We start from the raw sequence: 144,179 nt of genomic DNA, 5'->3' as shown, positions 1-144,179 counted from the left end.
AATCATTTAGGAATACTGGATCCTACACAAAGATGGTCCACACTGTTGTGCACTACAAATGTTTCATTACAAATTGCAATGGTAAATTTCCTGCATGCGGTAAAATCAACCTATCAAGTCATTTCTTATATTATGTTGTTTCCTCAAACTTTTATCTTGTTTTTTAATGTTCTTGATTGTTTATCTACTGTATTATTCTTCTTCTTGGTTTTCTTTCAACCTTGATTGTTTTAATTGTAAAGTTTTGTATATTAAAAAGTTGATTTAATTCAACTATATCAATAAAAAACAATTTTTTTTAAAAAAATAACGTCAATTTTACCTTAACCTGTTGTGCTACCAATTCATGCTCTGAACACTGCCTAGCTATGAGTTGAAACATTAATCACATACGGGAACATAGACAGTATTGCATGGCATAAATAAACCACATTTACCCCTGGTGGTAATTTCTGTGTACCCCATGCATACATACCCATACCATTATGGCTTATCAGTAGGTGACATTTTAAAATGAAGTGATATTTTAAATACCACATATTTTTACCATTACTGCCATACTCACAATGAGGCTAATAAAAGTTATAGGAAGACACCTCCATTTTACATAGGACTATTTACTTATAACCTGAACTTAAATATAGATTATAGTTAAGGCTTCCGGTTTTTATTAATATTTGTTTTCTGCCATTTCCATCTGTATTCATCCATATTTATTTTTGGGCCTTTTTTCTGTGTTTATCCCCATTTCTTTTTTTGACATAAGAAAGATAATTTGCAACCAGTCTTTTTCTGCATTCATTCTAATAAACAATGCATTTATTAAAGCACACATGCAGCCATATAGGAAAGACATGCTAGCTCTATTTCTTCTATAACGACAAAGCGACTACTGCTGCCTTCAGATATATGCTGTCAGCAATTGAAAGAATCATGCGATCGGCCTGCGCTGTACGAGTGACATCATAAAGAACCAGACAGAAAGACCAGTTTTACAATTTTATAAATAAATACAGACAGAAAGGAGATGGATTTCGGTCTGTATTTATGTGTTAAAATGTGTAAAAATGGAAAACTGGAAGCCTTAATAATATTGCAGCAGCACTGAGGTATCACCTACAGTGCTGATAAACATTTACTTGCCAACAAGCATGAAACAGTACAATAGCAAGAGTATCACAGTAAAAACAAAGACCCTTTTACTTACTTTACTACGAATGAGGTAAATGAATGCAGGCACCTTAAAATGTTGATTTATTTAAAGGATTTCACAAATCATGATTCAGGTGGACAGCTTATAATATTGATTTATTTAAAAGCATTCACAAATGACTCCGGATCATTAACGAAGTTGGCCTTTGTTAGGTTTAGAAGTGGTTTCTATGTTCTTATAAGGTTATGTTTTCTTTGATGATGTATTATGTTCTTTTATTGTGATGTTATTGTATTCTTCATTGCATGTGTTGTTCATGCCTGACTGTGGTTCCAGAACTCTCATGGGTTCTGAGATCAGTTGGTCAGCTGGCTTTTCCTTTCAAGCAGTGACTGCTGCCTGTGTTAGCTATAATTAATAAAATAACCTTTACTTCATATGCTGCCTCCGCTTCAATTTAACATTGGCGAAGAGGATCCTCACTCAGGTGTGCTGTGTGCCAGAGACCTGAGTGCTCTCCTACATCCATTGCGGCGGCCATCGGAAAGGAAGAGAGAGCGAACAGCGGATAGAAGGAGGAGTGGAGAGAAGGAAGACTCCAGGCAGCAGGCACTTCGACCCCGTCCGACGCGTGTCCCAGGTCAGGAGGTGTGCGTGGGAGGAAAGCGGGTGGGGTGCGCCAGAGCCATTTGGGTAGAGGGGCTCGTGCATCCCTGCCTGCAACAGCGCAAGGCCCCGTCCACACAATGGACATCACTTCTCATCCCGGGCCATGCCTCTGAGGGTGAAGGGGGCGTAGCCTAGCTATGTTGCTCATTGGAGGACGATGAAGACGCTGGGCATTGTGACGTGGGTTGCCAAGCAACCTGCATACACGGAAGGAAAGGCCCCTGTCTCAACTACGGAATGAAGCAACTTTATGATCTCACAATTGCAGCGCTTTATTAAAAAGGCTACAGAACGCATTGGAGGCTTGTGCCCACTGCTATGCCATTGCTTACTGCCAGGAAGCATTAGTATTCTACAATCTCAGCACTTTATTAAAATGGGCTGCAAGACACTTTGGGGCCTGACTTCCATTAGGTTTCCTCTGTTTATGAAAACAAAGCATCCATAATCAACACACCCTGTCAACTAGTGAGACAGAGGTGATGGCTGCGGCTATCCCACCGCCTGCGCCTTTCCTAGCAGATCCAAGCCATCCTCCCATCAGATGGGACAGATGGAAGGGCATATGCGAAAATTATGTTGTGGCCATTGGTGGAGACAGGTTCAGTGCAGCAAGAAAGAAAGCTCTGTTACTGCACAAACTTGGGCCAGAAGTGTGCAGCGTATTTGACGGCCTTGCAAGGAGGCATGGGGAGATGGCAGAGGAAGCAGATGAGTATTCAGTGGCTGTCAAGCAAATCGAAGAACATTTCGAGCCAAAAAAACATCACATTCGAACGCCACAAGTTCTTTCAACATGTTCAGGAGGGGTCAGAGTCAGTCGAATCATATATTGCGTCTCTTAGAACTTTAAGCTACATGTGTGACTTTGAGACTTTAACGGATTCTTTGATAAGAGACCAGTTGGTACGGTGTACCAACAGTGTGAGGGTACAAGAGAAGTTGTTGGTCAAAGATGTTACATTGAGACGAGCGATCGGACACGCCCGCAGCATTGAACAGACCACACAGTACATAAAAGAAATGAAGGTCGACAAGCAGATGTTACAGGGTGCATGTGCAGTTGGACCAAGGAAGAAGTCAAGTACATTAACAGCTAGAAGAGAAGGGCGGAACCAGAAATGCACCAAGTGTGGCAGTCCTAGGCATCTGTCCATCTTCCCCACATGCCCTGCCAGTTTTGCAGATTGCTTTAAATGCAAACGCAAAGGTCACTTTGCCAACGTGTGTAGGGAATTCTCAATCAATATGTTGGAGCACAGGGAACAGGGTGGTGAGGTGCAGAGCCGGTCAAGCACAAGTACACTGAATGCAGCATCACCTTTCCAGGAAGCAGCGCCGAGACATGTCTTTCAGATTTCAGCTGTGTCAGGAGAAAAGAGTGGACCAGTCGATGAGTTCACAGTTGATGAGTGTTATTTGAAGATGAAGGTTGACTCTGCATCGTTTGGACTATTATATCTGAAGACACTTTGAAGAACAGTTTGGGCAAAGATGTGGGTCTGCTCATTCCAGCCAAAGCACAGCCGTGTGGTTATGGTGAATCTGCCATTAAATTGGTGGGACAATTCCAAGGTCTGGTATCTTATAAAGGCAGGAGGTGCAGAGCTGATATTCTCGTAGCAAGAAAGGGTTCCTCACTGCTTGGCTGGGATGAGGAGAGGAAATTGGGAGTGTGGATTCAAACAAGTGCTTTAGATCTGGTAACCATAGCAGAAATGGATGACAGATGGACAAGAGAGTTTGCTGATGTCTTCAAAGAAAAACTGGGAATGTTGAAGGACTTTGAACATGACATTAAGTTAAAAACTAATGCCCAACCTGTTGTACATAAAGTGAGGCCTGTTCCTCTAAACATGAGGCAGCAGCTTTGTGAAGAATTGAGTGATCTGGTCCAGAAGGGTGTAATTGAACGCATTGGTGGTACAGAATGGCTTTCTCCTGTTGTTCTTGTGACCAAGAGTAATGGAAAACTGAGACTTTGTTTGGATCTCAGGGGATTGAACAAGAACATTCTTATTGAAAGACACCCCGTTCCCATCATAGCTGAGACATTGGCCACTCTGGGAGAGCCCAAATGGTTCTCTGTAATTGACTTGTTCGCTGCTTACCACCAAGTACCTCTGTCAAAGAAGTGTCAACCTCTGAAGTATCACACCTGAAGGGACCTTTAAGTTTCTTTGCATGCCTTTTGGTTTGGCTTCGGCCGCTTCAATTTTTCAAAAAGTGATGGAGGAAGTTCTGAGGGGCATAGAGTATTTTTATCCACGCCAATGGGTAAAGAAAACTGCCAAGAATGGAGGCAATAACCCCTGTGTGCGCCAAATCTGCAAACCTGAGCAGGGTTTATAAATCACAAAAGAGCTGTACACCCTGCCACACAAAGTCAAAGTTGATGTAAAAACAGGAATCACTGCTGTCACCTGTCACATGAAGCAAGGCCTCAACAGTGGGCTACAATCCCAAAATACCCTTAAATACAGCTTCCTAATCAGTTGCAACCTTCAAATTGCTGTTTTGGCACTAAATTCTGTCATCTTTCCAGTGAATTATTGAAGGGAAAGGTGTGCTGAAATCAGAGATTCTCCAGGCAGTCAGAGGAATCCAGGCCTCCCTGCCTGACAGCTGCTTAAAGATAAACCCAGTTTAAAAGTGTTCTTTTTCTGGAAGAAATTGCAAAATGCACCTATTTAAAGCATGTTTGTGAAGGGCTTAATCCTTTTAAATGTCCAAATCCCTTATAAACTATGCTTATTTTTATATGTGTTAAAGAAAATGGTGAATCTTGCAGTAACCCAGTGGAAGTAAATGCTTAATTCTGATTGGGGGGCTGGGCCTGGCCTGGGAAAGTTGACATCTCAGCTTGACACTCCCTTGAAAACAGGAAGCCTAATGGTTCCCACATAATGACAGCAAGGAGCACAATGAAACCCCAGTAGACTTTCGTCTGGGGCCGAGCCAAGAACAAAGGACAGGCTGAGCATTGACCTCTAATGGGAGGGGCAGGATACTTCCCTCTCCAGGAAGGGGACACATCTCCTTGATCAAAGGACTGGACAGCTGTTGCCTTGAAGGGGAGGTACAAAGAAATAAAAAAAACTGCTGTGACTTTTGAAATCCTTATTGGTGATTAAAGTTGAAACTATTTAACTGAGCAACCTAAAGAGGGATACATCGGAAAATTGGTAGACATTAACCTAATTTCAGGCTTTTGATTTTAAGACATTGATGAAACCTGTACCATTTAAGGAACCAACGTTATGAAAAAATGCTCATTGTAGCAGAACGATTAATGTTGCAAATCTAAAATTGTATGTACATGATCCACTGATGAGCGCCCAGAGATGTACCAAATTAGAAATGAATAATCCAAACTGTTATTGTTAAAATTGATAAAATTCTATTGAATGAGAAAGACAGCTCTCACAAAGACGGGGAGTGAATGTGAATATAGACAATCAAATATTATATGTATGTGTCCGATTTGATTAGGGTACATAAGTTTAGAAATGTAAATTTGTGCAAAAGTTAAGGTTTTGGTCAAAATCAATGTGGGAGTTCCTAAATCCCATAGTAAAGATGACAGCTTTGTCCTGACTGCAACCAAAACAAAGCATGTGCCTGCAGCCACTCACAGCCAGGGGGTGTGTTTTTGAAATTCTGCCCACACCATAAACTGGGTGATGGCACTTGACAGTATAAATATAGGAACTTCACAACACATACGACACACTGCTTCCAGAACCCATCCAGATTCCCGCGCAGCACCTTGTTCCAGAACTCTTCATCTTGTAGCTGACTCCAGACTTCTTTGAAGATCCAGATTTCTTTGCTGAACTCTTGCTAGCTAGACCCAATTTCAAACATCCAAAGCTTAAAAGAATAATTCTGATTCAGCTTGGCTTGCTACCATTAAGGCTTGCCCGCTGAAACTTGCATCCTCTAATCTGCCGTGTCCATTGACCAGAAGGGCCCATCCAAATCCAGTCTGAGGTGCAGTCCAAAATTGATCATAATCGCGCCGCTGATCCAATCCCTCCAGAGGTGCCCTGCTGCTGGTAGACCTGACCTGATCCAATTACCAGAACCGGATTGTCCAATTTGATTACAGGACTGTAAGTATAAATAGGAAGAACAGTGACCCATAGTATATCTGCATTGTATTATTCCTATCTCAACCCATCCCATCTTTAAATTCAGAACCATAGTATTGTTAAAATCCTTCTTGTGCTGATTTTTCTCATCTGTGTTACAAACCATAACTCTTTAGTGATTTTTCAGTAACTAAAGTAAATCCCAGAAAGAAATTAAGTATCCATCACGTGAATGGTTGCACTGGCCACGTAACTGTGAAGATTCATGTGTGGGCGTCTCTTTTTCATAGTCATCAATATAGTATAATAAAACCTACCTGTCATTTTTAAAACCGGATTCCTGTTCCATTTCCGCGCCTATTTTGCAAAAACGCCTCTTACTAAAACCTCTATAACTTCTTCAATTCTGAAGATAAAAATGAAATTTCAACTCTCACTGATATTTAAGACCCTTAGCTACATTCACAACTGCAGTGTATTTGACCCGTTTTTATCGAATATCACATAGTAAAAGTTTCCCGTGAATTAACATTTTAGTAAAAAGTTTCCCACTTGTCTTTTCCCATCCAAAGGTTTCTTCAATCCCATCCTGATCTAAAGTGTGTATTGTTGTTTATATTATAGCTCATGTGTGTTAGGACCTGTTTAGTGTTGCTTTCTTCAGAATGTCTATCAATTTAAGCATTTTTGCACTCTTTTGCATTGTTTCACCAAGCCATTTCACTTGTCAGTTTTAAAGTGCCATTTTCCAAAAATGTTTTTCTCTCTTGTTTGGGGAGGGAAGATTGCATTTAAACTCGAGACATTGGGCCTCATTACGAGCCTGCCGGTCCGGAAAGAACGGTGGTGGTAAATCCGCCACCACCGTTCTTTCCGGACCGGTTGATTAAGAGTCCTGCAGGTGGGAGGTGTCACTCCCGTCAGGTCTGACACGGCGGGTTTAACACCACCCGCCTGCTGGCAGACATGGAAACACCAGCTCTGTCATAGATTTACCGATTTCCGCCTCTGGAATTACCAGGTCACCGGGGTTGTTATGCCCCGGTGATTCTGGCAATCACGGAGGCAGAATGGTAATACGAGTCTGACGGTAACCTGCCGGAATTTCTGGCACGGTTACCGCTGGACTCGTGATGAAGCCCATTGTCTTCTATTCCTGAATACCTGCTGATTACTCACATTTGTGTAGGATTTCTCATTTGTACTTCAGTACTTTGCAGTGGGAACTCTTAACCTAAACACTATCTCTTCACAATCAAAAGCTGTTCTTTTTCCTGTGTTTTCTATTCTGCATCATTATAAGTGAATTCAATTGCTTGACTTATCTTCTGAATTGTATTCACGCTGCTTGGTGATTTCTGTCCCATATATAAATATATATATTAAATGTATGTGTGATTTGAATATTAAATAAATAATTTAATACATATTGACCGTTGCAAACTAGCCTGATTCCTGGTTCAGTGTGACCTGGGGGTATTTTGCAATGGGTATGATATGAGTGGTATATCATTCAGAATATTGAACTTATAGACACAAATAAAATAAGGGTTTCATTGTGCACTACATGCTAGGCGAGACTTGGGTTTCTGCCTGATTGAAATCCCTAACAGCTTGGGGGCTTGTGCCGTGATTCTGAATTTGAAATACCACCCGGGACAGTCTACGCAGCATACTAGCCTGCAGGGAACAGACACCTTGCTGGGTTGGGGTACTGTGCTACACTGTACACACACCTCTCAAAAGAAATACTCCAAAAATTGGGGCTGTTTGCAAAATTAAATTAAACCTGAAATAAGTCAGAAGGAAATTGATATTTTTGAAATGGCGATCCCAGTAGAGATTAATATTGCTAGGGAACACCTCCTGCACAAACTGTTTGTCAGGGGTGAGTGGTCTGAACAGGATGAACATGTATGGCTACAGGAAATAAAAGCACAAGTCACTGGCATAGACCTAGATACATGGCAGGACAAGGGTCCATTACATCAAGCGCTTAGAGAACTGTATATGGCCCCAAAAATAAAAGCGCAGCAGTGTAAAATTGCCAAAATAGCAGCCTACCTGTACCTCCACATAGGAATAATGCAGGAAAAGCATGCATACAACATAGATCTGGCAAAGAAGCAAGGGGAAACACTGCCGAAAATCCAAATTAATCTGGACTCTGCAGAACTGAGGCTCCAGAAGAGCCAAGAATCAGAAACAGAAGCTAGGCAGTATATCGCCAAACTAAAAGAAGATCCGGCTCTCTTGCAGCAAAGGAATGCAGAGCAAGATACCAAATTACAGACACTGCAAGATGAGTATCAGGAAAGGGTTGACTCTTTAAAAGAGAATCAACAAAAGCTGGCGAAACAATGAACTTTAAATAGAGTCTGTGCAGAACAGATGGCCGTCTTACAAGACCAGATAGACCAATTAAAAAAGGAAAATAATAAATTAATTATTAAAGACATCCACTCTCAAGAGGAATTTGATGAGGAGTGCCAGAAATCTAGTGCATTTAAAAAAACAGAGGGACAACCTGGCTGAACAGAGTGGCACTCTAAGTCAGGAGAGGGACGCCTTAGGCCAGGAAGTCAGCCAATTAAAACCTAATTTAGGGGAAAGAAAGTTGGCCCTTCAGGAGTTTAGTGAAGTTAAAACCAAATATGAGAAGCTCCTAGAGCTCACCAGGCGGGTGGAGGATGCTATGGAAAGAAACACTCAGACCAATAATGACAAAACTTATTGTCTCGGGAGGATAGCTCAGCGGCAGCGTGCGCGTCTTGGAAGCAAGACGACACGGAGCAACAACAGGTTCGATCCCCGGGTCCGCGCTTAGAAACCTCTGAGTGTTTAAGCGCATTATAAATACGTAAATAAGACAAAAAAAAAACAAAAAAAAAACCACAATTACGCAACTAAGAAAAATAAACAATTCCTGTAACAGCGCCTCGATGCCTGCGGGCTGTGTGAGCGCTTTATAAATGTAAAATTAAAAAAATTAAAAAAAAAAACTCAGGAGGTGATTCGCCTGCAGCAAAAACTGACCCAGTATTTCCAATCCAGGCAGGAAGCACAGAGTGACAATGAGGATCTCTGTGAAAAGAATGATAAGCCCCACAAACAAATAGCAATGCAAGAGCAAATCATTGAGACCACTAAGACCTTAATAGAGGAGCAACAGAGTCAGATTTTAGCATGTCACCAGGGAATAGGGGCTGAAAGAGATGAGGTAGGAATAGACAGAAAAACCCCTGAGCATAACATCAGGACCTCTGTCATCAGGGACTTTAACCCCTTCAGTACCATGGACTCTGCCGCCCTCATATCCACTGGCTCATATGAACCAAGAGCCACGGGGATGGTAGACTTCAGCAGAATGGGAAACATGGGACTGACAGATCATCGCCTCCCAGAAATGGATGAGCGGGCATCTCTGTACAGGTTCCCAAATGTTAGGGCTAGCCTCTCTGATCAGGAAGACTCCAGTGCGGGGAGAATCAGGGAATTGGATCCTCAAAAATACTGCTTATCAAAGGATCAGTCTGTAAAATTTGGTGGGGAACTCCATGAAACTAGGCCCACAAAGAGTATCTTAAAGACCTCTTCCAAGTTAGGGCAGTGTACTCAGCCAATCATGGGAACAAGTGAGAGTCAGAGACTATTCTGAGCACTACAGGTCTCAAGAAACTAGGCCCCACATTCTGCAAGCAATTCTGCAAGCAATTCCAAAGCTCGCAGAATCAGGGAGAGCATAGAGGATCAGATAGCCACCTCCTGTAGCAGTGCCTCTGAGTCAGAGGATGAATGGACACGGGTGACTAAGGCTAACAAGGCCAACAAAATTAAGAGGGCTCTACTAAAAGATGCCCTGAAACAGATCCGGGCCATTAGGACCGTCATAACTCCCTATCACAAAAATGCCAAGTATTCAGTTTTGGGAGCACCTTGAGTTATACGAGCAAATGATGGATACTTTCCACCTGAAAGATTGCCAGAATTGTATCCAATATGTCAAATGGACATTTTCAGCTGAATACTACAGCTTCTTTGCAGGGCTGGAGTATCAGAACCACTCAAAATGGTCCACCTATAGGGCGGGCATCTTAAAACATTTTTCTGTACATAGGAATCCCCAAGAGGCCTGCAAGGCGGCCTACAAACTGCAATGTGGGGAAGACCAGGCCCCACAAGAATTTGTGCAAGAATTAAAGTGTGCCTTTGCGCAGACCACCAGGAGGGTGCGCACAGACAGTAGGGAGTTCACTAATACTTTCTTTCATGCACTCCCTAAATACATCATGACCCAGCTGGTGAGGGACTTTCACGAGAAGAGATCACTAGACTGGGTCATTGAACAGGCAACTCGTATTTATGAAATGCAGAAACCGGTAGAGAATAAAAATACAAATAAAAACCCCAAACCATCTAACACCCCTGCTGCTGCTAAGAGTAAAGGTTGCCCCCATTTTAGATCTGAGGATGAGGGGGCCTAAATATATTCCTGTGCAAAATCCTTCTAACCAAAGACCCAGAAGGCCCTCGGGCCAATCCCAAACAGATAGTCAGGGAGGTAATCCCACAAATGGGACCCCTAACTCCCATGATTATATCAGCCCCCGTTACAAGGGCAGCAGACCCATCCTGGGCTATGTGTGGACTCTCTCAGCCCAAAGGGGGGAGGGATACAACCAGGTAGCTGCCAACCCATCAAACTTCCCTCCTAACTTTCCCCAGGAGGACAATAATCCCCCAAATGCTCAGTTGAGTTCTTTCCCCCGTACCTGCCAAACGTGAACCCCCAAAACAACCCATCTTTCTTTCCCCACTTTCCTGAGCCCAGACAGCCCAATCCAGGAGAGGGGAGGCCAAGAGTGGAGGGTTACCAGAACTATCCCAACCAAGGACATTATGAGAGAAGGGACAGTGACCAGAGACCCCGTACAAGCCAGAGCAGGTGTCCCAACTAGAGAGCTAGGTCCAGAATTTGTCACAGGATCTGGGTCACATGTTGAGGGCTCAGCAGAACCCTCAGATGAGCATTCCAGATCAGAACTTCACAAATCAAGGGTCTGGTACTCCAGAGCTATGACGGGGTGAGAACCCCAACAATCCAACGGTTCCAAGAGATGAGGCACAGGGGGAAAGAGGGTTTAAAGCCTTAGAGGAAGCTTCCTTCCCACTTGTGAAAAGCCCCTGGAAACCCAGGAACCAAGATCAGAATCTCCTGCCCCCGGAAGTCTGTAACCTAAGGAACAGAAGGCGGGTAGGACAAATAAAGGGCCTAAAAAGACCCATTTTGCGGAGGACGTTAGAGTCTTCCAATTTGAAGGAGAGGGGTCCTCAGAGGACTCTGGGAAAAGGATCTTCTCCTTCAAGGATGGGGGAACTCCTCCCAAAGAAAAATGGGTCCAGAGAGATCCTAATCAAGACTGGGTAAATGTGGGGACTGAGTTAAAACCGCCCATCATTGAACCCCAGAATGATTGCTTGCAAAATAACCTTGCCCAAACCAATTCTGGTGACTGCCTCCAAAAAGGGGGGCAGCCCAGAATCAGAACCAGGGGAGCCCAAAACCTCCCCAATATCCAACTGTCACCTGTTTCTAACAGATTCCCAAGCTCTCAAACAGAATCAAGAGGAAAGTAGTTAACCCACCAATTGGCCCAAAATACACATTATCTTTTCCCACTTGAGGAGAAGGAGGGAAGATTTTATGCCCCGGTCCAAATACAGGAGCAATGTACATTTTTGCACTGGTGGAAACTGGATCTCAGGCCACCTTTCTGTCAAAAAGGGCCTTTGATGAGCTGAATTCAGGAAGGGGGAAGAGATACCAGGACCCTCTCACCCCTCTTCCTGGATAACTTCAGAACTTCGATGGGAATGAAATTCCTGTCGAGGGGGCTGCGGATTTAGACATTAAAATTGGGCGACACAAGGTGAAACACCCGGTCATAGTTGTGACTCCAGAGGGCACACCATGTTTACTGGAGAATGACATCCTGCGTAGATTGTCTTCCCTAATAGATTGTGTAAACAAGGTCCTCTGGACCCAGACTAACTGAACAATAAAATTAAAACATAGGGCCTCAGTATGACCCTGGCGTTATGGGGTTAACGGCGCCGGTAGAGCTGCCAGCGCCGTTAACCCCATACCGCCTCATTGCGAGATCCGCTCGCGGGACCCGCTCAGGACGCCTGGTTTTACCAGGCGTCCTGAGCGTGTCCCGCGAGTGGCCCAGCATGGTAACGGGCTCGTCAGTAACGGTCCATTGTCAGCATGCTCCCCATTCCCATTGAGCCCTTATGGGGGCTCAAATTCAAATGGGGATGTACCGGGTCTGGGTTCCCTGAATGGGGAAATACCAGGCCCTCCTAGGTCAAATGGCCACGGTATTTTCCCAATTGAGGGAACCCGGAACCGAATTTGGGTGTAGCCATGCTCTTATTAAGAGCATGGCTACCTCCTAACTCGTAATGAGGCCCATAGCGTCAACCATGTTACTCTAAATGTCACATGCCACATGGTTGAACAAAAACCTGACCAAATTTAATTCCACTTTCAAAACAACAACAACCCCGACGTGACAGTAATTGCAGTAGTACAACAAACTGGTGATGGGAAGTCCTCTTTATTTCTGAAAATCAACCTTCCTTCTAGTCTAAAGTGGCATTCCACACTGGAAGGAAATACCAATTCACAATCAGAAAATCCCACTCTATAGTCCAAAATGATGAGAAACCAGCTCAAAGCTTGGCTGACATTCAGAAAAGTAGAGAACAGTTGTTCATCCCTATTCAGTTAAATGGGGGGAAGGACTCAGTTCTCACCCGAGTGTGTGTGAACAATGGTAAGAGCTTCATCAGCAAAGCCATGTTCCGAAAACTCCCAAAAGATCCAGCCATTCCCACCATTAAATTGATAGACAAATGGGAAATGGACCTGGAAACACCCAATTCCAAATATCTCCTGCCTAGCAGGTGTATGCTCAAAATTTCCATAGGCAACAAGAGAATAGTGCATAATTGTTGGGTCATGCAAGATGCCCCTGCTGTATTTTATTTAGGCAGTGACATTCTCAATCTCTTTGCCATTAGTTTGGACCCAATAAACTTCAAAGCCTGGTCCTGATTAGCGGGTAATCCCACGGTCTTTGATGATCCAGAGAAAGCATTTCGGTCAGCTCAAGTGCTGCCACATCCAGTTGAAGTTCAGATTGGAGAGGAAGTCACCATCCCAGAATGGACCCGACAATTCCCACTTGAAGTAAAAATTAAAAGAGGATAGAAACTGCAAAATCCTGACACATATGTTCACCTCAATGCCCATTTCCAAAAGCAAGGGTTGGAGTTAAACCCAACACCATTAGTCGATAAAAAAACATGACACCATTCCAATAGTGGTGGATAACAGCGACCTTAGGAGTATCACACTGGGCACAGGCACCATTATTGGAATGGCAGTTGATGACCGACATTTTTCCATAGATTTAGGTAATGAACTGATAGGACCAATCCTGACTGTTTCGACAGCGATAGCGACAATGATACAACACCAGACAGGATCTTCACCCGGCATGGGGGGAATCTCTTGGTGTACTCTTCCTGCCCTTATGGTAAGGAAGAGGTGACCTGTGACTTCCGGAGGGATGAGGTGATCTTTCAAGTCCATCAGGACTGCCTTCCCCACCTGAAGCCAAACCAGAAGTCTTTCCGGGCTTCAGGCAAATGGCTGAAGAGAGAGTCAATTTAGCTGATGCCTGTCAGACTCTGGAGCAAAGGCAGAAATTAAAACAAGTTTTCTTAGATTTTCAGGATCTCTTTGCAGTGGACTCATATGATTGTGGTCCCCCCGAAATCCATACAACAACAATTCCCATGGACCCTGGCATGACTCCAGTGTTTGTGAAGCAATACCGCTTGCCGCTCTCATCCATGGAGTCCATCACAGAAATAATTAAAAACCTTGAATCCCATGGGATAATTGGTCCAGTCCACAGCACTTTCAATAATCTGGTGCTGGGGATTTTGAAACCAACCTGCCAGTGGAGACTCTGTGCTGACTTGAGGGATCTAAACACACGGATCCACACTTCCTGATGGCCTCTTCCCTACATTGACCAAGGGCTGACCCAGATCCAGGGGTCAAAGTTATACACTGCCATTGACCTGACCAATGGGTACTGGAATGTACCTGTCAGTAGGGAGGACCAATACAAGCTGGCCTTTACCTTCGGGGGGCAGCAGTACACTTGGAACCGGACTCCCTTCGGATACATCAACTCCGGCAATTAATTTAATATCTTCTTGCATAAGGCCATGCCCGACTTGGGTGAAAGGGGTAACCTGGCCTATGTAGATGATGTTCTGAGCAAAAGCTCAACTGTGGAGGAACACATAGCCGAGATCCGTTATGTTCTGACACAGTTGAGGGCTGCCGGAGCAAAACTATCTTTCCAAAAGGCACAGTAGTGTAGGAATTGTGTCAATTTCTTTTAGCATGAAATAACTCCTAAGGGTCTCTGTCACCCCACGAAAAGAAAGTAGAAGCACTCCGGAAACTGAAAGACCCCACAACTCTGTGGGAACTAAGGAGCCTCTTTGGACTGACTAATTACAGTAGAAATTTCATTGAGGATTACGCAGAGATCACAAGACCCCTGATCCATCTGTTGAAGGGGGGGTCAAGTGGGAGTGGGGTCCAGAACAAGCCGAGGCAGTAAGACAACTCAAAAGAAGACTCTCACAAGCACTTTGCCTAGCTTACCCTGTCAAAAACAAGGAGTTCTTCTTGGAGACAGGGTTCTCAAATACATGTTTGACTGTAGTATCATACCAAAAGCATGACAAGGTCAATAAAGTCATCCCCTATGTGAGTAAGACTTTATCCTCTGTGGAGGACAAATACAACAATTGTGAGAAGGCACTCCTGGCAACGGTGTGGGCATTGAAGAATTACTGCCCATTTATCCAGGGGGAACACATCATAGTGGAGACTCCACACCAGCCTCTGCAATATCTTCAAAGTGACAGAATCCAGGCCGGAAATGTGAGTAATTCCCGAATTACTTCCAGGATCCTGTCAATGCAAGGCTTTCCTGTGGAGGTCAGATATGGCCAAAACAAGAAGAGTCCCCTCGTGCAAGGTCTGGCTGACTTGCATGATTGTGCCAGAGAAAACTGTCTCGAGGACGAAAGTCTTAAAATCAAGGACAACATGGAGGCGTACCTTAATTCCCCACACAAAGTCTATGAAGAAGACAAGTGTGAGGGAATGCCCACTGTCTATGTGGATGGGTGCTCCTACCATGTTGACAACAACCGGGAGAATTAACTTGTGGCCGGCATGGGGAATGCATGGGTGAATGATGCCCCAGAACCCTTCGCTGGGTACAAAATTGGTCCCCGTAGTATTCAAGTGGCAGAGCTGATCGCTGTGCATCAAGCCAGCCTCACTGCTGTCCAACACCAACTCCACAAACCGGTCATACTCACTGATTCAGATTATGTCCCGAATGGGTTCGTGGAGCACCTGGTTAATTGGAAAACCAGAGGCTTGCTATGTGCTAACAAGAAACCACTAAAACATGGAAAACAAATACAGAATATTGGTGATATGGTCACCTCTAGCGAGATGACCATCTACTGGAAAAAGATCAAGGGTCATTCTAAAGTAGAGGGACCAGACAAAACTGGAAATTACCTAGCTGATCAGCTGGTCAAAACCGGAGCCATCCAAGGGGATCTACTTAATATCGAGGTCCTGTTGGGGGAAATCCAGGTCACTGCTATCACTAGGTCCCAGACAAATGCTCACAATGAACTCTCAACTGCCCAATGAAGTAAGGAGACCCCAGATGCTGATTTGATTATGGCTCAAAAAGGGGATCGAATAATTGTTAAGTTTTATCAACACCTTTAGGACCCTGAGAACTTTCCCCTGATGGATACCAATTGAATTGGGAAAATGGACCTCAGAGTGTTGATGAAATATCCAAAAATGTTCCGTATCCATGATGGTTTGTTGGTGAGGAGATCCATTTCTGGCTGTGACCATGGGTGGTCCCTACCTCATTCCGAAGCCTGATGCTAAGTCATGCCCATGATGAGGCCACAGATGGTCATCGGGGTTTCATACGACATTAGAAATCTTGTGAGAGGTTGCATACTGGCCACACATGGGGCAGGACCTCGACCAATACTTGAAGGGGTGTCTTGTGTGTGCACAATTTCAGCCACCTCACTCACACACTGTGCTCACCTCCAAAAGAGGAGGTTGACACTGCTTTGGTCAGATATGCAATTCGATTTTATTGGGCCAGTGATTCTCTCCTCTAGGAGGAACAAGTACATGTTGACCGTAATACGCTTGTTTACTAAATGGGTGGAATGCCTCCCGGCCCCAAATTGTAAGCCAGAAACAGCAGCTACCCTGATGATCAATCACATCTTCTCGCATTTTGGACTACTCCAAAGGATTGAGTCAGACCGAGGTAATCACTTCACCAGTGAAGTGATGACAAAGATGTGGGAGATACATGGGCTAAAAAGGAAACTAGACATTGCATACCAAGGAGTGGTGTCCTCTAGTGCTGGAGTTGAGGTACAATAAAAACTATTGTGAGAATATTAAAAAAAACTTTGTGGCAGATTCTGGGCCAAGTTGGGATATTCGCTTGTCCCTTGTCCTGATGGCCATCAGATCTACCCCTTCCTCTGCAACACAAATGTCTCCATTTGAGCTGATGACCGGACGAAGGATGGTGCTACCCCAGCATCTGCTCTACAGAATCCAAGATCAGACCTTGATAAATGGCTCCACAACTCATGAATATGTTGAGAATCTGAGAAAACACCGTCGACATGGTTTTGCGTATGCTCAGCGGAATCTAGAAAGATCTGCAGACAGTATGAAGACCCACTATGACCTTAAGACAACTAAAAAGGAATATCAAGTAGGGGACAGGGTCTACTTGTACAATTTGCAAAGGAACCAAAGGAACAAAGGTATGAAGACCCACTATGACCTTAAGACAACTAAAAAGGAATATCAAGTAGGGGACAGGGTCTACTTGTACAATTTGCAAAGGAACCAAGCAAAAGAGCGCAAATTTCTCCCAAATTGTGGACAGACTCTCACCAGTCGCCTACAGAATCCACATCTGTCAAGGCGAAGTCCGTCCCAACGCGGAAGTAGCAAGAACTCCTACCTCCCCTTGACGGTCTTGGCGCCTGGATTAGCTGAAACGCAGGTCACCGCGACCCCCACGGGGAAAGAGGGTTAGGGTCCACGGATTGGATGGGTTTCGGGATGGTAGGGTAACCGGATTGAGGGTTAGGAAGAGGTTATGGATAGGGAGAGGGTTTTGGGGATGAGTTGTTCCCAGACTCTGACCTTCTGAGTCTGGACTACCTTCACCTTGGTAGTTGCCTTTTTAACTCCTTGGGCATTCATTCAGTCATGCATTCTAACCACATGCATTCATTACCCTCAGACTGGAACCCAGCACTTGTTCACCTCATTCACAAGTTTGCTCCGGTCTTGGATTTCTATAAACACAATATTCTATCTGATTTCATATGCAGATAACGTTTCCCCCTTTTACATACCACCACAGGGTAAACATAAATTCAAATATAATGCTTTGGTCACATAATGCACTTAGCTCTAGTGTTCCAAGTGTTCCAGTGCGCTTCTTCCGCCCGCCGGCTCCGCGGACTGTGCGTTGCGAAACAATCAGGTCGTTGTAGGTAGCGATTCACTCCTGACAAAAAGGAAGAGAATTAGCTTCGCCCTTTCACGCCTTTTGGCTTTTCACAAGTGCTCGCAACTGCGAATACGGCGTAGAATGGCCCGCAACAGGCGAGCATACTGTACGCTTGCACCCGCAACTGGCGAATGCATGTCACATGCAAATTTAGTGGGTTAATAGTTAGTTCGCGAACTTCCGCGTATCTCCCCCGAAGTTATTAAGGTTTCTCAACAGTCACTGGCAAGCGGAGTCTCTTTCCAGTGTTAAACTTCCCTCTGGTAACTTTAAAAAGGAGACAGGGTACTTATCTTTGACATCGCGGGGCCTGAAGGTGTGTCCAGTGGCGAGGGCGGCCCCGCGAGAAGCTTTGCTGGAGCTCCGTCAGATGCGTCCTCTCGGCAGCAGAGTCGAGCACGGACAAGCTTTCCGGGATCGCGCATGCGCGGTAGCTTCTTTGCGCATGCGCGTTGCGACGGGCGTTTCCTGGGCTGCTGGAGCTGTAGCTTCAGGCCCGGGGCTGCTGGGAAGCGTAGTCTTCCTTGGGTTCTGTGTCCTGCACACCTTTTACCCCTACAACAAGCACATCTGCAATGGGGACAAAGGTGGCAGTGACTCAGAAACGTTCCTCCCACAGTCCCTGCAACCATCCTGCCTCTGTTCTTACCTTGAGGGCGTAATGCGGGCCGTGGGTTTCTGACAGTACATCCCCTCCCCGCAGAAGGGCCAGGTTTTGTGGGATGATTGTGATGAAATAAGCGCACTAACCTAGGGGCATGCACATTGGTGGCAGGTTCCCAGGACCTATCCTCAGGGCCGAACCCCACCCAATCAACCAAGTAATGCAATTTACCCCCTCTCACTCGTGAATTCAGTATGGCCTTAACTTCGTACTCTGGGTACCCTTCTATGAAGACAGGTGGTGGTCTTTCCATGCGCATATGGGGCTTTGCTGGTTTTAGGAGCGCTACGTGAAATACAGAGTGAACCCTCATGTGGTCTGGAAGACGAAGTCGCATTGCTACTGGGTTAACCACTTGTGTAATGCGAAATGGGCCTATGAAGTGGGGCTTCAATTTTCGAGAACCTGGGAGATGCAAATGTCGCGTTGAGAGCCAAACTTTATCACCCACTTGATATTTCGGGTTAGCACGGCGCTTTCTGTCAGCGTACTTCTTGGTTGTGTTCTTGGCTGTGATCAGGTTTTGTCGGGCCTTTTTCCAGATCTGCCTTAACTGAGCCACTTTGGTTTGTACTGATGGCAATGCATCCAGAGTTCGTTCTCCACTTGGCTGCACGAATGGGTTGTATCCGTAAGTCATGAAAAACGGAGAATATCCTGTGGAGGCATGCTGAGAGTTGTTATAGGCTAGTTCTGCTAACCACAAGAGTTCAACCCAACCCCCTTCAGCTCCATGTGTAAAACAGCGAAGGTACTGTTCTAGCGTCTGATTCAGTCGCTCAGTCTGTCCGTCGGTCTCGGGATGGTAACTACTAGACATCTGCAACTGTATTCCTATTTTCTTACAGAAATGCCTCCAAAACTTTGACGTAAACTGCGATCCTCGGTCCGAGACTATGTGTTGTGGTATTCCGTGCAGACGAACGACATGTTGTAGAAAAAGATTTGCAAATTCCTCCGCCGTCGGCTGGCCGCAACTGGGTATGAAGTGGGCCAGTTTAGTAAACAAATCTATTACTACCAATATCGTGGTTTGACCCTGATCCGGGGGCAGTTCAACAATGAAGTCCAATGATACTGTATGCCACGGCTGTGAGGGAGTGGGTAAAGGTCTCAACAGTCCTGCTGGTTTCTTGTGATCCGTTTTATTACTAGCACATATTTCGCAATTTGCCACATATTCTCGCACATCTTTGTGTAAGTTGGGCCACCAATAGTGCCGTTGAAGTAGTTCTTGTGTTTTGTTCACCCCCGGGTGACCAGCCAATGGGGAGTCATGGCACCATTTGAGGGCTTGAGCCTGTAGACTTTTAGTCGGTAAATATATGTCTTTGCCTTGGAACGGTATGCCTTCCTGTAAAGAACGCTTTAGCTGTGGATCTTCCCATTGAAGTAACTCTTTCGCTGTCATGGCATTCCCCACCTGTTCCAGTAAGGTATTGGTTACACTCCCTACGATCTTGGTTAAAGGCACAACGGGTTTTGCCGCTTCCTCAGGTCTAGGAGAAACTGGTAATTCCGGATATCTGGAAAGTATGTCTGCCTTCTTGTTCTCCTGTCCGGGTCGGTATGTTACCACGAAATCGAAGTCTGCGAAATACATTGCCCATCGTAATTGCCGTGGAGTGAGAGCTCGTGCCGACTTTAGGAACTGGAGATTGCGGTGATCCGTCAGCACCGTTATGGTGTGCCTTGCTCCCAGTAGGTATTGCCTCCATTCTGTAAAAGCCGCCTTTATAGCTAGTAGCTCGCGGTCTGCAATAGTGTAATTTTGCTCTGCAGGGTTAAGTTTTCTTGAGTAATAAGTGACTGGGTGTAAACGCCCTGATTGGTCTTGTTGTGATAATATCGCTCCCAGCGCACAACTAGACGCGTCCGTTTCCACCAGAAATGGTAACGTTGGCTCCAGGTGTAACAGAACGGGGGCTGTAGTGAACGCCTCCTTCAATAACTTGAAACTGTGTTCTGCCTCGGAATCCCACACAAACTTTTTACCTTTCTTGAGCAGGCGGGTAATGGCTAAGCTTTTCTCCGCAAACCCCTGGATGAACCTTCGGTAGAAGTTTGCAAATCCTAGTACTGACTGTAGTTCTTTGACATTCTGCGGGCTGGCCAATCCAGAATTGCTTGTACCTTATGCGTATCCATTTTTACGCCTTCGGGAGAGAGTATGAAGCCCAGGAATTCCACTGTGGTACAATGAAATGTACATTTTTCCAAATTAGCGAACAGATGGTGTTCTCGCAAACGTTGCAGAACGGATCTGACATGTTGCACATGTTCGTCCTTATTCCGGGAGTAGATCAGTATGTCGTCGATATAAACAACGACGAAAATGTCTAGGAAACCACGTAGAACTTCATCCAAGAAGTGTTGAAAGGCAGCGGGTGCGTTACAGAGACCGAATGGCATGACCTGGTACTCATACAGTCCAAATTTCGTTCTGAAGGCGGTCTTCCATTCGTCCCCTTCACGCACCCGCACCAGGTGGTAAGCACCTCGTAAGTCCAACTTGGTGTAGATTGTGGCTCCTCGTACTTGATCCAGCAGAACCGGTATCAACGGTAGGGGGTACCGATTTTTGATTGTAATGCGGTTTATTGCACGATAGTCGATACATGTCCTGAGATCTCCAGTTTTCTTCGGAATGAAGAATAACGGTGAAGAAACGGGGGAAGTGGAGTGACGAATAAACCCATTCTGGAGGTTGGTGTCTATGTACTCTTTGAGATGTTGGTTCTCAGATTCCATCAAAGCGTAAATCCGGCTGCACGGCAGGGTGGCTCCTGGTTCCAGATCTATCCTACAGTCAAACGACCTGTGCGGTGGCAACGTTTCTGCTGCCTTTTTGCTAAAAACATCCTGAAACTCTTGGTATTCTTGCGGTAATCCCACTAGCGGCTCTCCTTTGCTTTCTTGTGTGGCCCCTAGAACCTGCACCATATGTCCCAATTCTTTAGTGCACTGAGTCCGGCAGAGACTAGAAGAGAAACACACTGTTCCACGTGCCCAGTCAATTGCCGGGTTATGTAGCGCCAGCCAAGGCAGCCCCAGGATGAAGCCAAACTGGGGGCGGCGATGACATCGAATTGAATGCGCTCTTTATGCCCTTGGATGTTCAAAATCATCTCCCCCGTTTGCTGTGTCACTGGTCCGGATGTCAACAGAGATCCATCGACTGATCGAACCTCCTCATGTGTGTTCTTAGTGGCAACTGGTAAACCCAATTTAACAGCATAATCAGAATCCACAAAGTTACTGGTTGCTCCTGAATCCACCATTAACGTGATGGCTTGATCCCTTTGGCGTGTCTGAAGAATTCCAGTAACGGTAACATGGGCTTTGTGTACCTGTGTCACATTACCCAATAAATGCTTGGGGGCGCTGTGAGGATTTTGGCTCGGCAGATCCCCCCTCCTTACTGGCGAGCCTTGGCGTTTCCCGACGAGGTGGTGTTCTTTGGCTTAGCTCCACATTCACAACGTGTCCTGACTTGCCACAGTACATACACAGCTTTTCTCTTCTGCGTTTCTCCCTTTCTTCTTTGGTGAGCGGTCCTCGAATTGTTCCGATTTGCATGGGTTCAATTTCCGACTTCTCTGTTGCTTTGCCCGAACCAGGTGCAGCTCTTGGGTAATCCAATTTTGTCGAATACTGTTTGGCCTCCCATTTACGTCTGTCTTGCCTCCTTTCTCCTTGCCTGTGATCTAAACGTAGAGCTAACTCTATCATTCCCGTGCAGGTGGTTGGTTGCAGGTCCACTTGCACTATAAGGTCTTTCAACTCCTCCCTAAGGCCTTGATAAAATAGGGCTAGTCTTTTTTCATGGGGCCACTCTGCTTCAACCACTAATCTATTGAACGTTGTAACATACCAGATGAGTTCTCTACTTCCCTGCCGCAAGGTAAGTAACTCCCGATCCCGGATCAAGGAGGCTGCCTTCCTATCAAACATTTTACCAAACTCCTCCTGAAATACACCCCAATCATACAGTAAAGCATCGTCCTTCTGTACTAGGGGGGTAGCCCATGCCGCAGCATCCCCCGTGAGATAGGAAATCACGAAGGCTGTGCGGGACTGGGCCGAACGAAAGATTGATGATTTGGTCAGGAAATGCAACTGGCATTGGGTCATAAATATGGAGAACTTTTGTGGGTCCCCCCCCGTACCTTTCTGGGGTGGCTAAGGGCATGGGCGGCTCCGTGGTCACTTGAACCTGCACTGGGGTAGGAGGAGGCCCATCTGGCAGGGGTCTACCTTGTGCTGTGAGTTCCTGCACACGGTGAGCTAGTGTTGCATAATCCTGCCTTGTTGCCTCTAAAGCATCTTTTAGTTCATGTAGGACGCGAGCTATGTCTTCCATGGTTCCGGAGTTCGTGCTACTTGGGCGTGTAGAAATACGTGGGTCCGTGCTTCTGTCAAGGCGAAGTCCGTCCCAACGCGGAAGTAGCAAGAACTCCTACCTCCCCTTGACGGTCTTGGCGCCTGGATTAGCTGAAACGCAGGTCACCGCGACCCCCACGGGGAAAGAGGGTTAGGGTCCACGGATTGGATGGGTTTCGGGATGGTAGGGTAACCGGATTGAGGGTTAGGGAGAGGGTTTTGGGGATGAGTTGTTCCCAGACTCTGACCTTCTGAGTCTGGACTACCTTCACCTTGGTAGTTGCCTTTTTAACTCCTTGGGCATTCATTCAGTCATGCATTCTAACCACATGCATGCATTACCCTCAGACTGGAACCCAGCACTTGTTCACCTCATTCACAAGTTTGCTCCGGTCTTGGATTTCTATAAACACAATATTCTATCTGACTTCATATGCAGATAACGTTTCCCCCTTTTACATACCACCACAGGGTAAACATAAATTCAAATATAATGCTTTGGTCACATAATGCACTTAGCTCTAGTGTTCCAAGTGTTCCAGTGCGCTTCTTCCGCCCGGCGGCTCCGCAGACTGTGCGTTGCGAAACAATCAGGTCGTTGTAGGTAGCGATTCACTCCTGACAAAAAGGAAGAGAATTAGCTTCGCCCTTTCACGCCTTTTGGCTTTTCACAAGTGCTCGCAACTGCGAATACGGCGTAGAATGGCTCGCAACAGGCGAGCATACTGTACGCTTGCACCCGCAACTGGCGAATGCATGTCACATGCAAGTTTAGTGGGTTAATAGTTAGTTCGCGAACTTCCGCATATCTCCCCCGAAGTTATTAAGGTTTCTCAACAGTCACTGGCAAGCGGAGTCTCTTTCCAGTGTTAAACTTCCCTCTGGTAACTTTAAAAAGGAGACAGGGTACTTATCTTTGACATCGCGGGGCCTGAAGGTGTGTCCAGTGGCGAGGGCGGCCCCGTGAGAAGCTTTGCTGGAGCTCCGTCAGATGCGTCCTCTCGGCAGCAGAGTCGAGCACGGAGAAGCTTTCCGGGATCGCGCATGCGCGGTAGCTTCTTTGCGCATGCGCGTTGCGACGGGCGTTGTCCAGGGCGTTTCCTGGGCTGCTGGAGCTGTAGCTTCAGGCCCGGGGCTACTGGGAAGCGTAGTCTTCCTTGGGTTCTGTGTCCTGCACACCTTTTACCCCTACACCAAGCACATCTGCAATGGGGACAAAGGTGGCAGTGACTCAGAAACGTTCCTCCCACAGTCCCTGCAACCATCCTGCCTCTGTTCTTACCTTGAGGGCGTAATGCGGGCCGTGGGTTTCTGACAACATCCCCCAGGGAAATTTGACAGAAGGGGAAGACAAGTGGGTCCAGATAAACCAGCTAAAGAGTTGCCATCCCAGGCATACTTTGCGGCAAATAGAAGAGCCTACCGGAAACCCAGAGGGGGAAAATCGGGAGACCTAAAAAGGATTATTAAATGTTCATTGAGTACGTAAGAGGGGAGAGTGTGAAGACCATTATTAAATATAGGCAGGTCATATTGTAAATTGTATTCAATGCATGCATCCGCCCCACTACACCCCTCGGGGAACAGTAGTGGGGAAATTTCCATAACCGTGGTATGTTCTGTTTTCTAGTACTGGAACTAAAACCACCTAATCACCAAGGAGGACTCCTCGGGGACCGGAAAGGAAAAAAACCAAAAGCCCGGAGTGTCGCTCCACACTTCCAACCAGAACCAGCAAGGAGAGCATGCTGCATCCATCGCTGATGGGAAAAGCAACCAGATTTCTTCACATGGACCGAAGGAAAAATAATCCCATGTGCTCGACTTCCCCACGACTGGACGTCACGCTGAATTCGGGGGGATGTGTGGAATATTTTTACCCGTGCCAATGCACCACACTGCACCCCTTTGCCAATGGGGAAAGAAAACTGCCAGGAATGGAGGCAATAAACCCTGTGCGTGCCAAATCTGCAAAACTGCACAGGGTTCATAAATCACAAAAGAGCTGCATACCCTGCCACCCAAAGTCAAAGTTGGTGTAAAAACAGGCATCACTGCTGTCACCTCTTACCTGTCACATGAAGCAAGGCCGCAAAAGTGGGCTAAAATCCGAAAATGCCCTTTAATACAACTTACTAATCAATTGAAACCTTCAAAGTGCTGTTTTGGTGCTAAATTCTGTCATCTTTCCAGTTAATTATTGAAAGGAAAAGTGTGCTGAAATCAGAGATTCTCCAGGCAGTCAGAGGAATCCAGGCCTCCCTGCCTGACAGCTGCTTAAGGAATTTAGCTGTCAACCCAAGTTTAATGGTGTTCTTTTTCTGGAAGAAATGACAAAATGCGCCTCTTTAAAGCATGTTTATGAAGAGATTAATCCTTTTAAATGTCCAAATCCCTTATAAACTATGCTTGTTTTTATATGTGTTAAAGAAAATTGTGAATCTTACAGTAACCCAGTAGAAGTAACTGCTTAATTCTGATTGGGAAGGGCCTGGCCTTGGAAAGTTGACATCTCAGCTTGACACTCCCTTGAAAACAGGAAGCCTAATGGTTCCCGCAAAATGACAACAAGGAGAACAATGAGACCTCAGTAGATTTTCCTCTGGGCCTGAGCCTAGAACAAAGGACAGGCTGAGCATTGACCTCTAATGGGAGGGGCAGGATACTTCCCTCTCCAGGAAGGGGACACATCTCCTTGATCAATGGACTGGCCAGCTGTTGCCTTGAAGGGGAGGTACAAAGAAATAAAAAAACTGCTGACTTTTGAAATCCTTATTGGTGATTAAAGTTGAAACTATTTAACTGAGCAACCTAAAGAAGGATACATCTGAAAGTTGGTAGACATTAACCTAATTGCAGGCTTTTGATTTTAAGACATTGATGAAACCTGTAACATTTAAGGAACCAACATTATGAAAAAATGCTCATTGTAGCAGACCGATTAATGTTGCAAATCTAAGATTGTATGTACATGATCCACTGATAAGCGCCCAGAGATGTACCAAATTAGAAATGATTAATCCAAACTGTTATGGTTAAAATTAATCAAATTCTATAGAATGAGAAAGACAGCTCTCACAAAGACGGGGAGTGAATCTGAATATAGACAATCAAATATTATATGTATGTGCCCGATTTTATTAGGGTACATAAGTTTAGAAATGTAAATTTGTGCAAAAGTTAAGGTTTTGGTCAAAATCAATGTGGGAGTTCCTAAATCCCATCGTAAAGATGACAGCTCTGTTCTGACTTCCAACCAAAACAAAGCATGTGCCTGCAGCCACTCACAGCCAGGGGGTGTGTTTTTGAAATTCTGCCCATACCATAAACTGGGTGATGACATTTGACAGTATACATATAGGAACTTCACAACACATAGGACACACTGCTTCCAGAACCCATCCAGATTCCCGCGCAGCACCTTGTTCTAGAACTCTTCATCTTGTAGCTGACTCCAGACTTCTTTGAAGATCCAGATTTCTTTGCAGAATCCAGACTTTAGCATTGCTGAACTCTTGGTAGCTAGACCCAATTTCAAACATCCAAAGCTTAAAAGAATAATTTTGAATCAGATTGGCATGCTACCATTAAAGGCTTGCCCGCTGAAACTTGCATCATGTAATCTGCCCTGTCCAGTGACCAGAAGGTCCCATCCAAATCCAGTCTGAGGTGCAGTCCAAAATTGACCATAACCGCGCCGCTGATCCAATCCCTCCAGAGGTGCCCTGCTGCCGGTAGACCTGAACCGATCCAATGACCAGAACCGGACGGTCCAATTTAATTACAGGACTGTAAGTATAAGTAGGATGAACAGTGACCCATAGTATATCTGCATTGTATTATCCCTATCTCAATCCATCCCATCTTTAAATTCAGAACCCTAGTATTGTTAGAGTCCTTCTTTCACTGATTTTTCTCATCTGTGTTACAAACCATAACTCCTTAGTGATTTTTGAGTAACTAAAGTAAATCCCAGAAAGAAATTGAGTATCCACCATGTGAATAGTTGCGCTGGCCAAGTAATTGTGAAGATTCATGTGTGGGCGTCTCTTTTTCATAGTCATTAATATAGTATAATAAAACCTACCATTCATTCTTAAACCGGATTCCTGTTCCATTTTCCGTGCCTATTTTGCAATAAACGCCTCTAACTAAAACCTCTATAACTTCTTCAATTTTGAAGACAGAAACAAATATTAACTTTCACTGATACCTAAGACCCTTAGCTACATCCACAACTAGTATTGCAGAACAGTGTATTTGACCTGTTTTTTTCGAATATTGCATAGTAAAAGTTTGCCGCGAATTGACATTTTAGCAAAAAGATTCTCACGTGTCTTGTCCCATCCAAAGGTTTCTTCAATCCCATCCTGATCTAAAGTGTGTATTGTTGTATATTATAGCTCATGTGTGTTAGGACCTGTTTAGTGTTGCTTTCTTCAGAATTTCTATCCATTTAAGCATTTTTGCACCCTTTTGTATCGTTTCACCAAGCCATTTCACCTGTCAGTTTAAAGCGTAATTTTCCAAAAACGGTTTTCTCTCCTGTTTGGGGAGGGAAGATCGCATTTAAATTCGAGACATTGTCTTTCATTCCTGAATACCTGCTGATTACTCACATTTGTGTAGGATTGATCATTTGTAGTTCAGTACTTTGGAGGGGGGACTGTTAAGCTAAACACTATCTGTTCACAAACCAAAACTGTTCTTTTACCTGGGTTTTCTATTCTGCATCATTATAAGTGAATTCAATGGCTTGACTTATCTTCTGAATTGTATTGGCACCGCTTGGTGATTGCTGCCCCATATATAACTAATGTGTGATTTGAAAATTAAATAAATAAACAAATACATATTTACCTTTGCAAACTAGCCTGATTCCTGGGATCAGTGTGACCTGGGGGGGGGGGGGTATTTTGAGACGGGTATGATATGAGTGGTATATCATTCAGTATATTGAACTTAGACACAAATAAAATAACGGTTTCATTGCGCGCTACATGCTAGGCGAGACTTCCGTGTGTGCCAGATTGAAATCCCTAACAATGGAAAGTGTGGCAGTGTTTCAGGATGACATTTTGGTATATGCTGCCAGTGAGAAAGAAGATTACAGGGTGCTGTGGTGTGTTTTGGTGAGGTTGAGAGAGGCAGGGTTCACAGTATAAAGGAGTAAATGCAAGATTGGGGTCAGGGAAGTTGAATATCTTGGACATAAAATATCCAGTCAAGGTGTATCACCTAAGAGTACTTTGGTGGAGAGCATTTGTAAAGCCCCAGCACCGATTGACAAAGATCAATTAAGATCCTTTATGGGATTAGAAGAATTCTATCACAAATTTGTTGACAAGACTCCAATGAGGAATCTGCTTAAGAAAGGCATCAATTTTAAATGGTCTGAGGATTGTCAAATAGCTTTTACAGCCATTAAGGAATGCATTTCTAGGGCTCCATCGTTTGGTGGTTTTGTATCTGGGAGGAGGACCATACTGTCAGTAGATGCAAGTCTTTTAGGTTTAGGTGCCCCACTGGCTCAACTTGTTTCAGGAAAAATGGAGCATGTAATAATGTTTGCTTCAAGACGATTACGGGGGTGGGGCAGAAAAAAAAATATTCTGTTATAGAGAGAGAAGCTCTAGCAGTGTTTTGGGAAATACTTCATTTTAAATTCTTTCTTTGGGTCAGGAATTTCAAGTGAAAACTGACCATAAACTTCTGGTCCAATTTATGAGTAGTTCTGACTGGGCTAGAGGTTCGCCTAGAATTGCTAGGTAGATGGTAGGTCTACTGGGTTACAATTTTAGAATAAGTTATGTACCCGGTAGGGAAACCATGGTCGCTGACTGTCAGGCTAGACTTCCGCTGGAGGATGGGCACATGACTGATCTGACCAGAGAGCAAGATATGGTAATTGCTGAGGTTGCATGTGATACCGTTAATAAGAGTGACTGGATGGAGGCAGACAGAGAGGATATCATTGTGACCAAAGTGAAGGAATCGAAAACTGAGGGGTGGCCCAGCAAAGAAAACATGGATAGGTGTTATGACAGATACTATGAGGTGAAACTAGAATTAAGTCTATCCGAGGATGTGTCACAGGTTTCCTTTTTCTCACCTGTTTTTGCTGCCTTGCGGGATCCTTCGTTGGGGTTTTCTTCCGTGCTGTTCGGGTCTTGTATAAGCCTGCTCGGCCGTCGTCGGATTCCAGGATTCGTTCAGCTTCTTCGTCCGGGATCAAGGAAACTCCAGGAAGACCCGGAAGGAAGGCCGCACACGGGAGCGGCCTGCGCGGAACGCGGATGGATACAGGTACAAGGGGAAGGGAAGGAGAAGGAGAAGGAATAGGTCCGGGAATTCGAGCAGTAACTCAGTTTCAGGAGCACGAACTGCGACACACGTCTAGCCTCAGCTAACGATAGCGTTGAGACGCGCGGAGCCGCAGGGGCGTGGTTAATTTATGGAACGTGCTGCATGGACGTAAAGGTCGATAGACCGCGTTCTGTGAATTCGGCCATGTTAGGTGTACTATATCGAGTAACCCCCAACGTGCCAGGGACCAGGAGGACCAAAAGGGGCGTGATCGATGGATCATGACGGGATGGGTGTAGACTAAGGAGAGGATCAAAGGTTGTACCTCCTTTTGGCATCAGGGCCCGGTTAGTCAATCTAGTCCACCAAGGTCATTTGGGCATGGGAGGTACCAAGAGACTGTTCAGACAGTCATTCTGGTGGCCTGGCATGGCTAGCGAAGTTGAAAGAAGGGTCCAGTCATGTAAGGAGTGCAAAAAAAGTGATAAGGGGAAAATAGTGAGAGAGGTACCTCTTTCTCCAGTGCAGGTGCCCAGTGAATCATGGAAAAAAGTGGCTGTTGATTTGATGGGTCCCATACAAGGACTTGGGGATGGATATACATTTGTTGTGGTTATGGTGAATTATCATACTAAATGGTTGGAGTGGAGAGCGTTAAGGGAGGCCACCACTACTGAAATGATATCATTTTTTGAGGACATATTCTTTAAGGAGGGATTCCCAATGGAAATAATCACAGACAACAGAGTCCAATTTTGCTCTGACAGAATGAAAGAGTTTTTAGGGAGGTTTGGCATCACACCTTCACACTGCATTGTATCTTCCCGGGGCCAATGGGTTGGTTGAGAGAGCCAGCAGATTCATCAAAGGGGGGATACAGCTAGCTTTCAGTGCAGGGTTGGAGTGGATGAGAGTTCTCAAGGAAATGGTGTGGAGCTACTGCACAACTCCTCACTCTATCACAAAAATGTCTCCCTTTGTGTCCTTAATGGATCGCCAACCTACCACTAGACTCTGTCCGGGCTGGTTGGAAATGGCAGGTTATGTTGAGGTGGATCGACACTAGGTTATGAGGTTGATATTGGAGGCTCAAAATGAGTACAAGCAAAGATTTGCTGTTGTCTCCAAGGTCAGGAATGTGGAGTATGAGGTGGGAGACATAGATTTGATAAAAACAAAATACCTGTGTTGGATCTAAATGTGTGGAGAGTAAATATTTAGGGCTCAAAAGAATTGTGGCATTGTGTGACAGTGTTGTGATATTGGAAGGTGTGAGTGTTGGTCCATGGAAAGGTTGGTTAAAAGCTCTGCTGTTGTCAGTGATGGAGAAGTATCTGATAGTGGTGAAGGTAGCAAAGGGGATGAGGCTATGAGTGAAAGTGTGAATGGGAATGAAAATGAAACACTTGTAAGTGAAGGTGGTGAGGGTGGTCATTCCACAGTCACAGTAACACCTAGGAGTAGGGTAAGAAAAATGCCAAGCCGCTTTAGAGATTTCTGTTGCGAATGATATACTAAATCATTTGTCAATGTGTAAGGAGGGAGATGTGTTAGGTTTGGGAGTGGTTTCTATGTTCTTATAAGGTTATGTTTTTTTGATGATGTATTATGTTCTTCTATTGTGATGTTATTGCATTCTTCATTGCATGTGTTGTTTATGCTTGACTGTTGTTCCAGAACTCTCATGGGTTCTGAGATCAGCTGGCCAGCTGGATTTTCCTTTCAAGCAATGCCTGCTGCCTGTGTTAGCTATACTTAATAAAAAGAGCCTTTAATTCATATGCTGCCTTCGCTTCAATTTAACAGCCTTCATCTATAACATTTTCATAGGATTGTATTAAGCCTGCGACCTGGGTCTTGCCAGATGTGCTGGACAACTGCCATTATCCCTCACCATTGACTTTGTTGGCTAGGACTGATGGGATTTGTAGTTCAATTCCAGATTGTTTTATTAACCTATTAACACAGAGGGAATCATTGTCACCAAAGTGGATATTGCATGGAGGAGACAAGGCTACCTTTGCACTTTTGCCCTCTGTGCAATAGTCATCATTTCCACCACACAGAGTAAGAAAAGGGGTAAATGCAGGTAGTATTCACAATGGATTCCAATAGAATCTGCCTACTTTTACCAGGGGTGGGGGGGGGGCGAATTAGTATGTGATATCCCTAAAATCATATTATTAACTAAAGATCAACTCAGTTTGCTGATTATTGAACACAGTTCATGATAACCTGGACTTCACATTGTTGAATCCCAGTTGGAATAGTGAATTACCCTAAATGTCTCGTGGAGATATTCTACAGACATGTATGCCTTTTATCTTTCGGCACTACCAAAATATAAGAATCCGTTTTAATGAAGTGTACATTTTACAGAGGGGACTGTGAAATTGTGGACTTGTGCGCACAACAGTCCCCTTGGTGCCAGTGTCCCTGCTTGCACTACAATGTGCAAGTAATGACTGCAACCTCTGTTTATGTGCAAAATACGCACGTTGCAATGCAAACTCGTGTAAATGTCTGACGCATGTATACATGAATGGCAGTCTTTAACATGGGTCCCTATAGAGATAGCCAGTTTCTAGCATTTAGAAGAAGCTGACAGATTCCATAGGAACCCAAGCATGTGGGCCAGGGTCAAAGTCAGATGCTGGCATCAATGTATTCCAGTTTGGCAAGTGAAGAAGACTGAAGAGGACGGAAACTTACATTTCATTCGATGTCCCTGCTCCACCTACTAATAATTACAAAAACCCCTGGAATGGTAAACAAGGTGTTAAACCAGGTGTGTTGCTAGGTCTGGAAAAGATCCGGGGCTGCGCTAATGTCGGGACTGCCAGGACTCGGGGCTAGCCAGCCTTTTGCTTCTAGCCCCTGAGCGTCTATCCGGGGCTACAACCAAATGACCCGGAGCTATAGCCCCCTCAGCCCCCCTAGCAACGCCTCTGTGTTAATGCGTAAAGCTTTTTCACATTTGTTCATGACCTGTTTTACTGCTACAGGGGATAGGAACATTGCATCTCATCTGTCTCCGTTATCCACCTCTAGTCTTAATCACTTACATCTGTCCACTCCGAAACTATAGCAAGATTCATACTATGTTGGCAAAGTGCACTGATGAAGTAATATTGAGGCTATATGGATAATTTGGTCTTCTATGCCTTTTATGTTCCTATAGTTAATGTTGGTTTGGTAGTGTAATAATTGTTTGATTTGTGAAATATATGTTTTTGTACATTGAATTATAGCTAGAATAATGAAAGCTGTGCCTGTCCACTAGTTTCACCACGCAGCATTCATAGTTTCAGCAAACATTGCACTGCATCTAGGTATTTAAGGGATGCCCAGCTCATAGATGGTAGCACTAAAGAGAAACTAATAACCTGCTACTATGGTGTTGCTCCAAGATGAAAATATCCTAATATTGGAGGACTGGCAGAGCAAGACCATAATAGCGAAATTTTGAGACTTCCCTCGTTGAGCCCGATTCATGGAATATTTGTGTCGTTCAAAGTGACTTTGCACTGGTCAAGAGTGACTTTGCACTGCCGACACAAACCCTGATTGGCAAAGCCCGTTCAAAGTCATTTTTGCAGTACAAAATGACTTTGCACTGACTTTGCCCTGCAAAAATACCCTTTGCATAGTTACATGAATCAGGGTGGAGCAGTGCAAAATTTATTTTTGCAGTGCAAAGTGACTTTGCATGGTAAAAAGACACTTTGCACTGTTCCATGAATCAAGGGGTATTTTTGGCATGGTAAAAAGACACTTTGCACTGTTCCATGAATCAAAGGGTATTGTTGGCAGTGCAAAGTCACATTGCACCAGTGAAAAGTCACTGCGCACTGTGCAAAAAATTCCATGAATCATGCCCATTGTGAACATGACACATATGTAATGTATCATTCCGTGGAGTGCATTTAGGTCCAGCGCATAAATTGCGCAGAGGAAATTAGGTGCAAATAGGTCATATGCGGGCAACTTTCATCATTTGCATTGTGAAGTGCAACAAGGAGGCGTAAAATGCTAGCAAAACCGCCTGTCCGCTTTTGCACTTCACAGTGCGCGTTGAGTAAACACCACCTTCCATGTATGCATGGCAGGCAGCGTCTTCAATGGATTCCACTGGAGTCCACCTGCATTTTGCTGGTGTAAAAAGCTGGCAGTTTCCACCTTGGTTTTGACTAAGCATCACATCTATTTATGTGCACAAAAGTACAGAAGCAAAACCTATATATATTGAAATAATGCCATATTATTTCACATTTTGTTTACTGCAGCAATGTTCCATTCTATCACGTGTCAATGCGCAATTGTAAATCCCAGTTACGAACAATCTTTGTCATAGGCTTGGGAGGATACCTCAGGGGCAATGTGCTTATCTTGGGAGCAACACAGGTTCGATCCCTGGGTCCGCGCTTTGAGCCCCCGTTATAAATAACCAATTATAATTACAATCGCTAAACTACCTTTTTGAAACATTATGGTTATGATTATTCCACTAATCCACGGGGCACATGTATTAAACCTTAAAAACATGTGAAAAGTGCAATCAACTAATCGATTTAATTGCCGATGCACAGGTGCACTTGACTCCGGTAGATACCGGGTCACATCGCCCTAGGAACTGGAAGGATGAAGCGGATTCGTCTGACCGGACTGCATAGTGAAAGGAGAAAGAACATTAAAAACATGACCAGCTGATCCGCCTGCACTGTGTCGGTGATGCAGTGCTTTCTTTGTTCCTTATCCGCCAAGCTATATGCATAAACTTTGCCACTGCAAGGACAATTAATTTAAGCCAGCATGAACATACAATGCTGGCATAAAACCAAGTGTTCTTTGGAGAACGTGGGGAAAAGGAGGTGGAAACATAACTCCTGTTCCTTGCCCCTCCACCTTCAAAAACCACAAAAAACTATGGGCCTCATTACGACCCTGGCGCTAAGGGATTACCGGTACCGGTAAGGGTATCGGTACCGGTAATCCCTTAGCGCCTGATTATGAGGTCCCTTTGCAGGTTCCCACCTTAACGGTTGGTTTTACCAGCCGTTAAGGAATGGACCCGCAAAGGCACCTTGGTGCTAATTACGGTACCGCAATTTGTGGTACCGTAATTAACGCCTTCCCCATTCCCATTGAGCCCTATGGGGCAAAAATCGGAATGGGGAAGGGCCAATGGTGCATGGAGAATTACCGCCCGCCGACCTTGGAATGGGGTGGTAATTCCCCATTGCACCATGGCGGACTCGTTACAATACCGGCAGCAACCATGGTGCTAATAGCGCCATTGGTTACCGCCGGTGTTGTAATGAGGGCCTATGATGCGTAAATAAAGGCGGTAAAATAGGCATAACACCTACACAAATGCTGCAGGGACTTGTCAAACGAGTGTCACACTAAAGGGGCTTTGTTTGACTCTCTTTACCAGCACTGGAAAAAGTATTGTGAGGCTGAATGATTACTAGATATGGCGTATGCAGCCACCCAGGTTGTGTTGTAATATAGTGCAGTTTTTGTGTCGAGAAATGCACAAAAGTACAGGTCAGCCAACAAACCAGGGAAATCTACCACCACCAGGTAATACCCAGCTACTAGCTGTAGAAATGTTGTGGGTCATAACCTCTTAGGAGAAAACTTTCTGTAGATAACAGCTACATTGGAGAATTGGTGTGGCAGTGCACTGATGAGGTCCAGCATGGCTGAAACGTGTTTTGGGTTTCTTTTGCTGTTAATTGTGCTGAAAGGACTTGGCCTCAGGGACATCATTTGAGGGTCACCAGGGGGCGCAACTGTGACCCCTGAGGTCTCCCTTGCTACCTCTGTGGCCTCCCTTGCTACCCCTAACCCCCTACCCCCTTTTTTATTTTTTATTGAAGCTCTTGTGCTGTCTTTGTTTCTTGAGTGGCTGGTTTCTTGTCCAGGCCTCTTTAAAAAAAAAAGAAAAATTAAAAGCAGGGGGCTCGACAAGGTGACAAGGTTAACACTGAGCAGTGACCCTAAATAAGAAAGAATAGGAATAACAAATAATTTGTCTTTCTGGAATTCTATACAATAATTGCGAGACTCATTGAAGATTTATTTCAGGCACACTTCAGGGGTGAGTCCCTGATTTAGTCTGTTCTTAAACACCTAAAATTCACAATGCAGACAAACACGTCCAAAAAGCATTTATAGTAGAATAAGCATTCATTTCAGACTATGCATTTTGCTTTTCGCAAGTTGCAATTTTAGCATTTTTTTTTGCTGTCGACTCTGTTACCATCATCACAAGACATTCCATCTCGGTGTCCTCGCTTACTTGACAACATCCTTGTCACTAAAAGCTTGTGTAAAGTGTAGAAATGTTTGACCATAGCACATAAAGAGGCCCTTGATTTCATTGTGCCACAATGAATGCTTTGTTGTAATGGGGATGATTCATGGAATTTGTGTGCCGAAAAACGGGGATTTGTGCGCCATTCTGCCCGCAAATCCCTGTTTAACAAATGGGAATTTGCAGGCAGAATGGCGCACAAATCCCCGTTTTTCGGCGCACAAATTTCATGAATCAGCCCCAATGTGTCTATCTTTTCTGCCTTGCTGTTCAGGATGTTTGTTCACATGTATGTAACGATTGCCCAGAGTACGGGATGCCGTGTGAGTGTGCTGCTTTCCCTGCTCTACTCTTAATTCTTTAATACACAGTTATGAATCCTGCCAATGGTATGTATTTTGCCAACCTCTGAAGCCTGTAAAGTAGATCCATGCAGATAAACTGACCTGCTGTTAAATCTCAGTTACCAGTTTAATGGTATCCACTACAGAGGGTAATTTGCTTTCTGAGTTTGAGAACATTCAGACATGTAATTGCTAATTTTACTATAGCCAGTAACATAGCTATAGCTTATAAGATAGCTCAGTGGGTTGAGTGCTTGCTGCTCCGATGTGTGTGTGATCTGCAAGTTCGAATCCCAGTGAGATCAAGTCAGCCTTTCCTCCTCCTAAGGTTGATAAATGAGTACCAACACAGGTTGGGTGATTTTGCATGCATATTTGTGCTAATTAATGACACATCGTTATCATTTGGCCTTGGATGCCTGATTGCATTCACAATAATTTGGTAATATGGGCCTATACACACTGATATTAACATACATCTGGTGATCCATTCTTGAATGCAATGTATATCACATTACAGTGATATCATAACCATAGCATTCGTAGTGTACTGAGGAACAATGCTATGTGATGCCAGTTCCAGTTGTGTCAAGGGTGAAAGGTTGTGTTCCATCGCTTTCCATGATGGCTCTTCGGGGTGGGGTCCAATGACATGTGTCATGTCATCAGAGGTCAAGGGTCGTGTGATGTCACTTCCGCTACCCCTGGCATTTTGGTGAAATGACGTCTCTGCTTGCCCTAGCCATTTAGACAGGCCTTTTTTCATTAGTGGTATTTGCAAATAACTATTGCTTTCTGTAATTATGTAAATGTTCTACAAACCAAAGCTATGAAAGGTTGCCCACACCAATTCCTCTATCCTGTAACTAAGCTTAATTTAAAGCCTACTGTAGAGAATAGTAATCTATACATGTGATGAGCCGCGCGCAGCATCACGCGAAACCCTGTCTCATAGTTACCAAGGGAGACGAGTGTTCGCGAGGCGAGAGGTAGAAGGAGTAGTTGTGCCTGCGGGCTCTGTTACAATAAACAAGCAAAACCTTACCATCATTTGTGTTCGCCTCATCACTACAATTGACGACGAGGGAGAAGACCTCACGCAGAGCCCGCGACGGAGCACGAACCGCTTCAGGGCCACACGTTGTGAGTTTCGGCGCCTTCCGTGCCTCTGACTGGAAGGGAGCACGGTGCGAGGTACCGGCAGAGCCTGTGACGGCTCACTCACTAGGGCGGCAACTTCGGGAACCCTGCCCCACTCCCCGGCCTCCGTAGGTCTGACAGGTGAAGAGGGGTACCGAGGGAGCAGGGAGGTGAGCGATCCGCACGACAGGAGAGTGATAGCGGCGGCGCTGTCCATACTAAGCCTCCTAAGTCTTGCTTCTTGGGATACGCCCACTACCAGAGACAAAACATGCTCTATTGCCACACAGAAAAGAAAAAGTAAACACACGGAGGCTGTTTGCTTATTGGAGCCAAGAGAAAGAGAGAAGGAGTTAAAATATATATCTCTGTATTGCCGCCAATGCTACATAGTTAACATTACATATTGAGTGGGATCTAAGACACCAGAGATTCTCAACATGGCAGCAGCTAGCATGGCCCCACCTCCACCCTTCTTGATGGAACCTGGTGTCCCTCCAATAAGATGGGACAGATGGAAGAAATTATTTGACACTTATTTAGTGGCAATTGGAGAGGATACATTTGCTGTGTCCAGAAAAGAAGCAATACTTTTACATAATTTGGGCACAGAGGGTCGCAGTGTATACAATGGTCTCCCTCAGTCTCCACTAGAAGGGCAAGGTGAAGTGGATCAGTACACCTTGGCAGAAAGAAAACTAGAAATTCACTTTGAAGCAAAGAAAAACATAACGTTCGAGAGACACAAGTTTTTCCAGAGAACACAGGATCCCAGTGGAGAATTTTATTGCAGCATTGAGGTCTCTCAGTCACACATGTGAATTTGGACAATTAACTGACTCGTTGATATGAGATCAATTAGTGACATGCACTAGCAACCTGAAAATACAGGAGAGATTGTTGACAAAAGATGCATCTCTGGAGGTGGCGGTTGAAACTGCCAGAGGGATGGAACAAACAAATAAATACATGGCGACCATGAACAGAGAAAAACAAGAAGGCGAAGTAGCAGCTGTGAAAGGAATCCGGAAAACCAGTATGAACAAAGAAACCAAAAGCTACAAGTGTGGCAGCAATCGACGCATCTCTATGAGCGCATTTTGCCCTGCAAGAAATGCTTTGTGTTTAAAGTGCAATAAGAAGGGGCCTTTTGCTACAGTATGCAGAGGAGCTAACCAAGTGAACTATATTGAACCAGGGATGAGAGTGCCGTAACAGGAAGAAAGTGAAAGTCTACTTCAAAACCAACAAATCAAACATGTGTTGGAGATAGCGGACTTATCAAACAAAGGGAAATCTCCCACCGATGTATTCTTGATAAATGGAAGAGTGGTCACGTTAAAGGTAGATAGTTGCTCACCTTGGACTTTAGTATCCAAAAAGACTTATGAGAACTGTCTGCATGGCTCAATCAATGATCTTAGAGAGCACAGCATAGAACCATATGCATACGGCAATGTTAGAATCGAGATATAAGGAAAATTCCAGGCCACTATTGAATACAAAGGAAGGAGTTGTGACTCAGACATATATGTGACACAAGAACGATCATCCCTGTTAGGGTGGAATGAGCAACATAAACTGGGTATACGTATACAGGCAAATGCAGAGGAGCCAGTAACAGTTGCGGAAGTTAATGACAAGTGGGAAAATAACTTTCCTGAGGTGTTCCGACCAGAGTTGGGAATGCTTAGAGAGTTTGAGCACGAAATACGAATGAAGGCTGGTGCAATACCACGAGTACATAAAGTAAAGCCTGTACCCCATGGCTTAAGAGGAAAATTGAAGGTGGAAATTGAAACTCTGTTACAGAAGGGTATCATAGAACAAAGTGAGAGTTCAGAGTGGTTGTCTCCTATTGTGGTGGCTATGAAGCCCAGTGGACAATTGAGATATCAATAGGAACATTTTAATCAACAGACACCCTTTACCGATAATTGGAGATGCCTTATCCACACTCAAGGGATCTAAAGTTTTTCGGTGATCGACCTATCTCAGGCATATCATCAGATTCCTTTGAAAGAAGACTGCCAGCATCTCACAGCATTCAATACACCCTTTGGATCATTCAAATATTGCAGAATGCCATTTGGGCTAGCTTCCGCAGCCTCTGTGTTTCAAAGAGTGATGGATATCATATTGGAAGGGATAGAGAATATTGTGAAATTCCAGGATGACATACTTATATATGCAAATTCTGAAACTGAACATGATGAGATGCTGTTGAGAGTGTTGAGCAGAATGTCTGAAGTGGGTTTGACTGTAAAGAGAGAGAAATGTAAAATAGGAGTTGACAGAGTGGAGTATCTGCGACACGAAATTGATAAATGTGGTGTGAAACCTAAAAAGAGTTTGGTTGAAGCGGTAAAGAATGCACCGGAACCTTCCAACAAGGATCAAGTGAGGTCCTTTTTGGGCCTTGCGGAATATTATCATAAATTTGTTAAAGATTTCGCGATAGCCTCTAGCCCATTAAGAATGTTGTTGAAGAAAGGTGCCAGATTTGAATGGTCATCGGAGTGTTGTGCCGCATTTCAAAGCATTAAGGATGCTATTAGCGCAGCCCCCTCGATTGGAAAATTCGACCCTTTAGATAAGACCGTATTGGTAGTAGATGCCAGTGTGTTGGGACTAGGAGCGACATTAATTCAATATGGTGTAGGAAATGATGAGAGGGTAATTGCTTTTGCATCCAGAGCGTTGAAGGCACCAGAGAGTAAATACTCTGTCATTGAAAGAGAGACGTTAGCTATGTTCTGGGCCATCACGCACTTTAAATTCTTTTTGTGGGGCAGACATTTTACAGTCAGATCTGACCACAAACCTTTAGTGCAGTTGTTTGAGAGTGGAAGGTGGGCCTTAGGCTCTCCTAGAATAAGCAAGTGGGGATTACAGGCATATGATTTTGAGATGAGTTTTCTGCCAGGGAAGAAAAATGTTGTGGCAGACTGCCTTTCCAGACTGCCCATTGAGAATAATACCGTTAATGTCGATGAGAGCGAAGTTCAGGAATCTGTTGTGGCTGAAGTGTTGGATGCTATTAGCGAGGAGATGTGGTCAAAAGGAGAGGAATCTGATTTGGAGTTAAAGTTAGTCAAGGAATGGACTGTGAAGGGATGGCCTCAAAAGAAGGATTTGGAGAGGAAGTTTGATGTTTAGTGGGAACTAAAAGAGGAATTGAACATGTATGAGAATAAACTTAGGAGAGGGAGGTGGTCAGTCCCTCCAGAGTCAGTCAGACGTAGTCTATTGGAACTGGCTCATGAGGGTCACCCTGGTGAAGGCGCCATGAAAAGGAAATTGCGAAAGGATTATTGGTGGCCTAAAATTGACAAAATGACTGAGGGGTGGGTGAAGGATTGTGTGTTATGCCAAATGAGTGACAAGACCAAGGTAGTACGAGAGACCCCATTAGTTCCCAATTCTGTTCCCAGTCAACCCTGCTCAAAGGTTGCAGTGGATATCATGGGACCTATAAGAGGGTTAGGAGGAGGTCTAAGATTTTTATTTGTGCTTGTGGATTACCATTCAAAATGGGTTGAGTGGGAAGCGGTCAGAGAAGTCACTGCAAGAGAGTTAATAGCATTTCTGGAAAGGATATTTCTTAGAGAAGGAGTTCCAACCGAACTGGTATCGGACAATGGTGTTCAATTTGTGTCAGAAGCTATGAAAACATTTCTTAGTAGTTACAGTATAAAACACATCAAAACAGCATTGTATTATCCCAGAGCGAATGGGCTGGTTGAGAGGGTGAACCGTTGGCTGAAGGATGGTTTACAATTGGCTATGAGAGGAAATCCACCATGGAGAGAGGTTTTGAATGTAATGACATGGAGTTATGTAACAACGCCACATTCCGTGACAGGAGTGTCACCGTTTGTATCCCTCAAAGGGAGGGAACCAGGAACGAGATTGTGTCCGGGTTGGTTAGGGGTGGCCAAGGTGGTTCATGTAGATAGAGCACACATAATGAGACTCATAAAGGTCAACCAAGAAAGGAATATAGCAAGTTTCAATGATCGGGAGAAAGTGAAAGAATGTGAGTGGAAAGTAGGAGAGAGAGTATATGTGAAGAACCCCAGGGTGGTGAACAAATGCATAGAGAGTAAATATTTGGGGCCCAAGAAAATTTCTGCAGTAAAGAAGTCTGTTGTAATTTTGGAAGGGGGAGATGTATGGTCTAAAGGAAGGATTGCGAAAGTGAGAGGAGTGAATGAAAGTGAAGGGAGAGTAGAGTATAGTAGTAGAGAGGACTGTGGCAAGAAAGATGAGTGGAAGGAGGACAAAGTCAAGAATACAGGCAGGTCGAGGTCAAAACCCATCTGGTTAAGGGACTATGTCAAATAAAGCATTGAACAGTGGTGTTTATTAAATACATTTTCTTAGGTTTCTAGTATACTTTACAGTACAGTTATGTATTGATAGTTTCCTATTGGGAAAATTAATGTAACATGTTCTGTTTCTAAGTTTATTGTGTGAAATGTTTATTTGCTTCCAAAAGGGGAAGATATGTAGAGAATAGTAATCTATACATGTGATGAGCCACGGGCAGCGTCACGCCAAACCCTGTTTCATAGTTACCAAGGGAGACGGGTGTTCGCGAGGCGAGAGCGACGGTTGACCGAGAGGTAGAAGGAGTAGTTGTGCCTGCGGGCTCTGTTACAATAAACAAGCAAAACCTTACCTTCATTTGTGTCCGCCTCATCACTACACCTACCATCAATCCCTTTTTTGTTTTAGTTGCACAAAGTCCTGAAGTTCGTCTATTATGTTCAGGGGGTGTGCACATAGTATGTTTCCCAGCATGCCTAGTAAATCAACGCCGACCTCACAGCTAACGAGCTGGAAAAAAAGGGTGGACGAACATCACATGGGATGTGTAAACCAACTCCTCGAAAGATGTTTTTTTTTTAACGAATGGGGTCAATAGAATGAAAACATTTGCCATGGCACAGGCTTCACCTGGACATACGGTGCCATTTGCTAGGGTAACGTCATGTTAAATCTGTGTTCCGCCTTCAAGCCTGATGTTTCCATTTACCACCTTTGCATGAACTCTTCTGAAAGTTACAGCGCTACCCCATGTCAGATGAGGAGGACTTGAACCATAATATGCTATGAAGACTTTCCCTGATGTTCAACCACATCCACTTTGCATTCTGACACTGAAGGTACCAGAGCACAGCGTGACAAGCATCCAGAGTGCAAACAAGTCAAAATTGCATGACCTACCGCACTGCTTATTGTATAGAACCTGGACATTTATGTAATCCCAGAAGCAGCTCTTTACATTGACAAAACACATTTACAGCAAAGTGCATGCCATTTACAATGTATTGAACTGGTTTTCGGTTCGTTCTGGCTCAGCGTACAGAGTGGTCCCACTCCTTGGTCAGTAACTCCCAGGAGTGCAGGTGTCATATACAAGACTTTCCTCATTGTGTCACTATGTGCCATGTTGTGTGCTACTGACGTTCAGGGTTCTGAGACTGGCAGCCAGGGCTTTTCAGGGGGGAAAGCAGGCACTTTAAATATGCGTGCGATATGTAGTCTCTTCGCTAGAGACACTATTTCTTCCATAGGCAATGTTACAGTGAGATGTGCTGCCATTACAGTCTATGGATTATAGAAAAAGCGACGTGACACAAACTGGATTCAGTATACATCTGTGTTTGTGGGCTGCCACGTACATTGTTTAACTGATGTACACAATATATTTTATCAATTACAAATGCTAAACTTAAAAAAAAAATCAAGTACAAATTACCTCATCCTTGTGTGGGATTCGAATACTGTCTGTGAAGGGACCCTTACCTAAAAATGTCTATGGAAATGAATCATAAAGACGTAAACACAATAAGAGGACTGCTTTGTGAAGGACTGAAGCTTCCAGAGTATGAATATTAGGAAGCTAATGGAAGCATGTAGCCATTCCAAGCTAGTTTCAACCACTCTATGCTCTTTTTCTTCTCTTCCCTTTCACTCTTCCGGAGGTTGACAGGGCGTTTGACCATTTCTCATCAGCAGTGCTCCATTGCTCCAGAGGTAGATGTGCACTATATTCATTGGATTTTTCAGCATAGTATAGGGCATAAAACTGGAACTATGCCGCCAGTCAGCAATCTCAGAATATGCTGGGATTGTTCGAGCAGGGCGCAGACTTGCATTGTCAAAATGGGAACATACTGGTGTGTGCCAAATTGGGAATATGCAGCTACGATATTGTGCATATAGCAAATATACCTTCAGGGGCGTAGGAGACACAAAATCTGCGGGGGACAGGGGACATCTTGGGGACTTTGCTTTATCTATTGTGTTTTAGTCAAAGAACTTGACTTTTCACCAAATTAGAATTAAAATAGCAGTATGTATTAAATTACAAATATCACTGTATAAAACAAGAGAAAAGAAGAAAAGAAAAGAGAAGAAAATTAAAGGATGCAGCAGCAAAGAACATGTCTTTGTATGTTGCATTTCTGGATTTATCATCTGACTATGAGCTCATGATAAGAGAGAGGAAATAACACTTCTGGTGGCCCACAGCTAGGACGCCAGCTCGTTAAGAGGCAGATCACCTGTAAGTGGACTCCTGCCAAATGAAGGAGTTGCAGCTTTTTCTACCAACTGCAAGTTGCTATTTTTTTGTGTGGGGTAAGGAGACATGTGTGTCTCTTGAAATGGAAGGATGGGGGTTTCAAAGAAAGAGGAAATCTTGTTTGTATCTCTGAGTAATCCCTGTTATGGGAGTAGAGGGACCAGGTGTGTGATGTTGCTGCTTTGACTGTCCTCCGGGGGTGGGGGGGTACAGCAAACAAGGAGGATGAGCGATCGCAAGCCCACTACCTTATAAGCACTCCCCAGGTCCGCGGCCGGATGTGTCGGACCCAGGGGATGCTTAGTAGGTGGGGTGTATGTGGACCCAGGGGGGTGGCCAGAGGGGCAGCCCGCTATGTGGGCTGCCCCTCTAGCGCCCCTACGAGGGCCGGGCCAAACTCTCACGATGAGTCTGGTCCCTCTTATTCCATCTCATGCTGGCTTCAGAGCCTACCCTTTCTTTGCCTTTGTTATTCTGAATGCAGAGCTGGACTGTTTCTTTCTCGTTTAACATTTGCTGCAAAGCTTTATCTATTTGATTCTTTCACATGTTACTAGGATGGCAGAGCATGGGTCCTCTGCCCTGTTTCATTATTCAAAGAGCCCCTCTGGCCTTTCTTTGCCTCTCCCTTGTCTCACTGCGTGCTTGCTTAATACATACCTCCTTGCTTGAACACTCAACATATTCTCCCTAACACAGCAATGGCAGCTGCAGTCTGTCTTAACTTATATTTGTTCCGTATCTTGAATTGGCCTCTTATTTCTTCTTTTCTGTCTGCAGGGGAAAGGCATTTTCCAGTCATGATGGTTCTACCTGGCCATAAGAGGGTAACAGCTGGCCAATATTGGAAGAACATGGGCATATTATGCCAGAGGCTGGCAACTGCCTTCCTAATGCCTACACAAGAGACAACTCTTACCTTTGTTTCTAACAGTAATTCAGTGGATGAAGAAACACAAGAACACACATATTGATTATAAATGAAGGGGATGATGTCACACTTGGTTGAGGCATTTTTATCACACCAGGAGCTAATTTCCAGCTGCAATTAAGCGATTACCTTTTAGACTTCTGGCTTTAAATAACGTTAGTATTACCTGGAAAGCACAGAGGTTGCTCAACAGGGTTCCTGGAGCCCAAGGGGTACCCTACTCGTGGGCATGGATAATTGGAGGGCATTCTTGCCCTGGTTTGGAGCCTGGCCTCTACAGCCATGATGGGGGCAGGGGCCTATTACTTTTGGTTGTACATACCCTTTGAGGGTGGACAGACATTGCCTCCTGCTTTAGCCCACTAACAGCTCTGCTTTGCAACTTTATCACACGTACCTGTCAGGTGGCATGTAACTCAATGCTACTAATGTTATCAGCCTCAGCAGAAGTCTGGAATCCTTTGCCACATCAACTAGGGTACAGGCTTCTCTACCTGAGACTTACCCATGCCTGAGTCGGCATCTGTCAGCCTATGAGGAAGACACACGCAGAAAGAACAGGGCACAGTGCCCTTGTGTGTTTTTCACACTTCTTCCTCGGGGTGGGCACAATTCACTCCGCAGAGAAAGTGGCACATTCTGGGCAAAATTCTCCCACTTTGACAATTTCACCCAAAGAGCGAAATTGGCCATTTGAAATACCTCTGTCGACTTCTTATTGTGCAATCCACACTGATGGGTTTAAGCACCTGCTTAACGCAAGATGGCAATTAAGGGCATTTGCCAACGCACTCAAGAAGCACATGACACCCTCTTACCAGCGACCTACCATGCTCACTCATTATGATCACAAATTGCCATTTATCTGGGACATGTTAAATGTATTTATTTATTTATTACATGTGTAGCATCACGCAAAACCCCTAAGCATTAAGGCTCAAAGTAAACTGCATGGAGCGCACCACTTCCATTGGCGCATGTTTTTACTTTGCTGCCACAAAATGGAAGATTTTACCCTAAAAGGCAGGTGAAATCACATTGCTTTTCCACTTTAGACGAGAGTAAATACCTTGCGCAATTAACGATTGCTGGCAGAATTGACAATGGTTTCCTCTGGACTCTGCCCACTTTTACCAGGTTTAATTTCCAAGCATATCCCAGAGGAATCCCTTTCCTTATTTCCAGCATGAGAATCCATGCTGGCAGTAAGGCCACATTTGTCTGGTGGAGCGGGAAATACAGGGGGTCCTGGTATGTCCACTCGGCTCCCGAACTCCACCCAGAAAATGCACGAAAATCTGGCTAATTAGAAAAAGCGACAGTAATAGTGTTTTCCACCACTTTTTCTGAACCAATTGACCTGGAAAATGCTGTGTTGCATCGGAAGCTGAATGCATTCATTCTGCCTATTATCCCACCGGAAGATTAAGCTAGGAAGTGAATACTGGTGTTAACATATTCCTGTGCACAATCTGCATTTGGAGCATTAACTAACTGAGGTACCTTACAAATTATATCTCCTCTGGGGCTTTACCGTCTTAACCCCTTAACTGCCATGGGTATTTCCCCCCAGTGCCAAGGCCTTTTTTATTGATTTTGGTATGTCGCCATTCAATCCCTTGTAACTTCTTTGTTACATGAGATATCTCGGCCAAAGTTGGCGCCTTTTTTCCCACACGTAGGCAATCGTAACGCCACCCGGGAGTCGTAGTTTGCTGTAGGGGGGTGAGAGAAAATAACCAAAAAGGAAAACATTTTTTTTTTTTAGAAAATGCTAATAAAATGTTGTACAAAGAAGCCTGGGGTGTTTTCCTTGTAAGGGCTAAGAACAAATGGTTTGCTGTGCTGGATTCGCCATTATCCAGGCTTTCAAGAACAGATTGAGTGTAAACCAAAATAATATATTTTGATATGCTAATCAGCCGTTTTGCGAGAGGTAGGCGATTTTGGCGTTTTTTTGTCCAATAGGACATGCGTGGACGTAATGGAAGAAAAGGGTAGGAGAGCTGAATGGGAAGCCAGAAAGGCATACGTTTCTGAAAAGTAGACAATATTCCAAGTTTAGGAAGGGGTGATTTGCGCAGGTCAGGCAACAACTATGTAAGGAAAGATTCCATAGTTTGGGGGGAAATCGGGAAAATGACAGAAAAAAATCACAATTTCCGCACATTTCACTCTGGTCACCCACCGAAACACACAGCCAACAACACATGGCCTACCGTCCCGCGTTCCCACAGGTTTCTCGACAAAAATGGTACCTCACATGTTTGGGTGCACTTACCTGGGTGCAAAGGGAAAAGCCTGAAACACTGGTAACCCCAAGTCTCTTCGCACTGCAGATTTTCAGGAATTTTGCTCATGTGGACAACCTACAGATTTGGGCCTAGGGTGTCGAAGCCACGAAGGAAAACAGTGAACCCCATGCATTTCCGAAAAGAAGACACCCGTGGGAATCAAAAGAGGTCTGACTTGTGCGAATCGCCCCATAATTTATGACCCACAATCCCTGACAAAGTCTGAAAGACAAAGACACCCTAGGCCCAAAGCTGTATGTTGTCCACATGAGCAAAATCTGCTCTGCCGAAAGGCTTGGGGTTACCAGTGGGTTAGCCTTTTCCCTTTGCGCCCAGGTAGGTGCACCCACACCTGTGGGAACGCAGGATGGTGGGACATGTGTTGTTGGCAGTGTGGTTCAGTGAGAGGCCACCCTTTCAAACACAAAAAATCCTGGTGGTCTAGTGGGTCCTCCACCCCCACCCAAAACAAGTTATAAAATATGTATATATATATATATATATATATATATATATATATATATATATATATATATATATATATATATATGTTTTGTCGTTCCCTGGGGCAGATGGGCACATGTATATATATATATTTGTTTTGTCCTTCCCTAGGGGCAGATGGGCACATGTGCATACTGCCCCAGGCTTGGGGGGTGGTTCTGCCAATATTTGCAGTGGCCTCTCCCCTCACCACAAATTCATGGGGCATCTCATGTACCCCTTCCTAGGGGCAGAAATCTGCCACCAGGGAGGGCTACATAAGGTACCCCCATCCACTTAGGTTGGGGGAGAGGGCCACCCCCCTTTCAAACACAAAAAATCTGGGTGGTTTAGTGGCCCCCCTGCCGCCACCCAAAACAAGTTATAATATATATATATATTTTTGTTTTGCCCTTCCCTAGGGGCAGATGGACACATGTGTGTGGCCATCTTCCCCAGGGGTTGGGGGGTCAAAACGTACTGTCCCAGGCTTGGGAGAAATCTGCCCCCAGGGAGGGCTACATAAGGTGCCACCATCCACTTAGGGTGGGGGGGAGAGGGCCACCCCCATTTCAAAAATCCCTGGTGACTAGTGGTCCCACCCACACCAGCCCACCCAAAACTACGTTTTTAAAAAATATATTTTTTTTTGTTGTTTGCCCCCCTTCCCTGGTGGCAGAAGATCACCCATCTGCCCCCAGGGTATTGCCCCCATGCTTTGAGGGCCAGGGTGGGGAGGGCAGCTTACATAATAAGCAGCCCCTCCCCCACTTCAAAAACAGATCTCTGCACGACACACCAAAACACATATTCTGGGTAGGTTACATGATATTACATCCCCCCACTTAAAATTGTGGGGGATTTGTCCCCCTTTTCCCCCATGTCCTACGCCCATGTATACCTTCACTTGTATCCGCAGGCATATCATATGCCGACCCAGTACTCTTGTTCTGTCTTTCTCCCTCCCCATCTCTCTACGTGCTCCCTTTCTCTCAGCATCTCTCTGTCTCTTTCTCTTTCTCTTTTCTCTCACTCTGTGCTTCACTCTAAATCTTTGTCTCTCTCTCTCTCTCTCTCTCTCTCTCTCTCTCTCTCTCTCTCTCTCTATGTGGGTGAGAGTCACGTTATCAGCTGTACATTTGTCAGCACCATTCCAGCTGTTACTGACAGCAGCACAACCAGAGGAAAAACACAGATATATTCGAAGAGGCAGAGGGTGCTTTCAAGGTTAAAAGTAGAATGAGAAATGCAACAACAGAGTCATTGAGAAAAGCAGGGGTTAACCTAGAATCCTGAGATTTATATTTTCAGTCTGTTTGTCCTGCAGGAATGTTGCCATCACACTGAGGATTCAATGGGTCTCATGCCAAGTTTGCCAGTCTGGAAATAAGGGTGCTGATAAACTCACCGGCACCCTTGTTTCTGGACCGGCAAACTATGGGTTTGCCTGCCGGAGCCGCTGTGCCCGACAGGCCTGACCCTGCCGGCAGCGGTTATGGTAAGCAAAGCAGCCACGGAAGCACCAGCACCATTAAGAACGGTGCCAGTGTTTCCGTGTCCACATTTCCATAGAGTGCTCTGGGATTCTATGGGAATGGGGATTTACAAATTTACCGGCGCCTGACTTCAGGGGCCGCCAGATTCGTAATGAGCCGCTGGCACCGGGAAGTCATGCTCCGGTACATTTTTACAGGTGCTGCGGCAACCCACCGGTAGCACCAGCAGGGTTACTGCTGGGCCCGTAATGAGCCCCAGTTGCCATGGCGCCCATAGAAGAAACTGATCTTTGGTTTTAATCTGAGAGCAACCTTTCCCAGAAGGAAGTACATTGTGAAAAACAAAATGGTGTGCAGTCTCAGCAAAAGAAGACATTAAAAAGGAAATCACTCAATTGTACTAATGTAATTGCCTGTTTTTACACTGTTACAATGTTAATTTCTAATAATCGCTTCCATTATATGTAACAGACATAATAAGAACTTCACACTTCTACTAAGCAAACATCAAAACATAGACTAACCATGACAACTATTTTCTGATAGAAGGTTATCATTCCAAGATGGCCAGTGCAGAAAACGCCTATTGTACTCTTTTAAAATACCCCCATGTGAAAGGGGACACATAGCACCAACGATGGATTGCGGCTGTGTCACATAAAATCAAAGAACATTAAAATGACTACAGATCATTATGTTTGAACATATGTCTGTGGTAAAGGTTTTTTTTAACTCGAATCTTTAAGTACATAATCTTCACTGGGCTTCATTTAATATTTCACAACACTCACCATAATATCAAAATACTTTCATCCATGAACAATATGGACTCATTCAGAGAGGTTCAGGATTTACAAGTGAGGATACAATGGTTGCGTTGCCGATCACTACCATGGGGTTTAGGCCCATTGTTTCGAGCTGTAATGTTTCCCATCTACTATAAGGGAAGCGTGAGGAATTTTAGAAGAGCAGGTAATCCATCTCAGGGTAAGGATATCTGTGCATATCTTATTGGTATTTTATACTGCACACTTCACCCCTGTAGTGATCTTAAACTTCTTAGCCTTGTCCATGTAGAGGCTAATTGTGACCTTGGCCAGGGTGCAGCCACACTGTGGAGTGTAAAGGAAACAGGGCCAAGTAGAGTGGGAAGGGGAAGAGTGGGAAAAGTCATGGAGACAAAAACATACATAACATGTAAGTAAATTAAAATATAAGGGTGAGTGGCTGAGTGATAGTGATCATCAAGTTGTATGTATAGATTTAGGCGTTTGCACAGTAAAGCACATGTGCATCACCTCAGACCAAAATATAGCGACAAGGCACAAGATGAACATTTCCAGTACTAGAAAATATCCAGTAACTTGTGTAAAAATGGGGAACTGCTTAATTTGCAGAGAAAAAGAACACAAGTGGTATCATTTTGGAATGGAATGTCACAGGAAAATAATAATTATTTTTAATGTCCTCAGCATTGTTAAGGATTTCAATCAGGCAATGCAGACCTTAGTCTCGGCCCAGTATGCAGCGTGCAATTGAAAAACTTATGTTTTTAATGTTAGATTCAATATTGAGATGGCACACCACTCATATCACACCCCCTTTTCAAATATCCGGGGTCACATTGGACCATGAACCAGGCTGGTTGATAAAATGTAATATTAATTTATTTATTTTAAAATTCAAAAGAAATCATACAATTTTTAATATGGAGCAGCGATCGCCAATGGGGTTATAAGAACAATAGGAATGTAAGCAATGCATGTAGTTTAACCTTCTATTGACACAACTACAAAACACCAGGAAATAGGAGCACTTTTTGATTTTAGGTAAGATAGCACTTCAGTTAGAATTTCCCCCTGCAATGTTCCCTCAACCCACAAATGATCAATTCTAAGTGGATAAACAGAAGCAGGTAATCAGGAATGACAAATGGACCTTCCCTAGAGAGAAAAGCGGATTTTAAACCCTGACAATGCTAAAAATGACACTCGGAAATGGTTGAATAAATGAATGAATGTGTATAAAGCTCTTGAAATGAAAACAGTTCTTTACTGGAGCAACACTGGAAAGATACTAGCAATCACAAGCAATGGATTGAACAAAAGCATACAATTCAAAATTGAATGGAAGATTTAAAACAGTTTATAATCAAAATTGGAAATTTTGCAAACTTTAGCAATTCCTGCCTGATTTTACCAAAATGGTTTTTAATAACAAAGGGTGAAGTATTGTAAATCGCGATGCTGTTGGCTTATAGCTATGGATCATAGGTACACTAGGGAAGTGAAATGAGGTCTCTAGCTGGTAAATTGAGTAAGGTATGCAAGATCTAGTGAGGTGAGTTTTGAGAAAATGAAGGTGCGAAAAAGGAAAAGAAATCAGTTTTAACCAGAACAGTTTTACTCTACACTAGAGTATTCAGGCTGGGATACCAGATTGAGACACAGTAAGCTCCAGGGTTGACTCGCAAATTCAACCCTAGCACAGCTGCGCCCGTCCTGGCAGAACCAGTCTGATCACTCAAAAAGAGGGCTAAGGCAGTAGGATTTCACGAGACAAAAATATTAAAGATGTTGGCACTAGCACAAGAAATCAAAGGCATGGTTTCAAGAATGATTTTTTACAACATTACAAGTTATCAAGATAAGGATGAGATGGCTTAGAGAGTGCAACTAAGGACAAGGCAATGCAAGGTATACTATGGTTTTCAATGGTTCCTATTGATACTCACAGTCCACTTTTTAGTTTGGACTTTGGACAGTCAGCGGTCTGGTCACCACACAGGTCTGGTCTAACAAAAAACTGCCAGACAAAAGCAGCTGGGCAGGGACTGGATACCAAAGGATAGTTCTTCTCGACTGGCAATTCTGGATACTGGATACTATAAGCAGGGTAACAGGATGGCAGCAGCATACAGTGAGTGGTGGCAAGCCAAGCTGGATTAGGATGCCAAAAGTACCACAGTTCTACTGGTCACTGGGAGATTAGTGGGTTTTAATATTGTAGGGTAGGCCTTGCTGGAGCAGGAGCAGAAATGCCTGGGTTTTGCAGTGGGCCCTGGAATAGGATTAACAATGCTTGGTCTTGTTGTTGGAGTCTGGAGTCTGAGAGATGAAACAGGAACAGGAACGCAGCACAGGAAATCAGGAAGAGTGTCTGCCAGGGTCTTGTCAGGGACCCTTATTTATAATGCCAAATGACATCATCAAGGTAGAGGCTGGGCAGGATTAACTACACCCGCCCCTAAACTACTTGGATTGGGCAGGGGAGGTAGTCTCTGCCTCATTCTCAGTTGGTTGGATTTCTAAGGGAATGATGTCAGATTTATGAGGTGAGGTTTATACTGTCCAGACACGCCCACATTTAATTTACTTAATATCCAATTTTGCCAAAAACATAGATTTCTTCTCTTGCAATATCTTGGAAAATTATACACACAGTTTACATATTATGTGCAGCCCAGATAAATCCAATCCTCAGGTCTGTGCGACCTTGTTTCGCCTTTCTGATACATTTTGATAATTTTACACATTAAAGATTTGGCCTAAAATTCCACAATTTTATACACAAATGCGAATTGTCCCGAGGGATGTATGTACAAAATGTTATGTTTGCTACATTAATACTTTCCTTGGAAACTGTCATATTTCGTAACTTAGGTTTCCCATGCGGCAATGAGTTCTACCAAGTTTTAAAATATAGCCCACAAAATTAGATCTAAAACTGCAAACTTTTAAAATTTTTGTTAATTCTCACTACAAAAATAAAAGTCTTTAAAGCTTCTTTATAATGTAGTCTTTGTAACCAACAGGCAGTCCCTTTGTTACTAGATACTATTTTCTTCCTCCAACTGCAAGCAGCTGTCATTTCCTTCCAGGCAAAGGGTTTACAGTCTTAATTGAAGGTTTTATTGCCCCTTGACACTTGACAGGTGAGTCTCCCAGGACTGCTATTGTCCCAGCCTGGAGCACAGACGAATGTCTGACAAGCGTGTGAACTTTCATTGTCCTGCCCCATTCAAAGTTTTTCAAGCTGGCAATTTGCACCTCTGTGTCCTGGATTTATGGTGTGTCTCCCTTCCTTTGGGTAGTTTCATGGATGGCAACTGGAATGACTGGTTTTTCTGAGAGTTTGCAAATCCATCCCATGTGTTTTAAATTGTTTAATTTCTTACTTTGTGTCTTGAATTAAACAAACCTGTGAAAGAAGATAGCCAATGTGTGTATTATCACCACTAACATAATCCCTTTCTATTGCTAAGTAAGCAGGCTTTCATCAACAATTTCGTTTTAAGCAGGCCATTTCTTTTTTTTTCAGTCAGCACAGCCCATTTTTCCACATGTGTTAAAAACTGCTATAATTTCTTTCTTTAATTCGGTTTTCAGCTCCTCAGATTGCCCTCACTGTCTTTGCAGCTGTAGTGATTTCCTTGCATCAGGGGTTTTATCCAAAGTATAGATACATTTGCACTTCACCTGGCTCAAAGAGTTAAAAGTATCTTTGAACTGCTGCGCCTGGGTACATTTTGGCAAGAAATACATGTGTGTTCCCGTGCAAGTGAAAAGAAAGTTGCTTGTTGATTTCTTTCAGACCTACTTTGACAGGAACTGTCATTCAGGAATTATGCCTGGTTTTTCTGAGGCACAATGGATTATCCTGGGCCTGGCAGGGCCGTTTCCATCACAGTCGTTTCAGAATGCACAGATGGAAATAGTAAAACACAGCATTTTGAAGGGGAATTTTTGGCTTTTTGCAGCAAAGCAGTGCTGCCTTTCCACTTGATTCCATATATATGTCTCAGAACACTGGCATACTTTTTCAGTGTATCCCCTTGTTCCATCTTGCCTGAAGTGTACTAGGCAGGATGGTGCAGCCATCTTTTGTTGCAGCCAAATGCAGTTTTGAGGTCCTGGTGCGCACAGGAGCCAGCCCTGCCAGGTTGCTATATCTTGCGCAATGCAGCTTGGTGATGTGGTGTAATGCCGTTGAGTGGGTCAATATATCCGGGAGGATAGGTTAGCAGCAACGCTCACCTTCGAAGCAAGAGGATGCGCACCAACACAGATTTGATCCCGGGTCTGGGCTTAGAAACCTCTTGGTATTAAGCGCATTATAAATAACCTATCATATCATATCATATCCCACAGCATGAGATACTCCATTTAGTGGTATAAAAAATCTAATTGTTCCAATGGGATTTTTAATTATGCAAATTAGGCACATTTGAATTTTGAGGTACAGAAATGGTGCATGCCAGTGAATTATATCTCATAGTGTTCGTATGGACGAGCCTATTGCTTTGAGATGGGATTTTTTTTTAATACAAATATAAAAGTGAGTTAAATGAACAAATGTGTTACTCTGTAATCATGTGTGATATCTTGATGAATATTGTGTTGTTTGATTTGTGCCAGAGACAGAGATCTGGTGAGCCAATTAGTAACATATTTATATTTGTGGAAATTACACATTCAGAATGTGACAAAATTTAATGCAAGACATCCCTGAGATGACATCACATTAAATGGAAGGGAAACTGAGTTTAGGAGTTACTCCCATCAGACTGCCTTCTTCATTAATTTGGGCATTGACTGCAGAAGTGTATGCCTACTGTGATGTCACTTTTGGAACACTGTCGTTTCACATACATTGACCTCCAAAGGTGGGCTATATACGATTCAACACACACTTACTCAAGACAGGCACTGACAGACTAACCTGCTCACTCACTGACTGATGGAGAAGAGGGACTGTAAGGTTTCTGACAATTATAGCCACTGCAAAACTTTTACACAAGCGATATACAAAGATATAGCAAGGACTGGACCCTCACCCAAGGACTCACCAGCGGAGTGGATACTGGAACGTGTCTGTGTCTGAAGTGTAGGAGAACCGATGCTATTGGAATCCCCTAGAAACTCCTCTCTCACCCCGTGACAAAAAGCCCCAAGCGGAAAGAAGAACTCCAGGGAAACCCTTGAGGGGAATAAAACCCTGCGCGTCTGGATATCGTCTGCTTCAGATGTTTCTTCTAGGCAGAAGGCTGGTTCAAGGCGGTGAGGTCTACCCAGGAAAAGACGAAATGGATATGGTAAGTTGTTGTAAAATAAAGGGTATAGTAAGGTAAGTAAAAGAGAAGCGGACGAGATTCACCCCTTTAAATGTTGGATGCAGTGGGTAATGACACAAGGACCGAAGATCCAGATCCTTGAGAGGTTTCACTTTCAAAGAAATAAGAGTTAGACCAAGATAGTGAGAAGGAAGGATAGTGACTGGGTTTCTTCTGACTGAAATGTTCCTGGGATGCGAAACTGGATAGTATCTGAACTGTAAACAGAAAGTTGTGTAACGCTTCTTGTAAGGAGAGGACTGAAAGATAGGAGATTACAGAGTTAGGCAAGAACTAGTAGTTGAGCAGAACTAAGAAGCTAACATGTTCCTTTACCTCCGAAGAAGCCGGAAAAGTATAGGAGTGGGAACGCGAAGGAGAAGTCTGTGTATGTGTAAGCGTTCGTTCTGGGAAGTCTGGGGTAGAGTTTTCAGGTCCGCAAGTATGAGTCAATTCGCTCTGATAATTTTAAAACAGAAACAGAAAGTGAGTTTGTAAGAGGTACAGGAAGACAAAGCCTAGGTCCGTACTTACGAAGCGTCGTTTCAGAAGAGTAGCAACGCATCTGCTTGTTGGAGAGAGTGCCAGGTATGCTGTGCACGGCATAGGAAGCGGAGTCAAACTGCCATTCGGGAGTCGAACATCTAGACTGCTGCAAGTGGGATGGACCACCATTTTGGGAGAAAAAATGGACGCTGCATACCGTCGAGTCCACCGATGCCAGAGTGACCAGCACTTCCCAAGGGGTGTGACAGAGACAGTAGAAGTGATAACAACAAGAAGGAGACAGAATAGATTCCTCTCCTATAGGACCCCTTGAGAGATTATAATCAGATCCTGCAAATTAGGTCAATCGGGAGTTAAAGCCCCAGGTCTCCTTGAGTGGAAGAAATAGCAGACAGGCTGAGAAGGAAAGCTGGTCCCATCTTGCTGAGTGATGCCCACCTGTTCCTAGTGAGGGAGAACTGAACCTGTCCTTAAGAGGGTGCCCACCTGTCTGTGATCCGGGCAAAAAGAAATTAATATGTGAGGATAATATAAAGGGGAAATAATCCTGAGGGGAGTGATACTATGAAAGGAAGTAGATTAAATCCTGGTCCTGTCATTCGTCAGTACTGAGGGGCTGGAATATACACATTGATTGTGCATTCCCCAGAAGTTAGGAATTTTTCAGAAGTGTATGTGCTGGTGGAAAATATATATTTGATAGATTAGGTCCCATGGTGTGTCTACAGTGAGATCCCCTCACTCTTTCTCTGTATAATGATGCCTGGCGTCTAGACTAGAAGATTCATTAAGGGAGTTAAATAGACATCTCACTGTCTGCATACCTAGAAAAGGAACATAACTAAAGTAATCCTTTGTATACCTAAGGATTACTTTATTGATTTAAATTTTAAGTTGTTTCAGACAAAAGGGCAAAGCGATTATTTGCTACCCATTCTCTCGCTACTTAAGGTGCCGGTTGAAAACGATCGAGGTTTATTGATTTAAATTTTAAGTTGTTGCAGACAAAAGGGCAAAGCGATTATTTGCCACCCATTCTCTCGCTACTTAAGGTGCCGGTTGAAAGCGATCGAGGTACGCTTAAACCGGATAATAAAAAAAGACAAGCCTACTTACATGTTGAACATACATTTTCCTTTGTACAAGCCATTTACGTACAAGAAGGTCTAGTAGTCTGTGGCAATTGAATTCTTAAAATGCTGCTGAAATTCTGACATGCCTATTGAGTAAGGGGGTGGTATCTATTTTCAGAAATGGAAAGTAGAGAGAATTGGAAAGGCAGGGATACTTTAAACTAATTTGCTTTTTAACAAATGAACGATTCATGTTGGGCTCTCATGCATTCAATTGACGGTTCATGCTTGTTCAGGTTGAATTAAATGTATAGATACCTACTGTGATGTGTGTGTGTAACAGAAGTCTCTATGTCTACGACTGCAGCATTGAAAACTGAGGTGCATGGTGTGTTGATTATTTTTCTTCATTAGCCTTTACATTTTCATGGAAATATAAGATGTTTATCTTTAAACTGATTCAAGTATTTCAATTTAGTTAATAAATAGACCTTCTGTGCATCCCTGTGTGTTTTGTTTCTCCAAAAGGGGTGGCAAGCTATGGTGGATCAATGCTGCTAAATCGTGAGTACCATATTCATTAAAAGAACTTCATTAAATAAAGGAAAATTGTGCATGCCTGGTTTGGGGTGGGCGGAAAGTTCTCCTGAATTAAATATCGCCTGATGTCCTACAGTACACTTGGATTATGTAATGATAAACTGGGAGTTTACGGGAATTGTAAATAGTAAACTGGACATGCATTAGAATTGTGTATTTAGTAATGCAATGAAAAAGATAAAATAATGGGGTTTGGAATATGGTGCAATAGTGCACAGTGGTAAAATGCTGGGATTTTCAAAATGTAAACTGTTCTAGTATTGTCAACTGGTTTTATAGTGGAATTCTCCAGCTGGACATATACCGGGAGAGTGTAATATGTGAATATAATGTGATTGCGCAAACTGGACTATACTGGGGTTATCAAACTGGCAGTGTGCTGGGTTTTGAAGCCTGGAATTGTGCAATCTAGAACATATTAGGATTGTATAAATGGGTGTAGACTGGGATTGTGAATCTGACAATGGCAAACTGAAGCAAGCAGGCATTTTGAAAACTGCAGTCTGTTTCGGAAACCAGATGTTTCCTGGGATTATGCAAACTGGACATCTGGACATATACTGGCAATCTAAAAATTGAGACTACACTGGGATTGTCAAAATAAGAATCTACTGGGATGGTCAATCAGACTGGCAATTCATTAAGATTGAGCGAACTATAATTGTCAAACTAAGAGTATCCTGCGATTGGTCAGCGTGGAAACATAGTGGGTTTTTGTAGTCTGGATGTGCACTGTGACAAAGCCCCTAACATTGTATTTTAAAACAGGCAGGTATAGCAGTCCTGCAGAGATGTGGAGGGGGGAGGAAGATTGCTGTGGAGGAATGGTGAGGCAGAAGAGCTTGACAGACACACACCAAGAGAGGGACATGTAGTAGAACTAGCTGTAGAGTATCCGATACCAAACATTTGACAGGTTTTGAGAGGAAAGGTGAATGATCCGGTTACCATTGTACACAACAGATAACAGGATCTACAAGGTGTGAGTGAGCCGCTTAGCTGCACGGCAATACTCTGCGAGACATCTTTTCAACCCTTTTAAGCAGTGAAAGCAGAGAGGGGAGACAGATGAAGTAAAACGGTGGGGTCTCAGAATGAGAGGATAGCGATGGGGAGGCCTTGAAGACCCAAGTGACTGAAGTGGGACTAGTGACTCCAGAGAGTGTGCATATAATTCCGAGGTGACAAGGCAAGAGCCTGCTCTCTAAGGCAGGGCTTGAGAAACAAATAAAGCAAGACAACCAAAACAATGATGATAGGCAGCAGCAAGAACACCAACAGGAGAAGCTCCCGAACAACCAGAGGCCATACCCACAAGCCAGCAGAAGAGGAGAGGTGCATTTCGGAAGTCCAAGTCCATTCCAAGAAACCTACAAAGGTCAGAGAAGGAACATTACACTGCTGCATTGTGCAGGGGTGAAAGATGCTAGTGGATCAATTCAGTTTATCAAAATACTGCATTCTTTGAAAGAGTCAAATCCGTGAGCATCAGGAAAATAAGGAAAGAACCATTACTCCACTTTACTCTGGTTCAGCAAGTCACTGCTTGAACGCGAAAGAGTAAAGTAAGTTAGAAGATATAAACTGGAAAATTCAATCAATCAATTATGTACCTGGAAAAAACATAGTACAGTGACTACTCTGCTGAAGGGAACAGGGCTAGTGGGAAGTTGTTGTAGGGCTGGAATGTTGGATTGAGGGAAAGGAAGTGCCAGATACTCGGTAGTAGTGATACTGATAACATAATCAGAGACAATGAGTAAAGGTATGGAGAAGTGTACTAAAGTGGCAAAAAAGACTTTCAATCAGAGCTATTTCTTACCTTTTAGTTTTAAACTTCATTATCAGCGTCATTGTTCTCTTTGGGGCATCTAATCGCATTAATGAAATTATGCAAAAGTGCAATGGTGTGCAAACCGCTGTAAAAGTTGTAGATAACAGCAAATATGAAATGGTAAAATGATTGGTTTGTGCACAATGCATTTATACAGGGGTTGTCAAACTCCGAGTATATTCAGATTCTTCTAATGGGAATATACTGGCATTGTGCAAACAGGAAACATGCTTGGTCTGTATAGATTGAAGTAGCTACAAATTTAGAAAAAAAGGTATATAACCAGATTGTTAGTCTGGAAGTATGCTAGGATTATGCAGACTGGGAATATGCTAGGCGTTTGTAAAGTGGCATACTGGTATTGTGTTGAAGTCAACTGGGTGTTTACTGCTACTCTGCACATTGGAAATATACAGGAGTTACTCCACTGGTAATCTACTGGGAACAGTAAAGTAGAAATATACTAGGGTTGGAAAAACTGGGGTTATTCTGGGTTTTGGGCACCTACGAATATATTCAGATTGTGCAAACTGGAAGTGTATTCACAGTGTAAAACAGGCAGGGTACCGGAATTGCGTAAACTGGCAATATAGTTAGGTTGTCAAAATGGAAGTAAACTGGGTTAGTCACACTCGACACATACTGAGAATGTCAAGTGACACTAACATTGTGAAACTGTCAAGATGGAAGTATACAGGCATTATCAAAATGGGATTTTGCAAACTGTAAGGAGCTCATGGTGCCAACAGTATAGACAGATACAAGTGATCACAGTTCAAGGGTGTTTATTGCCTAATCTAAACTTTAATCTAAAATGGGAGCAAACTACAACCATCGAATAATAATAAGGCAGTTCTAGTGGTGTCTTGTCAAAATAAAAAGGGCCTATACTAAAAAAGAAAAACATTTGCAATCCTTAATACTGAGTTACAAAACAAGTGTGGAATAATGTTCACTAGAAAAGAAAGAAGTGTTCACAAAATGATATGTCCGGATGTTCTGGTTGGGTCTCCCTTCGCCATGTTTTTAGCACGGGTCAAGGCAGGACCTCTGAGCACAGCACACTCCTGGGCCACTCCAGTACGAGGTTTACAATTCGAGTTAAACGATACCAGAACCTTCAGGGGCCAACTCTCTTTTCTGCCAAGTCTCTTGCCTTAGAAGGCCTGATGGATTAAAACAACAAACAAACAAAAGTTTCTTCAGTAATCTTGCACCTTGGGCGATTGCTCTTCGCCCCTTGGATCTCCCTCTGCCGGGCTTGTATCCTCCTTGCAACTTGTGTCTCCCTCCTTTGGGTTCACTACGGCCTTTCAAATGCAACTTGCAATATTCAAGAGTTTTAATGTCTTTTTAAACAAATTCCCACTGTGGATAACCATCGACCAGGTTTACTCTTGTTGACACAATGTTCACGGGTGTATACTCTTCTTCATCCCAACTCGCAGGCATCCCTCTGTCGGGTTCACATTTGCCAAATATACAGTTCACTTTGCTTTGTCAAAATGTGGGATTAATTCTCATTAGCTTTCCCCTTGGTATTCCTCTGTTGGGTTCACATAGCCATCTTTCACACAGTTCATGATTTACTCATCTCTTCTGAAAGCTGGATTCCCTTTTCCTAGCTTTCTTTTAGCATCCCTCCATCGGGTTCACACTTGCCTTATTCCACAATACGTTCTCTTCAGAAAGCAGGGTTTCCCTTCCCCTAGCTTTCTCTTGCCACTGGGTCAGAGACTTTCAAGTGTACAAGGGATTTGATGTGACCCTTGTAGGACCACTCCAACACCTCACACCACCCTTTCCTAGGGCCTTCTGTTACTTCTAGTTTCACTACATGAGGCCCAGTGAGAGTCCTTTTACTGAGCACTCCTATGGAGCCTGACCATTCTGCAGCTGGCCCTTCTATGGCCTTTCTCAAAAGTTCAAACACACATGTTCTTTGGTCTCAAGTTTTTGTGTTCATCTCCTGTTGCCACTTGCAACCTTGGGCTCAAACCAAGTTCAGTTTCCTATAAGCTTCCTACGACTCACCGACTGTCTTAAGTCCACTTGGCTTGCTGCTGGAGTCAAGGACGGTACCACGGTAGCCAACATGCCTCCCCGCCTGTGTTATCAATGCGGCAGGGCCCTGTGCACCGTTGATATCTGTTGCTCCACATGTCAGCTATACGTCCCGGTCTTGTAATTCCCTTTTCGGAGTCTTTGCGGGTCTGAGTTGAAAAGGGCAAGGGCAATTCCCCCTTTGTCGTTTCTCCTCTGTTTGAACTGCTGGTTCATTGTAGCTGTTTCCTCGCGCATACGGCCTTGCTCTTCGTTTGCTCTCGTGCTCTGCCTTTTATCCCTGCTGGGAAAATGAAGGGTTGCCGGGTGTGCGTGGTTACTGTCAAGAGCCTGATTCTGCCTGACCTTTGTGTTGGGATATGTCAGGTGAACTGCTTTGGTGTTAGTCCATTGTCTGTCACGGTGGGATAAAGTGTTCATGTCGGAAAGTGGGGGGTTTAGAGTTTCTAAACATCCTACTGGCTAGGAGGGCAAAAGATGGTGTCGAGTTGGTGAAACAAATGGGAATAACCGGGATTATTAGTATGAAATGAACAGGGGGGATTGTGGGAATGTAGTGTTTCGTCAAGGTAGACTGAGAGTTTGGGAAATAATAATCAGAGGGATGTGGGGAAGAATGACTGGGAGTATTTGGGTGGGTAACCGAAAAAGGAATTTTGGGAGATATGGTTTCCGAATGTACCAGGGTTTGGGCTTCTGGGTGATGTATCAGATATGGATGAGTCGTTGGATAAGGGGGATTCTTTGGGTGGAAGGGAAGTAGATCTAATACAGCCTACAAAAGCCTCAGAGACCTCATCCTCCTCTCCTTCTTCCATGGTATTATACCGCGTCTCACCTGGGCATTCCCCTGAACATAACCCCAGATCCCCTATCCAGGTGATCCTCCCTCACTCGTCCACCCCCAGGGTTGGGATCTGAGAGTGCCAGCCCTTCCCTGACCACCTGAATAAGGGATTCTTGAGGTCTGCTTGGGATTATGAAAACCTGTAATATACTAAGATTGTCAAATTAGACTTATACCAGGGTTGTCAAATTGGGAATATACTGGCATGATCAAACTGGCAATATACTCATTTTGCGAAAAACGAGCAACTTTAAATTGGAGGTAACTGGAATTGTCAGCCTAAATGACATGTACTGGAAACGTCATCACTGGTGGTAGACAATGTATACTTTAGCTGTGCCTTCAGGGAAACCGTGCAACATTTGAGAATGCTGTGATTAACAAGCTAGTATTGTACTAGGATTAGGAAACCTCGAACAATATCATGGTAGTAAAACCTTGCATTCAATGACATTGGGAATCCTGTGAGTATACTGGCATTGTCAAACTTGAAATATTCTTGGGTTGTAAAATGTGGCTTCTATTAACCTTGGCATCCTTCAATATACTTGTATTGTCAAAACTGTATTGTACTGCTAGTGGGTCAACAGAGAATGTACTACTCTTATCAATCTGGGATTAACCTGGTTAGCCACACTGTTAGAATACTCAAATTGTCAAACCAGAGTATTTCGGGATTATCACACTGTGAATTTGCAAACTGGGTGTATTATGGGACTATAAAAGTGGAAATAAATCACAGTGAGTGTAAATGAAATCCTGGCTCATTAGGCAATACACTTTTGTATATACGATATTATTTGAATGTAGGACAAATGTGTGGAAAGTCATTGCGAGATACTTCAAGTGGAGGGCGATATAACGTTTTCACACATTATTACCAAGTGAAATGACTTCTTCTACCGGTTCATCATTCATTTTTGGACCTCTTACAATGCACTGGAGATAAAACTATAACTTTAAATTAGAAGTCTGCAAAATCCATTTCTGTACTGCATGGTGGGATTGTGGGAATGTTATTAAAGGGGGTATTGATGGAAGAACAAGAGAAAGTTCAATCACAGGGCTTGTGATTGTTTGGATATCTGGTTGCCTGGATACTCAGAGAGCTCCTTTGAATTTGCAACTATGATTTTCTCTGTATTGTTATAATTCATGAATGTGGTGCATGCAAAAGTAGGAAGGAGTTGGGAGGTTGTGACAGAGCGTTGAAGCATGAAGCTGCTCCTGCGTTAAGCTCCTGCCATCTGAGCTCGTTTCCCTCTCCTGGATGAGCTAAGATGCTACAGACACCTCATCCCTGCCCAGTATATTTCGGGAGAAGCACCCCAGATTAGATTGGTGCGAAACAGGCCCCAGTGTGATTTCCGGACCCCAGTACGAATGAGCTGCAATTGTCGGAGTGCCTGGACAGGATGGTGACAACCTTTTGGATATGCGAATAAGCATCGGTGTGAGGCTGGAGGGGGCAGCGATCAGGTGAAGCTCAGAGAGTGATCGGGCGATCGTGGAGGAGGACCTGAAAGGGTTGATGGACTCTCTACAGCAGATCAGAAAAGTGTGACACCTAGGTGTGTAAGGGAATTCATCTGGCCTAAGGCCTTCTGTCAAAGGAGCCGCTGATGGTGTAAGACAAGGAATATAAGGGTTGAGCTGGCAGCAGGGTTTCTGTCATTGAATGAGTGGCAAGCTTAACTGAAGCCTTTCTCAGAAGGCTGACAGCCAGGGGTCCAAACCTGTACTGCACGCCCCGAGGTAGGGAAGCCGCTGCTGGGTGGGTACATACTGCCGGGGCTCAGTGAAGGCAAAGGATATGAGGAATAGGGCAGCCTGGGACCCTCATATATCTTTTTGGGGTTGCTGACTATTCAGAACATGAAAGGGCACCTGCAGATGTAGTGGCATAGGTGGGACTGAATCCTTTGTTTAACAGGGTGAGGCAGCACGCTGCATCTCAGTGCTGGGGATATTATGATCTAGTCTGAGGTGGGCTGGCCACTGCACTTTAGAGTATAGAGGAGGAGGCCCATTGCTGGAGGTGGACGGCAAGCCCTTGGGTTCACTAACAGTAATTGGCCAGACAAAAAGCTGATTTGATTTCTTACAGCACATAGCAGGTGTACCATCTCTAGTGTGTTTGTATGGTCCACCTGCAGTGTGTGCTACCTCCAACTAAAGGGGCCCAATACTGAATATCTGGAGTAATAGGGGGCTGCCCTGCTAGTTGCAAGAAACCTATTTAGTGGTCCCATGTAGCGAGACGGATCCTAGAAATAAGGAGGAGGAATCCCTGGTGATAGAATGTAAATATGTCAAAAACCCCAACAAAACAGAAACGGTCCATCTCAGGTGACTTTAAATCCTTAATGCAAATCCAAGAATGTTCTAAGAGGAATCCGGTACAAACCTTGGTAAAGATCATCTAATCTTGCAATCACAATAAGAGGATGCACCTACAATGCGATCAGTCTTACAATTGATGCTTACCAAAATAATGAAGGAAATTAAAGAAAGTACTGAAAATGTAACAAAGTCATATCAGAACTAGACAAGCATGTGCTTGCTGCTGAAAGGAGACTGGACGAGGTTCAAACATCCCTCTGCATACAGGGCCATGTGCAGGCAGAGCTAATGGAGAGGATGGCAGGGCTCGAACAACAAGTGGACTATGTCCTAACGAAACTGGAGGATGCAGAGAATAGGTCCAGAAGAAACAACATCAGGTGGAGAAGGGTCCCAAAACATGTTACCGATGTAGAGCTTTTGGGATATATTCAAGGATTATTTCATCAAATTTTGCAGAGCTCTGAACAAGAGGCACTTGTTCTGAATAGGACTCCTCGGGTATATACCTCCTACCAGCAGAAAATAACCTCTTTCCAGAAGTACTGACGTGGGTGCATCTATTCCAAATGACAGAAACAATTATGGCTCAGGTGCAGAAACATAAAGAGATCTGCTTTCGGGATTCCTCCATCTTGGTGTTTCAAGATCTGTCCCCAGCAACTGTGCAAAAAAGAAAAAACTTGTGATTGGTCACAAGCTGGTTTAGGGAAAAGGAAGTGAGATATAGGTGGACTTTTCCATGTAGGCTGAAGTTTGAATTTCATTGCAGAGCTAATTGGTAAAGAAGCATCACCTGAAAGAGAAAAGGCTCCACTACCCAAGAGACTTTGCGGGAAGGAGGGATGGAAGTCCTGGCACCTCTATCCAAGAGGCAGTGGAAAGTGAGTATATTGTCCGACTGTTATCTGAGAGGCGTGAGCATGGTTGTGAGACTTAAAGACTAACCAAACACGTTAGTGAGAGGGGGGCACGGGGTTGGAGCATGTGTTGAAGTTGCTGTGGAGGCAGGATCATGGTTTGGTTTAGGGGTCATAGCCGGAGTGAGGAATTGAGCCACATTGCTTATTACAAGGGGACAAGTAGGGTTATATCTTTTCTTCAGGGGGTTGGCATGCAGGGGGGGTAGGTTGGGGCATTGCAATGGTGCCTAGGGGTCAGAGGATCTCGTTTGGATCCTTTAGGGGGGGGGGTTTGGGTGTTGTAAATGTTGGGTTTGTTTTAAGGGAGTTTGGTGGGGGATTTCTGTTTTGTGTAGTAACTAGTGAATCAAGCTTACAAACATACAGTGGAGTTAGTTTGTATTGGCTCACAGCTGCCGTTGCGAAGCAGCATTTGGGGGTAATGATAATACTTAATGGATATGGCTGAGTTAAGGTTTGTGACCCTGAATGTATGATTTCTTAATTCCCCTTCCAAGAGATGCTCAATTCTGAGGAGGTTGGTGGAGCTGCAAACTTTGGTTGATTTTCTTCAGGAAACACATCTTCTGCCAGGTGATGAAATACCGATGAGGAGCAAATCCTTTACCAAACAATTCTATGCATCCAGTGCCTTAAAAAAGATGGCCAGTATACTAATCTGTAAAGAGATGAGTTTCACTAAATGGTCTACAATCGAGATCCGGAGGGGAGGTTTCTGGTGCTCAAAGGGTTGATAGAGGGCCAACTATTTACATTTGTGGCTTCTTATGCACCCAATGAACAACAAGATCATTTTATTAAAAAACTTCCCCAGATGTTGAGAGGTCTCTGCGAAGGTCAGGCAGCCATTCGAGGGGATTTCAACTGTGTAATTGATCCTGCTATGGATAAAATGCTTCCTCCCACTACGAATGCTATACGGAATAGGCAGGAGTTGGAGAGACTTCTTAGGTACCTAGTTGCCTGATAGAAACATGGCATTTTTGTAGGGAAAGGGAGAGAGATTATACTTATTTTTCTGAGGTGCGCTGGTGTTTCTCTAGGATCACTTAACGTGAAAGGACCAGGGGGGGTCGCATTCCTGAGTATACCCTTTTATATTCGCACATGAGAGGACTCAGGTTGGTCGATTCTGTAGGGGGTATTTTTATCATATATTTTATTTTGTGTTGAATTAGGGTTCACCCTCTTGTGAGGTACTTAGAATTCCTTTAAAACTGCTTCATAAATGAAATAAGATTTTTATTAAGTTTCTCTATCCACAGGACGTAAAAATAGGATACATCTATCTGTATTTCTACTAGATGTTCATATTCGTTTTTCTTAATGTATAGAATCCAATTCTTTCAAGGTTTCTTAAAAAGTTCAAATCTCCCAAGTTTTTTCGTTCTGGTCTTTTACATTGTAATTCCAGAATCCAGTTCGAAGTTATATTGGGGGTGTTCCCATCTTATTTAGAGGGAATCATAAAACCAGGTAACCCAGCAAGTTTCAAGCTGGTTTTATGATTCCCTCTAAATAAGATGGGAACCCCCCCAAAAAAACTTCTAACTGGATTCTGGAATTACAATGTAAAAGACCAGAATGAAAAAACTTGGGAGATTTGAACTTTTTAAGAAACCTTGAAAGAATTGGATTCTATACATTAAGAAAAACGAATATGAACATCTAGTAGAAATACAGATAGATCTATCCTATTTTTACGTCCTCTGGATGAGAAACTTAATAAAAATCATATTTAATCTATGAAGCAGTTTTAAAGCAATTCTAAGTACCTCAGAAGAGGCCGAACCCTAATTCAACACAAAATAAAATATATGATAAAAATACCCTCTACAGAATCGACCAACCTGAGTTTCTCTAGGATCAACATAATTATGGTTTCATTTATGCTCGTACCTAGAGAGGTATCAGTCAAAATAGGCCTTCGATAATTATCAGATCACTCATTGGCTGTGTTGCAGATTCAACTAGATGGACCCCCTGCGAAGGAAAGAAAACAATGTCGGCTTTCTGAACCGGTTCTGAGGGATTTATCGATTAGGGCACATACAGAGCATGTGATATGAAAACAAGATTTCATCGACTGGGGAACAATATGGGATGCTGGGAAAGCAGCAATTAGAGGTTAATTTATTAAGCAAATGTTGGCGTTCTTACGGGCACGTGAATCATTGCGTAAAGTATTGGAGTAGGCAGTAGCTGAAGCTCAGTAGAGCCACAAACAGAAAGGTTCATGAAATCTCTTTGGGAACTTAATAAGGTCTGGATGCAGCTTGAAGCACATCTGGCTGACCACTTAGCACAATTATTATTGCAGACGAGAAGTACCTATCATTTGAAACGAAACAAAGCTAATAGGCTTTTGGTAGCAAAATTGCAAAAGCAAAAGGGAAAAAATGTCATCTTAGAGTTACAAGACGAGGGGGGAATTAGGAGGAGAGCAGAGGCAGGTAGACAGGTGGTTTGACAGGATATGGGTCTCTCCTCTACGTCATTGTTGCTCAAAACAGGTAAAGAACCAGCAGACTGCTCCAGTTATCAACCTATTTCCCTCCTTAACGGAGATGCAAAAATATATGCAACAAAAATTGGCTATGCTACTGATGGGGTTATTATCTAAAATTAACCATCCTGATTAATCTGTGGTAATCCTTATTGACCGAGGTAAACAATCGGGTCAACGATTTTCAGTGGTTGCCTTAAATGCTAGATGGATTTTTGACAGTATGGACTGGGGCTATCTCAGGCATATACTGGAAGCAATTGGTTTTGGACCAACCTTTACGCAGGTGGTTTTGACTAATTTCGAAATACTGACTATGACACTTTGTCAGGTTTGTTTCTGTGCCAATTAACATACAGAGGGGTACTCAACAGGGGTGCCCATTGTTCCCCCTTCATTTTTGCTATTGCCATGGAACCCATAGCCAATGTGTTGAGGCACTATGATAGGGTAGATGGTGTGATTTGTAAGGGGAGACATCACAGTCACACTATTTGCGGATGACGTCATGTTGTTCTTAAGAAACACGTGTCGATCATTACCACGGCTAATGGACATTTTGAAGAGCTTTGGGTTTTGTGTACATCTATTCAAAATCAAACGCTCTTAATATCACAGAGATTTCAGATTTAGTTATGGGATGGAGCCAGGAATATCATTTTGTTTGGGAAACAAAGGTGGTAGAGCATTTAGCGGTGACGTTGATGGCTGATGGTAAAGAATTATACAGGGCAAACATTATCCCACTATGAAAGAGAATGGTGAAATATTTGAAACAATGGGATTTGCAGGAACTATCCTCGTTCGCCAGAATTGCAGGTGTCAAGATGATGCTCCTACACAGGCTATTATATATATTTTCCGATCACTCCTGATAAAGATCCCAATGCTCATGGTTAAAAGGATGCATACAGAAATGACTACCTTTATTTGGAATAGGAAAAGACAGAGGGATTCCCACTTGGTACTTACCCATCCTCTTTTGTTGGGAGGGTTTGGTATTTTGGAAATTAAAGAATGTTTGATAGCCCCTCAGATTGCTCCTGTGTTGGGTTGGTTGTTACAACTGGAATGTAAAGGCTGGTGTGAGGTGGAACAGGGGGTCACCTCCATTCCCCTGAGATGTCTTCCATTTTTGTGTAAGTCTTCGAGGGAAGCCAGGGGAAATTCTTAGGAGCTACTAAATGTGTGTTGAGGTACTGGACCAAGGTGCTGACAATGAAAGGATTGAAAGCTGGTTTGGGCCCCTTATCAATGGCTACATACAATTCTGAGTTTGGACTGGGGTTTCACAGTACGTTTTGGTCTAGCTGGAGAGGTCAAGTTACTCTCCATTTTTTACAAGGAAGGAAGTCCACTCCTGTTTGAGAATTGCAAAGTAAAATTCCAATTGGGGGAAATCGAACGATTTTGCAATACCCAACTTCGACATTGGATAACAAACAGGGAGGTGAATTCTGCCAGGACTAGGACACAGACTGGAGTAGATCTCACATTGCAGGAGGGGGTAGCGTGTAAAGGGGTGTCCAAACTTTATCATTTTTTGAATAATGTGTTGGGGTGATCAGGATGGGACCCCATGAGCATGAGGGGTTCAGGTTTTGCACGCCATATTAATGACGGGGCGTGGCCAGCTGTGTGCAATGTTGCAATTTCGTATATATTGAGTGTATTTAATTATGGGTGGGATATGTTAATTTTAGTGTTACTTTTTGGTTAGTATATTAATGCATATTCAATTTGCACGTGCACAGAAAGATAAAATGTTATAACTGCCAAATGTAACATGAACACGATTCACACACGGGGTGCTCTGAAGTATGCAGAAATGGGGTGGCGGAGAGGATTTCAATGAGCATGCAAAGGGGGCCTGTCCTGCAATCCTGCTGTAAAGTAGGAATACTATTTATAACACATGCACACAGAGGGACATTTAAAAGGAGTTTATAAGGCGTTTAAATAAATCTGCATGTAGTGAGGTTTTGTGAATTTATTCAAACTTTGCAGGTAGCAGTTGCACAATGACTTTCAGGTACTTGGGAAGTTCTGGTTTTTTGGGCGTGGGGGTTGATGGGGGAATAATGAGTCATCCAGTAGAATGACAGCCGTTGAACAGTACGGAGTAGTTTATGGGCTTAACAGCTCCGCAAGGAACAGATGTAATCTTGCCCCTTGCATTGAAGTTGTGCAGAGGGGTTTGGCCATTTGCTTGGGCCGGCAATAACGATGGGGTAATATGATGCCTGAAGCCATGCTGTCTGGCGTTTTCTCTGGGTGAAACCAGAGGCTATATGTGCTGGAGTGGTAGTCGCATAAATTAGAATGACTAAAACGGGACAGATGAGATAGTAATCAGCAGTTCAGAGAGAACCTATTTTCTCTGTTTTTACTCATGTTGCTAAGATATCCGTGCAGACCATGTGCAATCACACTTAAGGTTAAAAGGCATTTGGCCAGTTGTTGCTAGTAATGTATTATGTTTGTAGCTGAATGTTTTATTATGTCATGATGTCACAACCTACCAGGGTCCAATCCCCAGTAAAGGTGGACTTCGAATGTGATCTGAAGATGGTAGTATATATTGGCGATGACCAATCAGATGGAAAGAAATGGAAAAAGAAGCAACTTCTTTGTAAATGTTTTGTCCAAAACATGGGGGAGGGGTGAATTGTAATAAAGTATCTAGGAGTGTTTTGAACTGTTGCAAACATTTATAAAAATGTATCAACTGATGTGGTTTGTTGCGACTTGGGTTAGTTTGACTCCATAGGGTCATTTAACTGCTGCAAAATGTTTGCACAATAAACCTGCTTTACCTACAAAACATGCACTCGTTTCTCAGGTGGCGGATCCAGTTTGGGCTGAGGTAATTAGGGGTCTGCCCTGACAAATTCGACTCCAGGGGATAGAATGCCTTAAATGGAAAGATGGGAAAGGGAACTGGGGGTCACAATTTCTGAGGAGGAATGGTGCCAGCAATGGAGAAGAGCTCATAAAGCATCTAAATGTGTCAGAATTAAATAATCTGTGCACACCATTTTTTTAGATGGTATCTAACTCCCCAACGCATTCATGGGATAGCTAATAAATCTTAGCCTTTATGCTGGAGGAACTGTGGGGGGAAGGGGACCTAAGTCACATGTGGTAGGTTTTTCCAACAATGCAAGCATTTTGGAAAGAGATGTTGAGCCATATCAAAGAAATAACAAGAGTACAGATACCTATGTACCAGAAAGTAGTGATTTGGGGGGCTGTTGATGAAGGGAACTATATTGCAAGCGGCTCGCGAGCAGCATTACCTACACATGTATTGATAGCAGCACGATTGGTTCTTGCCCAGTTGTTACTTTATGGTGGGTAAAGTTATGGTGGGTTGTTGCCATGGAAAAATGTGTTCCTTAGCTAATGATAGTTATCAGATGTTTCGGAAAGTATGGACCCTGTTTTACCAACTGATAAAAGAGAGCGAGCATAATTTTTACCAGCCACTGTTGCTAAGGATCTTTTCAATACTTTGATGAAGTTGTCTTGGGGGGAGGGAGTGGAGGGTCCTTTTGAAGAGTTGCCTCAGGGGGTGAGAGGTATTAGGATGTTGTTATACTGGTTGTAGATTATACAATTCCGGGAATGCTGTGAACTATTTGACGTCAATACTAAAAGCTCTGTATATTATGATTGAATACATTGTCATGTATAGTTGTTTTCTCAGAATATAAATAAAGCTTTATAAATGGCAGAACACTTTCCTTAAAAGCACCATACTCTGACAAAAAAAGAATGTGGCGCAGGACATGAAAGCATAGGCTTCTGCGTTTGCCTGATTTACAGCCTGACAGCAGCCCTGGAAACCATACAGAATGCAAGGCAGGGACTGCAAGGAGATTCTCCTGGCACAGCTCTGCTTTTGCAAGATAAAAGACAGGAGTTAAAAAACGACTCCTGTTAGGCGGCATTCATCTCCACCTCACGTGTTTTCCCTTTCTAAAAATAGTATTTCAGAGACGGCAGCGCCACTTTTCTAAATTGCTGAAAGTGCAATGACACTTTTGCAAATTAGAAATGTGGCAGCCTTTAAAGAAATGCTTGCAAGCCACTGGTGCAAATGCTTCACCAACAACAAGAGATTTTAGTAGCTTTTGTTGCAGGAAAGCACTACATTTCTCCTCCGATTCTTCAACTCACCTCAGAATGGTGGTGCTAGAAACTGGAGGGTAAATGTTGGCTTTCTACATGAATTTTATCACAAACTCCGAATCGGGCCCTCACTATTGGCTACTGTTGTGAATTTGCTGTCTTCATTTTTACACTACCATGAACATATACATTTATGCTATTTTTTTCAACTGTGCATGGATTTGTACTTTTGCATGTGCACAAAGAGGCTAATTTTATTTTTAAAAAGTGTGAATTGCATTCAGCACTTATATGCAGTTGGGTCCCCTGAATACAATGTTCTACTTTTGCAAAACGGAATGCAAAAGTAAAGTGTCGAAACAAGCAGACCAGCATTAACAATAGGTTCCTGTGGAATCTGCCTTACTTGAGTAGGTGCTAAATGTATGCGCGTTCCATTGGAATCCGTTCATTCTACTATGTATGAAAATCTCATGCTGGTGTACAATGAAGAGGTTTGCACGCGGAGTGGGAAGGACGAGGAGGAAACAAATTCTCTGTCTTGTCTCCCACTCCTCCTGCAAAACCTTTCCAAAATGACTTAAAGTGGGAAACCAAGTCATAAACTGCTTTATGCCTCTATTTAGGACTCCATGCCATAGAAAAGGAGTCCCAAAGTAAACATCCAAGTGATCTATTGGTTAAGACAGTTGTTTCAAATCACAATCTCCATTTGCAAGAAGAAGAGGATGGTTTCCACGCTAACAATGTGTTAATTGTAATAGTAATGTGAAAAGTGATGTTGTACATCGTCGACATACATGTGAACAAATAATATTCACTGTTTTGCTACTTGTGATTCCTCAAACATTATTTACTGCACACACTGTCCTTGTGTAATTGCTATTGTGGGACTCAAGTGAAAGGAACACTGTTAACATTTAAGGACAAAACATGTCATAATGTTTGGTGAATCTACATTTTCTCAAGAAGAGCCATCAGGATGCTCAGATGTAATTTCAGATTTTGTAAATGTTTTTTTCCCCGTGCAGGTAAGTCAAATTTAATACATCCACTGAATCACAGAGAAGTTTATTGGATTGAATGTTTGGAGCGTGTCATACATGGGGTATGAATGAATAAAACAATGCATATTTCATTTTTTAATTGACCTACATGAATTTTGAGATCTGCCTTCACCTCTTGTAATTGCTCATTGAAATGTGTGTGTACAAGACATGTTTGTTTCAATGCTAAAATTGGATTTCTAATTTGGCTATTAAGGTGTTCATTTATGTATGCTTGTTGTATGATTTTGTTTTGGATGTCAAGTGATTGATAAATGTTATATTATGCATTTTTTATTGGATTGAAGTTCTATTTCTTATCTTAATTTTTATTTCATTTTAGTAACCTACACTCACTGTAATTAGCGATGAGAACGTACGAATACCTTTTCTGAATAACATTTAGTTTTGTTTTATTTTCCCTCTGAAAATGATTTATTTATTCCATGGTAGTTGTTTCTAGTAACTTGTTTACATTTTGTTGTAAGGTGTCCTGATTTAACAATAATATATTTCCAAGATATGCACGCTGTTCTGCAATGTTCCTCTGCAATGATGTTGTAACATTGTGACATCATCGTGTGAGTGATGCAGTGCAGTCGCTGACACCATTTTGAACATGGGTTTTGTCGCATTCGTTTTGATTTAAACAGATACATTTTTGGGAACTTTTCTTTGAAATGTTTAAACCCTAGAGTTACCCCTTTGCCCTACAAAAAATCAATTGATTACAAATTTGCCTTGCTCTCATAAACCCTGATGTCGGAGCATATCAGCCATGGGGCTGTTTCTCATTTTCGCTCATTCTCATTTTTTTCTCAGAATGGTGTTCAGAACTTCAGAAATGTCTAGGCAGGTCCAGCCAAAAAGATGCTCAGTTTTAGATTCGAATTTTGGAACTGGATCCACTATTGCGGAATAATGAAAAATGTATACATACTTTTTAAAGCTACTTATAGAAGGACTTAAAAAAAAAGACTGACCAAATCTACAGTATTATAAACAGGACACAGGACGCTCTAATGATTGTATGCTGAATTTGATGGTATTCTGTTTAGCAGTTTTTTCCTTCTCACTTCCCATTCGATGGTAAAGGGCTAACACATCTTTAGAGCTATCACTACGGCTCTTGGCCCTCTTGCCTATTCTTTGCTGATCTTGGGTCACAAATTCTAGATTACTTAAACAAGTTGTGTGGAGAGTTTGGTTTATTTTAAGAGGTGTCATGGTTATAGATTATGACATATCTCTATAAGGGGTGTGAAAATTACAATTTTGTAGGGTTTCACTTTTAAATAGCAGGACTCTTGTGCCCTGACATGGTGTCGTGCTTTGTTAATAGAATCAAGGTGCTTGATTAGCACAGACTGTATCCAATAAAATTTGGATGGGCTTAAAAAACGTCATGATTGAAAGCATTGACAGTACATTGGGTGATTCAATATTCCATTGGGCTGCCAAGAAACTGTGAGCTCTGCGGAAAATGTCTTGCTACTCCTCAATATGTTGGGGTTCTTATTCATTTGCAGAGAAGGCTCTCAGTGTGCATGGATGTGGGCTATGTGTTGATTGGTGGGTTGGTGCACATCATCCTATTGGATGGGGGAGCACCTGCGTGGGTCCGCCCACGCTTTCTGTAATTAAGAAGAAGAAGAAGAAGAAGGATGCTGCCACATATTACCGGGTGCTTTTCTATATGCCAGGACATTTCCAATACTGCAGCATGTCTCAGTATGTGAGGGTGCTATCAGAAACATCAAAATGGCAGGGTGTGCTCCTGGCTAGTACATCAAAATCAATACAATTGTTGGTAGATAAATACACCAGTTATATGTCAGCAAGGGGTCTAAAGGTTAACCACAACAAATGTTTCATAATGTGTGTGAGAGATTGGGTTGGTCTGCAACGCTTGTTGATTAACGAAAGACATTCTTAAAGTACGTGGTCCTGTACCCAGCAGACCTCACATGCACTATGAGATATGCTAATGTTAGTGGGAGAATGCATCCTAGGTGCAGTAACCTAAGAAGTTGGAAGGACTCTGCAATACATAGGTTTGTAGTAGTATTTTCAAACATTTCTTATATAGATTCTTCTTGACAACAATTGTAAAGTTCAAAAGAAGTTGTTTATTTCCAGAGACACAAGCAGTTCATGGTTTGTCCAAGGCATTTCGGGCTTCAGACCATCTTCAGGTATGTGTGTGCCAGGCAAGAGAAAGATTGTTCCCAATATCTGCATGGGTGAATGGTCACAGACTCGGGGCCTATGAAAACATTGACTATCTGGGTCTCCGGTTTAATAAAAGAATAACCTTGGGCAGTCAAATTGATAAGTCAGCTGCGAAGATTAGGCAGGCGTCAGGTGGCATTTTTAGATTTGCTAAAATGAATCAGAGCTACCCGTCTGATCATATGCTGGCGATAAATACCGGCAAAGTAGCATCTGCAGGGATGTATGGGAGCAAAACCTCCATATATGGGAATCTGGATTTCCTGGAGAAAGCAGAACATCAATTTCTGACCTGGCTGTTGTCAGTTCCCCAGTCAACCTCTCATCTGGAAATGGCTTTGGCGTATCTAGAGGATGTTGTTCGCTCCAGAAACACCTTATTCTGGGATACCCTATGGTCGAACAATGGGGAGCATCTGACAAAGGCTTTAATTGTTAACTTCCTGTGTTTCACAAGTTGGAGCAGAGTAGTCTGGCTTGATTTTGCCAATTCTCTTCTGAATAAGTTAGTTTTGGTATGCTGTTTTGATAATACTAAGCTGTAAAGCCAATATATCGAAACAGACTCTGATATTAAAGTTTCTTCACTACTTTGCCAATAATAGGTAGGATGAAAGGGCCAATCGATCTCAAGTCAGATTACATCTGCCTTTTGCACCAATGATAGGTGCAGCAAGATACTTGGCTTTCGTGACAAAGGTGCAGCGTCGGCATCTTTTAACTATGGCAAGGTGGAATCCTTGCTGCTGGTAGCTCTAAGGGCGAGATAGAAAGCTTGGGTCTATTCAAGCTGTTTATGTGGGGCAGAGGAGACATTGGCGCACTTTCTCATGTTCTGCTCCAACTATTCAGCCATCAGGGCAGTTTGGTTACTTGACATCTTAAGAGTTTGCAGTCCAAGAAACTATAGACCTGCACTCACCTTCCTACTAACTTGCTTAGAGGTGAGGGTAGCCTTTGCTTTAGCCAGCTACCTGAGCAGGGCATGGTAAAAAAAAACATTCCTACAGAATCAAAGAATGATATTGTTGTTTGTTTGTTTGTTTATTAATTTATAAGGCGCACTGAACCGGCAGGTAGCTGGGCGCAACAAATACAGGAATACCTTAAGCTTAAGTTACACGGTTAAGACAGGCAACAGATTTGTACACAAAAGTGCGGGTAAGTTATACAATAGGTGAAACAGATCAGGTAGGTAGAGCATAATCAAGACAGTAGGTGCAGAAGAACTCAAATGTCACAGGATCGTAGCCGGTTCAGGGTGTTACTTCTAAAGCTGAATAAGGATTGATACTTTCTGAGTGACAGTGGTAGTGCATTCAAGGATTGAGCAGCTTTAACTGGGAAGCCATTGCCGCCCGATTTTTTTTAGCTTGAATCTGGGTATGTTCAGGCAAAAGGAGTTGGCTGCTCTGGAGGGGCGGGTGGAGGATTTTCTAGCAATTCTCTCTGTAGGTGTGGTGGTGCTGTGTTGTTGTTCAACTAGATGCATATGTTCTTGCCTGGTTGGTTGCTAATGGCACCTCATGAATATCCCTGCCTTTTGTCTAACTCATTTCCGGTTCTGCAATGCAAATTATAACGGATTGCTTGCTGCTGGCTGCTAACTGCAATTTGTTTGCACTTTTTTTTCCTTTGCCTAAATGTTGCCAGCAATGTATTTAAATGAGCTTTGATATTTGATAACTTTTCTATAATCTTATTTAAGCACATGAACATTCTTAGTAATGCGTGTATCATCCACAACGAACTGGTTATTTTATTAATGTTTTAACAATTTTATTTGTTCTTATTATAATGTGAGTTTGATTGTAAATTTGAAGTGACACGTGTGGTTTCATGGATCATCGATCCGAAATAAACGGATTGATTTATTGACACGGTGTCCTTCCATATACCAGAGTGCTGTCCAGTGTGCCAGGATGCTACTTGATAATGCCACAAGGTTGCTTAATATGTCATGGTGCTGCTGTATCAACACTGGCTGCTACACAATCCACCAAGGAGCAGCACAATATGTTAAAATAAAACTACATTACCCAGGAAGGCTGTTCAAAGTGCATAAGGTACTAAAATAGGTACCTGGGTGAAAGTAGGACCATATGGGGGCAGCCACCTGTCCACCAGTGCCCTAATCAACAGGGAACAGGGCTGCCCTGTGTATGATCGGCAGGTTGCGGGTTCGAATCCCGGCAAGCGCAACGCAGCCTTTCATCCTGAAATGAGCACCAGCTTCGGTGTGGTGACATTGTATGGACACATGTCCCATACAAATAACAGCATTATCATACATTTTGGGTGAGGGTTTTTCTAAATGTCAGAATGTTCAAGTCAAGCTGCCACTTATGAATGATTATTTTTCACTAGAGGAGAACGCCCTCCTATCTGCGATATTTATCTGCAAGGGAACGCCAGGATGTCAATAGTAAAGACAACTTTTATTCTGAAGGTGCCATGTCCAGCGTGCCTAAATATCCACACAGGGTGTTCTTCTGGAAATCTAACATATGGTGGCAGGGAGTGAGCGTTTGATTCATTTTTGTCATTACAAACCCCCCAAAAACATTTTCAAAATGTTCCTCCACAAGTAAAACACAAATTTGATATTGTAGATGGGAATAATTTTCATTGACATGTATGTGGTCCCGGCCCAATCTTCTGCCTGCAAACGACTGGGACTGGAACACAACATGTTTAGGGAACATGGGTATATTAATAGGAATTATATTGGGGTCAATAAAGCCTCGCCTCACCCATTTTTACTGTTCAGAGTTTATAGCCTTCTTAACATGTGCAATGTGGAGCTTCGCGTTCTAATTGTAGCAATGATGCGCTCAGCTAGCGTGGTGCGGCAGTGAACATGTTTGAATGTGCAGTTCAGAGGTCCAAGTTCAGATGAGTGCCAAATAAAGCTCTGAATGGTCCTTGTACGGGAGGCTGATGCACACTTGCAGGAGTGCTTCACCATGTTGAGGTCCTGGGCAGCAGTGTTACTGGCAGAGATGCATGTCTTGTTCATGCAGCAGGTCACCCAGAATGTGCCCTGGGGATCGGTAGGGAGCAGAGATGCCTCTGCTTTGGACACTCACAGGGTAATTCATAGAATTCAGCGCACAAGTAGCGCACGCGGCTGGCGCACAGCGTGCGCGTGCGATAGTCTGCGCCAGCCGCGTGCGCCAAAACCGAATCCGGCGCACAGCGTATTCATGGATTTTAGGCTCCCAAACCAGCCGTGGCGCAGAGTATCGCAGCGACCCTGCAGCAGCGCCAGTAACGCCCCCAAGAACGCCCTCGCGCAAGGAAAAGCCATCAAAATCGCTAAATCATCGCAAAGGGCTGCGCTAACCCTGGACCAGTTTACAGGGCTGCCAAACAAGGAACGCAAAGCGGGTAACGTGCATATCAGGGGTACGCGTGAAGTTATACACGCGATTAGCCAGGGTACGTGTATTACAGGGGTATGCGGGAAGTTTAACATGCGATTAGCCAGGGTACGTGTATTACAGGGGTATGCGGTAAGTTTAACATGCGATTAGCCAGGGTACGTGTATTACAGGGGTACGCGGGAAGTTAAACACGCGATTAGCCAGGGTACGTGTATTACAGGGGTACGCGGGAAGTTTAACACGCGATTGGCCAGGGTACGTGTATTACAGGGGTATGCGGGAAGTTTAACACGCGATTAGCCAGGGTACGTGTATTACAGGGGTGCGCAGGAATTATCACACGCGATTTGGCTGGGTACGTGTATTACAGGGGTGCGTGGGAATCATCACACGTGATTTGGCTGGGTACGTGTATTACAGGGGTACGCGGGAAGTTTAACACGCGATTAGCCAGGGTACGTGTATTACAGGGGTACGCGGGAAGTTTAACACGCGATTAGCCAGGGTACGTGTATTACAGGGGTATGCGGGAAGTTTAACATGCGATTAGCCAGGGTACGTGTATTACAGGGGTACACGGGAAGTTTAACACGCGATTAGCCAGGGTACGTGTATTACAGGGGTACGCGGGAAGTTTAACACGCGATTGGCCAGGGTACGTGTATTACAGGGGTATGCGGGAAGTTTAACACGCGATTAGCCAGGGTACGTGTATTACAGGGGTGCGCAGGAATTATCACACGCGATTTGGCTGGGTACGTGTATTACAGGGGTGCGTGGGAATCATCACACGCGATTTGGCCGGGTACGTGTATTACAGGGGTGCGTGGGAAGTCACACGCGATTAGGCTGGGTGGGTCCTCACAGGTGTTCCCTGTACACCCTCCACGGCCCCTCCAGGCAGCCTACAAAACAGGGGACTACCCTGCACACCTGCTCATGTCCCCCTGCACCCCCACCCCCCAGCAGTGCAGGGGCAGCCTCCACCAGGCCCCCACCCATGCCTCCCACCACCCCCAACCCCCAGCAGTGCAGGGGCAGCCTCCACCAGGCCCCCACCCATGCCTCCCACCACCCCCAACCCCCAGCAGTGCAGGGGCAGCCTCCACCAGGCCCCCACCCATTTCTCCCACCACCCCCACCCCCCCGCCACCAGGGGCACCCTCCACCAGGCCCCCACCCATGTCTCCCACCACCCCCACCCCCACCCCCCGCCACCAGGGGCAGCCTCCACCAGGCCCCCACTCATGTCTCCCACCACCCCCAGCCCCCACCATCCAGGGGCACCCTCCACCAGGCCCCCACTCATGTCTCCCACCACCCCCACCCTCCCGCCACCAGGGGCAGCCTCCACCAGGCCCCCACCCATGCCTCCCACCACCCCCAACCCCCAGCAGTGCAGGGGCAGCCTCCACCAGGCCCCCACCCATGCCTCCCACCACCCCCAACCCCCAGCAGTGCAGGGGCAGCCTCCACCAGGCCCCCACCCATGCCTCCCACCACCCCCAACCCCCAGCAGTGCAGGGGCAGCCTCCACCAGGCCCCCACCCATGTCTCCCACCACCCCCACCCCCCCGCCACCAGGGGCAGCCTCCACCAGGCCCCCACCCATGCCTCCCACCACCCCCAACCCCCAGCAGTGCAGGGGCAGCCTCCACCAGGCCCCCACCCATGCCTCCCACCACCCCCAACCCCCAGCAGTGCAGGAGCAGCCTCCACCAGGCCCCCACCCATTTCACCCACCACCCCCACCCCCCCGCCACCAGGGGCACCCTCCACCAGGCCCCCACCCATGTCTCCCACCACCCCCAACCCCCAGCAGTGCACGGGCAGCCTCCACCAGGCCCCCACCCATGTCTCCCACCACCCCCACCCCCCCGCCACCAGGGGCAGCCTCCACCAGGCCCCCACCCATGTCTCCCACCACCCCCACCCTCCCGCCACCAGGGGCAGCCTCCACCAGGCCCCCACCCATGCCTCCCACCACCCCCAACCCCCAGCAGTGCAGGGGCAGCCTCCACCAGGCCCCCACCCATGCCTCCCACCACCCCCAACCCCCAGCAGTGCAGGGGCAGCCTCCACCAGGCCCCCACCCATGCCTCCCACCACCCCCAACCCCCAGCAGTGCAGGGGCAGCCTCCACCAGGCCCCCACCCATGTCTCCCACCACCCCCACCCCCCCCCGCCACCAGGGGCAGCCTCCACCAGGCCCCCACCCATGTCTCCCACCACCCCCACCCTCCCGCCACCAGGGGCAGCCTCCACCAGGCCCCCACCCATGCCTCCCACCACCCCCAACCCCCAGCAGTGCAGGGGCAGCCTCCACCAGGCCCCCACCCATGCCTCCCACCACCCCCAACCCCCAGCAGTGCAGGGGCAGCCTCCACCAGGCCCCCACCCATGCCTCCCACCACCCCCAACCCCCAGCAGTGCAGGGGCAGCCTCCACCAGGCCCCCACCCATGCCTCCCACCACCCCCAACCCCCAGCAGTGCAGGGGCAGCCTCCACCAGGCCCCCACCCATGCCTCCCACCACCCCCAACCCCCAGCAGTGCAGGGGCAGCCTCCACCAGGCCCCCACCCATTTCTCCCACCACCCCCACCCCCCCGCCACCAGGGGCACCCTCCACCAGGCCCCCACCCATGTCTCCCACCACCCCCAACCCCCCGCCACCAGGGGCAGCCTCCACCAGGCCCCCACCCATGTCTCCCACCACCCCCACCCTCCCGCCACCAGGGGCAGCCTCCACCAGGCCCCACCCATGCCTCCCACCACCCCCAACCCCCAGCAGTGCAGGGGCAGCCTCCACCAGGCCCCCACCCATGCCTCCCACCACCCCCAACCCCCAGCAGTGCAGGGGCAGCCTCCACCAGGCCCCCACCCATGCCTCCCACCACCCCCAACCCCCAGCAGTGCAGGGGCAGCCTCCACCAGGCCCCCACCCATGTCGCCCACCACCCCCACCCCCCCCGCCACCAGGGGCAGCCTCCACCAGGCCCCCACCCATGTCTCCCACCACCCCCACCCTCCCGCCACCAGGGGCAGCCTCCACCAGGCCCCCACCCATGCCTCCCACCACCCCCAACCCCCAGCAGTGCAGGGGCAGCCTCCACCAGGCCCCCACCCATGTCTCCACCACCCCCACCCCCCCCGCCACCAGGGGCACCCTCCACCAGGCCCCCACCCATGTCTCCCAACACCCCCACCCACCAGCACTGTGGGGCACGTGGCCAGCAGGCAGTCAGGCAGCAGCAGATGGCAGGTGGGAGAGTGCTCAGGGCTCTGGGGGGCAGTAATTTGGCCTCCTGGCCAGGAGCGTGGTCTCTCGTGTGTGAACGCGTGGACAGCCTGATAGGGAGTGAAATCCCACACGTCAGCAAAGGCCCTTAGCGCGTAAACCCGTCAACAGCATATGCGCGCCTATAGTCACCTGCACGTGCAGGAAATTGTTGCGTGACACGTCCCAGTGTCAAAGCGTGTGATTGGTGAAAATGGATCTACACGTAGAAGTGACAAAGCGTGTGATTGGTGAAAATGGATCTACACGCAGAAGTGACAAAGCGTGTGATTGGTGAAAATGGATCTACACGCAGGAGTGACAAAGCGTGTGATTGGTGAACGTACACGCCGCGTAAGTGACGCTGAACGTGTGGGCCTGTATATAAGGTACATGTAGAACACCATTTCCTTGTACGTGCTTTTCGTGGAGAGCGAGTGGGTGAATTCTGTACTTCTTGTCGTTTCACACGCGATTTACTTCACGGCGTTTCCAGTTCGTATTCCCTGTTACCTCTGACAGCTTTTTCTCTTTTTTCTCTTTTACTGGTTTACCTGGGCCTGTTCCCTCAAACAGTGTCCCCTTCTACTGTTGTCCTGTCTTCTCAGACAGCGTACACATCTTCTTTTGGCGGGGGTTTAGCCAGCCAAACGCGCTCATTTTTCACGCTCTTTTACCTGGCAGACGGTGAGTCACGCACGTATCCAACTTCTGTGCTTGCCCCGTGTGTAGCCTACCCCTTCAGAGGTCATTCTAGGCTGCGTGTGACACGCATACGTTCATTCTTGTGTTACTGGGTGCCACAGCGTAGTGCAGGTTTTTCTTTCTGCACACGTGGTCTAGGAGGGGTTGCGTGCACGTCATCTCCCTTTTTTGGGCCTCCTGTGCGTTGCGTGACCCGTCATCTATCCCCAGGGGTTACAATCAGCCGTGCTAGAGCACTAGGGTACAATTACCATCTGGTACCCAACCCCTTTGACCCCCAATTGGCCAGGACAATTGTCTACAGCCACTCCCATACGCACATTAATATCAGTGCCATGGCTGGGAGGCGAGGATTCCGTAAGGGTGGCAAAGGTGGAAGAGCCACAAGTGGTGGCCGTGGTGGATCCGGTAGGGGACGTGGTCGTAACTTGCAGGGTGAGCCTGTCCCCCCATGTGTGGAGGACCAGTCAAGGGCACCCATCATCCCCCCCCCCCGCCCCCCCCTCACCCCCCTCCCGTTGAGGCTGAAGTGGCTGACACCATCCATGCTCAGCCCTTGTTGGACCAGCCCATTGTGGCACCAGACCTGGCTGACTCCATGGCTGACTTCCAGGTCAGCAGGGCTACGACACGTGCGCTGGTGCACGTTGATGCCATCATGCCACGTGGATCTGGGGCAGCAAGGTCATCTGCTGCACCAAGGAGGCAGGGCGGAGAGGCTGCAGGGGCAGCTGCGGCTCCATCCACCCCAGCCCTCACACACCCAGCCAGGACAGTGTCGGTCCTAGTCCATGCTGCTGACATTCCCCCTGACACCATCACACTAGAGCCAATGCCTGCACCAACTCCCATGCTGAGTGTGCAATCCCACACTCCTGATACAGAGTCCACCAGGGCTCCTGCCCCTAGTGTCCAGAGCGGCGCAGGACACTCAGGATCACCACCACCTTCCAAGCGGAAGAGGAAGAGTGCTCGTCCGGCACAGGCTGATGCCCCAGACACGGCTACACAGTCCGGCCCGTCCAGGAAGCCCAGCTTCACGGATGACGAACTGAATGCACTTGTCGAGTATGTGTCCGGACATGACAACGAGATGGTCATTGTTGCAGGATCCAAGACCACACCTGCACAACGCCAGGCACACTGGCAGACCGTTGCGGACATCGTAAGTGCCCTTGGAATCGTGAGGCGCACAGCCAATGATTGCTATAAGCGCTGGAATGACCTAAAGCGCAGGGCAAAGAGTAAGCTGGCCTCAAGTCATGCCGCAACTCCAGTGACTGGAGGTGGGTCTCCAGTAGTAGACATGGAACTCACTCCACATGAGTCAGTCGCTGGGACCTACGTCACGGAGGAACAGATCCAAGGCGTGGGAGATCTGGCTGATTACGAGGCATTGTCCGGTGAGTGCACATGCATGTGTGTGTCATCCATGTGCATGGTGTGTGTGTGAGGGCTTCTGTTCGGGTGCCAGGTGAGAGTGTGTGCGCCTGAGTCGTATGGGTCAGCCATGTGCTTCATGCAATCCTTCCTGCGCAGCTGCATTTGGCCATAGCAGTATCCCTTCTGCCAACAGTAGACATCTAGCACAACTGCACGCCAGTTGCCCTTGAAGTGTCACCTTGACACAACATATTTGCTTCTTTTTCACTGTTCATTCAGTCAGTTTGTTTGCATTCCACCACTTTCACTAGGCATGTCGCTGTCCACTAGTCACATGTCTGACATGGGTATGGTAAAGTGGAGTGACTTTGTTACCTGGATATCATTTGTACACACATGTCCCTGTGCAATTGGACCATTTCAGACTGGCAGCTCCAGGTGAAAAATCTGACCTGTTAGAATCAGAAAAGCTATTACATGCGGGAACTGGACTGAATGAATAGGTGCTTCCCTCCTCTCCATCTTCACTCAATAGCAATGGTACATGCCATCTGTGTGACGGCATGTGTGTTTCACCTGCCAATCACAGGCCAATGTGTGATGCCACTGCCAGGCAGCATGCAGAAAATTTGTTCATCTTCCATCTTGGTGTCATCAGTGTGTGCCATTTGCCTGCACTTCATACGCAGTGAGGGTGCATGCATGGGAGGGTTTTAGTCATGTGGGACATGTGTCAATCAAGTACTGGTTCTCTTGCTTCTCAGCCCTCAATGTGTGCCATGGTGCTAATGCCTGTTTCCATTTCTTTGTTTTCATGTCTTTGCAGGGGAAGACGCACCTGATACTGCTGGGGTTGTGGAGATGGTGCAGACCCAGGAGGTGTCCCAGGGCCGACCAACCACCAGTGAGGGACGTGGTGTGGTGGTGGGGGAGAACCCACAAGTGCTGCAGGTCGTGCTCTCAAGGGGTGTCTCTGGCTGCACCTCCCCCGAGCTGTACTCAGGTGTTGATTCGGATGAGACCTACGTGCCGTCGCAGGTGAGTGTTCCAGGGAGGGATTCTGTTCTGTCTCACCCACCTGCACCAGGGTCAGTACCCTCCATGGGGATGTCAGTGTTGGCAGCTACGCCTTCGGTGGTTACGGATGCAGGGTCACACTCCGCGACATCTGATCCTGTTCCTGGGCCAGCAGATCAGAGGGGGAATGCAGTCCTGCAGCCTCAGGCATTGCCGGCACAGCAAGGCGCAGTTCGCCTTGCCCCAGACAGGTGTGGTGCCCGCCGACGTGGTGGCCGTACGCCACCCGGCAATACCGCATGGGAGCAATCCATATACGGTATGGCTACCCAACAGGCTGCATCATCCGAGATGATGGCTCAGGCCATGGATAGGGTGGCCACTTCCATTGTCCCCCCAGAAAGGCTGATGGAGCGACTAGAGCAGGCAACCGACTCCATCTGCCAGTCACACAGGGAGGACATGTTGGGGTCCAACAGGGACAGGCGGGCGGCACTGGCGACTCTGCAGGAGGCCATCTCCATTGAGTCCCAGGGCCACAGGGAAGCCCTGAGGCAGGAGCTCCTTCACCTCAGGACGACTCCTGTTGAGCTTGAGGCTTCAACACACCAAAGGACAGAACAGCAGCTGGAGCGTCTCACCCGTACGCTCTCAGCTGAGATGCAGGCAACGAGGGCGGAGGTCCGGCCATCCCGTGAGTTGTTGCATGGGGACCTCCGCACACTCATCCTCCAGAACCAGACCTACCACACCCGCATGCTTGCAGCCATGGAGGAGCAGACTAGGGCCTTGCGTGGGCTGCCTCCCATAGTGCAACCACCTCCGGATGCAGCTGCACAGGGTCATAATAGCGACAGCAGTGATACTCCCACAATAGGGTAGCCGTGTGGGCCATGAGCCCATGGAGGTGTTTTATCTTCCCAGGATCCACGCAGGTGGGTTCTGGTGTGCATCCTGTCCTCGGACCTCCTGGGTGGCCTCCCCAACCCCCCCGGGCCCATCAATGGCCATTTTTGATTGTTTCTTATTTTTATTTTTATTTTGATTTCTTTTATTCCCAATTTTTTTGGGACAATCTGTTGGCTTCGATCTGTTGGCTTCGATCTGTTGGCTTCGATCTGTTGGCTTCCGTGGTTCCTGTGGGCATACGCTGCATTGTGGCTGGGCACATGCAGGCTTGTAATGTATTTGGTTCAGATGTTTGGGTTTGAGTCACACACACCCCTCCTGCTTCCCGTTTCCATGGGCTTGCAAAGGGTGTGCCCAAGTGACAGTGAATTACACAGTGACGTTGGACTCCCATGAGCTGTGTGGGCAGTCTGTAGTCAATACTGTGTATACATTCCTAGTGCATATTGCTGTTGTGTTGTACACTGCATGTTGCATTGATGTGTAACTCTTCTTCTGTGTCTACCTCCCAATTTGCAGGTCCCTTCCTCATGTCCACACAAGGACCTCTAGTCTGGAGATGGGGACCATGTTGGCAGCAGTGCACCTACAACTCTACATGGCGACAACACTGCACAGTTGGTAGTGGTGGGAGTGCAGGCATTTCCAGGTGGTGAGACTACTAATATGTAACATTTGTGATGTCATGTTAATGGTACTACGTGCTCAAGTATGTTGTTGGTCCGGCATTGCTGTGAGCATTTCAGGTGTTGCAGGTTTCTAATAGTGCCACTGTACATAGTGAGACTGATGTCATGTTGTGGGGATTACTTTGTTTACCTGCAATTAGCATGACATGGCACGGTGTGTCGTGTGGCGGTGCTGGGGTTGGGTTGGCTGACATGGCACTGTCCTCTTGTTGCATTTTGCAAGTGGGTATTCATTTTAGCTGCTTCAATGTGTAACTTCACAAAACTGCATTGGTGGTGTCTGTGTGGGTAGGGATGCACACATTGTGACACTTCCAGGTGAACAATCTCAGGCTGACATGGTATTCCCGGTTCATTCTCCAGACATTCAGGATCAGTGTCAGGTTGAGTCATCATTGATTGTCAGATGGAATGTGCCAGGGCAGTGTGCACTCCACAGGGGTGTGATTTCTATGTGAAGTAATTAGCCACTAGCTGTGTACGGGCTGCCTCCCCCCGTGCCCTTTCCCCTCCCATGCGCAGCGGCTGTGCATGTGGTTGGGGATGTGGGGCCACCACCATGTCCACGGCCAGGCCCCGGCGTGTTGCAACGTTGTGCAGGACACATGCTGCCACTATGATCCTGCACACTACTGGGGGAGCGTATAACAGCTGCCCGCCAGAACGGTCAAGGGAGCGAAAGCGTGACTTTAGCACTCCGAATGTGCGCTCCACTATGCCCCTGGTTGTAATGTGGGCTGTGTTATATCTTACCTGGGGTGGCGTGGTGGGGTTCCGAATTGGCGTCATCATGTGGGGGCTGAGAGGGTAGGCACTGTCCCCTGTGGAGGTGGTGATTGGTATCATTGGTGGGGTTGTGACCTTGCTCAGTATCCAACATGCATGCATGTGCAGTGGCATACATACTCACCAAGCAGCCATGTATCGCCATGCCGCCCAGCATCTATGTCCCGGCATAGGGTGGACATTCGGTAAATGAAGCTGTCGTGGGTGGACCCGGGATAGTTGGCATATACTGAGGTGATGATTCCCTTGGCATTACATACTACCTGCACGTTGATGGAATGCCAGTGCTTGCGGTTCCTATAGATGTGCTCTGATGCCCTGGGGGGACGTAGAGCCACATGGGTGCAGTCGATGGCACCTAGCACTTTGGGGAATCGTGCCACTCCGTAAAAATCCAGGGCGGCAGCATGCCTTTCTGCAGGTGTTCTGGGCAGGTATATGTGCCTGCGGACTGATGGGCGTGCAGTCATGATGTTCAAGACCTGGTGTAGGCAGCGTGACTGGGTGGCCTGTGACACCCCACCCACTATGGCACTTGTCCGCTGAAATGATCCAGTGGCTAAGAAGTGCAGTACATTGAGGACCTTCTCCAGGGGGCTGAGTGCTTGGGAGCACAGGGTGGGTGATGTGAGGTCATCCTCCCACTCAGTCACCAGGTCCAGTATGATGTGTGGTGGAAACCTGTACCTCCCATACACCTGGTCATCAGGCATCCCGAAAAGGCTGGTTCTGGGTGTGAATATTCTGGCCCTGACTATCATCCTCCTCCTCCTTTGGTAGCCCACTGCCACTGCTGCTAGGAACGGTATGTTCATCCTGGCGTCTGAGCTTGTTATTGTTAAAGTCCGCAATTCTATGCTTTGCGCGTGTTCTAGGCGAGCGTGTGACCCGCGCACCCCTGGAATCCAGTTCCCAGTCCAATAGCGTGTGGAAATTCACACGCACCACGGGATACAGCGTGTGACCCGCGCACCCCTGGAATCCAGTTCCCAGTCCAATAGCGTGTGGAAATTCACACGCACCACGGGATACAGGTTCGCTGACGTACTTGCGTGTGTAAGTGCCCGCGCACCCATTAAATACACGTACATAGGCCAATCGCGTGTACGCGCACTTTTGTCCAATTACACGCAATGAAATACACGTACATAGGCCAATCACGCGATGACACTCTGACGTGCAGTATTTCCACGTGTGTTCCGTCATCACGTGCTGAGTGGGGAACGCCCGTGCGGGTCACGTCAGACGCGCTTACGCGCTGAGGGACTCTGGTCCAATAGAATCGCTTATGCGTGCTGACGCGCTTACGCGCTAAGGGCCTTTCCTCGGATTTCACGCTGACGTGCAGGATTTTCACGTGCCAAATCACTCCGTATCAAGCTGGCCACCCGAAAACACACGGAACACCACGCTCCTGCCCAGAAGGCCGAGTTACTGCCCCCCAGTGCCCCGAGCAGCCTCCCACGTGCTATCTGCTGCTGCCTGCCTGCCTGCCTGCTGCCACCGTGCCCTGCCATTTGGTGCCTGCACATCAGCCATCTGCAGGGGTCCAGTTGCTGTGTCCACCCCTGCTGGAACTGAAGACTCCCAACTGGGATTACATCGCTCCACAGCCCAGCCCCAGGACCCAGTTGCCCACCCACACCTGCCTCTGGGGTTGCCATGTCGGGCACTTCCACATCTGGCACCAGTGGCAACCCCAGGCCAGAGGGGCAGAGGGGCACCAGCTTCACTGCCACCGAAGTTGGTGTCCTGGTGGAGCATGTCCTGGGGCAGTATGATGCCCTCTTTGGATCGTCCCGCGCCAGCAAGGAAGGACGGGAGAGGATCTGGGCCGACTGTGTGGTTGCCATCAACGCGGAGGGGGTGGCAACCCGCAACGTCCAGAAGATCAAGAAGCGCTGGGAGGACTTGAGGTCCAGGACCCTTGTGAAGGCCCGGCGCCTCGTGGAGGGGGGCCGGGGCCGCATGAGTTCCATCCAGAAGAGGGTCCTGGAACGCGTACGCCCAGCGCTCCACGCCCAGGTCCTTGAGAGGGAGGCCCGTCTGGAGTTGAGCGGTATGTGTCCAAGCATTACTGTGTGAGACAGGGCATGTTGCGGTGTGCTGGTTCTATGATACTTGCCTGTATGTGTGCCATGGGCCATGTATGCATGTATGTGTGCAGGGACATCATGGTAATGCATGTGCGACCAGTGATGTGTGACCCACATGGTTGTTGCATGTGTTGAAATGCGGCATGGGGAGCCCTATGCAGATTTTGGACATGAGAGCATGCCAGTCTCTGTACCTGGACATGGATGGGGGTGAAGGATGGGTGCTGATGCCAGGTACATATATGGTAGCCATGTCTGTGTGCCTGACCTGCGTGTCTGTGACTTGTGCATGCCATGGATGCATGACACATGTGTGTGACAATGCACAGATTCAGTGACGCACCCAACTTACCCTTGTTTCGCCTGTGTTCGGTGTGTTTGGGGCCAGATGGATGTGACTGAGGTGAAGTGTGTGCATGTGATATGCATGAGCCATGATGCATGTGAGTTACATATCATTGAATGTTTCTAGAGTCCATTGGACATGCATGGAAATGTCCATGGCATGCACCATGCCTGTTACTGTGTGTGTTTTGCCTGGACTGACCCATGTGTTGTGGAGGGACATGATGGAAGTGTACTTTGACAGTGGTGCTCATCTGCTATTGCTTCCTGTCTAGGGGACCATTGTACAGTAGCCTGATGCTTGTGTCCTTTGTCTCCCTCTACGCAGCGGCTAGTGAAGAAGAGGGCGGAGACGGCGCTGTGGAGCAAGGCGGCGGGGATGCCCCCACGGCTGCAGCGGAAGGGGTGGGTGAGCCCCCACAGGGGCCTGCTACGGCGGGAGACGGTGAGGAGCCATCCAGGTTGGTGGTTTGCACAGAGGAGGAGGAGGCCGACACTGGTGCACACATGGGGCCTGGTGGGAGCATCCCTGCTGGTGCAAGTGGTGCAGTCCAGGGCCAGGGGCAGGAGGCAGCACAGGTCACCGTGGAGGGGCCTGTGCATGTCACTGTCCCTGACCCTGTGAGTGCACCACCATGCACCAGCAGGGATGCCCCGTCCCAGGCCCGTCCGCAGGTAGAGGGGATGTCCATGTCACCTGACTCCCCTCCACCTGCGGACGTGGTAACCCCTGGCCGCGTGGAGAAGGTCCTGATTGGGGTCGCGATGCGCACGGCTGTGATTCGTGATGACGTGCGTGCTTCCCGGGAGGAGCACGCACGTCATCACGAAGTGCACCGTGCCGACGTGGCCCAATTGGGATCGGCCATGTTCGGGGGTTTCCTGCATGTGTTGGCCAATCTGACGGCCCTCTCCTCCTCAGTGCAGGCTATCCACCGGTCGTTCTCCTTGCCGTCTTCCGGCCCAGATGCCACCAGGGCCCCCTGTGGACCTGCCCCGACCAATGCAGCCAGCTCGGTGGGGATCCCATCCCTGCCACAGTTGGGAGTCGGAGGTCCAGCAGGGGTGGACAAAACAGCAAGTGGACCCCAGCAGATGGAAGATGTGACGGCATCATCGGGCAGGGCACGTGCACGACGGCGTCGGTGGTTTCCATCAGCCTGGATGCCGTCGTGCTGGCAGAGGCAGTGGCGTCGGAGGCAGCAGCGGGCTCGACGTGGGAGGCATCATGGCTCGGGGCCATCAAGATCCGAGGGGCAGGCATCGGCCGGAGGGCAGGGCAACCCTGGGATGGTGGTGTGTTCCGTGTGGGAGGAGTTTGGCCAGCGGATAGGTGTGGAGCGGCAGCGGGCGGAAGAGGAGCGGCTCGCCATGGTCAGGGCGGAGTTCTCCATGCGTCGGGCATTGAGGCGGGCTGAGTGCCTCGAGGAAGCTCGCAGGGAGTTTGAGGTGGACATGGGGTTGTCCCTGCGAGACCTCGGGGCCAGGACAGAGTCCCGCCTCCAGGACATCGACATGGAGTTCGATGATGCCCTGGCCAGCAACATCACCAAGTGAGCCGCAGGACTTGCCCGCTGCCTTTGTATATAGTTATTTAGTTAGTTAGTGCTAGGTTTCCTTTATTTATTTTTATTATTTTGGACCGCTCGGACAATGGCCACTTTTTTGTACATATATTTTTCATTAGTTAGTGGTAGGTTTCATTTTTGGTGTTGGGCTCATGGACCCTGGAACATTCCTGTATATAGTTTGTTTTTTTGGGAGATACATTTTTTTAATTTCTTATTGTTTTCACCATGACGTAATGGTTTTTCATTAATTTCCTATTACATGATATTGCTTTGGACAAATTCATTTTAATTTTTTTTTCCTTTGTTTTTTTGTTTATCACTTTTGTTCTCGGACATGGACCATTTATTTACTTAGCCACATCGTTGTATGTTTGAAAAATTCACTTATTTTTGGTATTTAATACATTTTTTATATTTTCTTACACATGTGTTATTTTCTCATTGGTTTGTTACATGTCATGATATGGGTTTTGACATTCACTTGCACCCATTGTGTATGTGTGTGTGACGGACATGTGTTCTTTTGCATACTTGGCATTGGGGTTGTGTCATGTGATTGCATTCACTATGTGGGTGGATGCAATCCTTGCCTGGGTGTTTGTGCTGGGTATGCTGGCCATTACTGCCATGATTGTGTATCGTCAGGACCTGGGGCCAGGGGGACATGTGTGGGGGCCTGCTGGCAGGTTCCCCACAGTGCTGGGGGGTGGGGGTGGTGGGAGACATGAGTGGGGGCCTGGTGGAGGGTGCCCCTGGATGGTGGGGGGTGGGGGTGGTGGGAGACATGAGTGGGGGCCTGGTGGAGGGTGCCCCTGGTGGCGGGGGGGTGGGGGTGGTGGGAGGCATGGGTGGGGGCCTGGTGGAGGGTGCCCCTGGTGACTGGGGGGGTGGGGGTGGTGGGAGACATGAGTGTGGGCCTGGTGGAGGCTGCCCCTGCACTGCTGGGGGGTGGGGGTGGTGGGAGACATGAGTGGGGGCCTGGTGGAGGGTGCCCCTGGTGGCGGGGGGGTGGGGGTGGTGGGTGACATGAGTGGGGGCATGGTGGAGGGTGCCCCTGGTGGCGGGGGGGTGGGGGTGGTGGGAGGCATGGGTGGGGGCCTGGTGGAGGGTGCCCCTGGTGGCGGGGGGGTGGGGGTGGTGGGAGGCATGGGTGGGGGCCTGGTGGAGGGTGCCCCTGGTGACTGGGGGGGTGGGGGTGGTGGGTGACATGAGTGGGGGCCTGGTGGAGGGTGCCCCTGAATGGTGGGGGGTGGGGGTGGTGGGAGACATGAGTGGGGGCCTGGTGGAGGGTGCCCCTGGTGACTGGGGGGGTGGGGGTGGTGGGTGACATGAGTGGGGGCCTGGTGGAGGGTGCCCCTGCACTGCTGGGGGGTGGGGGTGGTGGGAGACATGAGTGGGGGCCTGGTGGAGGGTGCCCCTGGTGGCGGGGGGGTGGGGGTGGTGGGAGGCATGGGTGGGGGCCTGGTGGAGCCTGCCCCTGCACTGCTGGGGGGTGGGGGTGGTGGGAGACATGAGTGGGGGCCTGGTGGAGGGTGCCCCTGGTGGCGGGGGGGTGGGGGTGGTGGGAGGCATGGGTGGGGGCCTGGTGGAGGGTGCCCCTGGTGACTGGGGGGGTGGGGGTGGTGGGTGACATGAGTGGGGGCCTGGTGGAGGGTGCCCCTGGATGGTGGGGGGTGGGGGTGGTGGGAGACATGAGTGGGGGCCTGGTGGAGGGTGCCCCTGGTGACTGGAGGGGTGGGGGTGGTGGGTGACATGAGTGGGGGCCTGGTGGAGGGTGCCCCTGGATGGTGGGGGGTGGGGGTGGTGGGAGACATGAGTGGGGGCCTGGTGGAGGGTGCCCCTGGATGGTGGGGGGTGGGGGTGGTGGGAGACATGAGTGGGGGCCTGGTGGAGGGTGCCCCTGGTGGCGGGGGGGTGGGGGTGGTGGGAGGCATGGGTGGGGGCCTGGTGGAGGGTGCCCCTGGTGACTGGGGGGGTGGGGGTGGTGGGAGACATGAGTGTGGGCCTGGTGGAGGCTGCCCCTGCACTGCTGGGGGGTGGGGGGGGTGGGAGACATGAGTGGGGGCCTGGTGGAGGGTGCCCCTGGTGGCGGGGGGGTGGGGGTGGTGGGAGGCATGGGTGGGGGCCTGGTGGAGGGTGCCCCTGGTGACTGGGGGGGTGGGGGTGGTGGGTGACATGAGTGGGGGCCTGGTGGAGCCTGCCCCTGGATGGTGGGGGGTGGGGGTGGTGGGAGACATGAGTGGGGGCCTGGTGGAGGGTGCCCCTGGTGACTGGGGGGGTGGGGGTGGTGGGTGACATGAGTGGGGGCCTGGTGGAGGGTGCCCCTGGATGGTGGGGGGTGGGGGTGGTGGGAGACATGAGTGGGGGCCTGGTGGAGGGTGCCCCTGGTGGCGGGGGGGTGGTGGGAGGCATGGGTGGGGGCCTGGTGGAGGGTGCCCCTGGATGGTGGGGGGTGGGGGTGGTGGGAGACATGAGTGGGGGCCTGGTGGAGGGTGCCCCTGGTGGCGGGGGGGTGGGGGTGGTGGGAGGCATGGGTGGGGGCCTGGTGGAGGGTGCCCCTGGTGACTGGGGGGGTGGGGGTGGTGGGAGACATGAGTGGGGGCCTGGTGGAGGGTGCCCCTGGTGGCGGGGGGGTGGGGGTGGTGGGAGGCATGGGTGGGGGCCTGGTGGAGGGTGCCCCTGGTGACTGGGGGGGTGGGGGTGGTGGGTGACATGAGTGGGGGCCTGGTGGAGGGTGCCCCTGGATGGTGGGGGGTGGGGGTGGTGGGAGACATGAGTGGGTGCCTGGTGGAGGGTGCCCCTGGTGACTGGGGGGGTGGGGGTGGTGGGTGACATGAGTGGGGGCCTGGTGGAGGGTGCCCCTGGATGGTGGGGGGTGGGGGTGGTGGGAGACATGAGTGGGGGCCTGGTGGAGGGTGCCCCTGGTGGCGGGGGGGTGGGGGTGGTGGGAGGCATGGGTGGGGGCCTGGTGGAGGGTGCCCCTGGATGGTGGGGGGTGGGGGTGGTGGGAGACATGAGTGGGGGCCTGGTGGAGGGTGCCCCTGGTGGCGGGGGGGTGGGGGTGGTGGGAGGCATGGGTGGGGGCCTGGTGGAGGGTGCCCCTGGTGACTGGGGGGGTGGGGGTGGTGGGAGACATGAGTGTGGGCCTGGTGGAGGCTGCCCCTGCACTGCTGGGGGGTGGGGGTGGAGGGAGGCATGGGTGGGGGCCTGGTGGAGGGTACCCCTGGTGACTGGGGGGGTGGGGGTGGTGGGAGACATGAGCAGGTGTGCAGGGTAGTCCCCTGTTTTGTGGGCTGCCTGCAGGGGCCGTCGAGGGTGACAGGACCCACCCAGCCTAATCGCGTGTGTAACTTCGCACGCACCCCTGTAATACACGTACCAAGCCAAATCGCGTGTGATAATTCCCGCGCACCCCTGAAATACACGCGCCCAGCCTATTCGCGTGTGGAACTTCCCGCGCACCCCTGAAATACACGCGCCCAGGCTATTCGCGTGTGGTACTTCCCGCGCACCCCTGAAATACACGCGCCCAGGCTATTCGCGTGTGGAACTTCCCGCGCACCCCTGAAATACACGCGCCCAGCCTATTCGCGTGTGGAAATTCCCACGCACCCCTGAAATACACGCGCCCAGGCTATTCGCGTGTGGAACTTCCCGCGCACCCCTGAAATACACACGGCCAGGCTATTCGCGTGTGGAAATTCCCGCGCACCCCTGAAATACACGCGCCCAGGCTATTCGCGTGTGGAACTTCCCGCGCACCCCTGAAATACACGCGCCCAGGCTATTCGCGTGTGGAACTTCCCGCGCACCCCTGAAATACACGCGCCCAGGCTATTCGCGTGTGGAACTTCCCGCGCACCCCTGAAATACACGCGCCCAGCCTATTCGCGTGTGGAAATTCCCGCGCACCCCTGAAATACACGCGCCCAGGCTATTCGCGTGTGGAACTTCCCGCGCACCCCTGAAATACACGCGGCCAGGCTATTCGCGTGTGGAAATTCCCGCGCACCCCTGAAATACACGCGCCCAGGCTATTCGCGTGTGGAACTTCCCGCGCACCCCTGAAATACACGCGGCCAGGCTATTCGCGTGTGGAAATTCCCGCGCACCCCTGAAATACACGTACCCTGCTGTAATCGCGTGTGGGACTTCCCGCGCACCCCTGTAATACACGCGCCCAGCCTATTCGCGTGTGGAAATTCCCGCGCACCCCTGAAATACACGCGCCCAGGCTATTCGCGTGTGGAACTTCCCGCGCACCCCTGAAATACATGCGGCCAGGCTATTCGCGTGTGGAACTTCCCGCGCACCCCTGAAATACACGTACCCTGCTGTAATCGCGTGTGGGACTTCCCGCGCACCCCTGTAAATGACGTACCCTAGTTTTTCGCGTGTAGGATTTCACGCGCACCCCTGGAATTCCCGTAGCCTAGCTTTTCGCGTGTGAAACTTCCCGCGCACCCCTGTAAATGACGTACCCTAGTTTTTCGCGTGTAGGATTTCACGCGCACCCCTGGAATTCCCGTAGCCTAGCTTTTCGCGTGTGAAACTTCCCGCGCACCCCTGTAAATCACGTACCCTGGCTTTTCGCGTGTGGAACTTCACACGCACCCCTGGTATCGACGTGGCCAGGGCAATCGCGTGTGGGACTTCCCCGCACCCCGGGATACACGTACCCAGGGCAATCGCGCGAGTGACTTCTCGCGCAACCCGTTGTACACACACGCGCGAATTTTTGAACAGTGGGTGTCCGTGTAAATGGCGTACACCTTTGCACATCATTAGTCCTTTGGGGTCACGGTATGGCCCATTGCTGTATGTGGGTGGTATTTGTTGGCGCAGGTTTTGGCGCACTTTCGTTGAGTGCGTCGGGACGCTACCGCCTGCTTACTTGTGGCGTACGTTTTTGGGCCTGTGCGCTGGTTTGATCGAGCGCTGTTTTGCCCTGTTCGAATCCATGAATACGTGTTGCCGGAGAGCGTGTGGGCGTTCCGCGCACTTGCCTCCTGTACTTCCCCGTGCCGCCCACATTCTTCCCCATTCCGAGTGTTGTGCCCCATTTTATTCCCCATTCCGAGTGTTCCGCCCTGTGTTCCGCCTACTTTAGAGCTGTGCGCTGCGCTCGGAGTGATAGCGCAGTGGCCGTGGCGCACGCCGTTGGTTGACCTGTGCGCCGCGCACTTTTTCAGCGCACGTCCTATGCTTTTCTTACGCACGGACTTCCATGAATCGACGTGCGCTGGTTTCCCTGCGCTTTTCGCTATTTTTCGGCGCAGCGCACGTATAGGCCCCTCTGCGCCGGAATTTTCGGCGCACATTTATTCCATGAATCGGCCTGTCAGTCTTCACCTAACTTGTGGAGGGCTTTGGAAAGTCAACTCTCCCAACTGAGGTCCAACTAATTCTTTCTCAGGTGTTTGGTCCAAAGTGAATCATTCAAGGAGTGGGAGACATCTTCTTTTAAAAGAGATAGTCCACAGGTGATTTGACAAAAAACAAGCCTGCTTTAAGGGGCCCAATCACTGTTCTTGGGATGAGTGGTCTTTGCCTTTTGACATCACACCCAAAGTGCTTTGTGCTAACGGAAGTGGAGGGGTCAGAAAGAAAGAGATAATATAGGGAGAAACAACATTGTGGAATCATCTGCCAGCTGTTCTGAGCTCCCCTACATACACTAACTCTGCCCCCTTCCCTTGTCAATTGCATCAAAGGCCCTTTCGGTTGGCAAAACCCTAGTTTGAGTCTAGTCCTTTTGTGAAGAGTGTTCCTTTGATTCCAGTTCAAAGGACGGTATCCTGTGGAATGGCTGTCTCACTGGAGGGGACGTTACCTTCTCTCACTGGGGATCAAATAGAGGCATCACCCAAGGCTACAGCCTTTCTGTGAGCAGCAGAATCAGCCTGGTTGAATACACATAACACTTTCAGAAATGAGCTGGTCTCACAGGGCTGACACATATGTCATATTAATTTGAATGGATTACGAGATACTAGGCACCATACCTTAAACTCAAGTGTGGCTTACTTTTACAATTCAACATGCCACCAGGATAGGGACTCACATAGTTGTGTTGTTTTTGGAACAGGGGTGCATGTCTTAAATGCAGCCACTGCACTACAAAGACTTGGCTGTCAATGTCATTGTTAGGAGGCAACATGTGACCCCTGAACTCACTCTGTGACATTGGAGAGTAGGTTACAGATCCAGTTGGACACAGATGTACCCTATGCTTTTGGCAAGGGATTTAGGAATGAGAGATCTGATTAACAGATTACCCTTTCTGAGATGGAATTGCCTGGATCACTTTTATTAATAAATAAAAATAAAATAGCCAGAGCTTCTACACCTTTGCCAGATGGATATCCCTCACATAGTTGCTAAATTACCATTCCTCTCTGCTATAACTCGGTTTGTAAGGTTCACAGAATCAAGCATTTCATTTACAATATGTGTATTTTGCTTTGTGTATTATCACATACAGAAACAATAAAGTTAGTCCTGTTTTTGTCTTGAGGAAGGCCATGTGAAAGAGAAGCACTCGTTGAAATTCTTGATTTTCTGGCAAGAAAAGCACATGAAAACAAGAAATACAAAGGTTTTTTAACTATAACTCTTTTCGCAATGATTGCTGTACAACAGTGGCTGGAAAAGGTAACTACATAAAGGGATTACCCCATGGCCATGAAGGATACATATTGCAGATAATATTTATTTAGAACATACACTTATCCCAATGCTGTTCCTTTATTCCTTGCAGAATTCTATTTTACTATGTATGACACGAATGTACGCATTGTTCTCTGAAAACAAATGTGTTAGAATTTCTTGTATTGCGTCAGTGTGCAATATTTGTGTACTTAATTTAGAACTTGTTATGCATACACTGAATAGATACCAGCCAACACTATACCAAACTGGCACAGAGTTGTAAGCTGTTCTCCTCTCTGATGACAGTAATTAGCACTATTTGCACCTGAACATATCATCTGAGAGGTCACAGTTTCCAATTCGCACACCTCCATGTCACACGTCTAACAATGAATGAATGTTTCCTTATGTCCTAATTCTAGCTATCTAGCAGCTACTGCTTCTACTAAGACTTGAGTGAGTCCCTCCTCCAAATACCCGAACCCAGCGATCGCAACCTGCAGTGACACAACCAACCCAGATAAACCACACCTGCCGCATTGCTGCCCCTCATAACCAGTGCCAACACTCCCAACAGGACAAAAACAGAACGTGAACCAACTCCTCTTGGCACCTGCTACGACAACTCTACAACTAGACCACAAACCAAAAATCCAATTCAACACACAACCCTCCCACTCTCACTTCACAACCAACAAACAAATATACTCCATGCCCGACCTACCGTTGCCTTGCTAGCACCTTCATTCTCAAACTCATTCCATACACCATCCCCTCTACTCTCAGCCCCACAAACATCCCACACTCTGACACCCCACTTCACTCACGCGCTAACCACACTGTAACCTTTGTGTAACTCTCTCATCCCCATACTCCATCAATCACACCTCCCTACCCCAAACCCACACCCTGCTCGCACTCTCACTCGCACTCTTTTTTTTTCTCCCTTGTTCCCCTCCCTTTGCCTGGTAGCGCTTGGAAACACTTGTGTACGAGCGCAATATAAATAAAATATAATTTCATTTCACCTGACCTCTGCCTCGCTAGCCTCTCTAGACCCACAATTTTCAGTTCCCTTCCACACACAACTGCACCTCTCTAACCCCAACCCCAGAACCATCCCACACTCTGACGCCCCACTTCCATCATGCCCCTTCACACTGCCTCCTCCCCACACACCTGAGGACACGGCCAGCACACCACAAATCATTCTGCCCTTCATGCCCCCATCCACTCAGGCTGTGGCCCCACCCTCACATATCTCCTCCAACTGGCCACTTGCCAAGAATGACCATCACAACTACCCCATATCTCATCGCACTACCTCTAACTCCCAAGCCAGAGGAGCACACTGGCACTCCTAACAAAACCCCCTAACCACCTCAACAGATTCCAAATCCCATCCCATAATTTTGACACCCACCCCCCACCACTCTGCGACCCACAGACAGCTCCTCTACCCACAGCACCAGGAATCATTCACCTTGCTACATACAACTCCCAGGCCAGAGGAACCCACTGGGGCTCCTTACACAACCCCCCCTCACCTGTCCCTCCCCCCAAATCTTCTCCTTGTAGATCTTCACCCCAGCCCACATACACTGACACCTCCACCAGAACACTGCAGAAGTCTTATACCCTCAACAATCACTTGTTCAGGGAAAGGTCCTTGTCCCCCCAACAACCCTGTCACCCCTCCAACTCTCTCAAACCCTGCCCATACAACCCCCTCCTACCTCAACTCACCAATTTCCCTCCTCCCAACAATCCCAGTCGTACCCCCAGCAAACACCCCTGGCTCACACCACACAACCCCTTAGCCACCATAATTTCATCTACCCATCCATGCAGAACTTCCCCCATAGACCTTCATCCCAGCCCACACCACCCAATGCATCAGCCAAACCCCCTCTAACCCTCCCAGCCCCCACTCATCACCAAACACTATTTCACTGAGATGTCACCATCCCTCCTCCAACCCCTTCATCCCACCACACAAACCCACCCTCAAAGTCCTCAAACTCGGTCCTACCTCATCTCAGCCTTTCCCCACCCCCGTCACAACCTAGCAGGCCCTCAGTAGGCCCAATCCACCCACTCCTCTCCTCACCCTCCCCTGAGCAACACCACTCTCAATATTCATCAGCCACGCCCCTCCTTTATCCCTCACACACACTCACCCACCGCCCACTCACCCTACACCCCAATACATTCCCATCCACCCTCTTCTCTTCCCTTAGCATGGCATGGCGTGCTCTCTCCTTAACCACCGCCTCATTCCTCCTCCCCTTCCGTCCCCCTACCATCTCTCACACACCTCCCACACCAAAATGCTCAAAACTCAAAACTAGCGACCGACCCTCACCCTCAACCCTTTGTGCCTCTCCTCCTCTACACCAGTCTCCTATCCCATCTGCCCTCAGCCCAGCTGTCAAGAACTCTCTGCAACCAACTCCCAGACTGTCTCTCTTCAGACCCAATCCCACACCTACCCACTCCTTATCTCCACCTCCCTCCAGGTCTGCACCAACCCACCGTTCAGTAGATTCCCACATGGCTCAGAGACGACCTTAAACCAGTCGCACACAAGGCTTTCCCTCCTGCCTACACTCTAATCCCCCACAACAGAGCCACCAGGGGCATTGGAATTGCCATCCTCCACAAATCCAACTTATCCACCTCTCTCATTGAAACCCAGCCATCCACAGCTAACTGCGATCCCTTCTGATCCGACTCTCCCTCTCTGCCACTTCCTCACACCCTTTCCTACTCATCTAAAGGCCACCGGGATATGGCAGACGTTTTGCAAATGATCTCTGCGACTCTCATAAAAGAATCCTATACTGCCACAACAGTAGTAAATAGCTCCACAGGGTCATCTCAGAATTTCTGAAGCCCACTTGCACCTTTGCCCTTACCACGCCGGAGCAAGCGCTCTGCAACTCCCTCTCCCATCATTTCTACAAAAAAAACTCGGCAGGACAGCCACCCTTAATACCAAACTCTCCATCCTCTCCCCCTACCAACTCCCCAGTTCAAGATCCCCCACCCTCCCGCCACGCTGACTTTCAACTCCTTCAGTCGGATCTTGAGTGTGGAATTCCATTAACTACTGTCCAGCAGCAGACCATCCAGACCACCCCTTGACCCCTGCCCGCTCCCCTCCTCAAAGAAATATTCTCCTCCACTTGTTCTGGAGAACAAGCTAGGTCCATACTCAATAACTCCTTCACCTCAGGCTCTGTCCCAGACCGCTTCAAAATTGCGAATGTCAAACCCCCTCTGAAAAAGGCAGGCCTTGACCCCCTGCAGCCATCCAACTACAGGCCCATCTCCAACAAGAGATTCCTAGCGAAACTCATCGACTGCTCTGCCTATTCTCAGCTCAACCTTTTCACTGAATCCAACAGCCTACTGGACTCTGTTCAGTCTGGTTTCTGACCCCGACACGGAACAGCAACCACACTGATATCGATCTGGGATGACCTCAAAGTCACCTCTGACTGTGAAGGATTCGCCGCTCTGATTCTCCTTGATCTCTCTGCAGCCTTTGACACCATTAACCACTCAATCCTTCTCAACCGACTCCACTCTCTTGGAATCCGAGACCCTGCTCTCTTTTGGATTGCCTCTTTCCTAAGAAACATAAAACAAATCACTACCCTTGCCCCCTTTACATTCCCCATTTGCCCAGTGAACACCGGAGTACCCCAAGGTGCTTGCTTCTCCACGCTCCTGTTCAACCTTTACATGAACAACTGCCAGGGATCATCCGCTAGCACAACCTCACCAGCTGCAGTTACGTCAACGACACCCTCATTATCCGGAGAATCCCCAAAACAAACTCTGGTCACCCCCCGACCTAGCAGCTTGCCTCAGTGATATTGACCAATGGATGACTAGAAACCACCTGCTTCTCAACCCGGGGGAAACTGAAATCATGGTACGTGGCAACACTGCTCTACTCTCTCAACCACTCCCATGGCCGCTCTCCTTCTGCACGCCCCCTTAACCACCAGCACAGTCAAAAACATTGAATGCATACTGGACTTGGGCCTAACCCGTCTTCCCTTATTTCTCCTTCCCCAACAGATTGACTTCTTTTATGTCAAATGTCATGCCGAGACCAGACTATGCAAATTACATTTACCTAGGAGCTCTGTAATACGAACTTTATAAACTCCAAAGAGTCCAAAATGCAACTGCTAAACTACTTGCTCTGGGCTGAAAAGACCACATCTCACCTGCTCTCTGCACACTCCACTAGTCATAGAGCCACTTTCAAAATCCTATGCATCACACACAGAGCAGTACACAAGTCTGGCCCATGATACTTCCAAGAGAAGACGATACGCTTCCGCCCATCATGGACCCTGAGGTCAAGCACAGCACTCCTACTAATGTCCCCAGCCTACAATTCAGCTAGACTGGGAGGGACAGTCTTCTCAACCTTAGCACCAACCGTATGGATTTCGCTACTACCCCATATTCGTCACACTCAGGATTACATGGCCTTCCGTAAAGTAGTAAAAATATGGCTCTTTCCAAATCCATTAATGATCTGCTGAAATCTCATATAATCCACAAAGCCCATCAACCCAGCCTACAATTCTATAAAGGAACCAGAAATAGACCCCCTGAAGACTGCCCTTGAGCAAAATCCATTACCACGAACCCCCAGCGCAGACTACCCGGCGCACTGAGCTCTGTATCCATCAAATATAACGATACCACCCACCGGTAAACGCATACACTCATTCTTACCATTATGCTCACCCTCCAATTTACACCAACAAACAATAGAAACCAGCTATACCCCTTGATCAATTTAGCCTAGCTGCACACATACCTACATCGCTCATATAACCCCTCAACATCCTAGTAGAACACAGCTATACCCCATGAAAAAATCGGCCTAGCAGCACACATAATCTTCTGCACATGCCCCATTGCAGCCAGAATGCAGACTCGGAGACCACCCTCCGTGCTGCGCTCTTAACACTGACCTCTCACATCCACTTAGCTCTACAACACAGCCAAAACACACATTCCACACTGGCTGCACACATACCATGTGGAACCAAGCACTATATGCTACATATACTCTTTCAACTGATACGGACCACAGTCCACGAGGGCGTTCAACCCACAGCACTTTGAGATCATACTAGTGGTACATAAGGTGCTATATAAATGCACTATAACATAACATATGAGGGCCTTATTATATAATAAGGCAGTTAATACAATATATAGTGTAATGAAGATCTCAGGGCAGGTAAAGAGACAGCAAATGCCTTTGTTGTGAAGATCCAGCCTCCTTCTCTTTTGTCCCAGTCCAAGTGGCATGTAAAACAGCAGGGAGGAATCTTAACCCCTCGTCTTCCACACATGACATTGTGCACCACACAGCCCAGTACACAGGACATTGCCGGGTAGGCCGTATTGGCTTTGCCATTGTCCCACAGAAGTGTGTTTCAAGAAACTCAATTTAATCTCATTCGCACATTTCATATGACATGAGTGTTTAATATAGCTTTATAGACCTGCAGCGAGGGCCGTACCGGGCGTTATGGGCCCTGAAGACGGAGTTTAACGAGGTATGAGAGACCATAACACCCGGTACGGCCTGAGCTGCAGGTCTATAAAGCTATTAGAACACCCTCAAGGCCCGATTCTGAACTTGGCACAGTGAATGTGCTAAAAAGCAGGATTCAAGTACGCCCAGGCTCCACCAGTATTTTCAAGTTGGCCTGGCCGTCCTCGTAGTCCACGAAAGTGCACCTTCAGGATTACGCATGCTTGTCATAAAGGGCGCAATCCTGAAATCGCAGCAGTATTTTTGTAAAATAACAACATATTCGTTATTTTACAAAAATGCTGCTGAGTTGAAGCTGCTTACTTTGGTGTGTATGAAAGTGTTCATATGCACCACGGGTGAATATGAACACTTTCATATAAACCAGAGCAAGCGGCTTCAATGTTGTAAAACAACGTTGAAGCTGCTTGCTTTGACGTACGTGAAAGTGTTCATATACACCCGTGTGGTGTATATCAACACTTTCATGTACACTAAAGCAAGCAGCTTCCACGTTGTATTCTGTAACGTTGAAACTGCTTACTTTGGTGTGTATTAAAGTGTTCATATGCACCGTGGGTGTATAGGAACACTTTCATATACACCAAAGCAAGCAGCTTCCACGTTGTATTCTGCAACGTTGAAGCTGCTTACTTTGGTGTGTATTAAAGTGTTCATATGCACCGCAGGTGTATATGAACACTTTCATATACACCAAAGCAAGCAGCTTCAACGTTGCAGAATACAACGTGGAAGCTGCTTGCTTTGCAAACACCTGATTTGCCGGCTGTAATCAATTTGCGGGCTATATCAGTGCGTATAGCCCGCAGATTGACAAATCAGCTCCCCAGAAACACCACTAGGGGGTTCTTACTGTAGATAATGCACTAATTATTGATGCAGACTTCTTTATAATTGTTTCGTGAGTGCCCCAAAGAACTTGCCAGAGGTTTATGAAGTGCATTTAATTAATTTGTTATGGTATTAGATTAGGATATCACACCCAGAAGTACTATTGACTATCTGTAAGCTCCATTATATGTTGGTAGGAAACACAAAGCAGGGGTGTGCACTGTTGCCTCTGATATTTTCATCAGTGATGGAGCCAGTTTCATGTAAGCTAAGTTCCACTTTTGCTCATGTTAGTATCCCCGTGGTGGGGGGCAGTTCATTTGATGTCTCTTTAGGACAATGGTGTGTTTTGGTAGATGTACACACCTTAAATGACATTGACAAAAATTCTGGAGACAAATGGAGGGTGCTGAGAGACAGATGAATGCATCATTCCCTCCCTGCCCCCCACCCCTATACCGCAGCAACGAGAGAAGAGCATCAGTCTTGGCAACTGCCCCCCTCCACCGCCATACTGAAGACACGAAAGTCGTTATTCACTAAGAAGACCCTATTCGCCTTGCCGTGGAACGATCAAAGTAGAAATTAACCTGCACAATCTGGTATATAGGAACTTGCAAGGAGTGACGAAAGCAAAGTGTCGTCAGCCCATCTAGAAAGCATAGTGACGTCAGCTCATCTCTGACACACATAAGATGCATGAGACATGAAGCAGATATGCATACATCACGAAGCTACACGAACATTAGAGCAACCTGCAGTTATAGACAAAGTTTATGCATTGCATGCAATAGACACTAAAAGAAACATACTCGAATATAGTCACTGTAACGCAAGATGCATAAGAACACACATAATGCTTGCTTAGTGCTTGCTTAATGATGAAACACAAACAGTGAAGAGCAGAAATTTTGGATAAAATGGATGGCGCTGCCATGCCCATGTGAATGGGAAAGCTAGAAGGAGCATCGAAACTGCAGGGGAAAACAACCCAGCTGAATTAACTAAAAGGAACAAGAATGAATCAAATCAAACAGGAGCTGCATCCGTTCATCAAGGTTACCATGTAAAAGGGGCGTTTGGACTGGTACAGAGGAACTTACTAGATAAACAATTAACAAGCACAAGACATTTTTCTCTTAGATTAAACAAAGCAACGGACAGCTCTCAAGGACCAGGTGCTCGTTAATTAAGGCTAATCGTGAGAGAAGGATAGCACAAACAAGTCTCCAGAGGACAGAGAGGGTAATAGCACCCACAGTAAAGTCGGTCAAAGCCTCGTAAAAGTCAAATAGAATAACTCAAAGTATGGTCTCCTCACACATGACTTGGGGTGAAAAGACTAGGGCCATTCATTCGCTCCAGATATAGAGATGCCAAGATCTTCACTCCCTTTTAATTCCCAGAACAAAAGATACAGATAGAACCTAGTTCATAGATGAGGCCTTGACCCGCGGCCTAGGAAATCAGAGATGGTGGGTTATTATTGGGAAAAAGCGGCACCTGGATGTCGATCCCCCTGACATAAATTATTGCTCATTTGCTGATGAGCTCTCAAGTGACCGTTGTTGGCAAAGCCAGTGACAACCATTCAGTGCTCTCAAGAGTTGTTGTTTTGCTATTGTCGCATGAACCAATCCAAAGATGTGCGGATGACATACGACCATCATTATTAAGTTTGAGGTGGTCTTAGGTGGAGCCATCAGATAGAGTAAACCCAATCAGACTGCTGATCCATATAGATTATATACTTACATGATACAACTAACCAAATCCCACCTTCTCGTAGGTTTTACTAACCCAGATAATGTTGTGACATCTGAAGTGACATATCTTTGCCTTTTAAAACGATGTTTTGTATTCTGAAAGTATTGAGCTTTGAAACTTGTCTGCTTCACTGCTTTCCCTGTTTTTGCAATTGCTTAATAAAAACAGGCCTTTGTCATTTACTCTGACTCTTCTGTTTCTGGGGCCCAGATTTCCCGGCCTACCTGGGTTGCATAAGGGCTGGGATTTTGGGCCCACCATTAGAAGGGCATGGTTTTATTTCAGTGTCGTGCAGTTAGTTGTCCAAGGCAATATTGTACCTACTTCCCGGTTGCAATTAATGCCAGCATGGATACTTTGCATATGTGCTTGTACATGAGGTATTTTTGGCACTTATCAATCAATTATGAGTATGCCTGTTTCAGAGAAATATGGGTGCCTTAATCTCACTGAGTGACCCTTAATTGAAAATGAGCTACTCAATGCAAACATAGCTGTAACTATTCTGACCCCTTTCATTCTGTATGGACACTTTCCTTCAATTACTCCTGAGGTCTTCAACCTTTGTGCATCTCCTCTCTTGCCCCTGCTTTTGCAGACTTCTGTAACTATTCCTATGCCATTGGCTCTTTCCCACAATTCCTTGAGCACTCCCGTGTGCACCCTCTCCTATAAAAACGGACTGACAACCCTATCCTGCCTGGCCAACTAACACCCTATCTCTATCACCCCTTTCTTGGACAGATTCCTGGAAATGTTGGCCATCCCCCAACTTACCCACCACACAAAATACGCTGGCTGTTTCCACGACCACCAGTCTGGCTTCAGAACATCTGGAGGCATGGAAACTGCTCTCCTGAACACCCGTGAAGACCTGCCCAACTCTCTGTCTGTTCTTATCCTTCTCTATCTTTCCTCTCCCTTTGACACAGTCAAACATGCCATCCTCATAAATCGCCTCTGTAATACCCTTGGCATCACGGACTGGGCACTGGCCTGACTGATCTTCTACCTTTCTAACCATTCTTCCCAAGTGCAACTGGGCCCTTTCCTCTCCTCCACTTCACTCTCTACCTGCAGTGTTCCTCAGGGGTCTATCCTTTCGCCATAGCTTTTCAATATTTGCCTTGCCCCTCTGGCCCACTTGATCTCCACCTTCTCTCCTTATGTCCGGTGTTATGCTAATGACACACGGCTCTCCTTTAAGCTTCCCTCTTCTACCTCCTCTTCTTCCTACCTCATACCTGACTGCCTGACTGCTATTCATCCATGGCGCTCTGCAAATGATCTCTGCCTTAATGCCAGTAAGACTGAAATCCATCTCAATGGGACACCTGATCCATGCTTCCCTCCCACTCTCTGGCTGCCCTCCTTCGGCTACCTCCCAACACCCTCCTGTGAGGCAAAAAACCTCACGGTCATCTTTGACGCCTCTCTCTCTCCTTCTCCCCTCACATCACAGACCTTGCCAAGAAGTCCAACTGTTGGCTCCACCTCTTCAGAGGCATTCTCCCTTTCCTCACCTTTCTCCAGAAGCTCAATGTCACCAGAGCTCTCATTCTATCTAGGCTGGACTACTGCAACAGCCTCATCCTCAATCTGCCTCTTTCCTCCCTTCGCCCTCTTCAACTAATCCAGAATAGGGCCACACGACTTATCCTTGGCCTCAAGCCCATGGACTGCATTACTCCAGCCCTAAGATTTCTCCACTGGCTACCAGTGGCTGCAAGGATCCAATTCAAGACCCTCTACATCATCCACAAGGCTTTCTGGGCCTGGGGACCCCGCTACATCCAACTTTCTCTCCCTAAATACCACCCTGCTAGAGTCCTTCAGTACTCTAGCTCCAACTCTCGGCAGATCAGACGCTTCTCTAAGCAGAGAGTGGGGGTATATCTCTTTCTTTGGCAGGAGCCTCGCTCTGGAACAGCCTTCCGGCTCCTCTCAGGCTTGTGCCGGATCTCCTTAAATTCTGGAAACTTCTGAAGACGTTCCTTTTCTCCTCCTCTTTCCCTCTCCCCTCCCTAGGTAATGTCCCCCTGCTGCTGCAACTGGTTGCCTGGTCCCTTATGTGCCTTACAAGGGCCAGGCCTCCTCGTCCAGTCTATTCCAGCACCCCTTACCAGCACTTGCCTGCGGGACCCTTCCATGACTAGGCTGAATCTGGTCCACCCCTTCCGCGCACCAGCTGACCCTTCCCCTTGGTTTCCCTTGGCCCTTGCCCTCCTGGACTCCCCTCATCACTTGCCGAGCACCTGGGGCACCTACCGTCTTGCACTTTCCCCTTCCCTCTTCCCATTCCTTCCTCTCTGACCTGCTCCCCCCACCCTACATTTACTGTCACTTCATTTGCATGGTCCGAATGTCACAAGGTCTAGTAGGACCGTTTTTACTGTTATTGTTTTTTCTCCTCTGCCCCCTCGCCCCCATTGTGTTGTGGCGCCTAGAAACACTTGTGTATAGGCGCCTTACAAATGTCCAATAAATAAAAATAAATAAATATAGCCCAACACAGTCCTTACCCATTGGGTGTGGAAGCTCCTAGCTGTGCGGCACATGCATGGGGCCATGCTTTCCATGGCTGGCACCTGATCATCATCCACATAATCTTGAATGTGGGGTGCTCCTCCCAAACAGCATCGCTATGCACCATTGGATGAAAAGACTATCCAAGAAACGACCTTCAGATCCAGAATCATTTCAGCTTGATCGTTTGCTTTTTTAATCTTCAGAAGGGTCCATAACGGGTCTTTTGGCATCGGATATTCCACCATTTTGTTAATTGTAAACCTTACCTCGAGCCAAAAGACTCGTACACGTGTACAAATCCAGCCACATGCAGGTACATTCCCAATTCTCCCACCCCCTTCAGCTTTGATATGATGTATTACCCTTAGCAATCACAATTTGCACACTTTGTCTGATTGTGATCCCTTGGTTTTGATCTCCTTCACAATCATGTGCCTTCTTGCACGCAGTGCTAATATATGTGTGCAGTAAACACACATAGGTACAGTAATTCTGCATCCTGCCATTGCAAACCGCACTGGTAACAGAGAGGAACTCCAAAATCCCCCGGGAACTGAAATGGAGCAATAAACTGAAAATAAACAATAAAATGTTCCCGGGTGAAATTAATCAAGTGGTTTATAAACTACCAGCATTTACTAGACTGGTTGCTGTAATGAATCAATCACATAATTTAGTAAAGCTGTGATACCTTTCATGCTATGCTTGTGCAATATATGTTTGTTGGCACAGGTCCGAAAAAATAGAAAGATCGAACATATTCAAAGAATATTTTTATTATCAGTAATACTCAAGAAATGATAAAGTCCACAGAAAAGTCCACTATCACCTCTCTGCGTTTGCTCCTAAATCTACGCTTAGATGCTCACTTTCCTGGTTTTGTGGGTGATTTTGTAAAATGGCAGTTTTGGGGTCTTTTTAAAGAACTGCTGATTTTTCGGCATTTTGCAGAATCGCAAAATTGTGATAAAGTGGAGGGTCTGCTAAGTATTTTTATATGATTTTGGCCTATTTCTGTATCCCTTGGTTGTACAGCACTCCCCCACTAGGTCGACTGTATATAAAATTAATACATCCAGATTGGTAAATTGACCAAAAGTCCGAGATATAGTCATAACAGATGAAGCAAAAAAAAGGCGCACACGAGATTTGAAATTCAAGCTAGACGCGAGCCAGCACAGGTGGAGCATATTGACTATCGAAGGGTGTACCGGATATGAACGTTTTATGGAATCCCATGTTGAAAGTGCAGGAACAACGAGGCATTGTTTGAGCACGTGCGCACACACACGAGTAGTGAGTGGTCGTAGAAGCACACACTGTGCATGTGCAGCAAGTTCTATCTATCCTGCACATGCCCAAAGAGTCATGTGCGTGTGAGGCACCATTTTGAAATAATTCTTAGCAGTTTCGTGGGCTCTCTGCAACATTTTACTATCAGGCCTTACCACAACCCATGCTCTTCCAACAGTACTGCCACTGTTGCTGCAATTTCCACACAAGGTATCAGAATTTAATATAGTCTTATAAAAAGTGAAAGGGGTCGTTATCGTGGGATAATGACACACCAACAAGTTATGGCTCAAGATTGGGGAAAGGTCACTATCCCAAGGGATATAGAACCCTCCCCACGTCTATAAGGCCATTAGCACACAGTGGTTGTGGCAATACATGTCTTAGAGTTTTGGTGGTTAAGTTGTACTTTAAGAGTGAGTAAAGTAAATAGAGAAACTGGATTAGTAAACTGAGTGTGGTTTCATTTTGCAGTAGTTAAATAACATGGTCGTCAGGAAGCATTTAAATTGCAACTTGATTACACTGCAATAGGTTTAACATGAGCATGCACTAGGTGTAATGTAAAAGCAAAGGTTGTCTATATAAGAAATAGAAAGGATTTCAAATGCTTTAGCTTTCTCTTTCATGTGTTTGGTGTCAGTCAGAAAAAGGTCCTCTCCAGAGAGAAAGGGTCTTGTTGAAAATGTTTTGCCTGCAAATTGCATTGTTGTTTCCCTTTCTGCTTCTGAAGACAGAAGATTCAGAAAGAGGTCAATACCAGTAGTTATTGTCTGCACTCTCAGAATTCTGATTGGCTGAGAGGAGGTCATTAACAATTTCCATGTGCTAATAGATTCTATGTCCCCCAATAGCTCCAATAGTCCCCCTCCAGGACCCACATGCAGGAGAATCACTGGGCCATTTTTGTGTAATCATTATTGTGCAGACCTTGCCCCAAGACACAGTGAATCAGATCACATAGATAAATTATTGTAGCGACAATGTCTTAAATATGAGTTACTGTCATAGGATAGAATTAAGTATTACAATCTAATTAAAACAGGCCCTCATTGGAAATAGGACCATGCACTATACCGTTGATTTTCCTACTTTTTTAAGTACAGTCAATATATTAAATGGTCACGAACACAACATATTTTTATCATGCTCTAAAGTCGGGATTAAATCTCAGGTCCCAAGCTTCTCCAGTGAGAAACGTAAGCACTATTCTACATTTCTTCTGTCACAACTACTTGGGCGCATGAGTGGTTGTCATGCCAGCTTTTCTATCCAACATATTTACTTTCATCACACACATTCTCCTTACCTTCCAAATAGCTTTCCCAATGTTTTCCTGTATACAGTCAATATGATAGCCCCAGGTCTGTCCCGAGCAGTTCACAAATTGTTGACGTTTAGATGTGTTGAAACACATCCCCCATTATTGTGCAATGTTTAATGTTTGCATCTAATCAATATCTTTATGCCAATATTTTCTAATGACTTTTCTCCACATACAACCCCTTGGCTGTCCCTAAGTCTAACTTAACATTATCCTGCCTTCTGATTTCTTGTGTATTTTGTTCCTGATATTTTGATCTGTTGTGGGTTGTACCGACTGTTACAGTCTGATAGCCAGATTATGGGGGCTGTGCCGTTAGACCCTGACAAAAGGTCTTGGATGCTTATGATATAACAAAATAAAAATAATTCTTTATTGGAAAGATGCACACGTGTTAGCGACTTTTCATTAAAGAAAAATGTGCCCAATGCTAGGTGGAAGCCATGGAAAAAAGCAAAGGGATCGCAAGAGCAATTTTAGGAGTGTTTGTTGTAGCTTTGAGAAAACTTCTGGTTTTAAGAGCCTGGCATCTTGTATATTGTTTTTGTTTTATCATGTTTATATGATATATTTGGTTTGGGAAACATCTTGTATACAACTCTGAAACTGGGACACTCAAAGACAAGAAATTCTGAAATTAGTCAAATGGAAATCCACAGGAGTTTCTATCAGCACATTCAAGTTTGGCATGGCTCCCTTGCCCTGGCACATTTCTAATCGGGACCAAGTTTTGAAACACTTGTTGGCCATTGGGTCTTGGAATGATATGTGCCCTAATTAGTCTCTTCTCTGCCGTCCTAACTGGGTACATGCCAACATATGGATTCCTTAAATATAAAAAAATTCAAATCTCAACAACTTTATATTGATTACAAAATGTTGTTTTTAAGTAGCTTTCGTTTGTATATGCACCTAAATATTGACAACTTTGTCAATTGCATTTTTAAAGGAGACGTACTGCTTATAAACTCTTGCAATTTCTTGCAAGTTGTGAATAAATTCCAACTTCACCTTTTTCACTTTTAAGCATTTTATAACAAATTGGCAACCTTTCTCTGTCCCCTCACATATGCAGTCTCTGCTTGTCCTCCAAATTGCCATATTCCTTTCGTCCTTTACTCCTCTGGCGCAGTCTACGAGTGGAATGCAAGCATTGCTGGTCCAGCAATGGCTGATGCCGCATGAATTCTCTGTCCTCTGACATATGCATTCTCGGCTTGGGCTCCAAATGGCCATTTTCCTCTCATCCATTACTCCTCCTGTGCAGTCTCTGAGTAGATGCAAGCATTGCTGGTCCAGCAATGGCTGCTGCCATCACATGATATCTCTGTCCCCTCACATGTGCATTCTCTGCTTGGAATCCAAACTGCCATTTTCCTATCACCCATTACTCCTCCTGTGCAGTCTCTGAGTAGATGCAAGCATTGCTGGTCCAGCAATGGCTGCTGCCATCACATGATATCTCTGTCCCCTCACATGTGCATTCTCTGCTTGGGCTCCAAAGGGCCATTTTCCTCTCATCCATTACTCCTCCTGTGCAGTCTCTGAGTAGATGCAAGCATTGCTGTTCCAGCAATGGCTGCCATCACATGATATCTCTGTCCCCTCACATGTGCATTCTCTGCTTGGGCTCCAAATGGCCATTTTCCTATCACCCATTACTCCTCCTGTGCAGTCTCTGAGTAGATGCAAGCATTGCTGTTCCAGCAATGGCTGCCATCACATGATATCTCTGTCCCCTCCCATGTGCATTCTCTGCTTGGGCTCCAAATCGCCATTTTCCTCTCATCCATTACTCCTCCTGTGCATTCTCTGAGTAGATGCAAGCATTGCTGGTCCAGCAATGGCTGCCATCACATGATATCTCTGTCCCCTCACATATGCATTCTCTGCTTAGGGCTCCAAATGGCCATTTTCCTCTCATCCATTACTCCTCCTGTGCAGTCTCTGAGTAGATGCAAGCATTGCTGGTCCAGCAATGGCTGCTGCCATCACATGATATCTCTGTCCCCTCACATGTGCATTCTCTGCTTGGGCTCCAAATGGCCATTTTCCTCTCATCCATTACTCCTCCTGTGCAGTCTCTGAGTAGATGTAAGCATTGCTGTTCCAGCAATGGCTGCTGCCATCACATGATATCTCTGTCCCCTCACATGTGCATTCTCTGCTTGGAATCCAAACTGCCATTTTCCTATCACCCATTACTCCTCCGGCGCAGTCTCTGAGTAGATGCAAGCATTGCTGGTCCAGCAATGGCTGCTGCCATCACATGATATCTCTGTCCCCTCACATGTGCATTCTCGGCTTGGGCTCCAAATGGCCATTTTCCTATCACCCATTACTCCTCCTGTGCAGTCTCTGAGTAGATGCAAGCATTGCTGGTCCAGCAATGGCTGCTGCCATCACATGATATCTCTGTCCCCTCACACGTGCATTCTCGGCTTGGGCTCCAAATGGCCATTTTCCTATCACCCATTACTCCTCCTGTGCAGTCTCTGAGTAGATGCAAGCATTGCTGTTCCAGCAATGGCTGCTGCCATCACATGATATCTCTGTCCCCTCACATATGCATTCTCTGCTTGGAATCCAAATGGCCATTTTCCTATCACCCATTACTCCTCCTGTGCAGTCTCTGAGTAGATGCAAGCATTGCTGTTCCAGCAATGGCTGCTGCCATCACATGATATCTCTGTCCCCTCACATATGCATTCTCTGCTTGGAATCCAAATGGCCATTTTCCTATCACCCATTACTCCTCCTGTGCAGTCTCTGAGTAGATGCAAGCATTGCTGTTCCAGCAATGGCTGCCATCACATGATATCTCTGTCCCCTCACATATGCATTCTCTGCTTGGGCTCCAAATGGCCATTTTCCTCTCATGCATTACTCCTCCTGTGCAGTCTCTGAGTAGATGCAAGCATTGCTGGTCCAGCAATGGCTGCTGCCATCACATGATATCTCTGTCCCCTCACATGTGCATTCTCTGCTTGGGCTCCAAATGGCCATTTTCCTCTCATCCATTACTCCTCCTGTGCAGTCTCTGAGTAGATGCAAGCATTGCTGTTCCAGCAATGGCTGCCATCACATGATATCTCTGTCCCCTCACATGTGCATTCTCTGCTTGGGCTCCAAATGGCCATTTTCCTATCACCCATTACTCCTCCTGTGCAGTCTCTGAGTAGATGCAAGCATTGCTGTTCCAGCAATGGCTGCCATCACATGATATCTCTGTCCCCTCCCATGTGCATTCTCTGCTTGGGCTCCAAATCGCCATTTTCCTCTCATCCATTACTCCTCCTGTGCATTCTCTGAGTAGATGCAAGCATTGCTGGTCCAGCAATGGCTGCCATCACATGATATCTCTGTCCCCTCACATATGCATTCTCTGCTTGGGCTCCAAATGGCCATTTTCCTCTCATCCATTACTCCTCCTGTGCAGTCTCTGAGTAGATGCAAGCATTGCTGGTCCAGCAATGGCTGCTGCCATCACATGATATCTCTGTCCCCTCACATGTGCATTCTCTGCTTGGGCTCCAAATGGCCATTTTCCTCTCATCCATTACTTCTCCTGTGCAGTCTCTGAGTAGATGCAAGCATTGCTGGTCCAGCAATGGCTGCTGCCATCACATGATATCTCTGTCCCCTCACATGTGCATTCTCTGCTTGGGCTCCAAATGGCCATTTTCCTCTCATCCATTACTCCTCCTGTGCAGTCTCTGAGTAGATGCAAGCATTGCTGGTCCAGCAATGGCTGCTGCCATCACATGATATCTCTGTCCCCTCACATGTGCATTCTCTGCTTGGGCTCCAAATGGCCATTTTCCTCTCATCCATTACTTCTCCTGTGCAGTCTCTGAGTAGATGCAAGCATTGCTGGTCCAGCAATGGCTGCTGCCATCACATGATATCTCTGTCCCCTCACATGTGCATTCTCTGCTTGGGCTCCAAATGGCCATTTTCCTCTCATCCATTACTCCTCCTGTGCAGTCTCTGAGTAGATGTAAGCATTGCTGTTCCAGCAATGGCTGCTGCCATCACATGATATCTCTGTCCCCTCACATGTGCATTCTCTGCTTGGAATCCAAACTGCCATTTTCCTATCACCCATTACTCCTCCTGTGCAGTCTCTGAGTAGATGCAAGCATTGCTGGTCCAGCAATGGCTGCTGCCATCACATGATATCTCTGTCCCCTCACACGTGCATTCTCGGCTTGGGCTCCAAATGGCCATTTTCCTATCACCCATTACTCCTCCTGTGCAGTCTCTGAGTAGATGCAAGCATTGCTGTTCCAGCAATGGCTGCTGCCATCACATGATATCTCTGTCCCCTCACATATGCATTCTCTGCTTGGAATCCAAATGGCCATTTTCCTATCACCCATTACTCCTCCTGTGCAGTCTCTGAGTAGATGCAAGCATTGCTGTTCCAGCAATGGCTGCTGCCATCACATGATATCTCTGTCCCCTCACATATGCATTCTCTGCTTGGAATCCAAATGGCCATTTTCCTATCACCCATTACTCCTCCTGTGCAGTCTCTGAGTAGATGCAAGCATTGCTGTTCCAGCAATGGCTGCCATCACATGATATCTCTGTCCCCTCACATGTGCATTCTCTGCTTGGGCTCCAAATGGCCATTTTCCTCTCATGCATTACTCCTCCTGTGCAGTCTCTGAGTAGATGCAAGCATTGCTGGTCCAGCAATGGCTGCTGCCATCACATGATATCTCTGTCCCCTCACATGTGCATTCTCTGCTTGGAATCCAAATGGCCATTTTCCTATCACCCATTACTCCTCCTATGCAGTCTCTGAGTAGATGCAAGCATTGCTGTTCCAGCAATGGCTGCCATCACATGATATCTCTGTCCCCTCCCATGTGCATTCTCTGCTTGGGCTCCAAATGGCCATTTTCCTCTCATCCATTACTCCTCCTGTGCAGTCTCTGAGTAGATGCAAGCATTGCTGGTCCAGCAATGGCTGCTGCCATCACATGATATCTCTGTCCCCTCACATGTGCATTCTCTGCTTGGAATCCAAACTGCCATTTTCCTATCACCCATTACTCCTCCGGCGCAGTCTCTGAGTAGATGCAAGCATTGCTGGTCCAGCAATGGCTGCCATCACATGATATCTCTGTCCCCTCACATGTGCATTCTCTGCTTGGGCTCCAAATGGCCATGTTCCTATCACCCATTACTCCTCCGGCGCAGTCTCTGAGTAGATGCAAGCATTGCTGTTCCAGCAATGGCTGCCATCACATGATATCTCTGTCCCCTCACATGTGCATTCTCTGCTTGGGCTCCAAATGGCCATTTTCCTCTCATGCATTACTCCTCCTGTGCAGTCTCTGAGTAGATGCAAGCATTGCTGGTCCAGCAATGGCTGCTGCCATCACATGATATCTCTGTCCCCTCCCATGTGCATTCTCTGCTTGGAATCCAAACTGCCATTTTCCTCTCACCCATTACTCCTCCTGTGCAGTCTCTGAGTGGATGCAAGCATTGCTGGTCCAGCAATGGCTGCTGCCATCACATGATATCTCTGTCCCCTCCCATGTGCATTCTCTGCTTGGGCTCCAAATGGCCATTTTCCTATCACCCATTACTCCTCCGGCGCAGTCTCTGAGTGGAATGCAAGCATTGCTGGTCCAGCAATGGCTGCTGCCATCACATGATATCTCTGTCCCCTCACATGTGCATTCTCTGCTTGGGCTCCAAATGGCCATTTTCCTCTCATGCATTACTCCTCCTGTGCAGTCTCTGAGTAGATGCAAGCATTGCTGGTCCAGCAATGGCTGCTGCCATCACATGATATCTCTGTCCCCTCACATGTGCATTCTCTGCTTGGAATCCAAACTGCCATTTTCCTATCACCCATTACTCCTGCGGCGCAGTCTCTGAGTGGAATGCAAACATTGCTGTTCCAGCAATGGCTGCCATCACATGATATCTCTGTCCCCTCCCATGTGCATTCTCTGCTTGGGCTCCAAATGGCCATTTTCCTCTCATCCATTACTCCTCCTGTGCAGTCTCTGAGTAGATGCAAGCATTGCTGGTCCAGCAATGGCTGCCATCACATGATATCTCTGTCCCCTCCCATGTGCATTCTCTGCTTGGGCTCCAAATGGCCATTTTCCTATCACCCATTACTCCTCCGGCGCAGTCTCTGAGTGGAATGCAAGAATTGCTGTTCCAGCAATGGCTGCCATCACATGATATCTCTGTCCCCTCACATGTGCATTCTCTGCTTGGAATCCAACCTGCCATTTTCCTCTCATGCATTACTCCTCCTGCTCTGCAAAGTAGATTAAGTTATTATACTGGAGCATAGCAATTGATTTCAATGAAACTGTAAATTGCTCATCCTTCACTATAATTTTAAAATAATCCAGTCCTGAATGCCTCCCTTCATGGTTTTCCATTAGGCGCTGTACACATTACCACTGCTTTACAGAGACCCCTGCCGTGCCATTCTCTGGCAAACAATGATGGTGTAAGTGTCATCTTTCACAGATAAGTCACAGACTCCAGTGCATTTGGAAAATCTCAGCTGAAAGTAAAAAAGTTGAATCAATTTTTCAAGATCTTTACATTTTTGCCTTTTTTTTTTATTTAGTTCCACTTTTTTCGTTTTGTATTTGTTTTTGCGTAATGTATTCCCCACCTTAAGGAACAGCAGCTTACATTAGTATCACGTAGACGGACGCGCCATCACTAAGGGCTCGTGCAGACGACTTCACTGTTTAATGCCGTCTTTTTGCAGCCGCCATTAATGAGTCCTGGATCGATGCGCGCTGGGCAGCGTGCAAGGGTGCACAACAAAGCCACGCCCACTTCGGAGAGACTCCACAACAGACAATGCGAATTCATGACATGGAAGGCACAAAACTGACCCTGATCTCGACGGGACTCCTGCACACATTTGTTTTTGTTCACAAATTTGCCTTGCACATTTGTTCAAGGTATTATATATATCGTCAAACTGTTTATGAAGATAGAAAAAAGGAAATATTCTAAAAGCTTTCACATGTGATAGGGGTAATCAACACCAATAATAGTACAAATAATAATAATTATTATAATACATGGCAGCCTGCCGCACTCGTAAAAGCCTGAGAATAATTGTCCTATTCCAGGCTACTTGTGACATCACAACTGACCTGTAATATGGACATTACATCACTGCAGCAATCAGTTATCACACTTCAGTGGTGGTGTCACAGTGCCTTCAACTTGACCCAGCCCAGAGCAGAACTCCAGATGCCACTGCAGCACTTAATTAAAGGCGTGAGGCACTTTACACGTTCTTCGCTTGCTTTGTATGGCACTTTCCTGCCGCTGATAAGGAACTGATTGACATAGTGGGTTCATTTTGCGCACTGATGGCATGAAAGCTGGATATTACTTGCTTTCTGTTTAATCCAAACAGATTCTACCAGGGGAGTTGCTAGGTCTGGAAAAGACCCGGGGCTAAGCCTATGTCCGATCTGTTGGGACTGGGGGCTAGCTAGTCTTTTGGCTGTAGCTCCTGAGATGCTATCCGGGGCTACAACCAAAAGATCAGGGGCTACAGCCCCCTTAGCCCCCCCCTAGCAACGCCCCTGGATTCTACATTGCTTATATCTATCAGCAACGGGAAGACCTCTTTCATTACATTAAGCAAGGGGCCAGGTATTACAGCGGATGACAGTATATGGTCATGTATTATAAAAAATAAAATATAACCTACTGATATGATAGGTTATTTATAACGCGCTTAATACCCAGAGGTTTCTAAGCGCGGACCCGGGGATCGAACCCATGTTGCTCCGCGTCATCTTGCTTCCAAGGCAAGCACGTTGCCGTTGAGCTATCCTCCCGAGTGCGGCGTGAAAAGGATATTGCAGGTCACCTTGGAGTTCTGTGACCTCATAAAGTAACTCGGCTGTCATCCGCCATCCCCCACTCAGTCACAAGACTCCTCAGTAACTTGCAATATCCTTGTAACGTAAGCTAGGGGGTACTTGATCCCATGCATAATAAGCACATTATTATATATGAATGCAAATACAGTAAACTGCTTAAACAAAAATAACCCAAGAAAGGAACAAAATCACTGCTGGTAGCAGTGGAAATAATGTGGGTCTACATAGTGGGAAGGGTGCAAGCGGGAGAGGAATGTGGAGGAGAATCAGGCATAGGAAAAGGATCCTCGAAAGTGAGTGAAGAAAATGTGGAGGATTAAAGAAATAAAAAAAGAATCAGGGTCAGGGTCGGACTGGGAGAGGAAATAGGCCCGGTTAACCAAAAAAAGTGGCCCACCCATCGCCTCAAAAACGTGGCCCACCCCAGGCCTCACGACCCTTGCCCTCTGATGACATCATTTGACCCCGCCCCAAAGTGACATCCCAGGAAGCAATGAAACACGACCTTTCACCCCTTGACAAAACAGGGGGTGTCATCAAATAGCATTGTTCCTAAGTACACTAAATTACTGTGAATCCAAGCAGACGTCCAAGGCCAAATGATAATATGTCATTGTATAGCACTTACGCTTTCACTCTTTTTTATAGAACAAATATGCATACAATATCACCCAACCTGTGTTGGTTCTCATTATTCGACGTAAGAGGGATTTTTGAGCAAAAAAAAAAAATTGGAAAAAAAAGTATTTCACATTTTTTTTTGCCAAGCATGGCCAGAAACCGGCCCCCACTCCCCAGGGCCGATTTCATCCCAGCCATGGGCCGAAACGCCGAGGGGCCAATCCGACCTTGATCGGGGTGGAAAATAATATCCCTTTGGAGGTTAGGCTGACTTGAAACACCGTGACGATCGAGGAAGCAGGATACACTCTTCCTGGGGTCCTTACCCTTCGTTATAACTTATAACTATGAGCCCCGGGGCATTACCTGAGTCGGTAATGCCCCCGCCGCTCGGGTCATATTGCTTAATTAAGCATCGTCGGTTCATCATGAAATATTGTCTGGTTGATCCATGCTTTTAAACTAGCTTGTGTGTTAAAATTCTTATTTTGTCAGATGCCTGTGCCTTGATTGGTCCAGGAAGCTCTGAAGAACAAGATCTGAAGAACATAGCATGACTCCAAGAAGCCAGTGTCAGTTAAAACTCATCCCATAATAGAGGTGGAACAGTTATGCTATGCAGCCAATGCAAAATAGACTGCACAACACACATGGCAAAGATTATGAAGCTTCCGTATAATAATAAAACATCTTCCTTTGCAGATTTATATGGCCTAACACTGATGATGGTGAACCGTTAAATGACTTCGTGACTCATCATTAGTTGGGCAGTAAGCAGGCGCCATTTCCGCCGAGCGGAAATTGCGTTACCGCCGGCACCCGTGGCACAAATAGTGCTGTATCATAAGTATGCTTGCATATGGCCCCGGCGGTAACACTAATTGTGCCCAGCGGAAAGAGCACTGGATAGCGGGCTACTGCCTGAAAACCCAGCACCAATACCGCTATGACTGCTGGCGCTATTAGCGCTGGGGGGAAATACGTCATTGCCAGAACAAGAAACACTGCGGAATCCATTTTAAAAATCACAATCCATCATAAATCAGAGCCCCTGGCAGCCATGCACACTTCCAAAGCATCTGAAGTGTCACAGGAGAGGGCAAGGGGCAAGGCAGCCCAAGATCGCATGTGAAAGCCCAAATTCACAGAGGCAGAGCTCAAGGTCTAGGTGGATGAGGCTGTAGCCCACCATGCCGAGCTCTATGGTGCCAGGAAGAGGAAGTCCTCCTCCCAGTGCCAAACCCAAATCTGGCAGACGGTGAGCCAAAATGGGTCGCATTCGGGCGAATCCCCCGGCACGGGGAGGACTGCCGCAAGAGGTAGAATGACCTGCGTGTTTGGGTCACGGGACTCCTATACCAGCACAGACTGGAAAGCCTAGCCACAGGGGGAGGCTCTCCTCTGGTACTCAACCTCACGCCCTGGGAAGAGAGAGATGCAGTAGAGTCGTGGACATGGAGCGGATCAAGGGAGTCAGAGGACTCGAGGCGGGAGCCGGCAGCCAGGAGGCAGAAGATGAGTCAAACCCCCCCTTGCATGTGACTACAACAGCCTAGCACAGCCTCTCCCAGTGGAACGACCCATGAGCCAGGCACTGTGACTGGGGGCACTGCGTGGGAGCCACTACGGGCACCTACTGCAGCACCCATGTGCCAATGCACCAAGGCTGCCCCTGTGAGCTAGAGCAGTGGGGAGGGCAGCCAAGGGACACATCCAAGCACCATGCACATCACAGTAGGGCCCCATTGAGACCTAGCAGTGCAAGTGAAGCAACAGCGAGGGCAGCAATGTACCCCTGCCATGCCACCATGGCCAAATGCAGTCCCTCAATGTGCCCCCCTTCCAGCACGTGTCGCCATCATTGCCAACCCAGTATCAAACACAACCAGACCAGGCCCGTGCATCAGTCCGACAACACGGGGCCATACCCATCACCATGTGTTTACCAATGTGTATGCAAAAACACGTGAAAGACTGTGTCATAACGCCATCCCCTATGTCCCCTGCAGGCACACAAGCATTTCCAGAGGCCTCAGAGGATGAGGATGCTGCAGGGCCATCTACACATGCGCCCTCCAGTGCCACCACCAGCACCACCGCCCGCACCCCGCATAGGGGACGACAATCTACCCCTCAGAGCAAGAAACACCCTACTACACCCTGCCACGGCAGGGTCACACCTAAACCAGCAACGCATCCAGCCAGGAGCATGCCAGTTGCCAATGAGGACACCACTGTGGCAGTCTACACCGACAGGGAGAACACACCCCCACAAACCGTGTCTGCATAGGAACAAGGGGAGAGCAGCAGCAGCGACAGCCACTAAGCAGCTGCTGCCCCCACACTAGGCCAAAATGTCCCCTCCCAGCACCCACCACAACCGAGAGTCCAGCTTGTGTCAGGGAGTGCTGCCCAAGCCCACACAGTCCAGCACGACACCGGCACAAACACCTCCCCAACCTGGCACCAACACCAGCTCCAATGAGTCCCCTATTGGTCCCCTGTTGGCACCTCCACCAGTCAACGCACCCTCTGCCCACCCCCACCAATGGCCACTTAAGGCTGGATCATGCAGCAGATAAATGAAATGGAGGCAAATGAAGGCAATTGACACTGCACACAGTGGCCATATGGAGGCTATCCATTGTGTCATCCAAGGGGCCCCAAAGAGGAAGGCCAGCGACAATGTGAGGATGAGGCTTGTCATCACGGCATGCATGGCCTCACTAACTGGTTTTGGCCAAAGTTTGCGTGAGTTGTGCAAGGGGGTCCCTGCCATAGCAGAACAGATCCAGGAGGGCAATGCCCTCCAATATCAGCAGATGGAGGTGGCCGCATAAATTCCCTTGACTTCAACCAACCTCACTGAGGAATCCCATCAGAACACCCTTAGGCGGAGGTCCCAGCGCAAGCTGCGCTCAAGTTCCCTGGATGCTGGGAGTCGAGAGAAAAGGGCAAGGCCTTCGGGATTGCCTTGTTGGCCTGAGTGGCCTTGCCAGGGTCATGGTGGTGGGTGGGGGGGATAGTGTGCTGGGGTGTTGGTGGTGGGTGGGGGTTCCCAGTGTGCTGGGGTGTTGGTGGTGGGTGGGAGATGGGGATAGGGTGCTGCAGTGTTGCTGGTCCATGGAGGGTGATGGGGGGATAGTGTGCTGGGGTGTTGGTGGTGGGTGGGGGAGGGATTATAGTGTGCCGGGGTGTTGGTGGTGGGTGGGGGTATTGGAGTTAGTGTGCTGGGCTGTTGGTAATGGGTGGAGGTAGAGGGGAGTTTGAACAAGTTACATAAATATCTGTTTAACTCAAAACATGCAAAGACGTTCATGATTGTGTTCTTGTGCTCTTTATTCACACTGTGCTGGTTGCGTACTGGGTCAGGTCAACGTACTAAAACTAATTGTATATTAGTGCCTGTTCGGTGACTCTCCCCTCCCTAACTTCATCCCTCTGGGTGTCTGCCCTGGCTCCTGCCACATTGTCGTCATTTCCATCTTCCTCTGGGTGTGGCCTGTCTGTGTCGGGGGGTAGGGACACATTCCTCCTCAGGCAAATGTTATGGAGCATAGCACACACAAAGACTATTTTCCCTACTTTGTCAGGGTATAGATCCGGGCCCGTCCAGGGTGGTCTAGGCACCAGAATCATGCCTTCAGGAGTCCAAAGGTTCACTCTATGTATACACAGATCCAGCTGTGGGCATGGTTGGAGGCGGTCTCATGTGGTGTACATGGGTCACGCACATGGGGTCATCAGCCATGCCAGCTACGGATATCCAGTGTCACCTGCATGGGGTATCAGTCATTTGTCTCATGCATGGGTCTGTAGTCTCAATGTATCTGGCAATTGTTAGCCATGAGCGTTCTTGTGTGCATCCGGCCCATGCAATGTGTATGTGTGATGGGTGTGCATCCTTTGTATATTATGCTATACATTCCATGTCCTGTTCATGTACCCGGTGTCATTGTGGTGGGTGTTCTGTGGCGTGTCCTGGTTGACTGCACATGGGCAGACGGCTGTGGCATGTGTGGACATGCTGTTGGGTGCTGCTCTATGGATCTGCACTCTGCCACATTCAAGATGCACTGTGGTTCATGTGGTCTGATGTGTCATTGTGGTGGCAGCGATATGTGTCCATCACTATCTGTGTGTCCAGGTGTGTCAAACGTGTGCATGCACCCTTGGATGGCCCCCATTGATGGTGCAGTGGCTGCATGGGTGCTGCTAGTGCCTCCTATTGACATGCAATTCTTCATGTGGCTATCTCTCCCTTTATTTTATTGTGCTTCAACGTGCATATGTGGCAGAGTTTGTACTCACCCACTATCCAGGTCAGATGTCCTCTGTGCATATCCATGTATCCCGGCAGTGTGCTGTTGTGTAGGACCATGGAGTCATGGGTGGGTCCTCGGTAGTGGGCATTCCAGTAGGTTATGATGAGGTCAGGTTACTTGCATGTTCTGGAAGTGGTAATGTTTCCGGTTCCTGTACATGACCTCATGGGCCTGGGGCACCACCAACACCACATGGGTGCAGTCGATGGCTGCCATCACATTGGGCAGTTGTGCAGTGGCATAAAAGCATGCCTTCATGCCATTGTTCTGGGCCTGGGTAGTGGGCAGTGCGATGTGTTGGTTGACATGGAGAAAAAGGGCATCCAGCAACTGGACCAGGACTGCGCTGAATATTGACTGTGCCATGCCATGCATCATGACTATGCAGTGCTGGAAGGTGCCTGTCCCTGGGAACTGCAGGACTGCCTCCAGCTTCACCAGTGGAGGAACGGCTGTATGGATGTCAATCCTGCTCCCAATGTCTTCATGTATTGTGGCCAGCAGCTCAATGATGGTCTCCCTGTCCAGGCGGTATTCAGTTACCAACCGGCCTTGCTGGAGCGGCTCTCCTCCTCATCCCCCCCGCACCTCTCTGCTCCCTGTGCCCTGGCCTTGTTGTTCTGCATCTCAAGGTCCAGGTGCAGCATGAGCAGCTGCTTGTCCCAGCGTGCAGCAAATAAGGGCAGCATGGTGTTGCAAACAGTGTTTGCGGCCTGCGTGTGTCTTATGTAGTCCTCTGGTGTGCATTGTGTTCACCTGTGGCTTGATTACTGGCATCTGGGTTCATTTACCTCCAGCTGGAGGCTGGGGGTAATTCTCAGCTGCATTAGTGCCGGTTTTCGGCGTTAATACCGCCGTCCATGCACTTGTGATATGGCTGTAATAGCACTTTGTGTTGTCGGCACCAATAGCGCCAGCTGTAATAGCGCCTGCTGTAATATCGCTGGTACATTTTGGGTACAGCAGCATTTACGCTGACTCGTGATCCGGTGGAGCGGTATTGGCAGCACTAATACTGTTACCACCGGATTTAAGGGCTACTCCCCAACTCATGATGAGGCCCTTAGAATTAGAATAAACAGCTTTTATTTATAGTGGGCACATTGTCATTTCTTTTCCAACAAGATAAATGTTATGCAAAGTAAAAGAGTCTAATAGACCTAAGAATGGAAAATCACTAAAAGCAACCAGCCCTACAATGATGACCATGTTCTATGATGCATACATGACATTTTAAACACCAAAATCTTAAACAATTCTGTTTGTATTCACATAAGAAAAAATCAAGATCGAGAATCAACCTATTTTTCTTTGCTGGCTGAGGTTGTAGGTCCCTCTGTGGAGCCAGCATCTATCAGATGAGGGAATTTTAATATAACATTTCGAAGACAGGAGCACAGGGTTAAGAAATGTAAACTGGACTATGCAAACAGCATTTTTTCTTTAACCTCCACTTATAAATTATATCGAAAATCAATTGCAAGAGTGTTTATTTTGTATATAATGCTTTGTTTGAAGATAAAGCCAGATTCTGGGTTTGTAGAAATATTTAGAATGGAGGAATCATATCCTCACATAGAATAACTAAAAATAAAGACTCATAGCAGAGCTTAGTGAAGCCCGCAGCATGAGCAGCTGCTTGTCCCAGCGTGCAGCAAATAAGGGCAGCATGGTGTTGCAAACAGTGTTTGCGGCCTGCGTGTGTCTTATGTAGTCCTCTGGTGTGCATTGTGTTCACCTGTGGCTTGATTACTGGCATCTGGGTTCATTTACCTCCAGCTGGAGGCTGGGGGTAATTCTCAGCTGCATTAGTGCCGGTTTTCGGCGTTAATACCGCCGTCCATGCACTTGTGATATGGCTGTAATAGCACTTTGTGTTGTCGGCACCAATAGCGCCAGCTGTAATAGCGCCTGCTGTAATATCGCTGGTACATTTTGGGTACAGCAGCATTTACGCTGACTCGTGATCCGGTGGAGCGGTATTGGCAGCACTAATACTGTTACCACCGGATTTAAGGGCTACTCCCCAACTCATGATGAGGCCCTTAGAATTAGAATAAACAGCTTTTATTTATAGTGGGCACATTGCCATTTCTTTTCCAACAAGATAAATGTTATGCAAAGTAAAAGAGTCTAATAGACCTAAGAATGGAAAATCACTAAAAGCAACCAGCCCTACAATGATGACCATGTTCTATGATGCATACATGACATTTTAAACACCAAAATCTTAAACAATTCTGTTTGTATTCACATAAGAAAAAATCAAGATCGAGAATCAACCTATTTTTCTTTGCTTTCTGAGGTTGTAGGTCCCTCTGTGGAGCCAGCATCTATCAGATGAGGGAATTTTAATATAACATTTCGAAGACAGGAGCACAGGGTTAAGGAATGTAAACTGGACTATGCAAACAGCATTTTTTCTTTAACCTCCACTTATAAATTATATCGAAAATCAATTGCAAGAGTGTTTATTTTGTATATAATGCTTTGTTTGAAGATAAAGCCAGATTCTGGGTTTGTAGAAATATTTAGAATGGAGGAATCATATCCTCACATAGAATAACTAAAAATAAAGACTCATAGCAGAGCTTAGTGAAGCCCGCAGCATGAGCAGCTGCTTGTCCCAGCGTGCAGCAAATAAGGGCAGCATGGTGTTGCAAACAGTGTTTGCGGCCTGCGTGTGTCTTATGTAGTCCTCTGGTGTGCATTGTGTTCACCTGTGGCTTGATTACTGGCATCTGGGTTCTTTACCTCCAGCTGGAGGCTGGGGGTAATTCTCAGCTGCATTAGTGCCGGTTTTCGGCGTTAATACCGCCGTCCATGCACTTGTGATATGGCTGTAATAGCACTTTGTGTTGTCGGCACCAATAGCGCCAGCTGTAATAGCGCCTGCTGTAATATCGCTGGTACATTTTGGGTACAGCAGCATTTACGCTGACTCGTGATCCGGTGGAGCGGTATTGGCAGCACTAATACTGTTACCACCGGATTTAAGGGCTACTCCCCAACTCATGATGAGGCCCTTAGAATTAGAATAAACAGCTTTTATTTATAGTGGGCACATTGCCATTTCTTTTCCAACAAGATAAATGTTATGCAAAGTAAAAGAGTCTAATAGACCTAAGAATGGAAAATCACTAAAAGCAACCAGCCCTACAATGATGACCATGTTCTATGATGCATACATGACATTTTAAACACCAAAATCTTAAACAATTCTGTTTGTATTCACATAAGAAAAAATCAAGATCGAGAATCAACCTATTTTTCTTTGCTGGCTGAGGTTGTAGGTCCCTCTGTGGAGCCAGCATCTATCAGATGAGGGAATTTTAATATAACATTTCGAAGACAGGAGCACAGGGTTAAGAAATGTAAAATGGACTATGCAAACAGCACTTTTTCTTTAACCTCCACTTATAAATTATATCGAAAATCAATTGCAAGAGTGTTTATTTTGTATATACTGCTTTGTTTGAAGATAAAGCCAGATTCTGGGTTTGTAGAAATATTTAGCTTGGAGGAATCATATCCTCACATAGAATAACTAAAAATAAAGACTCATAGCAGAGCTTAGTGAAGCCCGCAAGGAATTAGACTTGTACCCTAGAGATTATAGAAGGAGCAGAGAAAGATGCTATACTTCTGCAAGAACAACATTCCACAACAAAAATTACACATTTGATAAAATACAGTGACTAATTTCCAAGTCGTACGCCATGAACAATAAGTCTTAAACTATTAGCTGTACAGGCAGAATGATGCTAGCAACGGATCAAATTAGGAACATTCTGCATCCAGCCTTCTGCACATTGTGTAATGACGAAGAATCAATCAACAAAAGCTTGAACCAAAGTCTATGTAGAATCTAACCTAAATCATCAGATGAAGAAATTACCAACTATTTGGATAAACTTTCATTAAGTACTACGTTGCAACACATTAAACAACACTTGGGAAAGCAGTACAAAGTGATGTAGAAATGACAATACCCATTTTCTGTAGTTAGAACAGCAGGTCCAGCGGGACTGCCACATGGCACATATAAATAAAATTCAGGAAAGAATGCGATCCTGTTTTAAAAATAAATATTTTCCTGGATATTCAGGGGCAGAATTTCACCCATATCCCGCAAATATTCGACCTTAACAATATTGTTTAAGAATAAACAAATCCAAAGGACTGTGGCTCATATTGTGCAGTAGCACCTTGGAGCGTATCTCATGCTCAGAATGGAATTACCATAGTGAATTACCTCTGACCCTAATAACCGGACAGACTCAAAGTATATGGCAAAATATTACTTTATTGTCAGCTCAAATGAAGTAGGGACATCTGGTGACCATACAAAATACAGCTCACACACTCTCAGTTACTTTTCTCTTACAATAAGACTTTATACTTTGAGGTATGACAGCTATGATGTCATCCTACGTGGCAAATAGTAAAAACCTATAATATGGAGGGATTGGTTAGGGGAACATATAAATCTATTGTATGTATAAGTGTTAATAACCTGAGTGGCTGCCCCTTATCTTGTAGGCACGCCTCGAAATACATGTAATACTGCTTATAAAAATAATAACAGAGGATTGGCTTCTGCAACATTGTATAGCACATTGCTACATAGCCACTCATGATTGGTTGGCATAAACTCCCAACCTTGGATATTCGGCTCGCTAGCAGCACAGGAACAGAACGAAACCCATGTGCAGAGAATAAAATCAGACCATTGCTCACATTGGTCAATTAGCCTACCATCTTCCATCAGCTAGACCATGAGCCAAGGCTTCTCCTTTGTAATGGACCTTGCTGTCTGTTTTCTTTGCTAGGATGTTTAAGGGAGTCTGGGTACACCATTATCTTCATCTGAGGCTTAATGAATAGACCTTGTTTTCGTGTTTTGCACCATGTGTTAATAGACAACGAATGTGTCCATTTCGACCTGTTATTTACTGCTATTTGGTTTAAATGTGCTGGGTTCTATTACTCCTCTTAGCCTCTGGAGACGTGGTTGCTCCGTCTTACTTGTGCTTTCTGCACTCTTGATTATCCAATACTTGTCACTTGCAGATTTTTTGCTTCTAGTTAATCTAAAAGAAATGTGCCCTTCATTCATAGATTATCTGGTTAACTCTCTTTGTACTTTCCAATTATTTCTTGCTGTGTCATCCTTAGTCTTAGTAAAAGAGATATTCTTTGTTCCACACAGGAAGCTGTTTTCTGCAGCATTTCTGATTTATGGCGCTGGTTTGTCTCTGAGGTAGTTCTGACACGATCCAACATCCATCTTTCCATCATGGCCGCTTTACTTATGTTATAGTTTCTATTGCAACAAGCAAGTAACTTATCTACCTTGCGTTTCTGCATAAATACATTAGCTGAGCTTTATCTCATTTATCTTTTCGGCATAGATGATTTCTTCATCTCTTTATACTTGATTACTTTGTTACATGGATTACACATTCAATCTTTAAGTATTCTTATATTGTTTCTGTGCGTCATTGAGTCTTCTCTTTATGACATCACTTTACTCTCATCTGTTCACACTTACAGCTCTTCATGTCTAATGGTGTATGCCGACATCCTTCTACAACTTCAGTGCAAGGGTACATTCGATACAGTTGTCTAAGTGCATAGCGTCTCTCATATCTTAAATGTGGTATTGGGACAATATCAGGTGGCATGCACAGAGTCTTCCTGCTTTGCTCCCAGTATTACGGAGGTGAGGGGGCGGATACTAGAGATGACATCATCTGCTCCTCTATAATATCATCCAATATCTCCATATGGCCAAATAAGTCAAGATGTTTGCAAAAAATAATCTCATGATGTCTATATGTGAAAATCAATGCGATCACTGGAGTTGGACAACCGAGGTTCATTCCATCTCCCAATTTGCGAACCCATTCGCATATTTATTGCTGTATCATTTTTAGACGTGTCCAACTATCATCATGAGTAGGAGTGTCCATGCTGGGAAGACATTTTATTGAGACTAATGGCAGTTGCTATGAACAACCATTGACGGTTCCACTAAAATATATATAGTTAATTAAAGCGATTTAGCATCAATCAAAAGCAAAAATATTAACAAATCATTCTACATCTACCAACAACGATGCACTATATAGAGATGGACTATGTCCCCAGTGCTTGCTGTGATATTTCTGGAGCTATTGCAACCGAGGAAAGAATCAGTCTCTTGGTATTTCAATGGGGTCATTTTATGACTAAAAGTGAACTATTTGCTGATGATGTCAGTCCTGCACAAGAGAATAGAAGACTTTGAATCACTTTGTGGTTTTAAAATAAATACGGGAAAAGAAAAACATTGGTATGGAACACGGAGTCAGAACCAGCACAAGTTCTTTTGGGTGGCAAAATCATCTACCAACCAGAAGATATGTTCACATTACAATAAAATAGTAAGTGTTTTAAAGAAAGACCTACAATGTTACTCTTCCTCTTATTTGTTCTTTCTTTACTCGTTACTAACAGTGATAGCAAAGATGCAATCCACAATTAAAGAATTTGTATGCAAATGAGACCCACCCCAAGTTTTTTGGCATTGCTAGGAACAGTTTAGACTGGAAAGAGAATGGTCATTCCCAGAATGTAAACTTTACCCTTTTGGGTTCTTCATATAAACAGCCGAGATTATTGGATTAACCACTAGAATGGACTTGCTGGATAGTACCGACCATCTTTTTGTTATAGAGCTACTAAGGTTAATAGATTTGAAGGATGATGGACATGAGAATCAGATGGAATTAAGGGCATTCATCATCAGGTTGTGGTGACTTTGACATTGATTCCCCAACAAATTGAGGAAATGCCCTGAAGAAGACCTTGTGAAGGGTCGAAGGGAGTGTTGGCTCTCTGCCAAAAACATTTCTACCCAATGCAGAGAGGGATTCTTTTATGAACTAGGAAACTTTAGTTTTTTAAAAGATCAAACTTAACACTATTCAGATATTTCTGATGTTTTTGGTAGCAGATTCCTCCTGTGAAACTGGAGGATGGTATCTGTACTTCTGCCCTCTATATGGTTGGGACAAAGGCCAAGCCAAGGTTCCCTATATGGTAGCTTGGACGAGCAACCAAGGTTTAAGCACTCAGTAGGTGATGCAGACAGGTTCTTAAGTAAGGTGAGTCCCCAAGACCCCACAAAGGAATGTCCACACACTATGTTAGGTGACAACACAGCTTCATTATATAAAATAAGGTTCAGTTATATATACATATAAATAATAAAACGTTCTACTCAGGTAGCTCTATTAGAAAGGATGGGCAATATATACACTCTATGTGGTACCACACAATACTTAAATTCAGTAATAAAAGCAGCAACTGTAGACAGTTTCAAATAGAGATGTGAATTCTTAAGTGAGGTGTAACAGCATAGAATAGGGAACAAAGGCAGGTTCATTGTGAACAGTAGCAGAATACTTTCTTTAGGCTAGATCACAATTCTGTGTGAGAATACTCCGAATTGGGCAACCTGAAATGCTAACGTTAAGGAGTAATGTATCTTGTCTTTTACAGCCCAATCCAAAAATGTTTAATAACCCTCTACTTTCGTTTTAAAGGATCTACCACCCCAAAGTACTTGAGAGGCCACATGAGAACAGGATCCAAGATGAATCTAGGGTCGCCAAGACAACTCCTGAGGCTGGAAGATGGTCTCCCTCATTACAGTACCTTTATGATATGATATGATATGATATGAAAAGTCATTTATAACGCATCTGTGCACAAGTGTTTCTAGGCGAGGCAAGACAAGAGAGGGAAGACGGAAGGAGGACAAGACAAGCGATCTTACTAGGCTTTGTGTCATTCAGATTGTGCAATTGCAAGAACGAGAAGTGCAAGGGGAAAGGGATGGGGGAAGTGCATGAGAAGGGGAGGGGGAAAAACAGGGCAGCAATGCTCTGAGTCGTTGCAGCCAGGCCAGCGTGGCTCTGGGTAGTGCAAGGAGAACAAGGGGCTGTAGGGTTACAGTAACAGCCCCCGAGTGCATGGTAGGCCCGGAGGCAGTGCAAGGGTGAATGATCAAGAAAGAGCCTGGGACCCAGTGAGACGCTGAGGGTAGTCAAGCAACCAATCGGTACAGCAGACAGGTAGGTCAGGTAAGACAGCAGGGGTGGTATCTTTGGTGCCTTGGCAGGCGAAGTGGCAGAGTTTCTCGGTTTCATTTGACGATTTCCTTTAAGGATGGACCCCCTTGAAAGAAGGAACCACTGGGATGCTGAAGTTCAGCAATTTTACTCTTAGCGGTGTTCTCCGCTGGTTGATGATTTCTCAGACTGTAGAAGTCCTGGGAAGATGAAACTTTCTGTGGGCTCCTAAAAGGCTTGGCAGATAAGAGTAAGAACCCTGGGGACCTTCGATGACTTCTGTCGGTGACAGGTGCAGAGGTCAATTTTGGTGTTGGATTTCAGAATATCGTACTTTTGCACCTTTTGTTTCTTCAGTGCTGCAGCCGCAGCATGGACCTCTGGATGGCTTCTAGTGACCTGGACTCAACCACTGGAGTGGATCATGGACCCTTACCATGTCTCGACCCTCACAACATCTTTTTGGATTCTGGTGGCAGGAAACCCACCAGTGGACCTTCCTCTGCACTCAGCGACCCTTGATCTTCTCCGGTGGGAAAGAGTGGTCACTGATGATGGCAACAATGTCCCTAGAAGTATTCGTCAGCTGTTTGGAACATTCGTAGCTCCGGTTGTCAAGCAGCACTATGCCAGAGTACCCCCTCTTCAGGGTGCTACACTGCAACAGGCTTCCAGCAGTCACAAATGCTCCTCCGAACCATGGGTGTCATGAATGGACTTCTTTGACTTGAGATGTCCAGGCACTCCTATTCTGGATTCACAAAGACCCCTTCTCCGGATGACAGGCACACAGGACTAGCTTCCAGGGTACGTTTGATGAAGAGTAGAAGTTTGCATGATGGTCCCTCGTAGCTCAGGTAGAGGTCTCCAATCCAGGTCCTCTCTTGGATCAGTCCTTGCAGTGGCACAGCAGCTTTTGGATTTCAATGAAGAGTAGAAGCCGTGATCTTCTTCCTCCAGCTGGCTCAAGGGATCAGCTTCGGTTTTGACTTCAGCTTCTGAACAAATTGGTGAGTGCAGGGAACCTAGTTATACAAATTTCTTCCCCAGCCACTCAGACTGAGCCATGTTCAGTCAACAAATCACACAAAAGGGCATTCATGCAGGCAGGCAGCCAATCATAACACAGAGGAAAATGATGGGGTGTTCTCTCCCTTTGTCATCTAACGGAGACAAGACAGCTCCAATTCCAATGTCACAGGTATCAGTTTGTACAATAACAAGCTTGCTGTAGTCAGGGGCACACAAGACAGGTGCCTTGCACAGACTTTCCTTCAATCCATCAAAGGCCCTTTGACAGTCTTCACTCCAATTAACCTTCTGTTTGGGTGTTGTCAGAGCCATCGGAGGGGCATCTATGGTGCATAGTCTGCCATGAAGAGTCTGTAGTACCCAGTGAGGCCCAGAAAACCTCTCCCCTGAGTCAGATTAGAGGGAGTCTAAAAGTCTTGTAGAGCTGTTGGTTACTAGGGAGAGGTTGGATTTGACCCCCTCCTGCCTCATCACCCAGGTAGTTAACCTTCCACTATGCTATTTGGCACTTAGTTGCCTTGATATTGAGTTTGTCCCTTTTCATGGCCTGAAACACCTTATCCAAGTGTGTCAAATGTTCTTCCCAGGTAGAACTGAGAACAGAAATGTCAACCAGGTAGGTCACATAAAAGACCTCCAGTCCTCTGAGAGCATGATTAACTAACCTTTGGAAGGTGGCAGGGGATTTCTTTAACCAGAATCACATAACTCTAAACTGGTAAAGCCCTTCCGGTGTTGAGAAACCCATTTTCTACTTGTCCTGTTCAGTAAGAGCTATTTGCCAGTAGCCTGATGTGAGGTCAAAGCTGCTCACAAACTTGGCAGCACCTATCTTGTCCACAAGTAAATCAGCCCTGGGCAATGGGTGTGCATCAGTGTTGGTGATTGAATTGATTCCTCTGTAGTCACACAGAACCTCCAATCCTTGGTAGCTCCCTGGGAACTTGCCTTGGGGACAAGGACCAGTCCTTGGAGCTGCACAGCAGCTTTTGGATTTAGATGAAGAGTAGCAGCTGCAAACGTCTTCCTCCAGCTGGATTCCGGGGACAAGCTTCCATTTCGACTTCAGCTTCTGAACAAACTGGTGAGTGCTGGGACCCTAGTTGTACATATTTGTTGCCCAATCATTCAGGCTGAGCCACGCTCATTCAACCAATCATGCAGAAGGACATTCATGCAGGCAGCAAGCCAATCAGGTTCACAGGCGTTAACATTCAGGCCAGTCACTCCACCCAGACACCCATAACAAAGAATGCGGTTTGAGGGTAAGCACTCAGCCTTTCAGCACACTGCACTGCATTCATGTCAGTTTCAGTCAGGGCTGTCTCAGGCATTGTGTCACACAGAGAAACCAGACACCCACAACACAGAATGTGAGTTCACTTTAGACTCCATTAACACAGGTCACACCCCAAGATGTGCCCACAACACACAGCCTTATGACAAGGCTCCAGTCAGTCTGACAGGAGGCAGCTCCAGAGCCATATATGCTATTTCCACCCAACAGCCAGTCAGGAGGAAAGGGACATGGGCAGGGCTTCCCAGGACTTTGGGAAACAAGGTAAAAGGCAATGGAAACCAAGAGGCCACCGTGTCCATCTTGCCTTTCTTCAGGAATCCATTGATTCCTATGGCAGGGACTGAGCGTCACATAAAGGGAGGACACTCAGATTCACTGTGAAGTCAGTATGTAGCTGCCACCATCCCATACCCTGCTCTGTGGGCACACACAGGTATCCAAAACACACAAAAGGGGTACAAAGGTGTACCCCCACCCTTCGGCTCCATAAGAATATCCCATGGGTATTGTTGACCAGAAGAAAAACATGAAGAGCTGCACTGCCAGAGGTCCAGTGTAACGGTTGATTGAGAAGCCACCCTCAACACAGGGAGTTCCTTCCCTCCCCACTTAAGTGGTTATGCAACAAACTGTTCAGCAGATTCTTTTTTTAGCCCTATCCCAGGCACATATCATGCCCCATGGATCCATCTCCCCTGGGTTAACAATGAGCCAAGAACCAGGCCGGTGCAAGGAAATATATTGGCATTTATTTAAATTAAAAGTAATAGAAATTAGCACAACAATATCAAAAAACACTGTATCCATGGTATAACACAATCATCTTCTCTCAGCATAAAATAAATCACAAAAGTGAGTTTAAAAAGAAAACAATCACAATTTTTAACTTTCTGCAAAATTAATTTCACAAAATAATGACACTGATCAATAACAGAGGCCCTTATGTAATGTTGTGCGATTTTGATTTTCCTGCAGGTTTAAAAGTGTAGCAGTAGGATTTCAACACTGGTAAACATACATATGGCAATTATAATTTCGACCACACTTTTGGTTTAAATTAAACACAGGGTGATTTGTCGCTTTGTTTTTCAGAGCCTCCCCCCCTGCTTTGGTCTAGTTTGGGAAGTCAGACAGACATCTGGGGAATTTTGGATATCAGACGCCCCTTACTGAAAGGTCTGTGTTGGGGAAGCTGGATAGAAAGGTTGGACTTATTTAAGAACATAGACACCCCTCTTTCTTAAAGAAGTCGGGGTCAGCTGGACAACAAGGATTAAGCAATTCATTTATCGGCTATAGTTTTCAGTGCACACTGGGAAGTGAGCTTTGTTAATTTCGAATTTTAACAAAATTCACCCTGTAGTGTTCTGCCAAATGGGGAAGTAATTAAATTAATATTTTTGGTTAAATAGGCTAGGGAACTACGCAGTTTTGCCCCCTGCCCACTATAAAGGGAAGGGATTGAAGGCAAGCAGACTCCCCCACCTTTTGGTTTCCCAGGGCTCAGTTCTACTTACATACCAAGCCTCTGTTTACGGTTCAGGAAAGCCAGCTGCATCTCAGGACCCTCTGGAAAGATAGGGCAGGGTTCTGGTCACTCCACTCTCAAATATGGCCTCCCGCTCTCCACCATAGGACCCCGTCATCTTTGAGGCCTTCGTAGAGTTAGACAGCTCCATCCAGATGCACTCGCAGCAATCTCCTCTTGTGTCTCCTTACAGCTGGTAAGTTTCAGCAGCCTTCCTGCTGGTCTAACTGTTCTCTTTATCCTCTTGTCTTTCTCCTTTTTCTGTCTCTCTGTCCTAGTGAAGTCCCCCTTATATAGCAGCCATGATACCACCAGTTTTACAATCTTGGGGAAGTACCCTGCAATAATCCCTGCTACTAAGATTGGAAAGCTACACTTTTCTAGTTTAGGGGTCTGGAGCAACAACATAAGGCAATTCCATTTTCTAATCGCTCTTTGTTCTCCTTTCAACTTTTTGGCAAAAACAAGTTATGTATCACAACTTCTTAATTTTACTAGCAACTGCCATGCTAAACATATTTTCTGTTTCCGCTAATCTTTGGGAATTAGATAAACCGACCACCAAATCCGTATCATGTACTACGGTCATATGGCACCTTTCTGCCATTTCCTTAAAGAGCACAACTGTTATGAATATGTAAGTTATTAAGCATATCCCTAATTTCATTTTCCACCTGCTCACCAGCTCTTACATTTGGAACATGTTCAGATCAGCCAGAAAGCTAGTTTAACTGGCCCTTACAGTTTCCAGAGTCACAGGAAGATGAATTTTATATCCCCAGAATCGCCTAGAAATGACCTACACAATGGTACATAGATTAGATCCATGTACCTTATGATGGCTGTGAAAAAGACCTAACTGATAATAGTCCTTTTAAATAAATTGTGTATCTTCATGTGAGACAAGAGGACCTTCTCCTGCTTCCAGCCATTTGTTTTCACTGGGCCAGCCTGTGCTCCCAGTTTTTTTTCTTTTCAATTTCCTTTGTTTGTGAAGCTTGCTCTTTGAAGTGAGTGCCCCCATTTTCACGCATATTAGTCATGCTCCAGCCAAGTGTAACTTTTGCTTTCAGAGCCAGCAGATCTGGAGAACACTGAATTTCGACACCTTTAGCAGGGCATTTTTTTATTGCGGTTGGTCATTGGATGGGAGATGTGACATCCAGGCTGGGAGTGGGAGTTTTCCTTGTGAAGTTTTGCCCAAAGCCAGAAAAAGGGACTGCCTCGGGCTGACATTTTTTTCATGAAGACAGAGTAGCTCTTCAAATGTTACTGGAGTTTTGTAGGTGAAACATAATATACATTGCTCTTTGTAAACTCACACATCGTGTTTTGTTTTCCTCACATTTTTCTGTGTGCAGTGATATTCTTTTCACTTTTACTTTTTCTAACCATTTTTATTTGCATACACGTGTGCAGGCTGTTTTTGTTTTCAATGTTTAAAAATCCTGTTTTCCATGTGACAGGGATCTTTGATTCCTCCTTTTTTAATACATTAAAATGTTACTTGTCCATTGGTAATTAAAGGTGGCCCTTTTCAACATGGCTCTTTAACCTTACTTGAAAAGCAAAAACATATGCCATGCCATTTTTGTTTCAGTGTTTAAAATCTTGCTATTCATGTGAAAGGGACTTCAGTTTAGGGCCTTTAAATGCACCCCATATTCTCCCCTGTTCTTCCATGACTCTTTTTTTGGGGAAGAGCAGGGCAGAGTGGGGTTTCATTAGTCATAATTTTCTTCAACAGGGAGTGGGCACTCCAGTCTCCCCTTCCATCTTTGGGTTGGGGGTATGGCATGGCACCCCTTTTTTTCTTCTTTTGGGAGGGGCAGTCCAGCCTCCACTTCCATCTTTGGGTTGGAGGGTGCGGCACAACACCCCCTTTATTCCTTCCTTTCCAGGTCCCTGGGGTTCTCACCGGCCTCAACTCTAATCTCCAGCCCAGAAGTTAAGGAAGTGAGTTCACTAATAAAAGATATAAAAAGAGTTTGAATACTTTTTACACAATTTTTCCCTGGGAAGATTTACATAGAATTTCTAACAACAATAAGAACAATAACATACAGTTATAAGATGACATTTTCATTTCACAAAGCAAAAACAAAATGGTGATGGCTGGAAGGTTTAGAATGAATCTTAACCACTGGCGTTGCTCTGGGCAACCCTCCAGACCACTGTTCCTCACCTGCCAAGCCATTACAGAAGGAGAAAGACCATATGCAAATCAGGATTGGCCCCACCCCAAAAGGGGCAGTCAAGCCCGAACTGCTAGGTCACATCCCTTCTGCACGAGACCGCAAGCATCCCCAAACATGTTTCGCCCATGTTGGGGCTCATCAGTGAGGAGTAGCTTGGGTATCTAGGCCCAGCAGGCACGGGACCCACGTCTGGGCATACCGTCCCACTCGGGGTGACAAAGCAAAAACAAAGAGGTGATGGCTGGAAGGTTTAGAATGAATCTTAACCATTGGCGTTGCTCTGGGCAAATCTCCAGACCACCGTTCTTCGCCTGCCAAGCCATTACAGAACGGGAAAGACCAATGCAAATCAGGCTTGGCCTCACCCCAAAAGGGGCAGTCCAGCCCAAACTGCTAGGTCACATCCCTTCTACATGAGACCGCAAGCATCCCCAAACATGTTTTGCCCTCGTTGGGGCTCATCAGTGAGAAGTAGCTTGGGTCTCTAGGCCCAGCAGGCACGGGACCCACGTCTGGGCATACCCGTCCCACGTGGGGTGACAAAGCAAAAACAAAGAGGTGATGGCTGGAAGGTTTAGAATGAATCTTAACCACTGGCGTTGCTCTGGGCAACCCTCCAGACCACCGTTCTTCGCCTGCCAAGCCATTACAGAAGGGGAAAGACCATATGCAAATCAGGCTTGGCCCCACCCCTAAAGGGGCAGTCCAGCCCGAACTGCTAGGTCACATCCCTTCTGCACGAGACCGCAAGCATCCCCAAACATGTTTCGCCCTTTTTGGGGCTCATCAGTGAGGAGTAGCTTGGGTCTCTAGGCTCAGCAGGCACGGGACCCACGTCTGGGCATGCCCGTCCCACTCGGAGTGACAAAGCAAAAACAAAGAGGCGATGGCTGGAAGGTTTAGAATGAATGTTACCCACTGGCGTTGCTCTGGGCAACCCTCCAGACCACCGTTCTTCGCCTGCCAAGCCATTACAGAAGGGGGAAGACCATATGCAAATCAGGCTTGGCCTCACCCCATAAGGGGCAGTCCAGCTGAACTGCTAGGTCACATCCCTTCTGCACGAGACCGCAAGCATCCCCAAACATGTTTCGCCCTTGTTGGGGCTCATCAGTGAGGAGTAGCTTGGGTCTCTAGGCCCAGCAGACACGGGACCCACGTCTGGGCATACCCGTCCCACTCGGGGTGACAAAGCAAAAACAAAGAGGTGATGGCTGGCGAGTCTGCCGGGCCTAGATACCCAAGCTACTCCTCACTGATGACGCCCAACAAGTCAGAAACATGTCTGGGGATGCTTGTGGTGTTGTGCAGAAGGGATATGACCTAGCAGTTCGGGCTGGACTGCCCCTTTTGGGGTAGGACCAAGCCTGATTTGCATATGGTTTTTCCCCTTCTGTAATGGCTTGGCAGGCTGAAAAACGATGATCTGGAGGGTTGCCCAGAGCTTTGCCCGTGGTTATGATTAATTCAAAACCTTCCAGCCATCACCTTTCTGTTTTTCCGAAGTCACCCCGAGTGGGACGGGTATGCCCAGTCGTGGGTCCCGAGTCTGCCGGGCCTAGAGACCCAAGCTACTCCTCACTAATGACGCCCAACAACGCTGAAACATGTCTGGGGGTGCTTGTGGTCTCGTGCAGAAGGGATGTGACCTAGCAGTTCGGGCTGGACTGCCCCTTTTGGGGTAGGACCAAGCCAGATTTGCATTTGGTTTTTCCCCTTCTTTAATGGCTTGGCAGGCTGAAAAACAATGGTCTGGAGGGTTGCCCAGAGTTTTGCCTGTGGTTATGATTAATTCAAAACCTTCCAGCCATCACCTTTCTTTTTTCCCATTTTCATTTCACAAAACACATTTTATTTATTTTCTTCATTTGTACAACACCAAGTAAATTACTCCCTGATATATATATATATATATATATATATATATATATATATATATATATATATATATATATATATATATGTATATATATATATTTCATTCTTCAGATGGTTCCTCTACTCGACTTCTTTCATTTGGCTTATCAATCAGTCGTAAATCCTGTCTGGGTGTCTGGGATGACAGATTTTCAACTGGTTGATGTGGACCCATTTTTCTTCTGTCCGTCCTACATTTGGGATGCGTATCTTGCAAGCAATAGGTGATATTTTATCTACAATTTCAAAGGCGCCATGCCAAGATGTGAGGACTTTACACTCCTTGGCCTGATTGCTTTGAAAATTGTACAGGTAAACCTTGTCACCTATTTCATACTTTTTCTTGGTCGTCTTTAGATCTTAGTAGGTCTTCATTCCTTCAGCCGAATTCTCTAAATTGTGCTGAGTATAAGCAAAACCATGCTGGAGGTGCTTCCTTAAATTTTCAATGCACTCATGAGTAGTGGACACATTTATCAGTGTCTGCTCTCGAGTCCTATAGAGCAGATGCTGTGGTAAGACCATTTTTTGTCCGGTCATGCACTCAAATGTAGACATATTTGTTGAAGAAGATGGTGTAGACCTAATAGCCATCAGGACAAGCAGCAATTAGATGTCCCAACTGGGTCCAGAGTCTGCCACAAACTGCTTTAAGATGTTCACAATTGTTTTGTTGTATCTCTCTACCCCACACTTGAAGCCAGAGCAGATGGCAATGTGGAGTTTTCTTTTTACTCCTAGAATCTCCCACATCTTTGCCATCACCTCACTGGTAAAATGGCTTCCTCGGTCGGACTGAATCCTTTGCGGGAGGCCGAAACAAGAGAATATGTGGTTGATCATTAGTGCAGCAGCTGTCTCTGCCTTACAATTCAGGCTTGGAAGACATTCTACACACTTCGTGAACAAGCATGTCACAGTACTTGTTTCCTCTAGAGGAGCAAATCACTGGCCTGATGAAATCGACCTTCAAATCTGACCAAAACAGTGTAATTTCCCTTTTTTGTAGGGGAGCCCTGTGCGTGAGTGAACTGGGTTGGAATTGAGCACACACAAGACACCCCTTTAGGTAATTGCCGAGTTCCGGGCCCATGTGTGGTCAGTAGGTAATCTCGTGCAAGATTGACTGGCAGTGGGTGCGTCATGGGCCTGGTTCAACATCAGGCTTCGGAATCAGGTAGTTACCACCCACTGGTCACAGTCAGATAGGGCTCTCCTTACCAACAAACTGGCTTGGATCCAGAACATCTTGGAAAACTGCATCAACACCCAGAGATCCTCTTTACCGGCATAATCCTACTCTGTTAGAGGAAAGTTTACGGGTTCTTCAATGTGTCGATAACATTTCCCAATGATTGGGTCTTCTTTCTGTGCAGTGATCAAATCTGCATCTGGGGTATCTTTGCTCCACTGGGCTGTTAAGAGTTCGCTGTTAGCCCTAGTTTGTGACCCGGTGATAGCTGACATTTTATTTCACCCAGCAGGGATTCTTTTTCTATGAAATCCTCCTGCAGAGTGCTGGTTTTAGCCAGCTGGTCAACCATGTCATTCCTAGTCTTATCTGGCCCCTCTATCTTGGAATGACCTCTTATCTTCTTCCAATAGATGGTCATCTCATTGGAGGTCACCTAATCGTTGATTGACTGGATCAGTTTGGCATGCTTTAGGGGTTTGTTGTTGGCACAAAGCATGCCTTGATTCCTCCAGTTAATCAGATGCTCCACAAACCCATTCTTGACATAATCAGGGTTAGTGATTATAATCAGTTGATTGAGTTGGTAGTGTACTACAGTGAGGATGGCTTGATAAACAGCCATCAACTCTGCAACCTGACTACTTCAGGGTCCTATTTTATAACCAGCAGGTGGTTCCGGGGTATAATTCACCCAGGCATTCCCAATACCAGCCACCAGTTATTTTTACCCGTTGTTATCAACTTGGTAAGAGCACCCATCCACATAAACTTTGGGTATCCCCTTACACATGTCTTCTTCTTAGACCTTGTGTGGGGAAGTTAAGTATGCCTCCATGTTGTTGTTTGGTCATTAGATTTTTGGTCTTGAGACAGTTTTCTTCAGCACAATCATGCAAGTCCACCAACCCTTACGCTAGGGGACTCTTCTTGTTTTGGCCATATCTGACCGCCACAGGAAAGCCTTGCATGGACCGAATCTGGAAGTAATTCTGGAATTACTAACATTCCCCACCCGGATTCTGTCACTTTTTAGATATTGCAAGGGTTGGTGAGGAGTCTCGACAATGATGTGCTCCCCCTGTATGAATGCGAACATGGTCCTAGTCAGACTGGACCTCCAGCTATACTCACAAAGAACGCGCAGATGCAGACAGCATGCTACGAAAATAGAACATAGCAGCCTGACACTCAGCTTATTTCCTCGAATTCTGACTCCATTTATTAATCTCAAACAGACTCTCCGGATTAATACAGAGGATCCGCCTCTCTCAGGAGCTTTTTCAACTTATATGAAAGCCTGCATCTTCATAAAGATAATAACCTCTTTTGCTCAAAACCCCACAATGGGGACTCTCTATCAGAGACAGATTCCCAGGCCCAGAGAAAGGCAGCCTCCACTGCTTTCCGAAATGTCTTTGGACCTTGAGCGCCCCATCCCTAAGATGTCCATACCACGCCACAGGGAACTATTATCCGACGCCGACCTAGGACTGGTCTTCTTTTAGTTTGACCATGCACTGGTCATGATTGAACTAATAGCACAACCATTTACTGGTCAACTCCTAATGACTGCAGTACAACCACAGTTAGACACATGAATTATGCTCTGTGTTGATTAGGCATATATCCTTCAGGAGGTGCCAACACCAAGGTTTTCTTGTTCTTTTATGTTATGCTTGACTGCATTGAAGTGTCCAAATAACACCTATGTGTAGCAGGACTTTATATCTGCATATTTGTTCCACATTGAACTCACTAATACATTTGTCTCTGATTCTCTGTATATTCACTTGTATAATTAATGTTTGTAATACATGAAAAAGATTAACTCAATGTAAAAAATTATTCAAAAATTAAATAAATAGTGGCTACAGATTGAACCGCAGGAGAAAAAAACACATCTAGAATGCAGTATATGTGTGAAATTGCGGAGGTAAAACCAAGACCTTTGGATTCACGGCACATTGACCTGGTTTATACAGGTTTTACAAAGGGATCGTTTGGAGGCTGATTTGTTTTGGCCCATTTCTATTGAACTCAATACATACTGAACTAAGAGTATGTCGAAAATGGATTAGTAGAAAAACCACACCCCATTGTTTCTTAACCCCCCTCTATGAACGGGCGGTAATTTTTCAGCACCCACACCATTGACAGGAGTGTCTTCTCGCAGTCATTGAATTTTTCCTCCACAGCTGATAAAGCCTTGCTCGCGTATAAGATTACTTTGTTGAGCTTGTCATGCTTTTGGTACAATACCGCTGTTAGACAGGTATCTCAGAACCAAGGTCTCCAAGAAGAACTCCTTGTTCTTTATGGGGTAAGCCAAACAAGGAGTCTGGGAAGGGCTTCTGTTCAGTTGTTTAACTGCCTCGGATTGTTCTGGACCCCACTTGACTCCGGCATGGGTCGAGTGACCTCTGCGTAGTGTTCAATTAACTTTCGACTATAATTAGTAAATCCAAGAAGGCTTCTTAATTCTTGCAGAGTTGTAGGGTATTTTAATTTTAATGAGGCTTCCACCTTCTTTGCCTGGGGATTAAGATCCTCAGGTGTGATCTCCTGCCCTAAGAAGTTTACTCAGGTCTTACATCACTGTGCCTTCTGAAAACACAGTTTTGCTCCGGCCTTCTGCAACTGGGTAAGAACATAGCAGATTTCTGCTATATGTTCCTCCACAGTTGAGCTCTTGATCAAAACATCATCGCCATAAGCCAGGTTTCCCTTTTCGCCCAATTTGGGCATGGCCTTATGTAGGAAGATGTTGAACTCATTGCCAGAGTTTATGTATCCAAAGGGGGTTCGGGTCCACATGTACTGCTGCCCCCAAAGGTAAAGGCAAGCTTGTACTGGTCTTCCCTAGTCACGGGTACTGTCCAGTAACCGTTGGTCAGGACAATACTGTGTACACTTTTCACCCTTGTATCTGGGCCAAAGCCTGATCGATGTAGGGAAGGGGCCATCTTGACATGTGGACCCGTTTGTGCAACTCCCTCAGGTCCGCACATAGTCTTCATTGGCCGTTT

The sequence above is a fragment of the Ambystoma mexicanum genome, chromosome 12 (genome assembly GCF_040938575.1).
Source record: "Ambystoma mexicanum isolate Mex_15411 chromosome 12, UKY_AmexF1_1, whole genome shotgun sequence".
Taxonomy (NCBI): domain Eukaryota; kingdom Metazoa; phylum Chordata; class Amphibia; order Caudata; family Ambystomatidae; genus Ambystoma; species Ambystoma mexicanum.
This window is presented reverse-complemented; position numbering follows the sequence as displayed.